Source organism: Macrotis lagotis, chromosome 8, assembly GCF_037893015.1.
Source record: "Macrotis lagotis isolate mMagLag1 chromosome 8, bilby.v1.9.chrom.fasta, whole genome shotgun sequence".
NCBI classification, from domain to species: Eukaryota; Metazoa; Chordata; class Mammalia; order Peramelemorphia; family Peramelidae; genus Macrotis; species Macrotis lagotis.
In genome coordinates, this window is record NC_133665.1 from 53,606,008 (window position 1) to 53,716,789 (window position 110,782).

A 110,782-nucleotide genomic window follows, 5' to 3' on the forward strand; every position below is an offset into this window, starting at 1 on the left:
CATTCCAGTTCTCTCGTTTTATCTACCTGCCCCTTTACTTTGGTTCCGCTAGCAGTGGGCGTCTTGAGCAAGAAGCTACGGCAAAGGTGATGGTAATTTCTCCCCAGGGCAAGAGAGTTCAAGCTGATTCTTGGAAAGAAGCAGGTTCCCACGATCTGGAGCAGCAGGACAGGTGGGGGGGAGGGGTTGAGAAGGTGTGTCCAGCCTCCCATTGCCCCCTGGGGGGTACCACCCTCCCAACTGTTCCTACTGTAGCCCTCCTGCACCTAGGCCAGGTGGTCCCTTACTCGTTGGGGGGGGGGGGAGTTCCCTTCGGTCGAAGTCCCCTTCCCTTCCAAGTCCTCTTCTCCTTGGTCAACCCCCTCCTCTTTCCCGGCTCTTCCGAGAGGTGGTGAGGGGGGGAAGGTAACCCGCGCCAGCAAGCCTAAGCATCCTAAGCTGCTAGGACTGGATGAGTCCTTTCCGGAGCACGGAGGGTGGAGGAGGTGGGGTGCAGGGAGCAGTGACAGGGAGAGGGGAGAAAAAGTGGGCACCAGAGCAATGCCGTGCTTAATGAGGTGCTTTCTGCTGATGATAATAATGCCCAGTTTAGTTCAATTTAACTACTGAGCTTACTGCGGGGGGGGAGCTCCACACAGCCCTGAGAGCGGAGCGGGACCCCCACCACAGTCAGTGCCCCTTTTCCAGGGCCCCCACATCTGGCTGAAAGCTCCGGGGTGCCCAGGGCCGCCGGCCGGCCCTCCCGAGAGCGCTGGGCTCCCGCGGGGGGCTCCCACCGGCCCAGGCGGGGCGGGGGCTGGAGCCCTCCCACTCCGGCCTCCCCCGCCTCCCCGCTCCCCCACGGCCTGATTGGAGGAAAGTTTGGTGACTGGGATGCGATTGGAGCGCTCTGTCGGTGCCCGCCCCCCCGGCCCTCCCCTGCAGCCGCTGGCATCCCCCGGCCCAGGTTGAAAGTGGCCGGCGGCGGCGGCCAGCGCGCTTCGGGCTATGGGGCTGGGGGGCCGCGCCGCGCTTCCCCGGGGCTCTGAAGCGTCTCCTCGGGAGGGGATGGGGGGCCGCGGCTAGCGGAGCCCGGGCTCGCGGGGGGCCGGGGGTCGGGGGATGCGGCTCCAGCTGTGGCGGAGCCGCGGCTCCTGAGCCAGCGCCCCGGGGCCCCAGGGCTCGGCTCCAGCCCCGGCCATGCCGCTCCCAGCGCTGCTCTGGCTCCTGGGCTGCGGCCTCCTGGCCTCCGCGGCCCTGGCCAGCTACTCGGAGGATCAGTGCAGCTGGAGAGGGAGGTATGGACGCCCCCTCCCCATCACGCCCGGCCCCCTGCCTTCACCCCATCCTCCCCCTCTCTCCCCATCCCTCCTCCTTCATCCCCTCTTCTATGAGGAAAACCTTAGAGTCTTTACTAATGGACTCTTTCCCCCTAAGCTGCAGAAGAGGAAAGAAGGGGGAATGTATCGTAATGTGGTTTCTCTAAGGATAGGGTGGGAGGAAGGAGGTGGGGGCACCCCTTTCTCCCAACACGAGCAAAGGGAAGGACTTTTCCATCTTTAGGATAACTCCCCTAGGTCAGGGCGGGATCCTTTTGGATTCTACCCCGATGCCTGGATTCTGCCTCTGAAGCTATGAGAATTGGGGTGGTGGGGAGCGGGGGCTTGCCTTGATTGAACGCTGAGGCATCTCCAAGGAGAGGGCGGGGCTGGCAGGCAGGCGGGAGGAGGGAGAAGTCACAAAGTCAGCTTGGTTTTGTTCTCCCAGGGTTTTTTGGCGGGTCCTCCGAGGTGGGCCCCCCCTTCTGTTTCATCTCCCCACTACATACATATGCACACACATTCTTCTCTCAGTAGGGGAACCTGTCCTCCTTCTCCTGGCATTCCGAAGAACTCGACGCTCCCCTGCACTTGCTTCCCCCCCTCCACCCCCACCAGGGTCTTTCTCTCCCCTGATTTTCAGGAACTCAGTGCTGATTCAGAATGTCTTCTGGTTCCTAGGAGCATGGAATTGAGGCCGGGGATCGAGGAGTTGTGGTGGTAGGATGTGAAGACATTTGAAATGGGTTCTAAATGAGTGAGCAATATAGTGAGGAAAAACTTAGTCAGGGCATCACCGTCTAGGAAGGGCTAAGACAGAACCCAGAGATGGAGAGGACAGAACCCTCTTTGTGAAGCTGCCACTCTCATCCTGTTTGGGGCTATGGTTGACTGTCCTCATTTCTTTCAGAAATAGTGTTGATGAGGAGGGAATTAGCTTTCCGTGTAGGATTGAGACTCAGAGGGAAAGGTATTTCTAGGGAGAAGGATTGGAAGAATGTGTCGAATTTGAAGTGAAGGGAGGGAACCTACCCATCTGAAGAACTGTCACTAGTGAATGGGTTCACTTCTCTTTCCTGAGACTGTAATCACCAGAGGGTGTGTGGGAGGATGAGGTAAAGGGACTAAAAATGAAGGAGCAAGAAGACCTAATCTTGGCCAATGGTTTGTCGCAATACTCCCTCCCCACTGGTGCCAGATACCTCCAGATCCTTGAATTGGGGAATGGGAGAAAATAAAACTGAAATCCCTTGAAAATATCTATCTCTATCTCTATTTCTATCTCTATCTATCTATTCATCTATCTATCCATCTATCTATCCATTCATCCATCTATCTATCTATCTATCTATCTATCTATCTATCTATCATCTATCTTCTTGGGTAGTTAGGAAATCTGGAATCTAGTCCTGGCCTTGCCCCTGAATCAGTGTGATTTTGGGCAGGCCAGTTTCCAGCTCTAAGAAAAGTGCCTTTCAACTCAGATTTTTGAGATCAGCTCCTGGATTTCAGGTTTGGGAAGCTGGGGGTTGAGAATAGTTTTTTAAGTCAACACTCAAGCTTCCCTACTTCTCATATAGCCAATAAGTCATCATAGTGAGGTTGAAAAGATATACACATAGTTTTAGTCCTGGGCTTAGATTGCAAACTAAGATTTTTACTTCTTCCTACTCCTTCCCCCTCAGTCCAGTGTGATGCAGATGTGTGAGGATCTTGGGCCCCTGGGAGGATTAACATTTCAGGATCCACAAATCGCTGATCAAACAACTTGTGGGGCCTGAATCAGCTCAGAGACAAGAAACAGGAGAGACAAGGGGAGGGCCAAGGGGCCTCAATGTAGTCTCTTTGATAAGAGCATCCTAGGTTGGAAGAGACATTCAAAGGTCATCTAGCCCATTCCCCTGTCTCAACCCAGGACATTGTCCTCTTCTTAATTCTTTCTTAAAGGAGACAAAAATTGGCCTCGGGAGCAGGTACCACTTCTTTCCTGTTACATTTCTTCAATGTAATCTTACCAAAATCCCTCCTGCTGTTATTTAAACTGTTCTCTGGGAAAACAGCTGTTCTCTGTCCCTCATAAGACAACCTTCCATTGGCTTGAAGGTTCCCGCCTGCTTTGCCTGCCCTATATCTTCTAGCTTCCTGCCAAGTTTGCCTGCCTGCCAGTCTCTCCCCTTCCCACTCAACCCATATACATTTTTTGGGTTTTCCAGTCACTTTTACACCTGTTTGCATCACCCATCTATTAATGTCTATGGCTAGCCTTTCCCTGGTTTTGGAAAGTTGCATTATATCTTCCTGTCCAACCCTAAATAAGGAAATACTTGCTAACAGAGCTGTCCAGAAGTGGGATGCACTGCCTTGAGAGGCTGTGAAGATTCTATGGGGAATCTTCAAGTAGAGATGGGATAACTATGGGTTAGGGATTTTAGAGAAAGGCTAGTGAATTTTCCATAGGAATTAGACTAGATGATCCCTGATCCATTCCAGGTTGAGATTCTGTGACCACAAAATATGGTGCAGAAGAAAGAGCACTAGGATCTGAGTTTCCACACTTTCCTACCTTCCTGGTTCTACCATTAAGTTGTTAACTTGCTGTGGAGACAGATTGCTGGGCTGTAGACAAGGACATCTGAGTTCAAATGTGATCTCAGGCACTTATGAGCTGTATGAGCTGTGTGACTCTGAATTATTTACTGAAAAGATGTCTGCTTTACTTTTTTTCATCTGTAAAATGGGGATAAAAATGGTACCTCCCAGGGCTGTTGTGAGACTAAATGAATTAATATTTTAAAACACTTTATAAATCTTCATATGCTGCTGTTATTGTTAGCTATTATTTTTTCCTCTTCTTTGAACCTCATTTTCCTCATCCTTAAAATCAGGAAGTTTAGCTTCAGTGCCTTGGTTTCCCTATCTGTAAGGTTTCTTCTCATTCTAATGTTCCATGATCTTATGAATCTATTTTATTTACCTATTGACCTGCAGGGCAACCTACCCTAACAATGAGAACTATCAAAAAATGAAATGGGCTACCTTGGGATCTAGTGGATGGCCCTTGCTAGATTTCTCCTGGCAAAGTCTGGATAATCATGTATTCAGTATGGTGGAAAGGAGATTCTTGTTTAGTTACAGGTAGGACTAGATGGATTGTCTCAGGTTCTTTTCCAAAGGAAATTCAATGATTTTGAGGGTAGAAGAGAAAATAGCAGAAACTTGTTAGATCACTGCCACATGACCTAGCATTGGTCTGAGAAAGCTTTAGGGAGAGGGGAGAGCTAGGGTTTTTCTGATAGTTAAGATTCCTGTGGCTAGCTGTGCCGTGGTCAGGATTTTCACCAAATCCTACACCCTTCCCTCCTACTACATGTACTACATAGAATCAAAAAATTTCAGTTGGGAAATCTCCAAAGGTCAACTACCTAGAACAGTGCATTACCTTAAATAACACATCTTTACACTAAGGGTTCTTGAACCCAGGGTCCATGAACTTGATTTTTTTAATATTTTGGTAACTATTTCACAATAATTGCTTTGCTTTGAAATTCTGAATATTTTATGCATTTAAAAACATTGTTCCAAACCAAAAAATGAGGAACCCCCCCCTACTCTCTAACATCCCTGACAAAGCGTTTGCTTTACATTTCTATTTGGGGGGAGCCCACTACCTACTTAGGTTGAGCAAACATACTTTGGATAATTGTAATTGCTAGAAAGTTGTTTCTTACCCCAAGCTTCTATCTTTTAAAGTAAGCATTGTCTCACTCCTTTGGACAGACTATGCTTACTTGAAGAGTTATTATATCCCCTTCAGACTAAAACATCTCTGGTCCCTTCAGCTGGTGCCCATGTGGCCTGATCTCAGGGGGTGCCAAGGTCTTCTCCTGGTTATCTGCCTCTGGACAAACTCCAATTTAAGCTGTTGTTTCCCCCTAAAAGGTAGTGTCCAAAAGGGAACACAGTGGTCTAACTAGGCAGTGGAACAGTAGAGTTGTACTTTCCTCTTCCTAGACCTAGATGCCAAGCCTCTTTCAATGCAGCCTAAAACCATGTCCAATATTTTGGCTGCTAGACTACAATGACAATTCATTTTGAACTTTCATGGTTCCAAACAAAATTGTGTCAAGTATTAGAGTCCTCTCCATCTTGTATTTGTGATGCATGGGAGGCAGGAGACCTGAGCTCTGGGTTGGACTCAAGGATTAATCTCTCAGTTTCTACATCTATAAAATGAGGCTACTAATCCCTGCTCTACCTACTTGTGAGAAAAGAGATGTGTGAGGGCTTAAAGTAGCCTAGGTGCTGGTGCTGCTCTGTGTGCAGATACTGACCCTGTTTTTTTTGGGGGGGGTATTCTTGGCAGTGGCTTGTCCCAGGAGACGAACAGTGTGGAACAGCTCTCCCTGCATTGTGCTGAGGGTTCCCTGGAGTGGTTGTATCCAGCAGGTGCCCTTCGCCTTACCCTCTCTCCCAGGCTGCCCCCAGGCAGTGCTGGAGCTGGCCAGAGTCCCAGGCATATCACAGCCTGCATCAAGTCCTCTGGCCCCTTCCGGGGGGCCCAAGTCTACGTGGAGAGAGATGGACTCCTGGAGTTGCTGTTGGCTGAGGCCCAGGGGCCGCCCAGGGGCCGGTGTGTCAGCTGGCAACCACAGGAAAGGGTAGCGCTGTTCGTTCAGTCTACCCCACATCGGGATATCAGTCGCCGAGTAGCAGCCTTCCGCTATGAACTTCGAGGGGACTGGCACCTGCACCTTCCCCTGTTCACCCACAATCTTAGTATGGAAGGTGAGAAAGATCAAGACCACTCTGGCCTACTAGGGATTGGGTACCTTTCTGCTGCATATGCCTATTTCTTCTCCCTCTTCTATCTCACCACAGCCCTTTGACCTGAAACCTGTACCCTAGCAAGGTATTTTTGAGTCAGGGAATTAGAATCTTTGGGTTTTCTTGCCAGTCTGTGTTGTAGCTGACTTACTTGGTATCCTCAAGTCAGTAGATATTTATGTTCATAGGCCCTTATTTTCCCCTAACTCTTTGAGATGATCTAACTTGAAGATTGAGATGATCAGACTAGCATCCTGGTTTTAGTTCCAAACCCTCTGCTGCATAATGAACTATATTTCTTTCCCTTAACTTCACATGATTTATTTTCCCTTTAATTCTTCTACCCGAGAATGGGTGACCTATCTTTGATACTTAGTGTGACTCAGGCATCAGACAAGACCCTTGGCTGGAATACGATCAGAAAAAATTGGAGATAGACTGGAAGAGGAAACAATCGCTACCATGATGGCTTGGAGAAACTAGGATTGCTGGCCCTGGGGGGAGAGGTTTTGTGGGGTGGGAAGACTTTCTAGGTCTTAAAAAGACAGAGGGTTATATTGTAAGAGTAATAGTGAACAGCAGCTGCTCTATGAATGTTCTAGAAAGCAGATCTGAACTGTACCAGGGATTCAGGTTAGGCATGAATTTGCTGACTGCAAGGGTTACCAAGGGAGACCAGGGTATCTACGCTGGATTTGTTTGAGGAAAATGTAGGCAATGACCTCCCTAGGGTGTTTGGAATACAGTCCAGTTCTGAGGCTGAATGACCTCTCAGACTTCCTCTCAGCCTTAGGATTCAGTGATTGGGCCTTGGGGAGCGTGTGGAAAGCCCTGCCTTGACCCAAGGCCTCTCAATGGGGGAGGAGGAGTAACTTGAGTCCCCTTCTCCCCTCTGCCTGAAGGGGGGAGGGGAAGAAGAGAACCAGGGTTAGAGTGTGCTCCCTACAGGGGCTGGGGGCCCAGAAGGGGCTGTAGCCCCATGACCTCCCTCCTCTCATCCCTCCGCCAACCCCTGCATACCGCCAACAAAAGTCCAGTGTACTATCTGTGGCCTGGCTGCCTGGTCTCCATGGTGATATGGGCACTCCCCCGCCATCTCCCCTGCTGGGCAAGGCAGCTCATTCCCATCCTTTGAGAGCCCCATTGCTGGATATGATGGGATTAGCCCCACCCATCTGTTGAGAGGGGGTGGGAGGTTTAGGGGAGTAGGGATAGAGGGGAAAGGATCCTGTTCCCTTTTCTCCAGAGACCAGAGTCTTATCCCAAGAGCCCTGGCTCTTCCTTCTAAAATGCCCCTTCTAAGGATCTCAGAGCATTTTGTGGGCCATTATCTCTTCTGTTTGTCATTTAGACAAACAAAGGGTTTGAGAGCCTTGTGGCTTCTTTTTGAGGATGAAGGATAGAGTTGTAATAGTTAGGGATCAGAAGCCAGGAGTCCTGGGCTTAAGAAGGGAAACCTCAAAACATTTACTCTTGAAAGTAATGTAGAAGTTATTGATTCTGCTACGTGAGTTAGAAGCACGAAGTATATGATGTTGTATACATACATATATCTCTGGATATGTATGTGTCCTAGTGTGCTAGGGCTCCATTCATTGAATTCAGGGCAGCCTCTGGAGGTTTATACTTCCATGACTCCAGAGGCAGTTGAGGCAGAGTTGAAAAAGCATTGTGTGGACTTAGAAGACTAGTATTCAAATCTGGTCTCTACTATTTAACTAATGATGTGACTAGAGGCATGTTACCTTACCCCATTTGTTTTCCATATCTGTAGAATGGGAATAATAAAACTTCCACTGCTAAAGCAATAGACAAATAAGAGTTCTTAGTGTGAGAATGACGAGTAAGTGGAGGATTCTCTGGAGGGGTCCAAAATGACTTTGAATTCCAAGATTGGGGTATAGTCAGTACAGCATCCACTACGTTTTTTTTTGTTTTTTTTTTTTAGTTTAGTTGTTGTTTTGTTTTTGCAAGGCAAATGGGGTTAAGTGGCTTGCCCAAGGCCACACAGCTAGGTAATTATTAAGTGTCTGAGGTCGGATTTGAACTCAGGTACTCCTGACTCCAGGGCCAGTGCTTTATCCACTGCGCCACCTAGCTGCCGCTCCACTATGGTTTTTCTTGCCCAAATGGCCTTTCCTATTCTCGTGAGGGGAAGGCTAGTCTGGAAAAGAGAGATGGGGATAAGGATGGTAAGGAGTGGGAAGCCCATCCCAACCTGTCTACCTCCTCCTCTTTCCTTCTGTCTATTCCACAGGGACCTGTCGCCCATGCAGTGATGCTGAGGTTCTCATGGCTGTGTGCACCAGTGATTTTGGTAAGTAGTTTTCTGGCCTCTCAGACTTGGTCAGGCTATGTTTTTTTTTTTTTTATCAGTTCCAGCCCCAATTTATCCCAGCTCCTCCTCCTGCAAACTCCTTTCTCCTTCCCAGGATTGTTCTGGGTTTTGATTGGATTCTCCTAGCATCTCCCTTGGCCACTGTCCCCATCCTGCTGGTGTTTGCCCTCTTTTTGCTGCCCTTTTGTCTTAGGTTTCCTGGGAGGGAGAGAAGCTATTTATCTGGAACCCTCGGTAAGTATAATTCCTGCTGCTAAAAACAGGTCTACCCTTTGATCTATGCCTGTGAGGTGACAGAGGAGGGAGAGTGGGCAGTGAGCTTGGTACTGTTACAGACTTGGGGTTCCTGGAGATAAAGGAAGGACTTAAGGTCCACTGTTCTGGAGGAGGGAAGAAGGGGAGGAACATGGAGTAGACATCAGCTTTTAGTTTCCTCATTAACAGAATAAGTGACATCTCTGAGTCTTAGTTATGTATCACATTGTGTTCAGGGGATCCTGGGAAGAGGAGCAGGGAGAGGCAGAAGGAGGGTGATTGCGGGGTTCCTGGTTTGGATGGATGGGGGAAGGGATCGGCCTAATCAGGGTTTTACAGGTTGCCCAGGAGAGTGGACCCAGTTGCCATGGGAAGCTAGAGAGTTTATTTGTTCCTCTGACAGAAATCCAGAGACTCTTCATCAAAGTTGGCTGAGGAAAGAACACTAGGGTCAGAGGCCCAATGATCTACAGGGAGTTTAGGACAACCAGGGGTGGGGGAAGGAGCAGCAGCAGCTTCATTTGACATGCTGGATGATGAACTCACACTCCTCCGGGCTCTCCCTTTTGGAATTCTCAGCCTTCTAGCAAGAAGACTGGGATCTCAGCTTAGCTTTGCAGCTTTACCTCAAACCCTAAGGCCAGGCTTGTCAAGTCTCTGGTGGAAAGAAGGATAGCTCAGGTTGTCCTGCTTTTGGGCATATGGAGTATGACAGTCCGTTGTTGGGTGGAAGTGAATACAGTTCATGATGGGTCGATCTCTGAGGCTAGAGGATTGATAATCAGCTTCCCTGACTGGAATCCAGAAGCTCCTCAGAAGACATTGCTGCAGATTTATCAGATCAAGCATCCCTCAGAATCCTTTCTCATCCTTACTTTAGAATCCTATTCTTTTTCTTGTAAGGTTTTTTTTTTATTTTCCACAAGGCATTGAGATTAAGTGGCTTGCCCAAGGCTACACAGCTAGGTAATTATTAAGGGTCTGAGGACAGATTTGAACTCAGGTCTTCCTGACTCCAGGGCTGAGACTCTGTTCACTGTGCCACCTAGCCACCCCTAGAATCCTATTCAATTGGAGACATTGAATTTACCTACTGAACAGAGAAAGCAATGGACTGTCACAGGTGGGAAAGGACTGAGGAAGAGTTATTTTAAGTGTCTGGGACAGGCTTGTGAAAGAATTCAAAGCCACAAGCTTTCCTTAAGGAACCTTCAAATTGAAAGAGAAAACTTCTAGCCCCAACTCTTCACTCAATCATAGCTTCTCTACTCTGTCCATTCCATACCTCTCCTTTTGCTCTCTCTTCCCCTGTTCCTTTTACCTGCACAGCCCATGACCCTTTTCTTGACCACTAGCTGTCTCCTTCTGGGGTCATGTAGGTTTTTGTCCCATCTAAAACTGCATAACATTGCCTGAAGAAAGCTAATAGTTTTCCTTCTCCTCTGGCAGTGGTTCAAGGAACGATCTGTGGAGTTACTCATGACCAGGAGCTGCAGGAGTCAGTGATCAGCATCAGCACTCCCCGCATCCATCGTCAGAAGTTCCCATTATTCCAGCCAGCTGAGTCCTCCAGCCAAGTGTCTGGTACCATCCGCACCCCTTTGCGCTGTGGCGTCAGGCCTGGCCCTGGCACCTTCCTCTTCACCGGTTGGAGCCATTTTGGGGAGGCCTGGCTAGGCTGTGCTCCCCGATACCAGGATTTCCGTCGCATGTATGAGGCAGCCCAGGCTACTCACCATAACCCTTGTGAGATGGCCTTGGATTAAGGCTCTCTGAGATTGGGGAGAAGGCAAGAAAGGACCCCACTTATCCTCTGATCACTGCCTAAGAAGCTATCAGTATCCAAAACTGTTGCTACTTTGAGCCATCTGTCCAGAGGTGCTGTAAGAAAAAGGAATTGCTTTGATCATCCTAGCTTTTGTTTTAGGAGTCAGCAAGGTCTAACAGCCAGCACATTCCCATGCATCCTGGTTGAAAAGTGTTTCAAGCACAGAGTGAATGATGCCAGTCTTGGGAGATATCAAGTGGGCACACTCTGGGTGATTAATTTTTGGGGGATGAAATTAGCCTTGGGCAGGAAAAGTAAGTCTTTTCCTTGGGAAAGATAAGGGATAATCCCTTGTGTAGACCTCCTTCCACCACTATCCAGGGAACTACCCCAGTGGGTTGGCCCCATCTTTCCTGCAGAGCTTGCAAATCAGAGAGATCTTAGAGAGGGAAGCTGAACTGGCCCATCACCCTAACTTCCCCTTTCCAGGTAGACACTGCTGCTAGAGCCTGGGATACCCCAACTTTGTGGGCATCTCACCTTGGAAATGACTTGATGGATTGGGTTAGGAAGGGCAGGGATGGGAGACAGAAAGATGGAGAAGAGGCCTTGGGTACACTACAGTTATCCTGATACCAAATGTATGTGCTGACAGTGGTATTTGAGGGGAACTAAACTCTGCCAAGTGTGCCTGGCTTAGTGGTTTCTTCCTACTATCATTAGAGGGAAAGGGCTTGACTCATAAAAGCATTGCAGGGACAAGACCAGGGACCACTGTCCTGGTTATTTCCCTCCTCTCCCAAAGGTCCCTTCTCTGTCTGGGTTCTTTAAACTGCAGAGCCTATTTTCTGGGCTTATTGGGCAAACCCCTTTGGGGAAAGGAACTGAATTCAATGAAAGGAAGGTTTGAGGGATGGAATGGGTAGATTAGGGTGTGAAATAACTTGAAGAGAGTCAGATCCCCTTTCCCTTGGTACCTTATTTATTGCTATGTGTCCCCTTCCACACACCTTTTCCCCTTGCCCCTCACAGCCTTATACATGTTGTTTCTATTAACCTTTAGTCCTGTATTCTGTCTATACAACAGTACAGATACAATACTGGCCATCCCAGGACATATGCACTCTCAAACACAGACTCTCACATCCACCCACATAGCCCTTGTCCTTGTGGGCTCTGGTGCTCTCTCTCTCTCTCACACACACTCTCACACACACACACACACACACACACACACACACACACACAGAGAGAGAGAGAGAGAGAGAGAGAGAGAGAGAGAGAGAGAACTCTTATTTCTCTTGCATTGAAGTTGCTTTAGTTCTCTCAACTCCCCATTTATAGCCGCCCACAATGAGAGCTGATAAATGGGTTAAAAACTCCCACTTCCTGACACACAGGAGGAACATCTTCCCCCAGCCACTCTCCTCCATCTCTGAGAACTGAAACTGGAAGGATGGAGGGATTCCTGGAGACTGAGCTCACACTGGCCACCGTCCAGGAAGGCAACTGAGGGGAGAAGGAGAAGAAGATGCTCTCTCTCTCTCTCTCTCTCTCTCTCTCTCTCTCTCTCTCTCTCCCTCCCCCTCCCTCCCTCCCTCCCTCCTTCCTTCCTTGCAGACCAAGCAGACAAACTCAGTGTTCAGAGTTCTTTTGGGTGGTTTGATTAATCCAGAGGAGTAAGAATGCCTGGAGAGAGCCTCAAGCACAGAGGGAGGCAGAGAAAGAGGCCAGCCTAACAGAAAGGAGTGAATAGTCCCTAGAAAGAACTGGATCCATAAACCTGTTTCCTTGAGCTTTAGTATATCTTGTGAAGGGTGGACTGGCCTGAGATTCAGAACTCTTAGTTTGTTGAATTTGGTCTCAGCTTTGACTTTGGATGACTGTTAAAAAAAAAAGTCACTTCCCCTTTTGGTGCCCTTGTCACCCTGTCTGTAAAATGGGGATAGCAAGTTTTGGCTTCAGCTGGCCTTCCTGGGGATGAATGAGAGGATGTCTGTGATGTGCTGGGAGCTCCTCTGGGGTGGGAGACGTGAGAAGAATTCTCAATACACCCGCAATCTGTCTTGATACTTGCTAGAGAGGAGAAAGTGGGGTTGCAATAGCCAAGAAGAGAATAAGGCCTGAAGGGAAAGGGGAACACTCTAAATTGGGAGGACAGGGTCAGAATGTCTTGTGAACTGAGGCAGGAGGCAGAGGGAGCAAGAGGGAACCCCATCCTGGCCCAGGCTTGGCCCTGGCAGGCAAGGACTCTCGCCCTACTTTCTGTAGTCCAGCACATTCCAGGGAAGAATGTACCACTTGTTGCTGAATTTCCTTGCTGGGGCCGGGAGCTGTTTCACCCAGCTGGGCTCAGGGCTCAGGGCTCTCCTCAACCCCCACCCCTCCACCCCACCCCTGCCAGCCCCTGAGGGGGAGCCACACAATGGGGTCTCTAAGGAGATGTTTCCCGCCACTTCCCCCCATTGTCGCCATTCTCTCCCTCCCCCATTCCTTCCTCCTTGCTCTTTCAGGCAGATAAAGGGCTGAATTGGTGAATTGGTGGGTTACAAAGAAGAGGCGGCACAAAGCCTGAAAGAGGCCGAGGACTGTGGCTGATTCCCCTGTCTCTTCCCTCCCCCCCCCCCAACTATGAAGCCAAAGCCAGGAAGAAGGATGACCCCAGAGTCCCTCTGGTGGCATGGTTGACTTCCTCCCCTGCCCCTGTGACAGACACCCCCACCCCTCTATAGCTTCTCAAGAGTCGAGTAGAGAGTCCCTCTTGGAAGGAAAAAAAACAACCACCAGCAGCTGGAGTTATTTGGAGAAAATGCCAGGATCATATATCATATCAAGGTTTCCCTCACTCCCTTCTGAGGCCCCAAGGTACTCTGTTGGTGTAGAGAGTTGGTACCAGCATGGGGAATTAAGGACAAATGTGGGGGGGAGTGGAGATGAGTTTATGGGAAGCAGCTGGGGGGGGGTAGGGAATGGCAAGAGAGATAAAAGAGACTGCCCAAGAATCCCCCTCCTATCACTATTTCTGGAGAGGCAGCATAAGGTAGAAGAGGGAAGCTAGGCCCTCAGCTAGGATGACCTGGATTCAAGTTTCCCCTCTGAAGCATGTTAGTGAAAGGAGTTCCCTGACCAGGGAATTCCCTCTGCCAGTGTAATCACAAGTTCAGTCCCTAACTAACCTTCCTTGCTGTTTCCAGACATTATGGACTAGAGACTATCTCAGAGATGGTCCCTGAGGGATAGGATGCAGAATAGACCAGCTAAAAACGGCAGCTCTCTTCTAAGGAAGCCCCAGCCAGAAGCCTATCATCTCCAAACCTTCAGGCTTGACCAGGGAAGAGTCTTCCTTCGCAGTCACTGGTCCCAGACAGGCCAGGAATCAGGACCAGACACTGACCTGCGTCTTCTGGTCTACCTTGTCCTAGGGAGTTGCATCCCATGCATTACCATGTGTCCTGGTAACTTGGGCTCAGTCACTCAACCAATGACCCTCACTTATGTCTTTTCAAGAAATGGCAGTCAAGTTTTGGGAACAGACTTTTCATAATTTAAGTTAGAACTTACCCCAAGGGGCTTCCCTGGCTAGGGCTGGGGTTAAAGCCTAGAATCTGTATTCTCATCTAGCTGTGACATGAGCTGGGTCACTTTGGGCAAATCAATTCAACTCTGTTCTTCAGATCTGTAAAATTAGGAACTTAAACTAGTTGATTTATAAAGTCTCTCCCTCACTGTTCCACCTTTTACCCAAGCCTTATGGTGGCAGCATGCCATAGAGGAGACAGTGGAGTCTAGAAAACCTGAGTGAATACTGCCTCAGACTATGTGACGCTGGGGAAGTTAGTTACTTTACCCATCTTGGCCTCAGTTTTCTTATTTGGAAAAATGGAGCTATTAGCACCTACCTCAGGTTTTTTCTGTGGACCAAATGAGAAGAATGACACAAAATGTTATGCAAGCTTTAAGGTGCTATGTAAATGTCAGATTTTTGTTATTCATGTTATCTATGGTGCCCACCCACATATCTGAACTGACCCTGGAAATGATGGGTAGTGAAGAAATTGAAACTGGTTTCTTTTTTTTTCCCCTAGAGAAAGCAAAAAGGGGGTAGGTGAGGTAGGGGCTGCACTGGCCCAAAAGAGCTTCTGGTTCTTACTTTATTCTACCTACTCATCTCCAGGAGATGACTCTAGAGGGACCAAGAATTTTTTTTTTTTTTAAATCTGAGTAGTAGGTCCTTTGCCCACAAGGAAGAGTTGAAAAGTGATGCTCTGGTTTTGCTTTCTGCCCTGGTTTTCACTCCTGGTTCTATTAACTGCAGTGGTAGAAGTGTTGAGAACTAAGCTTGGTCTTCATGGAAGAAGATGCGTGTGAAAGAACGTGTGGGTGTGTGAGTGCCTTCCTGTGCCTCTAGTGGCAAATGAAATCCCACATGCGTGTACGTTGTGGGGGTGGGTGCACGTTGACAAGGGTATGGACTAAGGTTCTACAAGAATGTCTGGGACACATCTCGGGTGAGGCTGTGGGTGTGTGAGAAAGTGGTCTGCTGCATGCCTGGGAGCTTTTCTGTGTAATTGGTTCTTGGACCAGAGTGTAGAGAATTAAGTACAAATTCCACATGTGGCTTCCTGGGACTCATTCTGCTATTGATCCGCACCAGACTAATCCTTCCAAGGTTTAGAAGGGGCAGCCTCTTGTCACCCCAGGGTGGGAGGGCCAGGAATGAATAGCAGTCTCCAAAGGGGAAGGGCTATTGTGAGCAGGTTTGGGCTGAGGTCTCTGGGCCTGCTCTCTCTCCATTACTTAGAACATTGCCAGGTCACTTCTCTTTTCTGGAGCGGTTCCCAAGGTCCAGGGCTTTCCCATCATCTGGGAGTACGTAGTTGTGGCAGCCTCGGCCAGGGCCCCATTTGGGGGTTGGGGTGGGGATGGAGGAGGGAGGCTGTGTGTGCCTGGGAAGTTAAATGAGATGGCTCTCTGCCCTGAGGCCTCGGAGACTAGGTCCTCCCCTCCTGAGGCCATGTCCTCCTGATGCCAGGTCCGGTGGTCCTCAGGTGGGCTTGGGAAATCACCTCCTCCCTTGGAGCTGCTTTTTCTCCCTTCGGCTGCCGGCCCTCTTGGGCTGCGGCAGATTTTGCTGGCAGCTGGGAGGGAGCTATTCCCAGCACATAGTGACAAATTCCTGACATTCATGGCTACTTTACAGTGCGGAGGAGAAAAAAAAAAGACCTAGGAGGGTAAAAGATTAAAGGTCTTGGCTGGGAGAGGTTTCCTACAGGGAACTTAAAGCCTCTCTCCCCAATCCTCACCTGCCTCTATTTAAATCCTTTGGAATCTGAAATGTGCTCCCCTCACCCCCCTCCCCAGGCTGGGAAAGGTCATTTCTGTGGTATCCCTAAATCCCATTTTACATGTTGCCTGGGTGGGAAATCTCTTCAGTTTCCTTGTCTCGCTGGACAACTGGAAAAGTGAGGAGTCCTGAGGATCCAACTCCAACCCAGGGAATGGCCTCCTTCTGCCAGTCCCTCCTCCCTCTGCCAACCCCTCCTTCCCCATTCCCTCCACCTCCACCTCCCCTCCTCTCACATTTCCTGTCCTCCCTCCTGGACTCTGGCGCCTCATTTTCTCCCCTCACTTCATTTTCAGTTTCACTTACACATCATCTTTCTTAACCTCAGCCCCCTTGCTAAGTCCCTTGGCCTTTATTTTTGTTGGCTTCTCTCTCCTTCCCAAGGGCTCTCTCTGTCTCTGCACTCCCTTTGCTTCAATACTTCCCTGTTTTCCTTCTCTCACCATATTATACCGCCCCCCACCCCCCTTTTCTCTTTGCCTGATTTTCCATCAGATTTCAAGCTAATTGCCTCCAGCTGCAGGAGAGAACCGGAAAATCAGAGAAGTCTCCGTGGCGGTTCATTTGGCTGGGGTTAGGGCTCAAGATGGTTTCATTTAGCGAAACCCTATTTGGTTATCCCAGAACAGGAGCTAGGAGGGGCCAAGGCCCCAACCCTAATTAGGGGTGGCTGGTGGAAAGAGTCCTGAGTATAAAGTTTATCACCCTCTTTGCGCTTCTCTAGGCCCACTATGATCAACAACTCCTCCAGCTCCCAGTGCATCTGTCCTTCCTCTCTGGACCCAGTTCAAAATGCTTAAGCCCAGTGATTATGTCTTTCTTCAGCCTTGTTGGACATAAGCAAAATGCTTTCTCAGCAGAAATTTCCAGAGTCCTTCCCTCTGTAACAGCGGCACAGAGAAGAGGGGCATGAAAGTCTAGGGCATGAAACTAAGGATGAAATTCAGGAGTTTGACTTCCAGGCTCATGGTAAACTCTCGCCTGAATTTGAAATCAGGCCAGAGGGCTGTCCACTGGCCCTTTTGGGAAAAGATTTCTGACTTCCTGTAAACTCCCCACCTGGACCACCAGAGAAAAAAGCTTTGGCCGATATAATATAGTGGAAAGGCCTGGGCTCCGGTCCCAGCTCTGCCACCTACCATCTGTCAGTCAATAAGTATTTATATTACATGCTTATGATTTGCTCGGCACCGAGTTGAGTGCTAGGGCTGTGGAAAAACAAAAGGCACGTGGTCCCTGCCCTCAAGCAGTTTCCATTCTAGTGGGGGAGACAAACACATAGCTATTTATATCCAGCATATAGAGTAGATCATGACAAAGGAAGGTTCCAGGAAATGAGTTGAGTCTTGAAGGAAGAGAACCCAGGAGACCAAAGGGAAGAAGGAAAGCTTTCTAGACATGGGGGGAGGGACAGCCAGTGAAAATAGAAAATAGAGTTGGGTCACGGAAGGAATGGTTTGAAGGTTTGCTTCTGCTAAGGAGAGTAAAGTGTAAAAAAGATTAGATAGATAGCAAGGGATCAAGTGGTGAAGGACCTTAAAAGCCAAACAGGATTTTTTTTTTGTATTTGCTTCTAGAGGGAAGAGTGAGTCATTAAATTCTGAGTAGAGAAATGATATAATCAGACCTGCACTTTAAGAAAATTACTTTGGCATCTGAATGGAAGATGAACCTCAAGGGGCAGAGACTTGAGAAAGACCTGAAAGCTCTTAGAAATAGTCCATGCTTGAGGTGGTGGCTATAGGAGTAGAGAGATGTTATGAAGGTAGATAAGACAAGACTTGGCAGATTGGATTTGTGGAGAGAAAAGTGAAGGATGATGATATTTAGGCTATGAACCTGGGTGACTGGGAGGATGGTGATGTCGAACAGTAAGGAAGTTGGGAAGAGATAAGAATTTGGTGAGAAAGAAAATGAGTTCTGTTTTGGATATATGGAATTTGAGAAGGGCTTTTGGAATATCCAATTTGAGATGACCAAAAAGCAGTTGGAGATAACATAGGTTTGTGTTTGGTGTATTGGGGTATGTATGGCTACACCTCTTGCTGTGATAGATACGGCTTCCTGGGATCTGAAACCTGTAGCAATAGGAGTGTCTTTCTTGTCTTTGGGAAGGCCAGTTTGTTATAGCTGTTGCTGCTGCTTCTTCTGTTTCCTTCTTCTTCTTTTGGTGCAGGAGTAGGATGCAGGTTTGTCTAGTAACTTGGTCACCTGGAAGTCTGAAGTCCCTCTGCTACCTTTCTCCTTGAATTCCTTTGGGGTGCTGTCTGGACTGTATTAGTGGTACCGATATTACGGGTTGGAACCTATTTCTTAGCAGGATTGATTAGAGCTGCCTTCCTCCATTCCCTTCTCGTGTCCTCTAGCCTGGTCAGGGAAAAATCAATTATACATTTTTCCTCCTTTCACCTTTGCCTGGCCAATTTATTTTAGTGTGGGACTCTGGGGCTCTGGTTGGTCCAGGCAAATAAGACAAAATATGAAAAATTTTAAGCTTTAAAAGGATGTACCCTGGTCCTTAGGCAAAGTGTGGGAACAGGGAGACAGGGTCCAGGTGGTGCTTTTTTTTTAATTAGAAGAAAAAGTTTAAAAAGTTATTTTATATTTGGGGGAAAGGGTTTGATTAAAAGGAGCACTTTGCAAAGTTTGTACTTTTAAAGTTTAGTTGTTAATTTTTTAAAAATTGAGTTTAGTTAAATTTTAGTTTGAATAAAATATATCCTTTATGAGTGAGTATTCAAAAATATTTGCCTATAAATAAAATTCCCTGGGCACATACTCTGGAGCTATTCTGATAATGTTAAAAGGTAAGCAGATCTGATTCATCAGGAATTTAGTCATCAGCTCTGAAAAACAGCATGTGAAAGCTAGTGAAAAACTTGTGTCAATCATTTTCATTGTAGAGAAATTTTTGCAAAACAGGGAAAGTTCATAAAATGATTTTATAGTGACAAGGAACTTTAGAGATAAGCTAATCCAAAAGCCACATCTTTCATACAAACAACTTGAAAGTCCAGAGAAGTTCAAGGTCACAGGGTCACTTGTGGCAGACCTAGAAGTCAAATGCAGGTTTCAAGCAGTATTTTTTAAGCATCAATTTAAAAGGATAATCTGTGCTAGGATAGATACTGGGGTTACTAGACAAAGATGAACCAGTCCTAGTTTTCAAGGAGCTTATTTAAGGAAATATATATATCTATATATATATATATATACATATATATATAAATAAATACAAGATTTTTTTTTGAGGGAAAAATTACTGGGAGTTGGGGGGGGGCGGGTTTATTAAGATTAGGAAAGAGGAGGCAATATTTGAACTGGCTTGAAAGAAGCTGGGACTCCTAATCCAGTACTCTTACCCCATCATAAGATCAAACAGTGATTTGGGTTTCTTTCAAGCTAAAAATGTGCACCATTCATTCTCTTCCTACCAGACTTTCAGCTCTGAAATAACCTTGGCTGTATTACCTGGAAGTGAATTGAGTGGTGAGGATTGACTCCTTTTGTAGGTCCCTAAACATGTCTAGATTAGAGAATTTTAAGAATTACCATGGCATAGAGGAAAATGGACTGGACTGGAAAGTCAGTAAAAACCAGAGTTCCAATGCCTCCTCTGATACTGCTAAACAATTGTGTGACTGTTTACAAAATATATCACCTCTGAGCTTCAAGTCTCCTATCTACAAAATGGGGATGAAGATGCTGTACCTATCTTACAAAGTTGTGATAATCTGATAATGTATGTAAATATCTGTCTTTCAAGGTGGGGACCCCAAAGGAAAGAGATTTGTTTTACTTTAGTACTGCTTTTTAAAATACTTTTGAGGGATGGAAAATAACAGAATGGGTAGACACTTGAAAGGAGAAATTTCCAGTTGAATTCTAATGTGTTGAAATGGAAGAAATGGGGAAAGTAGCATAGGTAAAGGGACTATGGGTTGGGGGGAATGGGATTAGAAGAAAAGGCCATTGTATCACATGCTATTCAGAAAGGAACCTTCTCTGACCATAACACTTCCCCGGACTCTTGCCCCCTGTCCTTCTGAACATCAAAGCAGCAATGGTGATCTGACCTAGAACAGGCAATGGGTCCCAGGGCTGATAAAATTGGTGTAATAGAGCCTGAATTAAATGTCAAAAGTCTGAAAGCTGAAGGGCCCAGCAGGTGCTGATACCCTGGTGTTCCTTGACTTTCCTTCCCACTGGATCTGTACATCAGCCCCCTTTCCCAACCCTCTTTCTCCATTCCCATGCCTTCAGGAAAAAACCCAAAGCCCCTGATTCTCTATGACTATTAGGCATTTGTGACGTGGGCTTTTCCAGTTCCCTTTGGTCCAGTGACCTTACCAACTGACTTGCTGACCCCTGGTCAGTGCTGTTTGACCTACCAATACAAACCAAGGATCCTAGGGCCCAAGTCATCTGCTCTGAAGTTTTACATTCCTTTATGTGTTTTCTTTGGGTAGAATACGAGTTCCTTGATGGCAGGGACTGTTTCAATTTTCCATTTGTATTCCTAGCCATTAGTATGGTGCTTGGCTATTAATAAATGTGTTTTTCCCCCATTCATTTCTTCATCTTTTAAGTCCCTGGTTCCTTGTCTGTAAAGTGGAAATTTGAGGTTCAAGTGAGCTGCTATATGTGAAATGACTTTATAAATTTTAAAGGCCCATATGTAAGATATGATTATCATTAATAGAGTGCCAAGATAGAGAGTATTGCTATGCCTTTATTTTTTAGTCTTCATAAAAAAAAATATTGACTTCCATATGAAGCAACATAGTCCAGTGGATTGAAATCCAGGAAGATCTTGTTTCTGACATGATGGCTTTGTGACCCTAGGGAAGCCCTTTGATCTCCGAGTGCTCTAGGCCCCTCTTTAAGGCTCTAAGTTGCAGAGAGATGATGACATATAAGTAGAAGAATTTCTTCCTTGGAAGTTCCCCTACACCAATGAAATCACAGGTCCAATATCTATTCTTATCACAAGTAAGCATCCACTAAAATCTTTCTCTGATGCCATACGATGGTACGGAAATGACCGTGGGCTCCAGAAGGCTATGTCATCAGGATGCAAACTGGTGGGTGTTGCTAAGCCAGTCCGGGTCTAGTTTATCACGGAGAAGCCCAGCTCCAAAAGTGGACCACCAGATGATGGGCATTTGTGCCCACAAATCCACAAGACCACCCCCTAGGGCATGGAAGGCTTATGAGTTGCATCAGTAAAAGGAGAGAACGGAGTGGGCACATAGAGGAAAATCATGCAACGCTCTGAAGTATTGTGTCTTTGGAGCGCTGGACTTGGAACTGGTGGAAGTGTGGAATGTTAACACGAACGAATTCTGCTTTCTCCTTGGAGATTAGGCACCCAGGGGATGTGGGAGCTTTCCCCCTCAGCGCCCCCTCCTTCCCATTCCGAGAGGGCGCTTCTGGAGAGCTGCTTGGTCACTAGCAACAATGGCCTCCTTTGTGTGTGCGGGAATCGAACACTTGAATCAGGACTGGGAACCGAAGACTGCAGCGAGCCGCTTTAGGTTGCTGAACCCCAACATTCGTTTTTTAAATCGGAATCATTTTTTTTTTTTAAGTTCCAAATGCAAGTTTTGGGTGACCCTCTTCCCTGCCTGGGTAAGGTGGTCAGAGGGATGTCAAGGAGCGGCGCCGGGGTTTCTAGTGAAGTCTGCTCCTCCGTTTCCTGAAGGGGCGGGGTAGTGCCCCCCCCCAGACTGCAGGGACTTCAGAAAAGTTCAGCCCACGCCGCCACCCGCAGCGTTTCCCGAACTCCTCCGCGGCCAGCACTGCCCCGCCCTCTCGATTTGCATATCTCCGCCCCGCCCCCTAGGACGTAAGCTCCCCGAGGGCAGGGGCCGCCCCGCCTCCTCCCGGCACCAATGCTCGTTTCGGACGGAGGACATTAAATCAGCCGGAAGGGGAGGTCTGGGTGAGGCGGCGCGTCCCCGGGGTGTCCCCACCCCCGCCTCCCGGGTCGGCGGCGCGGACAAAGGCAGGCTGGCCACGTGCTCCTTCCCCGAGCCGGCCGGTGACCGTTAGGTGCCCGCCCCACGCCGTCTCCTAGGTGACGGGGCGCTTCCCCCGGCTTTCCCGTTCGAGTCTCGCGCATGCGCGCCGCTTCCCGAGGAGGTCACGTTCTGGGCTCTCTTCCGGGTGGCCGTTGGCGACCCGCCCGTCCTTCCGCTCGGCTCGGCCCCGCCCCTTCCGCTGCGGCCCGGCCGAGGGGCTCCGGCCCCGCACTCGACCTCCGGGGGGCCCTGGGATTCCGGCCCTCCAGAGTGTACGGCGGATCAGCATCGCCCCCCGCCCTGGCTCTGCGCGGTGGCCGAGGCCTCCCCGGCAGGAGCGGCCCGGTCACAGTCTCCCCGGCCCCCCGGGAGGTGGGAACTCGGAGGCGGGCGGTAACGCCACAGGCCGCCCCTCCCTTCCAGGCCCCTGCGGCCTAGAGAAGGAGCCGGAGGAGGAGGAGGAGGAGGGCGGGGAGAGGCCCGGGCCGCGCGCGGGGACCCGCACCTCGTGTAGCCCTGTGTACAGTCCGCCACCTCCGTAGCCACGAGCCGGTGAGGGCCTGAGCATCCCTCTGTAAAGAAGCAGAGGCCCAGGGAGAGGAAGGTGGACCGGAGGGGGCAGGGGGCCCCCGGAAACCGAGGCCCGGGCCGGGACGTGCCCCGGACCCTCGGGAGCCACGCTTCACCACCGAAGCTGCTATTTGAGTCATTTCACATGTTACCACCCCCACCCCCCTCCGGCACATAGGGCCAAGGCCCGGTGTGAAGGGATGGGGTGGGGGGCCCCAGCAGGTGGCACGAGCTCTCCATTAGCCTCCCCATCCTGAGCAGAGCAGAAGGGCCGAGTGGAGCAGCAGGAAAAGCAAGCAGTAGCAGTAGCTTAGGCCCCCCGAGGGGCGGCACAGCCTCCAGAGGTGGAGGTGCTGGGGGGAGGGGGAAGGTGATGAATAGGCCCACTATTAATCTAATAGGCCTCACTCAGATCCCACTTGGAATGTTGCCCTTGTGGACACCACATTTTTAAAGAGCATCGATGAAGCTCCATTCATGCCCAATAGGGATCAGTGAAAAGAATTTGGGGTTATTTGGAGAAAACATCGAGAGACACGATAGCTCACTTCAACTATTTGAGGGTTTATCAAATGGAAGATCGTGGACCTGGTGGTTTTTTTTTTAATTTTTGCAAGGTAGTGGGATTAAATGGCTTGTCCAAGGCCACGCAGCTAGGTAATTAAGTGTCTGAGAGAGACTGGATTTGAACTCGGGTCCTCCTGACTTGAGGGCCAGTGCTAGATCCACTGCGCCACCTAGCTTCCCCGATGGACTGATCTGGAAGCAATATATCAAAGTGTCAGCCTAAATCTTGAGGAAAGAAAAGCTACAGATCATCAAAGCCTGGATGAACAGAAACTTGATTTGGTTAAAGTCCCTGAGTGACTTAAAACATTTCTTTATTATTTTTTTACCTTGATTCTCTTCGTTTATTTTCTCTTAAAGATTTTGAGTTTTACAGTTCCCCACCCATCCCCTACAGAAGGCAGTTTTTCAATCTTTACATTGTTTCCATGGTTTATATTGACTTTATTATTGAGCTATAGTTTCTCAATTGTTAAATGTTAAATACATAAAAGGACCAACAAGGTGGAGTGAAGGGATGATTATAAAAGGTACCTCACAGTGTTTCTTTAAATAGCAAATCTAAATACAATATGTAAAATAAAGTTGACATTTCATTTTAGAAGTTTTCATCATAATGGAAGGAGTCCAGGTTTCAAACCTGGCTTTGCTACTAATTCACTAGAACATCTTGAACAAATTTCTTTCTCTTTTTGGGTGTCAATGATTATGGCAAAACAGGTTTGAAATTAGAGAATCTTTTAAGGGGAATCCCCTTCCATCTCTAACTTTATATAATTTTGTAAAAAGCTTTTGCCTAAAATAAGGCATATCCACATGGCATTACTCTGTCTCCTCTTGGAGAGGGTGTGGAGTAATCAGGCTTTGTATATGTTTATAGGGGCATGATTTGAGGGGCAACAATCTAGGAATGACCCAATTTGGGCTTTATACTCAACTGTTCTGATCTCATAATGGAATATATTAATTGCAATAATAAGCAGTTATGCTTCTTATCAGGGGTAATGATTTTTTTTTGTATTTTAGTTGGTTTTCTGTTGTGCAAAAATCAGTCTAACCTAGGTACTTTAAAATTTAAGAACTACTGTCCTCTTTAACATGTGCTATTATATCACCTCACTTCTGAGAGCTTAAGTGACTACCAAAGTGGGTTGTCAGATTGACCTAGTACATTGGAGCTGGTGACACATGTAACCTGCAAGCTAACTTGTAGGTTCTCAATCACACTTTTTTCCCTTGAACATGTCAGCCTGGAGAGTGGGGTTAATAAGCTCTTTGTATGTTGGGCTTAACTGTTCTTATCTGGACTGTTAAGTTCCTTCCTCAGCTAAGAGGGGGCTTGTACCTAATAGGGTATCGACTTGGGAGAACCAGGGGCTAATAGAGAATGGGGGCAGAAAAGTGGGTACTTGAACTTAGTTTATGTCTTGCTCCCCTAGAAATGGACCAAGATGATCCTGGAGAGGCTATGGCAGAACTAAAGGAGCGCCACATTGGAGGACTGGGTGTCTTACAAGTGGCAGCTGGCACTGGCTTATTTGCCTATACCTTCTGGGCAGCGTTCCTTATGCCCGGTTTCCGAAAAGTGCCCTTGAAGCTTCAGGTAAGTTGGCCTTGTTGGGGAGAAAAGGGGGGATGGTAATTGAAGAGCAGCTTCCAAATTTGTGCTTTCTTTTTCCAGGTACCCTATGTCCCAGCAAGTAGGAAGCAGGTAGAGAATGTGCTGAATCTTCTCCAGGGCCGCTCTGGCAACATGGTGGATTTGGGCTCTGGTGATGGCAGGATTGTAAGGAAGGAAAAAAAAACTCCCATCTCTGCTCCTTCCCTCTATCCCTTCTGGGGCATAGAGTTCCTTTCAAGTTTTTCTACTCTCAGTTTATTTCAGCAAATTCTGAAAACATTTATTGACCATCTGTTATCAGCAGAGTTCAGCACTGAGGTGCATAGAGAGATGAGCAACAATCACTACTCTCAAGGAGAGTCCAGGATAGTATTTTTCAAGGGAAATTGTCAGAGAATGGGAATAAAACATAGACACAGTTTAACTAATATGATGGTGAATGTCAAAAAAAGTACATACAAAATGTAATGGGAGATTTGTAGAGAGAGCGATCATTTCCAGTTGAGAGAGGGACAGGTTCCTGGAAGAACTGGATCTTGAGGGATGGGTAGGATTTTAGTGGGAAGAGAACATTCCAGGAAAAGGGAAGGATATCAGCAAAGGCACTGAAGGTAGTACAATTTCTGAAGCTATCATGTGGAGGCCTTGTGTACCAGATTAAAGAATTGGGTTTCTTTTCCCACATTCCATCTTGAAGGCCTCAGTCCCTACATCAGGTGAAAGGCTCTTCTGGATACCACTCCTTCTGTGCTTTTCCCTTGTACCTATATTGTGATATCTTTGTGTCAAGTTTTGCCTTGTCTCCAGCCAACACCACCTTTGATCTTTGAAGGACATGGTAGGGAGTGCTCACTGTTTGGTACTACAGGTTTTGGCAGCATACAGACAAGGATTCTCTCCTGTTGTGGGTTATGAATTGAATCCCTGGCTGCTTCGACTTTCCCGGTTCCATGCATGGTGGGCTGGTTGTGCTCAAAATGTTTCCTACCAGAAGAAGGATCTCTGGAAGGTAATTACAGCTCTGTATCCTTTATTCTTTCTCCTTAGTTCAGGATTCCAATTAGCTGGGATTGGTAATGAGATCAACAAAGCCTTAAATACTGATAGGCTCAAAGCTAATTATATGGCCAAGGCCAGGGGCCTAGTGAATCTAGTGGTAGGAGGTGGCTATTTTATCCTCATCTTCCAAATCATCTTGAAGACTTGAAAAGGATTTTAAGACAATCTACTCCAATCCCTCCCCTCATTTTACAGAGGAGAAAACAGACCTCAGAAAGGGGAAATAACTTCTAAGATCACAGTAAATTAGTGGTGACTGGATTTCAACCCAGGTCTCCCTACTCAAAGTTTAAAATTCTTTCCATGATCTTATTTTATCTTAACACCCTTATTCAGATCTATGTTAGAGGAATAACAAATTTCCAGAGTACTTGGAAATGAACTACTTTTCTGTTTCCTAAGTGATTGTGGCTTAGGGGCTCTGTCCCTCTGACCTCTCTGAATTGATTAGACTTGGTTAAACAGTTTGGTTTGGATGAGTTAAGATATTTCCTCACTTGCTAATACGATACTTTTTTTTTTTTTTTTTTTTTTTTTAGTTTTTGCAAGGCAGTGGGGTTAAGTGGCTTGCCCAAGGCCACACAGATAGGTAATTATTAAGTGTCTGAGACCAGATTTGAACCCAGGTACTCCTGACTCCAAGGCAGGTGCTTTATCCACTGCGCCACCTAGCCGCCCCATAATACGATACTTCTTTAGGTTTTAGGGACAGCAGAATAAGATATTGTCAAAGGCTTGAAACAGTCATTAGTCTACCATAACTTGGAATTTGAGGCCATCAGTAGAGGAAGGAGAGCAAGGGAAGCTGCCCAAGGTCAATGACTTGCTATTTCCTGGTTCCCCTGGAGTTAAAAAAACCAATTTAATTACTGGGAATATGAAATACACATGTTTAGAGATTTCTAGGTTCCCCGAGTATAGCACAAAGATTGCCTTTACCAGGTGTTTCCAAAGTAGAAGACATCTGAAAAAGTCTGTTCCTTGAAGCTGTCATCATGTCCTCTCTCCTAAGCAGTCATATCTCTTCTTCAGGTGAACCTGGCTGACTGCAAAAACATCACAGTTTTCCTGGCTCCCAGTGTGGTATGTCTGAGCACTTCCAGAGACTCTAGGGCCATGGGATTTGTTGAACTAAAGTATTCCCAGGGCTAGGGAATGATTCAAACTGAGGTAATTGTTGCATTGTGGGCCAGTGCCCCATCTGTTTGGCTTCACAGCTAGTGTTTGCTTGTTTCTCTAGCAGTCCCCGTGAAAAATCAACAGGCTGTTCCCAAATGGGCTGGCATAAGATGTTGCTAGGAACCCCAAAGACATCTCGATGCCATGAGATGAAATGGGAACGTTTTAGAGAAGTGTAGCAAGCAGAATTAAAGGTCCTTGGAAGACCTTGTTTGACCTAGGGTGCCAGATTAACCATAAAGTTACTGGCTTTGAACTTCAGCCTTTTATGGCCAGATCAACATTTTCCTAGCTCCTGTGACCCTGTGCTTCAAACCAATCCCTTTATCCAGTCCCCCTTACCCCCTCCCCCACCCAGTCCCTTCACAGGTTACTTCTGACTTGGCCTCTTTTCCACAGCTCCCTCTCCTGGAAACCAAACTGCTAGCAGAATTGCCCAACGAGGCCCGAGTGGTATCTGGACGATTCCCTCTTCCCAGTTGGGAGCCAACAGCCACAGTTGGTGAGGGCCTGGACAAGGTTTGGGCTTATGATATTGGACATATCCGGCAAAATATGGAGATGAGGACAACTCCCTTTCAGGGAACACCTGTCTAGATTTTGGGCAGATACAGCTTCCTTCATGAGAGGGGCACATATCGTTACCTTCAATGTAAGGGCACTTTTAGCCAGTCCTTGCCCAAACAAGGATTTCACCTCCCTTAACCACAGAGAACCAGGATGTGCTCTAGAAGAGAGCTGATTCTGGTCATTGAATTTTGAGGTTCAAGTAATTATAAGCCAACACTGAGGGAAGGTCAAGACCATTTCTGAAGATTTTCACTGGCAATTCTAGGTTAAGAATTGAAACTTGTTTCTTGTGGTTTACATTTGAACACAATAAAAGTTTTTTCCATTTTGATGTTTTCTTGACTACCACTGGAATTTAATACCCTTTCCCTACAACTACATATCTTCTCTCTAGTTTTTTTTTTCTGAACACCAGATTGTTATCAAATTAAGCATCCCAACCATACCTTAATGTGAGTGAACTAAAGAAAAGAGAACTTGGGTTGCTCGTGGTATGACAGTGATGGCCTAGTTCAAGGTCCAGCATAGGAAGGAATAAGGCATTAACAGTAATGGTAGACAGAAAATTCTGGGAAAATTAGACTTCTTCCACCTGCAGATAATTGAGTTCATTCCCATCCCTAATGCTCCAGAAATCCATATGGAGTTCTCTGCCCGTAAGCTTTTAGGGCAGTGCCTCCAGCTGTTTCTTGGGAATAGGTTGAGCAGGCATAGCTAGTAGTTGGTGGTGCTTTGGCTTTTCGAATTTAAGGAAACTCTTCAGCTGCCTATTATGAAGACTCATTCCCCAGAAGCTTCCTCAGCCTCAAGATCTCCTGCTTGTACCTGTAGAGAGGATCCAGGGAAGATAGTTTTGCTTTAAGTCAAGTCTCATCTTTTGAATCCCTACCTGAGCTTCACTCAAGGCACCATTTTCATTAAGTGATTTAGGCTTTTGAACATTCCCAGCTCTGACCATTCACATTTTCTCTGTTGGTGCCAGGATTAGCACCTATTCCATTGGTGGTATCTTGGTTTTAGGTAACTTCGAAAATTCTTAATAGGTAACAAAAAAAATCCTAGTTTTGATGAGACTTAACACTAAGTACCTGGTTATTTTTGAAAGGAAGTATATTACTTCCTGTTGTGTGGAAGAGGTAGGGACAGAAGGGCTATTGAGTACAGTAAAAAAATCTGAAAGTCACAAAGTAACTAGCTTAGATTCTTGGACCTCAAGTGGGATGATGAAGTCTGTATTAGGGAGGTGAGGTGTTGAAATCTGAGGACTCTTAAGGGGTCAAATGGGGAGAGTGGCCCTACAATCCCAGTAGAGCCTAGTACAGCTAGAGTCTTGGGTTTCACCTTGACTCACCTCCCTAGATGTTTGTTCACGTATTCTTGCAATTGTGAGAGTTGTTCTTCTGCCACCAAAGCCCGTCTCCACAACTGGCACCGCTCCTTCTCTAGCTCACTCTTGTAATGAGAGAAAACAAGACTTGCAGAATCTCAAAGACAGAAACAGAATTTTCTCTGGTCCAAATTCTGTGTGATGCAAGATGTTCCTGCACAACATGCCTGACAATTGACAATTCAACTTATCAAATGAACCTTTAGTGTGATGGAGAACTTGCTACCTAAAGAGACAGCCCGTTTCAGATTTTTAATAGTCCTAATTGTTGGTTATTATATTCACTAACTTGTGCCTTCTTGGGATGAAGAAAGATAAGCCTTATTTCACATGATAGTTTCCCCTTATTTTCTCATTTATAGGTGATTTTGAGTTTTCAACTTGATGGGCTCGCAAAATACTTCAGGGCACATTACACATGTTGCTTCATTTGATGTAACTACTTTGTGAGGCAGGTGCTATTGTCCCCATTTTACAGAGGAAACTCAGGTTGGGAGAGGTTTAGTATCTTTCCAGAGTCAAATTAATGGACTAAGCCAGTACTCAGGCCACAGGTTTAACTGACTTCAAGTGGATCACTTGTTTCTTTACTCAAATTTGCTTAGTCATATTAAAATATTTTATAACTTAATCTTTCCAGCCTTATTTCATGTTAACTGTTTTAAGTACCCTCTATTTTAGCCAAATTAACTACCTTCTATTCTCCCATTTCCATGCTTTATAAACAATCTTGCTAATGAAAATGATCTCTCATCTTCAAAATTTATCCTGGTACTTAGACCATATCTCTTAAACTCCCTACCCCAACTCCAGCATTTAGCTTTAGACACCGTGAGGGCAGGGAACTCCTGTGATTAGCACATAATAGATCAGGGTGGGAAACCTCTTCTGCCAAGAGTCATTTGGATATAACATTTGCCTGCATATTTGTTCAAACATTTAATTCACCCCCTAAAATGTTAAGCTTTATTGAATTCTGATTCTCCACCCCTGCCACTGCATTATTCAATATATGCTTGTTGAATGGGTTTGGATCTTCCCACCATCTTATTTGTGTTGTGGATATTCAGTTTCTCAGTGACCTTTTTACAGTGTGGGCTATTACTAATAGCTAATGCTGTTGGTGGGCACCTAGATGGCCCTAGGCCTGGAGTCAAGATCACCTGTGTTCAAATCTAGCCTCAGATAACTAGTATGACCTTGGACAAGTCACTGAATCCATTTGCCTCCCCCAGGTGAGTCTGAATCAAGAACCCTGGGCCTGGAGTCAGGAAGAACTGAATTCAAATATGTCAAAGTAGAAACCCTGGACATTATTTGCCTTAATCCACTGGGAAAATGGCAGACCATTCTAGTATCCTTGCCAAGAAAACTCCAAGGTCAGTAGAAGGTACATTGAATCATGAGTTTAATGTGACTGACCAATAGCCACAGTGTTATTGTCGTGGTCTTTATTTACCAGGGAAGAGCACTGTCACCTTCAGATTGGTACCTCCCCAAAAGAGAATTACTCCTCATAGTTTACTGGGCAGCTATACAGGGTAGCAGTTTTTTCCCTTGCTTTGCCCTCTACCCAATCTTGGTTTCCCCCTTAGCAAATGATCTCAGCAGGGTAATGAATGATAAACCACTTAAATTTAAACTTGAGATGATTTGGGATTGGGTCTTTAAAAGTCCCATATATAATCAGGGTCTTCACATATCTGAAGGACCCTGGAGGAAAGGGGATTGGCTTGTTCTTTTCAGCCTTATTGGGCAGAACCAGAATCAAAGAGGAAGCAGTCAAGCGTTTGAGATAAGTTTTGGTTTAATATAAGAACTTACTAAAACTTCCAGAAATGGACTGACACTTTATGTACTCTTTTTTTAATTGGAGATACTCAAGCAGAGGTTGACATGATTGCATGTTAGGAGGGGATTTCCCCTTTAAGTAGGAAAACTAGATGACCTCATGATTCTGCAGAATTCTATAGAATCTAAAGATTCTATAAAACATTTAGCATTAGTCAAAATAGTACTAGAGAAATGTGTTGTTAGGTATAGCCCTAGCATATCTCTTGGGATGGCATTCCAGGCAGCAATGAGATGTGCCCAAGGATCTGAGATGGGAACCCTAACCTTTCTGCCCTTAATTAGAGAGAGGAAGCACCTTTGATCTGAATTCCTAACTCCTTCATCCTTTGCACTGACTTCTAAAATGATGGATGGTGAGGAGGATGGGAAGATTATTAGGCTGAAGAAATTACTACGATTTTCACTCTGAAATATCTACTACCTGAGTGTTTTGGGTGAGCTCTTGAAGTTGCTTCTGGATTTCAGCCCAGAACATGTCATCCCTAGGAGAGAAGAATAGAGCATATGTGAAAGATGTAATAGTGCAAATTGGTCTCTGATCTCAGAAGGCAGGCGGTGTGACTCGCTGGTCTTTTGGAAATTATTCTTTGGCTTCAGCTGACTCCATCCTCTACTCATCATCCCCTTCTTTGGAAGATTTGTTGTATAATAAATTTCTGCTATGGTAGAGCAAGAACTTTGGGCCTCATTTGATCTGACCACTTTCCTCATGGTACTGTGGAAAGTCTTAACTTGGTCACCTAGAGGCTCCAAGTTTTATCACAGGTTCCTCATCTGTGAAATGGCAAATAACATAAAACCTAACTCACAAGGTGGTGAAGATCACATGAGAAAATATGTAGTATTTTATAACATTTATTTTAGGAAATATATAGGTGGCAGATTTTAGTGTAATCATACTATTAGGAAGAATTTCCTAGAAATTTCAGCTGTCCTACAAAGGAATGGACTTCACTGAAAGATTATGAATTCATAGTCATTAGAGATATTTAAATTGGAAGCTGAATGACCACTTGTCAGGGATATTGTAGAAAAGTAATCTATGCTTCAAGAGCAATTGATTAAGTTTACATCTGGGGACTCTTCCTTTAAAAGTCTGTTTTCTATCAAGACCTTGAACAGATGCTCTCTGGTGGTCAGTGAAATGCTTGCAAGTAATTGGAAAACCCCTATAGGCAGGAACTTGCCCACCCTAATTTCCTGGTGTATAATTAGTTGCAGCTCATCCATACAACATCAATGACAAGACCCTGCACACAGAAAGTGTTCAATATATACTTGCTGAATGACTAAATAAGTGATTATACATCTATTAACTTATTTGTGTCCCTAAATGGGCAGGGGCAAGACAAATATTTCCATTTGATGAGGAATTTCAAGTTCAAAATATTGTCATGCCCATTAAATATCAAATAGTCCTGCTATAGGTGACCCATGATTAGAAGCCAGGTTTCATGAATGAGTCCAGAGCTTTCTGGGTCAGCCTAGGGTCCCCCAGTCTGGGGTACCCTTAGGAAAAGGAAGCAGAATCTATAAGGAATGAAATCAGGAAGAGAGTAGTCATATCCCTTTTTCCATTCCCCAACTTGTTTAAGCCCTTCTTATTGCCACTTTTCTCTTTTTCATGGTCAGCACCTAATTCTTGGGCTACTAGCCCCAAATAAGGGTACAATTATCACTCCTACCAATCTAGATCTTGTTTTGGACTGTGGAGCATGCCCAATTCCATACATATCAAGGACACTCACCGTGGCAAAGGTGCTCCCAAAGCAGAAGCTTTATTGGATCCATTCTGTGGGAAGCAAGAACAATTGTAAGTAGCTCTTTTCTTCCTCTCCCTATTATTATTATTATTATTTTTTTGGTTTTTGCAAGGCAAATGGTGTTAAGTGGCTTGCCCAAGGCCACACAGCTAGGTAATTATTAAGTGTCTGAGATCAGATTTGAACCCAGGTACTCCTTATTCCAGGGCCGGTGCTTTATCTACTGTGCCACCTAGCCGCCCCTTCCTCTCACTATTTCAAAACCACTCTGTCTCAGGTCTTTGACCCATTTAGTCCTGTATGATATTTTTGACATTGACAATTTTGGGGATAGCCCTTGAGGATTTCTCTTAGTGATATTTTCAGAAAACCAGAAACATCACCCAAAGGTATTTGATTATCTTTTAATTCATAGAGCTCTGGATTTAATGTCTAGGTTTGATTCCTGGGTCTTGCCTCTTTCTACCGTTGTGACTTTTGGGTGTGATGCCCCCGAGGGCTCAGTTTTATTTTATGTAAAAATAAAAAAAAATAAAAGTTCCTAAGGTCCCTTCCAATTATAAATCTATAATCTGAATATGAGTCCTTTCCTTGGGGGATAATAGCAAGGAGAAAGAAAAGTTTTCCATTTTGCTTTTGTTTTGGATAAAGAGGATGAAATTGTATGCTCACATAAACTATTTGAATTTTCCAGACTCTTACTATGTCCCATGTGTCATAGGATGTCAGAATTAGAAAGAATTTTGTGACTCATTTAGTCTCACTCATACCTCAAGCAGGAATTTCTCCTAGAATATTTCCAAAAAAATTGGTTATCTAACTTTACTTGAATAGTGATGGGAAATTCACTATTTCAATATTATATTCTCTGTCTGGATAGTTTTACTGACTAGTTTTTTTCCTTTTATCAAATGAAAATCTTCCTTTCAGTACCTTCTTTCCTTCATTCCAGCTCTGACATTCTATGATTTTATGACTTGGTTGAATAAAATTATATGGGATACCCAGGATTGGTTTCTATTTGATGCCTTATTGTGTAATTATGGGTCAATAAATTCTCTAGCCTTTTTCAGATGTCATTTAGATTCAGTTGAGAGCAAAAAGACTACCTTGGTCTGCAGTTCCTGAATTTGAGTCTCCAAGTGAGCCTTTTCTTCAGGAAGCTTGTTGAGGTCTTGGGTTAGGCTGGACTGAAGATTAACTTCATTAATGGTGAAGTGAGCTTCTGGAGGACCAGGTTCCATGTCAAGACCAGTCCTGGTCTTAATCTGCTCCCTCTGGACCCTAGAATAGGCTTTCCCTGTCACCCATTGCTTTGATTGTTGCCCACAAAACCCCAGAAGGATCCAGATGTAGCCCTGACTCCATCTTATCCCAGTGAGCTCTTGGTACAGTTTCCTTCTGATGAAGGCTGAGTCTGCAAAGACACCCTTTACACCTAAAATGGACCTGCCCAGATTCTCCTTTCTTGAGAAAAAATAAAGTTGAGGCTTTTGACCTATTCTTTGCCTTGTAGAAATAACATTCCATTTTAAATGGAAAGTTGGGAAGAGTTGCCCAGGTGAGGCTCTAGGTCCTTAGGGGGGAGGTATTAGAAGACAGTACCTGTAGGCATAGAGTAGACTCTCATGACTCTGCATCAGGCTCTCCATCCTCTTCTTGTAGTTCCGGGCAACCTTGGCCAGTTGCTGTTCTCGGCTTCGGTGTGAGACCTGTATGTCACTTAGCATTCCATCCAAGAGTTTCTTCATTGCCCCTGGCTCTGCAGCATCAGTCTGTTGAGGTCCTTGGTGTCCCTGGGTAGTGTTGTCCATGTAAGACTGTCCATGGTCCCAGAAAAATTGAAACCATGACCAGTTAGACAAGCCATCGGAGTCCAAGGAGCAGTGGACAATGTTGCTGAGCTGGACTAATGGCAGAACAAGACTTCATCCAGGGGTTTGCAAAACTACCTAAGACAGGTCTCTTCTTAAAGCAGCTCTCACTAAGAAAAATCATCTTGAGGACATGACCAAAACTCACCTGTAATACTTTTGAAACCACCCCTAATCCACTTGCACCTAACATGAACCCTATTGGAAATTCTCTAAAACCCAGCCTCAAACCACCCCCAACTATTCCTTTATTGCAAGAATTGTTCCTGTACTTTATACTGGGTAACCCAGTATACAATCATCAGGATTCTTATAGAGGGGTCAACCTGGGCCACCACTGCTCCTTACCCAGTACTCATGAAAGAATGGCCTTGTTCCCCCAGACCTCATCTAGTCTCCTGAGCATCTCATTGTTCTTCTAGATTCTTACAGCCATTTTCTTCACATAGTACAGAAGCCTGGTACGATACTCCTCATTCATCATCTTCAGCTGTTGCTGCAGTCTAGAGTTCTCCTTTTCCACTTCTCGAAGCTGTTTCTGGGAAGCAGACAGTGCCTGGAAGAAGTAAAGGAGGACACTTTAGGAGGCAGGGTAACATGGTACTTGCTAAGGACCTTCTTCCCAACCCCTTATTGACATGGCTTCCTGGGTCATAACTCAAACTAGTTTTGCATATTTAAAATGTGTGTGTGTGTGTGTGTGTGTGTGTGTGTGTGTGTGTGTGTGTGTGGTTTTCAGAACCTGGAGAAATTCCTGGGATTAATGACCAGCATAATCATAAGTTTGTTGCTTAAAGCCACAGTCACTTGCCCAGGTCACCAAATAAGGTCCACACTCAGTGATAGATCCTAGCTTCCTGTTGCCTAGTCAGTGCTTACTGAAATTGGAATCACAAGATCTGGTTTTGAATCATGCCTCTACTACTGTGAGAGCATGGGTAAACTCATTTCCCTCCCTAGGTCTCAGGCTCCTCATTTGTAAAATGTTAGGATTAGGGAAAAATCACTAAGGCCTCTTAAAACTCTAAATGTTCTCTGATCCATCCTGTGAAGAATCACTGGTAAAAATGTAATTGCTGACTCACCATATCCTGCTCATCCATCTTGTGCTGTGTGCCAGAAATCTTCTGTTTAGTATCCTGAAGTTCTTTTCCCAGCAATGCCCTGAAGACATGTGGTATTCAAAATTGGTTCAATGGTAGGGTTAGTGACTTCAACGAGCTAATAATCCTACCCTTCAGACAGTGAAAATCAAAATCCATGGGACCAGATATACTTATCTCTAAAGTCTTTCCAATCTGAGATTGGGAGGGGGTGTGTGGCCAACATAGGTATGCCCCAGTATGTCTATCTTTTCTCCGTCCTCCCCACCAATAGCTAGACCTCAGCATTCATGGATGAAACTATGAGAGGGTGAAATAATAGTTGATTAGATGGCTGGGTGACCCAGCCTTGTTTCATCCCTTGAGAAGGGAGCAAGAGCCCAAAGGATATCCTTGCTCTGACCTCTTGTGCTTGGACTGAAGAGGGAGATAGAACTTAGCAGCTAGTATTAGACCTTTTCTTGAACCTTGAACCTTTGACTTGGTTCTGAGGGAAGGCATCAGGCCCCCAAGGAGCCAAGGGTAGCACGCTGTCAAAATGGAAGTAATTCTGGTGTCATAGGTCTATGGGTTCTATCTCCTACTTTGCTCTTCTATAGCTTGTTAGTATTTGGAAATGTATTGTTATAACAAAAAGCAGTATGGTGATGGTATGAGATGAGCCCATAACAAAGATAAGAAAACCTGGGTTCTAGCCCAGTTCTAGGACTAATTCACTGTGAAATTTTACAGAAATTATTTTCCCTCTAGGTCTCATTCTAAGGTCCTTTTTCTAGTTTGGATATGGTATGTTCTAAGATTCTTTCCATTTCTTATAGTACATGTGCTGTGATTCTAAGTTTTTTTTTAATTATATAAATCTTTTATTTGTTTTCCATTTATGTATAACAGTAGTTTCTATCAATCATTTTTGATAGTTTTGAATTTTATAATTTTCCCCCTCCCCCCAATAGAAGGCAATCTGATAATCTTTACATTGTTTGTATGATATGCATTGATCAAAATTGAATGTGTTGAGAGGAAAAAACATATCCTCAAGGAAGAAATAAAATATTAGAGATAGCAAAATTATGTAGTATATAAGACAACTTTTTTAAAAATTGAAGATAATTTTTTGTTTTTGTTTAAACTCCATAGTTCTTTCTCTGGCAAGAGATGGTATTCTCCATCACAGATCTCCTAAAATTGTCCCTGATTATTGCACTGATGGAGTGAGCAAGTCCATCAAGGTTGATTATCACCCCATTTGTTGTTAGGGTGTACAATGTTCTTCTGGTTCTGCTCATCTCATTCAGCATCAGTTCATGCAAGTCTTTCCAGACTTCTCTGAATTCCCATCCCTCCTGATTTCTAATAGAACAATGGTGTTCCATCACATATGTATACCACAATTTGTTTAGCCATTCCCCAATTGATGGTCATCCACCTGATTTCCTGTTCTCAGTCACTACAAACAGAGCTGCTATGAATATTTTTGTATATGTGGGTTTTTTTATCCTTTTTCATGATTTTTTCAGGGTATAGACCCAGTAAAAGTCTTGTTGGATCAAAGAGTACGTACATCTTTATTGCTCTTTGGACATAATTTTGAACTGCTTTCCAGAAAGGTTGGATCAGTTCACAGCTCCATTAAAAATGTATTAGTGTCCAAGATTTCCCACATCCCTTCCAGCATTGATCATTGTCCTTTTTGGTCATATTGGCCAATCTGAGAGGTGTAAGGTGGTACCTCAGAGATACTTTAATTTGCATTTCTTTAATCAGTAATGATTTAGAGCAATTTTTCATTTGATTATAGATAGCTTTGATTTCCTCATCTACAAATTGCCTTTGCATATCCTTTGACCATTTGTCAATTGGGGAATGGCTTGGTTTTTTTTTTAAATAAATTTGACTCAGTTCTCTATATAGTTTAGAAATGAGTCCTTTGTTTTCCAATTGTTTTCCAATTTACTACACATCTTTTGATTTTGATTAGTGTGGTTTTGTTTGTGCATAAACTTTTTAATTTAATATAATCAAAATTATCCATTTTATTTTTTATGATGTTCTATATCTCTTCCTTTGTCATAAACTGCTCCCCTTTCCCTAGATCTGACAGGTAAACTATTCCTTGTTCTCCTAGTTTGGTAATAGTGACTTTTTTTGTCTAAATCCTGCACCTATTTTGATCTTATCTTGATATAGAGTGTGAGATGTTGGTCTAATCCAAGTTTCTGCCATACTATCTTCCAGTTTTCCCAGCAGTTTTTATCTAAGAGTGAGTCCTTATCCCAGAAGCTGGACTTTTTGGGTTTATCAAGCAGCAGATTACTAATCATTTCCTGCTCTCTCTTTTGCACCTAATCTATTCCACTGATCCATCACTCTATTTCTTAGTCAGTACCAGATAGTTTTGATGACTAGGATTCTAAATTCTATAAAAATTTTGCTGCTCTGCAGACTAATGAAGCAGAATAATTTTTTATTTCCTTTCAAAATAATCTCTTTAATATATTTAACATAATTGTACATGTATAATTTATATCAGATTATTTATTGTCTTAGGGAGTGGGAAGGGAAAGGAGTAAGGGAGAAAAGTTTGGACTCAAAATCCAAAAATTAAAAAAAAGAATGTTGGAAACTATCTTTACCCATAATTGGAAAAAAATTTAAGTGCAAAAACCCCTTAATCTCTTTTTATACTGGAACATCCCCCCCACCCCATGCTGCTCTGACCACTTACACTCTCTCCTCCAGTTTCTCTTGATGGGTCTTCTGCAGTATCTTCATCTTTTCCATCTCTTCCTGAATATATTCTTGACTGGCCAGAAACTGTGGCCATCCGCAAGAAAAGAGATACAGAGATACTGTAGTGAGACAATTCTTGTTCCCAATCATTGGCTACTCTTTTGGTTCTAGTTACATATTCATTTATATCTGATATCATGTTCAAAGTTGGCATAAACTGGCTTGTTAGAAGCTGTTCATAAAAATCAGCTTTAGGTTGCATATATAAAATTATCATTTTACAATAGGCATATTTACTTAGTATAGTATAAGTCATTCACCCAGCCCTATGTTCTTCTAGTCCAATTTTCAGAACCATGAAGATTCTGATCCAGAGACTACTGGACTATTATGAGGACAGTGTTTAGGAGCATAGTGCTCCTAGGGACTTGGGGACTCACCAGGGCATTAGGAATGCTCTCCCAAACTTACTTTTCTTAGGAGAGCTGCTCCTGAACTCTATCTATTTGATCTACTGATCTACTCCTTTGTTCTCCACATATAGACTGTTTGGAGTTCATTAAAACATTCTCGATCATCTCCTTGACTACACTGTGATCTTCCCTGGAGATAGGGATACTGTATTTGCTAGTATTTTGAATGTAGAAGGTATTCTTCCAAAGGTCTAGGTCAACTTGTTTAGGTTTTTTTTTTTTTTTTTTTTAGGCTTTTGCAAGGCAAATGGGGTTAAGTGGCTTGCCTAAAGCCACACAGCTAGGTAATTATTAAGTGTCTGAGGCTGAACTTAAACTCAGGTCCTCCTGACTCCAGGGTTGGTGATCTATCCACTAGTTGTCACTGTCTAGGCCAACTTGATTGTAATTTTTTGGGAAAGGACATAGAGGTAGGAAGGATATTGTGGTTTTTTTTAAATAAGAAGTTAAGTTACATTTCTCTCCCTTCTTACTATTCCAATCATGTGAAGGTTTATACATTTGATATTTGACTATATGTGTCTCTGTGATAAGGAAAACTTAGATTTTTTCCTTGTCTTCTTTTCTTGGAGGGGAACTTGGACCTGGTACACTTACCTTCTTCTCCATTTTCTTCTGCTCCTGTTTTGAGGCAGTATCTTCTGGCTGAAGATAGCAGGAAAGGCAAGTGAGAGGTAAATTTTGTGGAATAGTCACTTCCCCATGTTTTTAACTACTAATCTATGTCCTTGTCCCTCCAAACCCCTATTCAGAATCCTCCTCCTGGAAATTGTTCTAAATTAAATTCTAGTACACTTTCTTTCGCTATATGCTCCCTTAGGCTCATTTGCCCAGATCTGTTACTTGTCATAGTAATGTTACAGTAAATTTTCTTCTCCCTGCAGCTCCCCCCACCCCCAACCAAATAACTATTTGAATGAGAGTAGGGGAAGTGGCACAATGAATAAAGTACTGGAAGACAAGTTTAAATTCTACTTTAAGAAACTTACTAGGGGTGGCTAGGTGGTGCAGTGGATAAAGCACTGGCCTTGGAATCAGGAGTACCTGGGTTCAAATCCAGGCTCAGACACTTAATAATTACCTAGCTGTGTGGCCTTGGGTAAACCACTTAACCCCATTTTGCCTTGCAAAAAAAACCAAAACAAAATTAAAAAAACCTTAAAGCAAGATATAAAGACTAGTTATTATCATAACTCCTTATTATTATTCCTGATGTGCCCCAGAAGAGATGGAATAGAGGTGGGTGGAGAAGTTGAAAACAATATGCCTAAGGTGAATTCCTCAGAAGAGAGCTATTTCTAAAGGGACCCTGTCAAATGGGTCATTTCCTAGGAGTAGAGATAGGGAAGAAATAGCTATTATCTGAACCTCTCAGCTCTCCAAGTTCCTCTGGCTCTTTGGGACAAGACAGGATTGATTGCACCTAGAGGGCTGAATTCATGGGGCAGATCCCAAATGAATTAGATTCCTAAGGGTTGGGTAGAAACCTAAGGAGGGAGCCTAGGATTCCTATCTGACTTCTTGTCCCCTCACCTCAGCTTTGTGCTGCTTGGCCAGGGTCTGGTAGTTGTTCTCCAGGCTGTTGTAAGCATCTGACAGCTCCTGACGCTTGCCTTCCAGTGTCTTTAGCTGCTTTTCCAGCCCTAACTGCTCATGGCCAGCTTTCTCCCCAGTCAGTTCCAGTTCCAGGACTCTACTCTTCAGTGCCAGAATCTGTGGAAGAGCATGAGCACAGTGAAAGGGCTGCAGTGGCCCTACTCTTCCTCTATCCTCATCTACAACTCCCCATTCAAGATCTTAAGGTCACCCAAGAGGGTGACTGGTAGGTTCTATGATTGGGAGCAGTACCATGGAAGAAGCTCTAGGCTGGGACATGGAGGAGCTGGGTTTACTCTGGGCCACCTTCAGTGGGTTAGGCCAACTCATCTCTGAAATGGGGACAACTTAACTGCAAAGGACTGTCTCCCTGGGGCTGAGAATTAGAATAATGTGAACTGGGCTTTCCCCTGCCTGCCGTTTTACAAACTCCTAGAGAAGGATGGGAAAGGGAGGATACACAAGTAGATACATACAAATATGCACACACACACACACATAGGCACCTCACACTTCAGCTCAAAGCTCTCCGTCTCATATTGCTCCCTCAAGCGATTGGTTTCAATTTGGAGGTCGATGAGTTCCTTATAAATCTAGTAGGAAGGGGATGAAGAAGGTGGGTGATAAGGCTACTGGGTGTTGTTATTATGGGGAAAAACAAGGAACAGACCTTGACTCTGTCCTTGGGCAGTTCATATCTGGGGACCTAGATGCTGTCTTTGGGGAGATCACAGCTTAGAGGATGGACATATATACTGCAAATATATGGCAATTTCCAAATGAGTGTTATAAATAATAGGTAAATTAGGAATTCAGAGAAGAATAAGATCACACTAAACTTAGGGGTGGTCAAAACTTGAATGGATGGGTCAGGTCTGAGAGAAGAGGGCAGACATTTCAGTCAAGGGAAATGATGTGAGCAAAGGCAGGCAGATGGGGACGTACACATTCAAGTTGTAGGAAAAGGTGTGTGTGAGGGCAGAGGGCAAAATAAGGCAGGCTAAAGAGGGCCTTGTGTGACCAATTAAGGGCCCTAAACTTTTTCCTGTTGGGGTCTTGTGAAGGAGGATCAGTTAATATCACTTCCCTTAGTACTCTTGTATACTGCCTTCTATGACCCCTGCAAAAATCACCTGTAGCTTCTGTTCCTCACTTAGCACCAGCTGGGCAGATAGGTTAGTCTTGGAGTTGGTCGTCTGCATTTTAGTTTCATGGAGCTCCCCTAGCCTTCCTGGCAGCTGATGACTCCTGTGCAGCAGCTGGACCTAGGCCAGCAGGGAGAAGGGGAAATAGGGTGTATTCACCACAGACAGACTCTTCCTCTCCCTCTATCTACCCCCTTCTCTGCCACCTTCTGACCAACCAGACAACAGAGACTGTCAGTCCACTTCAGTCAGAACAGAGATGTCAGGTACAAGGCCTGTGGCTGTCTGCTAATACAACACTCTCCGAACTAGATTAAAATGTAATTAGGGAATATTTAACAATATAAATAAAAATACAAGAAAATATATTACATTGTAAAGCTGTCAATTTGTGGTCCTCAGGGATCCTTTCATATTTTTTAAGGGACCCCCCCCCTTATCATATGTGTTTGACAGCACTTTGCTTAATTCTTAGAGAAGGAAAAAACCTTGCCCTGGGAATTAGATCTGTATCTAGTCCCAGTTGTGCCACTAACTAGCTGTGGCAACCTGGGCAAGTCCCTTCCCTTCACTGGATCATATATGGCATGTATGAAAAAAGTTGAACAAGATGATTTCTAAGGTACCTTCCAATGCTGTCCTCCGATGTCCTACAATTCTTGAGACAAAAGAAAAGAGCTAGGGCATTATTCGTTTGGGTTATTTATGCTGAAATATTGACTCCCAAATACTTTCATTCCTTTCCCTAGCACCCCCTCTCCTTTCTAATTCCCTTCATTCTAAGAATATTAGATGCTAGAACTCAGTAAATGCCAATGAATATCCTTCATCTCACTATAGGTATAGGAGAAAAGTCTGGAGAACAAAAACATGGATTATACCCAAACCTTATTATAGCCATAGTAACATTCTCTTCTCAATCTCTCCCTAGAGCAGGTCATACAGGAGCTGAATAAACACCTCCTTCTCTCCTGGTCTTTCTCAAACCATCCCAAAGAAGGGTCATAGAGCAGGGATTCCTTTTGGAACAAAGGCCCTGAAGGAATGACCATGTGCAGCCTGGAAAATCAGAGATTTTTCCCAGGCCTCTTCCTCACACTTTCTGAATCTGTCTAGACAATCTCAGCCCTGATGACTTTTGTCTCTTTCCTTCAATCAATCATCTAGTCAGATGATGATGGATACATAGTTCTACTTTGCACACCTCCCCCGCCCAGTGATTCAGAATCACAAAATATTAGAACTAGAAGGAATCTTAGAGAGATCATCAAATTTCCACACAAATCTACCAAAAAAGAGGCTGTGACTCCAATAGTCACACAGCAGAGGATTGGAACTAGAACTTGTGATTTCAAGTCCGATGCTCCATTATATCATATTTCCCCACATCTGTGATCAGAGAAGAAACACTCCTTTCCCTCTTCAATTTCTAGGATTAGTGTGGGAGAGAAGGCTTGAAAGGAAGGGAGTGGTGGTGGAGGGTCTGAGTGAACGGATCCCACCCCCAGGGATGGGCAGGGACTCACTTGCTTGTCTGCTAGCTGTTGTGCTGTGGTGGCTGTGCCCACTGGATAGTCCTTGCCCTTTTGGTTTTCTGCAATGTAAAATATAGAGAACTCTAGATGAGTAGAGCTTAGTCTAGAGGAACAGTGTGGAAGGGAAGCCTCCTCCCCTTAGGGTTTCTACCAACATCAGCCAGTTGCTAAGGGGAACAGTTGTCTTCATGTTTGTCACCTGATGAAGCTCCCCATGGATATCAGGTTACCAGCATGCCAGAAGATGTCTAAAGGAGGACCGTGTCATTATATTTTGTATATAATTCATGTACACAGTTTCATCTTTCACAAAAGGGAAGGGGGAACTACAGAATGTCAACAACCCACCCAACTCCCTCATTCCAATAGACAGGGAAATTGAGGCTTAGAGAAAAAGTTATTTACTTAAGGTCACATAGTAGGTTAGAGGGGACTAGGAAACTAGGGGTTCCAAGCCTCTCTCCATTGCACAAAAATAAGATCCTTTCTCATACTGATATTTACTCTATGCCATAAGCAGTTATTAAGTACCTACTGAGTGTAAGACACTATTGCAGGCACGAAGGACCAAAGCCATGAGCTTCACAAAGCAGTTCGTTATCTATGCCAAGGCTCAGCTGAAGTCCTGTTTTCTCAGTCTTAATGCTTTTATCTTCCCTTTGTTGAGTGTCTCTCTTATTAGTACACAGTTGCTTGGACATTGACTTCCCATTAAGACAAGGTTTCTGAGAGCTTTTTTTTGTATCCTCAGTACTTAGTACAATATCTGTCATATAGTAGATGGTTAATTAGTGCTGCAGAGGGTTTCAGTCAACATGCCAAGGGACTTCCTTCAGACCTCTTGATGGTTTGGACATGTTTGTAGGTTATTCCTTTGCTTAGCCTTTGTTCTTGTCACATGACTTGCTTGCTCCCTTTTCTGGGCACAGAGCTCTCTGATGATTTTCTTTATTCTCTTCTTTCTCATTTTTTAATGTTCCAGCCCACTCATGCCCACCACGTTTCTGTATTGCCCTTTGGATAACCCTCACATTTAATCTTTGGAGACTGTGGAATTCCATGACAATCGTATAGTATAATTGGGAAAATATTGATTGGCCTTGGTTTCAGGGAAGACATTAAATACATCTGTTAGTTTTTCATTTTTAAATGTTTCTCTTGGTTTTTTGTTTTTTTTGGCTGAAGTGTTATTAAAAACACTGAATAGTTTCTCAACCAACTCTCTTCTTCCTATTTGATTTTTAACCCAGTTTATTGCTTATGTCTTTCCAAAATAAATGTATTTCTGGACTAGCAAATTCAAAGGCAGTTACGATATTTTATTGATGTTCTTTTTATAGTATACTTACTTCCCAATGACTCCTCATCTACCCTACTCCTCCCAATAATACAGTTCTTAACTGTAACAAAATACAACTGAACAAAATATGCTAACACAATTGCCATGTTTGACAGCATTTATCACATTCCACACCTGCAGGTTGCTATCTTCTACAGTTGAGGTAGAAGCTCTCTTTCACTGTTTGTCTTTTGCAATTGTGATTGGTCACTATATTTATCAGAGTTCTGATGTCTTTCAAAATTACTTTTCTTTATATTAATATGCCCATTGTATAAATTATTCACTTGGTTTTATTATATTTATAAGACTTTCCAAGTTTCCCTGAATTTCTTATTTGTTTCTTATAACAATAATATTCTATCTCATTTATATGATAATTTGTTCTACAATTCTAGTTCCTTGCTGTTAAAAATGTTTCTATAAGTATTTTTTTATTTGTTCCACATTTGCCTTGTAGTGGTCCTGCTGAATCAAAAGGTATGTATAGTTTAGTGACTTTCTCATATATTTCCAAATTGTTTTACAGAACATATGGATCAATTTATAGCTCCACCAAAAATGCATCATTGTTCTTGTCTTTTCACAGCTTCTTAAAATTTATCTGATTGGCAGAAAGTAGACATTAAAATCTTGTTTGTTTTTTTTCCTGTGTGGTTGGTTAGGTTAAATTCTTTGTGTTATAATAGATCTCATTTATGAGACTCTGAAGTATTCCAGTACTTGTTGCAATCCATTCATTCACAAGCAAACATGGATATCTGGAGGTCCATAGACTTTCATTTAGATTCTGCACAGGATAGCCTCTATGAGGATGGCAAGTAGCCTAGACATACATATATCTCCTTGTTTTATGCTTTACTTGATATGAATAAAGAGGGTCATTGAACAAAACTCTATCAATACATTTTAAATTTTTTTTTAAATTTATTTAAGGCAATGGGGTTAAGTGACTTACCCAAGGTCACAACAGCTAGGCAATTATTAAGTGTCTAAGATCAGATTTGAACTCAGGTCCTCCTGACTCCAGGGCCAGTGTTCTACCTACTGCTTTACCTAGCTTCCCTGTCAATACATTTTTAAGAAAGGAATCTTGTAGGATTTTGAATATATACATGGATTACACCTTGTTGGAAGAGATACTATGAGATGAAACACTTCTTTATAGTCAACAAGGAATAAAACTCTGGGATCTCATACTCTATGCATTTTAGTATGATCTGCTGGAGAAAATCTTTTGTGAAAACTTGACTTTTTTCATGCCTCTATTATGTCCTTGATTAACATATTATTCTTATATTTTATAGAGAAAGTAGGCACAGGGTTCGGTAATTTATATTTTTCCACTTGCCTTTAAAATGAAGCCTGTGTTTTTTGAAGTTTGGTAGTCATCTTATTTTGAAAATTGATTTCTCAGTGCCTTTCAAAATTATGTTGGTACCAGCATACATCTTCTCATTTTTATTATATCTGGTCTTGTCCAGCTGTTCTTGCCCCTTTTTTTATTTTCTTTTTATATGCTTTTTGAATTTTAGTTTGTGGCATTTGATAATGACATTAATACAGGGTGTCACAAAAAACTTAGTACAGTTTTAAGCTATTCATGCTCAAAGACTTTTGCCTTAAGACTTTCTGGGGGGGGGCAGCCAGGTGCTAAAGTATCTAGAGTACTGGTCCTGGAGTCAGGAGAACCTGAGTTCGAATGTGGCCTCAGACACTTAATAGTTGCTAGCTGAGTGACCTTTGGCAAGTTATTTTACCCCATTGCCTTAAATGAATAAAATAAAAGTTGAAAAAAAAAAAAGACTTTCTGGATGCCCAGCTTAGCTATTTAAGGTTTGTAAAGATTTTAAGCTCTTGTTTGACCCTCTCAATAACTCTCTGAAGTAAGTAGTACAGTTGTTATTTTTACCATTTTACAGATTCGGAGACTGAGGTTCAGAGAGGTTAGTGACTTGTCCAAGTTCCTACAGCAAGTATCAGAGTTGAATTCTAAACCTTCTTTTTCTGCTCTCTCATATATATGCCTTCTTTCATATATGGGACTGGGATATTTTGATCCAAATCTGGGGTTTCACTATCAATCAATAAGCATTTACTTCGTGTCCAGCACTGTGCATAACACAGATGACACAGATCTTTCAGCCATCAAGGAGCTTTTATTTATCTGGAGCCAGAACAGGCACAGAAACAGGCATGTGCAAAATAGGGGAAGGGACTAAGCAGGTAAAGGCACTAGGTAAGGGCTCTTGCAGAAGACAGAGCTTGACTTGTTTTGTTTTGGGTTTTTTTTTTTTTTTTGCAAGGCAAACTGGGTTAAGTGGCTTGCCCAAGGCCACACAGCTAGGTAATTATTACGTGTCTGAGACCAGATTTGAACCTGGGTACTCCTGACTCCAGAGCCAGTGCTTTATCCACTACGCCATCTAGCCGCCCCCGTTTGACTTAAAGGAACTCGAGACCTAGAGACAGGTGAGGAAAGAGCATTGCTGACTTGTGGTCCAGCCAGTGTAGAAGTTACAGACAAGGGAGAGGGAGGGTTTGTCTGAGTAACAAGGTCAATGTGGATGGACTATAGGAGGATATGGAGGGGAAGAATATGTCAGAAGGCTGGGTGGCATAATGAGGCAAAGTTGTAAAGAGTTTTAAATGTAAACATTAATAGTTTAATAGTTTAATAATTCAAGAAGTATTAAAGAGTTATTTGGAGAAGTAGAGGTTAATTGGTGTTCATTGGGGAGAGACATACTGTGATTTGGTCAGAACTGTGCTTTAGGAAAATCAGCTCAGGGGCATCTAGATGGATGGTTAGAGTACTGGCCATGGAGTCAGAAGGACCTGAGTTCAAATTTGACCTTAGACATTTGACATTTGCTGTGTGACCCCAAGCAAATCACTTAACCTTGATTGCCTCACTTTTCTCCCCTCCCCCAAAAAATACCTTGGTGACTACATAGATTGGAATAGGGGCAAAACTGGAGGCAGGGAGACAAATTAGAAGGCTTTTGCAATAGAATGAAAGGTGATGAATGCTTGAATTAGGGTGGTAGTTATATGAGTAAAGAGAAGGGGATGTATTGAGAAATGTTGTAGAGATAGAAATGACAAGATTTGGGAACTGAATATGTGAGGTGAGGTTGGGGAATTAAGGATGACAAGATTGAAAATCTGGAATTCTGGAAGGAAGGGGGTGCCCATGATAGAAAATGGAAAAATTTTAGAAGAGTTTGTGAAACAAGATAATGAATTCTATTTTGTACATATTGAGTTTGGGCTATCCCGTATGAAATTTCCAATTAGCAGCTAATGAGCAAAACTCAGTATACAAGGAGCTCAGGAAAAATAGATATGGGTATCATCTTTTTAAATAGATATGGCTATCCTCTTTAAATTTTTTTTTTAAATTTAAGGCACTAGGGTTAAGTGACTTGCCCAAGATCACACAGCTAGGTAATTATTAAATGTCTGAGACCAGATTTCAACTTAGATTACTCCTGACTCCAGGGCCAGTGTGTTATCCACTGTGTCACCTAGCTGCCCCACATGAGTATCATCTTAATAGAGATTATCTTCTTCTGTAGTGAATGAAGTCACTAAATGAGAGTGTATAGAGAGAAAAAAGAAAAGGGTCCAGGGCAGAGCCTTAAATTAGACCCACATTTAGAGAGTATAATGTGATGAACTATTAGACTGAGGAGGTATGTAGGAAGAGAACCAGGAGAACACTGACCTAGAAACTGTCAGGGAACTCTCTACAGAGAGCTGAAGAATGAGAATTGAGAAAGCCAATGGGTTTGACAATCAGATTATATGTTTTTCTAATTTCATACTTAAATGCTTTTCAGGCTAATGTCGTTAATTTAAGCCCTTGTAAGCATTTGCTTCCCTCTATAGCCATTCACAGTTTTATGTGCCTTTGCAATTTGTCACCATTTTTCTCTATAGGATTTTATAAATGTTTATTATTCTAAACTAGTGTTATCTTGGGTGCCATATCACTTGGCAAGAAGATACAGTATTTGCTGGTTGAGGTAGTTTCAAGTACTTTTGAGCTCTTCTTTGTGGTAATTTACATTGGTTAAATTTCTTAAGAAATTGTTATGGTCGTTGTCATTTAAAAAAATCCACTATTGGGTATCAACAACTCCTTTAAATAGGTCAAATTGTGATTGTCTCAATTAAATGTAGTAACTTCATTTTTGAGCATTATTCTAATTTTGATCATTGCTTTAATAAATTTGACAAGTGTACACTGACAGCTAATTTGGAAGTGACTCCCATATCATTACCCAGTTATTTCTTATCTGTTAAAATATAATTTGTTTTTGTGATGTTTGCAAAGCTCAGTGCCTCCTCTCTTTTTGGGTTGTTTTTTAGGTTTTTTACAAGGCAGTGGGGATAAGTGACTTGCCCAAGGTCACATAGCTAGGAAATTATTACTTGTCTGAGGTTGGATTTGAACTCAGATCCTCCCGACTCCAGGGCCAAGGTATTATCCACTGCAAAACCTAGCTGCCCTTCTACCTCTTTTTTTGAAGATGATATATTCATTATCTTTGGACATTACATTTCCATATAGCCCCTAAATCTTATGTGCTTCACATTTTAATTTTTTGCCATCCTTCCCTATGCTCACCTTTACAATGAAGCTGCTAGTAAAATATATATATTGATTCAATTTGAAGGGCCCTGAATTTCTTCATCTTCTCTTCCCCCGAACAGATTGTTACCTAAATTGCATTATTTTCATGGCTGTTTTATTTCAAATGCTTATCTTGAGCATTGCCATACAAGATAAGTACACGTCCCATGACATGATGCTGTTGTCTCTGGACAATTAAAAAAAATCGCCAAGTGCTGCCAATCCCTTTATTTTCATCCCAGAGAAGAAATTGTGAGCCACCCTTCTATGTAGTGGCAACTTTCTTTTGTCTTCGGATTTAGTTATCTCACATTTGATGCTCACATTCTGAAAATAGTGTGATTTAATTTAGGACCCTCTTCCTATCCCACTATCACTGCAAAAATGCAATTTATTTTATCTTTCGCCACTGCCAAAAAAAATTAATCACCAAGTGGTCAACTGACTGGTGTTAACGGGGTTCCGTCCTAGGACTGTTCCAAATGTTCTTCCATCAGGGCAGAACCCACCGGACTGTGCTCGGCATATTTCCTCCTTGCCAGCATGCAGGCCTGTGTGGAGCTGGAGCCCTTAAGGCTGGAGCTTGGCTTTCCTGAAGCCCAGGCCCAGGGTCTTCGGAGGGAGAACATTGTATCTAATGGAATGAACTTTAGCCATGGTGGACAAGCGCGGAACAGTCCTTCCGTTCACTGTGCCTAGGTCCCATCATCCTTGGCCTGTATTTATAGAAGGGCCCATAAAGGAGCTTTTATGAGACCCCCTGAGAGAACTGGTGTTCGGAGAGTTCCCCCCGTTAGTCATGGCCCGAAGGACCCCCCGCGTGAGGCCGTGGCGGGGCGGGGGCTGGGAAGCCTGGCAGGCAGCGCCAGGGACCGAGGCACTCAACTTCCACAAGGCTGGAGAAGGGCACCGATCTGAGCCATGGAGGGCGCCTGCGGGGGGAGGCGGGAAAGATGGAAACCAGGCGGCCCCAGGCCGAGGAAGAACCGGCTCCGGAGCAGCGCGTGTGTAGAGGGGCCGGATGTCCGGGGCCAAGGGGCGGAGGCGGGAGGGGGCGGGGCAAGGGGCGCGCGGGGCGGGCCGCCGGCTCGACGGGCGTTGGCTGCCCGAGCTCCCGGGAGGCGGGCTTGCTCCGAGGGCTCGCGACGGCATTGGCCGGCTCCGGACGAGCCCCCGGTGCGGCCCCAGGCTCCGCCCCCGCTCCGCCGTTCCGGCGCGCTTCCGCCGCCCGCGCCGTGCTCGCTGTCAGGACAGGTCGGGACCGGCTCAGCCCCTGGTGAGGAGCCCGGATCCTGGGAGGCGACCTTTCCCGTGGAGGGGGGAGGGGCCGGAAGTGAGGGGTGGGCGGGGCGGAAGTGAAGGGAAAGGAGACACGGCCCTGAGGAGGGGAACGCGAGGGTGCGCCTGTGGGCGGGGCGCGCCGTAGGAGACACCCCCCGGGCAGGCGGGCCAGGTTTTGGGGCGCAAGGAGGCGGGTGACGGGAGCAGTCGGGGTGTGCGTGTGTGTGTGGCCGTGGAAGTGTGAGGACATCGCGTTTTGGCACCCCGATCCCACAGTGCCACCAGCCCCCGCGCCCTCGGTTTTAGGACGGGGGGCCCACGGAGATGGCCTCCGAGGCGATCTCACAGCGCGTTCATCCTGCCGCTGCGGAGATCGAGGCCCAGGGAGGCCCCTGCCAACGGGGCAGCTTTGCCAGATCTTGCTATGGAACTTTCTGCTGGCCTTAGAACAAAAGTCCTAAAGAGATGGAAATGGCTCCTCGTCACCCGCTTTAAGCCTTGGGTGACTTGCTTAGGCCTCCCATTGTGAATGCAAAGTCAAAAGGATACTCACCTTCCTCACAGTTATCGGATAAATTGTACCAGGTCCCGGGCCCCGCATTCTTCCAAACCTTTTCTGTCATTGAAATAGCTCTTGTCATTCCACGACAAATCCCAAGAAACCCTCTTAGACACATCTGAAGATTTTTCAAGGCAATTGGGTGAAGTGGCTTGCCCAAGGCCACACGGCTAGGTAATTATTAAGTGTCTGAGGTTGGATTTGAACCCAGGTCCTCCCGACTCCAAGGCTGGTGCTCTATCCACTGTACCACCTAGCTGCCCCCTATTTTAGGAAGTTTTAATCCTTTTTGTGTCATACAGCTTTGTTATCTTGGTGAAGAGGTGAAGCCTCTGGACCCCTTTTCAGAATCGTGTTGTTGTATTTTTAAAATTCCTAATGAAAAGAAATTCTAAATTTCAGTTAAAGGTTATAGAAAATAAAAATGCACCCCCCCCATTCAAATTCACAGAGTTCCTAAAATCTCTCCATGAACTTTTAAGGAGTCTGTGAACCTTAACTTAATCATTTCTCCTCTAAACTCATCTTTGTAAAGCAGAGATATGACATCACTCTTCTAGTAAAAACCTTCAGGCTCTCCCCAGGGCCTGCAATAATGTCTTGTGTTCTCCACAAGCTAGATTTTCAGCTGTACTATTCTCATGAATGTTCTTTTTCTTTTTCCTTGTGGTATAGTAGAGAAGGCAATGAATTTATAATCAGAGGCTCAATGTATGCTATTTCTTACCTGCTTGATCCTTCATCCTTTGAAGGCTCAGTTTTTTCCTCTGTAAACTGAGGATGATAATACCTGTACTACCCAACTCACAGGGTTTTGAGAGGAGCAAATGAGATGCCTTATTTCAAAATTCTTAAAAATGTAAATTGTTGTTATGTTTCAGCTAAACTGGATTACTTGCTTTTCCTCCAAAATATCTTTAGGACTTCCTCTCATCAATCAGTCAAAAGCTTTTATTAAGTGCCTACTGGGGCACTGTGTGTGCATGTGTGAAAACATGTACATATAATTATGGGGGCAGCTAGGTGGCACAGTGGATAGAGCACCAGCCCTGGAGTCAGAAGTATCTGAGTTCAAATCCGGCCTCAGACACTTAATAATTCCCTAGCTGTGTGGCCTTGGGCAAACCACTTAACCCCATTGCCTTGCAAAAAAAAAAAACAAAACCCCAAAAATCATACACATAATTATGTTTAAAATGTATATAAAGTAAGTGCAAGTTAATTTCATGGGGAAGGTGCTAGCACCTGGATTGCAATCAAGAAAACCTTTTAGGAGGTGGTCATTGAGCTGAACTTTGAAGGAAGTTTATACTGTGTTTCCTCAGCTCTCCTCCTATCTCTTCCTGTTAAGAACTTAGCTATTCTTCAAGGGCCAGCCTCAGTGTCATCTCCTTCTCTATCTAGAAATCAGTTTATTTAATTCAGGAAGCATTTATTAAGTCCTGACTATACAGTCAGTGAATAAACATTGATTAAGCACCTCTTATATGCTAGACACAGTGCTAGACACTGGGGATACAGAGCAAAACACAACTTGCCCTCTGAACTCATAGTCTAATGGGAGAGACACTATGCGAGCAATCATGAACAGGAGAGAGTCAACCAAAGTAAGGCACTGGCATGAAAGGGGATCTAGAAAGACTTTTTCTAGAAAGGATGATTTTAGTTGTGCTTTGAAGGAAGCCAGAGGAGTTAGGAGATGGAAATAAAGGCATGAGAGATTGACATTCAAATGATATAGAGTCCATATATGGAGGTAAAGAGTCCCTGGATCACAGAGTATATGGATGGGGGAATAAAGTATAAAAAAACTGGAAAGGTAAGAGGGAGCCAGGGCTTTGACTTCCAGATGGATTATATATTTGATTCTTGAGGTAATAAGGAGCCTCTGGAGTTTATTCAATGAGGAGGCTTGTTTAAGGAAGATCAATTTGACAGCTGAGCAAAGAGAAGACTAGAGTGGGAGAGACTTGTTGCAAGGAGACCAAGTCACCAGGCTTTTGCATTGTCCAGTTGTGGGGTAATGAAATGGTGGTAGAATCACAGGGGAGAATAATGTATGTACAAGAAATGTTATGAAGGCAAAGTTGATAGGCCTTGGCAAAAGATTGGTTTTAGAGTGTGAAGGAGAATGAGTAGTTGGGGAAATACCTATGTTGAGAACCTGATGACTTGGGGGATGGTGGTACCCTTGAGAGTAATAGGAGAGTTAGGAAGAGAGAAGTTAGGAGGAAAGATAATGAATCAGTTCTGAATGTGTTGAATTTAAAATGTCTATTAGATACATAATTTAAGGTGTTTAAAAGGCAATTGGAATTGTAATACTGGAAGTTAAGGGTGGACAATTAGATCTGGGAGTCATCAGAAAAGAGATGATGATTGAATTAATAGAACTGATGAGATCACTAAGTGAAACTGTAAAGATAGAGAAAAGAAATAGGTCCAGGACAGAGTCTTGGGGGACATCTGTGGTTAGTAAGTTGGATGAAGATCCATGAAAGGAGACTGAGGAGAGATCTAAGAGGAAAGAGAAGCAGGAGAGTGCAGTCACAAGAACTTAGAAGAGGGTATCAAGGAGAAAAGGAGAGGGTGATCAACAATGTCAAAGACTGCAGAGAATTTAAAAAAGATGAGTATTAAGAAAAGGCTGGGACAGCTAGGTAGAGCAAAGGAGAAAGAGAGCTAACCTTAGAGTTAGGGGGAACTGAGTTCACTTCTGGCTTCAGATTCTTAAAACTTTGGTAATCATAAGCCTGTCCACAGTTGCTTCCAAAAATAAAAAAGGGCCAAAATATTTGTTAATAAAGAGATCTTTAGTAACTTTTGGAGAAAGTTTCATTTTAATGATGAGATTTCAAGTCAATCTAGGGAGAGTTAAGACAGCTTTCTTGAGTAGAGATATGTGATGACAACTACAGTTAGCCTGGATGGAAATGTCAAGTGAGGGTCTTTTTAAAACTAGGGAGACATAGACATGTGTCTAAGCAATAAGGAAACAACTAGTGGATAGGGAGAGTTTGAAGATTAATGAGAGGGCAGGGATGATGATAGAAGGGACAGTCTTTTTTTTTTCAATTGATACTTTAGGGCAGCTAGGTGGCCAAGTGGATAAAGCATCGGCCCTGGAGTCAGGAGTACCTGGGTTCAAATCTGATCTCAGACACTTAATAATTACCTAGCTGTGTGGCCTTGGGCAAGCCACTTAACCCCATTTGCCTTGCAAAAACAAAAAAAATAGTCAATTGATATTTTATTTTTCCATTTACATGTTATAAAAGTTTTTCAATACTCATCCATATATAGATGCATATTTTAAAATTACATAATTTCCTTCCCTCCTCTCTTCTCACCCCCCTCTTCTCAGCAGTGAACAGTCAGGTGAATATTGTACATACATATTTGTGTTAAACATGTTTATAGATTAGTCATTTTTGGTATGAGGAATTAGGATTAAGGGAAAAGAAAGAAAACCATGTGATAGGAAAGAAATATTTAAGAGAAATTTAAAAAATGAATCTAGTGTTCATTCATATTCTGAAGGGATTTTGTTTTGTTTTGTTTTTCTTTGCAAGGCAAATGGGGTTAAGTGGCTTGCCCAAGGCCACGCAACTAGGTAATTATTAAGTGTCTGAGGTCAGATTTGAACTCAGGTCCTCCTGACTCTAGGGCTGGTGCTCTATCCACTGCGCCACCTAGCCACTCCTGTTTTATTTTTCTTCTTCTGGATGGAGACAGCATTGTCCATAGCTGGTCTCTTAGGGTTGTCTCAGCTCTCTGAACTACTGAGAGGAACTGTATCCATCAAAGCTGATCAACTCAAAATGTTGCTGCTAATGTGTTCAATATTTTCTTGGCTCTGCTCCCTTCGCTCAACATCAGATCCTGTAAATTCATTTCATACTTCTCTAGAGCTCAACCATCTATAGTTTCTTATAGAACAATAATATTCCATAACATTCTTATACTATAACTTATTCAGTCATTCCCCAATTGTTGGGCATCAAAGGGACAATCTTTTGAATAAGACAGGTTGTAATGACATCACTTACTCATTTGGAGGGGTTCTCAGAGAGAAGGAAGGACTGAAGGAGGAGACAACAGAAGACATCTGATGGGGGCAACTAGGTGGTGCAGTGGATAGAGCATGGCCCTGGAGTCAGGAGGACCTGAGTTCAAATATGACCTCAGACACTTAATTACGTAGCTGTGTGACTTTGTGTGACCTTGAGCACATCACTTAACCCCACTGCCTTGCAACCCCCCCCACCCCCAAAAAAACAGAAGACATATGAGTGATGTGAGATGAGTAGAGGACTAGAGGGACTTTTTGGCAAATGGCATCATTTAAGTACTTTGCTCTTCTCTGGAGATACAAAGACAATATGAAAAATCCCCTGCCTTCAAGGAGCTTCCATTTTAGGTTGATACAACATTCATAAAGGGAAGTTTGGTATGAGATAATTTGAGGAGAAAGGGAACACTAAAGCTAGGGGAATCAGGAAAACCTTCTGGTAGAGTGTGTTGCTTGGTTGAATCCTGAAGGAAAGTAAGGTGAGGAGGGAGATAATGCAGACTTGAAGGAACGCCAAGTAGATTTGTTTGACTGGATGGAATAGTTGAGTATGAAAGGGGGGTTATAAGAAATAATTCTGCAATGGGAGACTCTGAAGGGATTTAAATACCAAACCAAGGAACTATTATTATCATAGAAGCAATGGGAAGCCATTGAATATTCCCCAGTATGGGAAGTGACAGTGTTTTAAGAAGAAAATTTAGCTAGCTGTGTAGAACACCAATTTGAGTTAATGGAAGTAATGAGATCAGTTAGGAGGATATTGCAATAGCCAGGAAAGAGGGTCTGAATTAATGAAGAGAGTGATAGATGCAAGAGAGGAACGTGGATATGGTGGGATTAGGAAGAGAGAAGAGTCAAGGATGACTCCAAGATGGAGAACAGAGTGATGGTGGTTCCCTCCACAGAAATAGGGAAGTTTGGAGGAGGCCTGATAGATTTTGGGGGTAGGGGAAGGCAGTAGTGTCCACTATTTGTGAGGCACTATGTTCTAAGCATTTTTATAAATTTTGCCTCCTTTGATTCTCAAAGCAACTCTGTGATGGTGTCATTATTATCCTCAATTTACAGCTGAAGAAACTGAGGTAAACAGAAATTAAATGACGTGATCAGGGTTGTCACACACCTAGAAAGTATCTGAGACTGGACTTGAACTCAGGTCTTCTAGACTCTAGGCCCAGGATTCACCGTGCCACCTAGATGGAGTTTTATTTTGTACATATTGAATTTGAGATGCTAACAAGATGTCCAGGTATAGATTTTGAAGAGATAGTTATCCACAAGTGAAATTCAGGAGAGAAATTAGGACAGGGAATATATAGATTTGGTAGGTATTGGGGATTACAATATTACCAGATTGGAAGTAAGAGGGAATTTAGAAATTATACTCTCTGCCCTTCTCCCCTCCATTTTACAGATGAAGAAATTGAGACTTAGAGTGGATAAGTGACTTGAAGTGATTCTTTCTCCTCTGCATTCCTCTGGGATTTAGGTAGTAGCACTCATAAAACTCTTATCATGTCCTGCCTTGTACTGTACTTAACTGTAGATATTCTCATTACACAAATATAAGTTTCCCAAGGGCAGGGAGGTTTGTCATCCATTTTTTTCTCCCTTGCTTAGAATTGTTCACATTGATCCTTCTTTCAGTAGATACCCAAGAAATGATTGTTAACTGACAGATTGAAAAGTTTCATTTTTCCATAACTCTCATGTAGAGCCTGAAACTGAATGGACTATGAAGGTCAAGGTCATTTCAGTCTTGGAGGACAACTACATGTATTTGGTCATTGAAGAGAATACCAGAGAAGCTATTGTAATAGATGCAACAGTTCCCAAAAGGGTAAGTATGAGTTTGGGAACTTTCCCTTTGTGGGCCTTAGTCACCTCTTAAGGGCCATCTATTCCCAAGAGGTTAAATTACTGGGCTTTGACTAGTGAGTTATCAGCACTCGAATCAGTGTTTTTCAGTTTTTCTATGATAACTTTTATTTTTTATTTTTTGATAACTTTTAAATGATTAAAGAATTAAAATGAATGAAGTTGAACAAGAGTTAATTTTTTTTCAGGTTTTTGCAAGGCAAACGGGGTTAAGTGGCTTGCCCAAGGCCACACAGCTAGGTAATTATTAAGTGTCTGAAACCGGATTTGAACCCAGGTACTCCTGACTCCAAGGCTGGTGCTTTATCTACTATGTCACCTAGCTGCCCCCTAGAGTTAAATTTAAAAGTAAAAATTCTGAGAGATCTTTTTGGAAACCTATTTCTTATTCAGGTGATTGGGATAAAAGAGACTGAGTAGTTGGCAATAGCCTACAAGACTATTGTAGGTTTGGTCATAGCAATAATGGAAAATGACATATGAATTAAAGGAATAGATTTATTGGGTTCCAGGCTCTGTCACTAATGATGTGGGATCATTAGTAAATCTCTTCATTTTTCTAAGTTTATTTCCCTATTTTTAAAGCAAATGGGTTTACCAGATGATCTTTAAGGTCATTCTCTATGACCAAAGTTTCTGTGGTAAGGAAAAAAGGAGAAGTTACAAGGCTGAGAATGGGTCAGTTTGTTGCTTCTGATTCTTCTCTTGATAATTACACTTCCCTGGTCCTCCATGTTGATCACTCTCAAAGCCCTAAATAGACACAACTAATGGCCTCCAGAAGCCATGTCCTTTAAGGATTTTAAACATGAGCTACATCTTTAAGTCTGAGATTGAGATTATGGAATTTCTTACACACCTGAGGGAGCAGTCAGAGATCCTCACACCACTGTGGCTATTTTGGAGATGCTCTCAAATTTTACCCATGTATCCTCTACAACAAAAAGATGGTTGGATCAGTTAACAAACTGTCCCCATTGGAGTGAGATTTCTTGATGTGTTTTTTTTTTAGAGATTTGAAATCGTCTTGGGATGGGCTGTGCATTCTCCAAGAAGGCATTTGGCATTGTCTGCTTGCAACTGCTTTTCTCTTCTGATTAGACTTAGTTGGCATAATGCCTATGAATGGCTCTTCCTCTTTTTCTGTATTGTGTCCTGTAGTTCCTGAATGCTACTGACCTGATGTTTATGAGTCAGTGAGAGGGTAATTGAGAAACAATGACAAAAGGCAGAGATTCAAGAAGACATGTCAGTACAAAACAATCTTAAAGAGGAACAAGTGCAAAAAAGATGTCAGCTGACTGTAGGAGCAGAAGCAGAACACTTGGAAATGGGTCCAAGCTAGAACTTAGGTCATTCTGGACCTGAGTCTGAGTCTGGAAAAAGAGGCTGAGAGTGCTAACCCAGTGCCTACTGTCCAAGTTCACTACTTCTGACCCCTTTCAAAAAACTAGAACAATCTCCAGTGCAAGCCTAGAAGCTTTTGTTGGCATGCTGCCCACTTATGGGAACCTAATATTATTTAAACTTTCTATCAAAACCATTTATTATATTGACCCTTTCTTACTTTCCTCTTAGGTTCATAATGTTATGTACCTCTGTCCCAAGTCTGCTTCAGGGAGCAACTCATTATTCTACATTATTTTATCTTGCCTTTTGATCCTCCCAAAATCCAACTTCAGTTATACTTGTGCTGAGGGGAAGGATGTGTTTGTGTTTGTGTGTGTGTGTGTGTGTGTGTGTGTGTGTGTGTGTGTCTGTCTGTCTGTGTCTCTGTGTGTCTGTCTATGTCTCTGTGTCTGTCTATGTGTGTATTGCCCCCATTACTACTATGCAAGGGTTTGATAGATTTAGGTAACTTCTGGGATAAACTATTTGATTGTAGAAGATAAAGCCCTGACATGTTCAAAGGCATTATTTTTCCTTCAGTCACCTCCCTTAAATGAAACAGAAGCTTCAAGGTTGTTTGGGGGATGGACTGTGCTTTCTCTAAGGAGTGCTTGTTATTTGCCTAGCAACCCTCCTCTTCTGACTAGACTTACTTGGGATAGTGCCTGCTGTTATTCTCTATCTAGTTTTAGGTTTGATTGGTCTTTGCTGCTACACTAAGAAGCTTGAGACTGTTATATTTTATCTGAACCTAAACGAAAATCATGTGCAGAGGCTCAGAGGGTGGAATCAATGAGCTCAAGAAGTCTCTGGGCAGTGGAAAGAGCAAGAAATCTATCTCTGATTCACAGCTCTGCCCCTTACTAGCCAGGTGACATTCCAGAAGTCATTTAACCCTTTCAGGCCTCAGTTTCCTCCTCTGTAAAATAGGGATATTGAATTAATTAATCCCCAAGGTTCTTTTCAGTTTGAATATTCTGTGATTAAGATTGTGATTCTCTTTTTTTTAGTTTTTTTTCAAGGCAATGGGATTAAGTGGCTTGCCCAAGGCCACACAGCTAAAATTGTGATTCTTGAGGAGGATTATGCTTCATGATGACAAAGTCCATTTGGGCTGATGGGTTGTTAATTTCTGCAGACAAGAATGTATCAGTGCTGGTCCTAGATCTCATTTCCCCCAGGTGCCAAAAGATTCTTTGTCAGGGTTCTTTGGGAGAAGGCATCTGGGAAATTCCTTAACCTCACCTCACCAGCTGTTGTCTACTAACCTGACCATAGAAGGATAAGATCTATAGGCTGCCCTGATTTAGGGTCAACCCTTTGCTCTTTATGACTTGGAGCACGCTGATTTAATTATATATAAATATGGTTCCTTCCTGCTCAGCCCTCTAGCCATAAGCCTTGCCTCTGTTACTCCCTCAATTCTGTCACGTCTTGCTGATGAGTATGGCGCTGGGCAGTGTTCCAGAGGAAGCCCATTCTTTCTTAGAAACCCCTCGCTTCCCTTTCAGCTGCTGGAAATTGTCAAGAAGGAGGGAGTGAAGCTGACTACTGTCCTGACCACTCACCATCACTGGTAAGTCATTCTCCTTTGTTGAAAGATCCTTCCTTCCCTGAATCTCCTAGTCCAAGACTCTTCAACAAGACCTAGGCCCATTAAGGGGCAACTCGGAGTCAGGAAGACCTGAGTTTAAATGTGAATGTGTGACCTGGGAAGGTACTTTAATCTTTATTTGCCTTGGTTTCCTCAGTTGTAGAATGGAAATAATAATGGCTCCTTCCTCCCAGGGTTATTTGTATAAGTGCCAGGGCCTGGCACAGAGGACCTCCTTAATAAATGCTTGTTTCCTTCCTTTCTATGGATGACATTGTCCATAACAGATCTCCCAGGGTTGTCCTAGTTCTCTGAATTGCTGAGAGGAGCTGCATCCATCATAATTGGTTAATTCACAATATTGTTAACGTGTACAATGTTCTCTTGGTTGTGGGAGCCCCATCATTAAAATGGGAATAACATTTACATGGCTAACTTCATAGGATTGTTATAAGAATAGCATTCTATGAATCTAAGAGGGCTATGTAGTGCCATTTAGCACTATTATTGGTTACAAAATCACCATGTCTGGAAGCAAATATTGCAGTTAACTGCACTGCCCTGCTAATCCAGTTTAATCCAAGATCACAGTTTGGACTCAAGGATGAGATGAAGTGAGTTCTTGAAAAAATGGTGATTCCAGTGGACCCATAACTGGTTACATAATTGTGTCCTAGTCACAAAATCAGAGTGTACTTGCAATGAATCATGTACTTGCATGAATCATGTTTAAGTATTGCCCATACCTAATTTTAGGAGTTTGAATAACTGGAGCTTTGACTTGGTTTGTTGTCCAGACACAAAAAGCCTAACAATGGAGAATGGAACTATACCAGTAATTCAGAACCCTCATTTGAGTTCAAATCACAAAATCTCACAGAAGTCCAGGCATAAGGAATAGACTACTTTTTTGGGAAGCTTGATGATGGAGAGAAAAATGGAAAGAAAGAGAGAACCAGAAAATGTCCAGATAATTGAAGTGTTACTCATTATTGTTTTATTATCGATACCAAAGTTTATGTGTCAAGTTCTTCCTCCCTATGTCCAAGTAGTCTAGGATATATATACATCATTGACACTGTTGCTTCTGTTTTGCCCCAGTTAATCTCACCTAAATGACATGTATCATATTCTTTCCTCTTACTATTGAATTTTCTCTCCTAAGCACCTTTAAATATAAATTTCCTTTTGTCCTCTTTTTTCATTGTTTATGCCTTTTAAATAAAGTTTACCCACTGAGAGATGTATTCTAAAAAGATACCAATCTCAGTGATTTCTTTGATGTTATTTCTCCTCCCCTTTTCCTTTAGATCATCTATTCATTATTTGATATTTATACTTTTCACATCCATAGTTTGTCTCATCTTCCCCCACCCACACCCTCAGTTCTCCTACACCTCCTTTTACCTGTTTCCTTTTGATTCTAGATCCTTTCTCTCATGAATATTATTGTAACTATATTTTCTCATTCTTGCTCAGGGGAAGAATTATTAAATTGCCATAGATTCATAGAACCTCAAAACTGGAAGAGGCCTCAGAGAGGTCCCTGTCTAAGTTGGAATGCTATGGTACATGGTACAAATGGTCGAATGACTCCAATTTTCTTGTTCTCATGGAAGTTCTCATGGTGAAGAGAATGAAGAGTGGATTCCGAAGTGCTAAAAAAGGACCTCTTAAAGAGGAAGTAGATTTATTCTAGGTAACTTTAGAGGGCAGGACTAGGAACTAAGAGTGGAAGTTATGGGGAGATGAAAGAAAATGGAAAGGATCTCCTTTGGAGATAGTGAAATCTCACAGGAAGGAATTTTCAAAAAAGGCCAAGGGACCCTCTGGTAGGAATGCTGCCAGATTCTAGGACTCTTTCACCCTTGGCAAAAAAACCCCAAAGAATAGCATCCAGCTCTCTTTAATGCTGTTGACCCTGTGTGGCCCCTTGCTTTCCTGAATAAAGTGAAGACAGGTTCAAGGAAATTAAAGTCCTGGGTTAGGACATCTTTATTCCCCCCCCCCCCAGGTAATTGTTTTTCTTTTAAAAAAATTAATTATTTTTCAAATTATATGTAAAGATAATTTTTAACATTCATTTTTTAATTTAAATTTTTTCCAATTTTATATAAAGATTATTCAACATTCTTTTTTTGTAAGACTTTGTGAGTTCCACATTTTTTTCCCTTCCTCTTCCCCATGACATTGAGTAATCTGATACGGGTTATACATATACAATCAAGTCACCTGTATTCCCCTTGATTTATTTTGAGGTTATGGGAAACTCCTTTGTAGTATTTTCTTTTTTTCCCCCTTGATTGTTAATTAGAAAAAGGAAACTCTAGTTTGAGAGTACCAAAATTTGCCTGTCATGGCAGTGAGGGGGCTTCTGTACTGGTCATAGAAATGTAAAAGAGCTCCCAAATAACCAAATCCTGTAACATCTGTCTGAGTATCTTTTGAAAAATGGATACAATTCTCTTCTGGATCCATAGGCATCTAGCTATCATTAGTGTGATAGTGAATTCACCTAGCTTAGAGAGAATCAGGATGTGCCAGTCTGAATCTGAGAAACTTTACTTAAGAATTTGGTTAGAAAACCAAGGTGATACTGTATCAGTAATGAAACCCAACAAAAATCATATGATGCAGAAAAAACTTTTATTTAATTATTTCTGGCTAGCAGTGGGGTTAAGTGACTTGCCCAAGGTCATACAGGTAAGTAATTATGAGGCCATATTTGAACTCAGGTCCTCCTGACTCTGGGGCTGGTGCTCTATCCACTGTACCACCCAGCTGCTTCCAGAAAAAAACTTTTAACAAAATATAACACTCATTCTTTTGGGGATTTTTTGCACTTTATTTTATTTTATTTTTTCAATTACATGCAAAGGTATTTTTCAACATTTATTCATTTGAAAATTTATGAGATCTACATTTTTCTACCCCCCTCCCCTCCTACCCCCCTCCCTATGGCAGCAGACAATCTGGAAAAAGTTGTACATATGCAACTGTATAACACTCATTCTTTTAGAAAACTCTAGGAAAGCATAAGAATAAATGGAACCTTTCTTAAAATTTTAAGTATTATCTATCTAAATCCAAGAGCAAGCATTATCTGTAATGAAGATTAACTAGAAACATTCCCAGTAAGTTCAGGGGTGAAAGAAAAATTTCCATTATACCCACTGTTATTCAATATCACATGAGAAATCCTGGCTATAGTAATAAAAAAAGAAAAAGGAATTGAGGAAATACAAGTACGCAATGAGGAAATAAAGATTTCACTTTTTGAAGATGATATATGGCATATTTGGAGAACCCTAAAGAATCAACTGAAAAAGTAGGTAAAACAAATAGCAACTTTTTTTAAAGAAAGATTTTATTTATTTTGAGCTGAGTTCAATTTTTCCCCATTCTTGCTTCTCTCCCCCCACCCCCCCCACGGAAGGCAGTCTGTTAGTCTTTACATTGTTTCCATGGTATACATTGATTTCAGTTGAATGTGATGAGAGAGAAATCATATCCTTAAGGAAGAAAAATAAAGTGTAAGAGATAGCAAAATTACATAATAAGATGATTTTTTTTTCTAAATTGAAGGTAATAGTCTTTTGATCTTTGTTCAAACTCCACGATTCTTTCTCTGGATATAGATCCTATTCTCCATTGCAGACAGCCTAAAATTGTCCCTGGTTGTTGCACTGATGGAATGAGCAAGTCCTTCAAGGTTGATCATCGCCCTCATGTTGCTGTTAGGGTGTACAGTGGTTTTTCTGGTTCTGCTCATCTCATTCAGCATCAGTTCATGCAAATACCTCCAGGTTTCCCTGATTTCCCATCCCTCCTGGTTTCTAATAGAAAATAGTGTTCCATGACATACATATTCCACAGTTTGCTAAGCCATTCCCCAATTGAAGGACCTTCACTTAATTTCCAATTCTTTACCATCACAAACAGGGCTGCTATGAATATTTTTGTACAAGTGATGTTTTTACCCTTTTTCATCATCTCTTCAGGGTATAGACCCAGTAGTGGTATTGCTAGATCAAAGGGTATGCACATTTTTGTTGCCCTTTGAGCATAATTCCAAATTACTCTCTAGAAAGGTTGGAGGAGTTCACAGCTCTACCAACAATGTATTAGTATCCCAGGTTTCCTGCATCCTTTCCAACATTGATCATTGTCCTTTCTGGTCATATTGGCCAGTCTGAGAGGTGTGAGGTGGTACCTCAGAGATGCTTTAATTTGCATTTCTCTAATAAGTAATGATTTAGAGCGATTTTTCATATGACTATGGATCACTTTGATTTCCTCAGCTGTAAATTGCCTTTGCATATCTTTTGACCATTTGTCAATTAGGGAATGGTTTGTTTTTTTGAAAATTTGACTCAGTTCTCTATATTTTAGAAATGAATCCTTTGTCAGAAATACTAGTAAAAATTGTTTCCCAATTTACTACAACAAATAGCAACTTTTAACAATTGCAGGATATAAAATAAATGCTCATAAGTTATCAGTATTTTAATATATTGCCAACAAAACCTAACAGGAAGAGATAGAAGGAGAAATTCCATTTAAAATAACTAAAGACATTTTAAATATATAGGAGTCAACCTGCCCAGAAAGATAAACCCTGGCATTAAATGAACACAATCATAGAATATTTTTTCACACAGACGCAGATCTAAGCAATTGGAGAATACTTATTGTTCATAGGCAGGCTAAGTCAATATAATAAAAATGACAATTCTTCCTAAATTAATTTACTTATTCAACACTATATCAAACTTATTATTTTATAGAGTTAGAAAAAACATAACAACTCATCTAGAAGAACAAAAGGTCGAAATTATCAAGGGAATCAATTAAAAAATGTGAAGAAAAGCAGCTTAACACTACTTGGTTTTAAATTTTATTACAAAGTGGTAGTCATCAAGGCAATCTGGTATTGGTTAAGGAATAGTGTGGCGGATCAGTGGAATAGATTAGGTACATAATACATAGTGGCAAATTACCATACTAATCTAATTTTTGACAATCTCAAAGGTCCAAGCCTTTGGGGCAAGAATTCACCATTTGACCGAAATTCCTGGAGGAACTGGAGAGCAGTTTGTCAAAGTAGGCATAGAATAACATCTCACACAGAATATTAAGATAAGGTCAAAAAGGATACATAATTTATACCTAAAGGGTGAGGAAGTTGTGATATATATATTATTATGATATAAAAATGATGAGTAGAATGGTTTTGAAAAAATATGGGATGATTTATATGAATACAAAATGTGCCGAATAGGAAAACATCAAACACAGTCATATCAATATTGTAACATATTCAAGTGGGAAAGTTTTAGCTCCTCTGATCAGTACAGTAATCCAAGACAATTCCAAAGGACCTATGATGGAAAATGGTAATTTACTTCCAAGGAGAGAGTTGATGATCTCTTGAGTATGGATTGAAACATAATTTTTTTACTTTATATTTCTTGCTTTTTATTTTTTAAATTGTTTTTTGTTCTTTGAAACATGGTTAATGTGAAAATATTTTGTTTGACTTCATAAGCATAATTGATATATTGATTATCTTCTCAATGGATGGAGGAAGTTTGGGAGATAGAGAATATGAAAATCAAAAATTTTAAAACATGTAAATATATATGCATGTATAATACATACATATTTAAAGAAAGCTAAGGTTTTCTGTAATTTGGGATGTGGTAGATTTCTATGTGTAGATAAATAATTAGTAGATGTAGTTTGAGATTACTCTCCAACATATTAGTTATGTGACCTACTGTCCAGGACAGTAAAGTAGAAAGAACTCAAGATTTGCAGTGAGAGTTTGGTTTGACTCCAGTTCTGCCATTTACTATTAATGTCCTTGCTCATGTCACTTTACTTCATTGAGGCTTTGTTTTCTCATCTATAAAATGATGAAGCTGGATTAGATGACCTGTAAGGAACCTTCATCTCTAAGTATGGAATCCTAAGTAATTTTTCTCTTGTAATCTCAGTTTCCCCAAATGTCAAATGAGGCCGACAGCATTCGTATTACTTGTCTACAGGAGTATTCTGAAGAAAGAATTTTGTTGAACCAAAGAACACTTATTGAACAATTATCTCTTTTCCTTTGTTAAAAATCAAACCAACCCCTCCCCCAACCTTAGAAACTTATTCTTATGGTATGAAGGGTCTATTGATGTGTGTACATAAGAAAGAAGAAATCAGGAGGGTTAGCAATGATAGATCGGGATTGGGTATATATCTGAATGCATGGAATTCAGAGGAAGTTCAGTGTCCCTCCTGGCTAAAGTTGTGAATTCGAGGATCAGTGTAGAAAATGGTGGAAGGTGAAGGCCTTGAAATCAAAGCCACAGGATCTCCAGCTTGGTGGCAAATGGAGGAACTAATATACCAGGCATCTCGTGAAGGATAAGTGAATCCAAGTTGTAGAATGGGATCCTTTCTTTACATGTATGTGGTGGCTCCCTGGGAGCATCTTTCTAGGGGTCCTGAAACAGACTTAAGGAAAAAAATGGCAGAATGTAGGTTGGGGAAATCCCATGTGTCAAAGCATCATAGTTTCTCATAATTGCATTATTTTATAATACAATTTTTCTTTCTGCATCATACAGTCCCACAATCTGGAAAATATGCATAAGTTTTTTGACCTTTCATATCAGAGAAGAAATTTGAATTATTATTGTATTAAAATGTTGATATTATACTAAACTAAACATATTTTATGTATTTCTGAGTTTCTAACCTTTTTCTGTGTTGTCTATTGACTTCCACTATTGTTGCAGCTCCTGCAAAATTCCTCCAAAATTCTCATTAGATTTCTTATATTGAACCTTGATATATTGAACTGCCTTGAGGAAGTCTCGATGTGAAAGGGATATATAACTAGTTTGAAGGAACTCTTAGAATCTGTGCAAGGAAATTTTTCACTTCTGATAAGTAGCATTCAACATCTCTTTGAAAAACTCTCCAGTGATATGAAAGCCACTCTTCTGAGGCAGTTCGTTCCACTGTTGGACATCTCTAATGAGAGGAAGTCACTTCTACCCATTGCTTCTTACTCTATTTTCTAGGATCAAGGCTCCCACTTGGGTTTTTGGAGTTGGGGGAAAGAAGATGGGATGCAGAGAACTGGCTTTTCAAGGGTTTTTGAAATCTTCCTGTCTATACAGGGATCATTCCAGGGGCAATGAGGAGCTGGTGCAGCTGTGTCCAGGGCTTCGGGTGTATGGTGCTGATGAGCGCATTAGTGCCTTGACACACAAGTTGAGTCACAATGAGGAGCTCAAGGTACTGTGGCTGCCTGGGGGACAGGGCAGAGTTAGCTATTCCCTTCCCTCCTTGACTTTCCTTTCCTCCTTTCGGATGTCCTGTGCCTCCAGTGTGCCACCTTGCCTTTCCCCCATTGAACAGGTTTAATTAGGCTGTTGGACTGGAAGCAGGGACCAAGAGTTATCAGGCACATGGCAGGCCCCTCAGCAGTGCTATTTCTGGGGAGGAGGTGGAGGGAGGTCCAGATCCTCTGTCTAGAAGGCTCATTTTGTGGGGAGATAGGATTTACACATGGAAACAGAAAGGCATGATGCATATTAAGTGTAACCAAGTTGCCCAAGGGCATGGGGAGGTACAGAGTAAGGGCACTAAGATTGGATGCCAGAAACTCTGTGGTCTTGCTCCTGTTTTCTTATGTGACCTTGAGTAAACTCAGTGGATTCTCTGTTCTTTAGTGATTCTATCTGACCTTTGTGGAGAACCACATGGCAACAAAAGTGAGTCTACCAATGGTTCAAGATGCTGGGTGGTTTCCAAGGAGCTGAGATAAGCTTTGACCAGGAGGGGGCATCACTGAGTCTTGTAATGAGATGGTGAAATCTCATTATTAAAGAGGACTCAAATCTCAGGATAGAAGCAGGTTTTAAAGGATGAGGCTAGCTCTCTTTGGTCTTGTAAATAAATATTTCATTTGGAGGCAGTGTGGTGCAGTGGGAATAGAACTGATCTCAGTTCTCCTACCAATTTGAAGGGTGATCTTGAGCAAGTTGCACCTAGGAAGGCCTCATTATCTTTATCAAAACAAAGAAGTTGGACAAATTATCTCTATAATACCTTTCTACTTTGATATTCTATGTTCTAAGACCAGTCATGCCAAAGACTTCATCATTTACCCTTTTATGCAGAATGGGTTCTGGAAATTAGTGGGGAATGATACCACCAAGTCTGTTTGTTTTCAGAAACCTGCCACACAGATCCTGGATGAGAGACACACACTTTTGTCTCAGTCTTATTTCCTTTCTGCTGGGGTGTCCTCTCTCCTCTGTGTTGGAATTTGGCCCTTGCCCATCTATCTTACTTTCTACCATGAGAATGAGAAAGATACTATACCTAGAAGAAGGATATGGAATAGGGGTTATAGATACTATCTCAGGCAACTTGGGAACACACCTTGGGTCAGGGGTTAGGGATGGTGGAGTGTGATAGGGTAAAGGGAGGGAAAACTAGTAAGGCTCCAGGCAATTTCCTGGCCCTTCCCTTCCCTCTGCAGTTTGGAGCCATCTGTGTGCGATGCTTGCTCACACCTGGCCACACCTTGGGCCACATGTGTTACTTCATGTGGGAAGACAACTGTCCAGATGCTCCAGCTGTGTTCTCAGGTACCTGGAGGTGTTTCTTTGTGTTACATAGGCTTAGGAGGCAGGGTGAGCAAGATTGGGAGGGAGCACTTTGGTTTTCCTTTGGGATTGTAGTTGGAATCATTCCCTATGCATTCTCCTTTGATTAACATTATTGATTGTGTGTGTGTGTGTGTGTGTGTGTGTATGTCTAGCATGACAGTTTTGTCCACCTTCTGCCATCTGGGCTTGTGTATGACTATGTGTTCTTTTCCACTGTGTTGTGCTACTCTACATGATGTCCCTTTTTTCTGGCAACTAGAAAGAACTTTCTAACTCCTTCCCTGAACAGGAGATGCCTTGTTCATTGGTGGTTGTGGTCGACTCCTGGAGGGAACAGCAGAACAAATGTACCGGAGCCTTAATGAAACCCTGGGGACTCTACCCAAGGAAACTGTGAGCACCCATTCTTAGCCTACTTCCCTTCCTTTTTTCCCTCCAGAGACCGACTCTTCTTTCCCCTTTAGGAGGCTCTTTAGGTTGAACTGAGGATGAGTTATCTGTTATCTGTCTCCTTGGTTTTCCTGACCCTACTGACTGACAGCTTGACTGGGGTCTCATACTGTCAAGATACTCTGGGATAAGATATGAACAGAAATGTAGTACCAGTCCCAAAGAGAAAGTGAGGGGGGAGGAGAGTCAAGAATCCAAATCTGTAGACGAGCCAGTCATCTAGTTTGTAACTGTAAGGGACAGATGACTTAAGTTTTTGTTAGGCATGGCCAACAAACATGGCCCAGTAGTCTCTTGAATAGTCAGTTCTATGCCTGCTTGCAATGGGAACTTTGCCCATGGGTATCAAGGGATGCATTAAATGGCAAAAATGATGAGAATAAAATAGCTTGCATATGGGACCTTCCTGTCCAGGTATATAACCTTTCTGGAACTGATTAAAAATACACTTATTCACCATAATTGAAACAAATGGTTAATATCTATTCTTCCTTCTATCTTGAGTTGTGTCTCGGGATGCTGTTTCTTGGATAGTCAATTAGTAGTTATATACTGAGTCCTTTTTCAAAATTGGAGCAGATAACCAGCTATATTTATATATCCTATACAACTTTTGCCTTATGTTACAAATATTATGGGCCAGTCTTTTATCCTTAGTAAGATATATTTTCTGAAGCAAATCTACAGCAGTGGAAATGGACTGTCTTGTACTAACCACATTTTTTCACCTGTTTGCCCTTTTATATAGCATTTTTTTTGGTGATAGTGGGGAAGTAACAGGGAAAGTTAAGGATTAGAATCAGAATTCAGTCTGTGACTAGGAATGTCTCAGTCTGGGACCAGGATTGGAAGCCATCCTGTGATGGGGTTTAGGGGCTTGGTGTAGGTTACAGGAATAAGCTAATTGATCTAAGCTAATTGATGCTTTGCACACACACAAGTCTCCAAGACAAGAAATGTTACCTAGATCTACAAGGTTAAATCCTGGAATACTTGAGTTTTAATCTATTCTGCCACTTTGATCCTGTGTGTGTGTGTGTGTGTGTGTGTGTGTGTGTGTGTGTGTGATTTAGATCCTTGAGTTTCTTTCTTTTCTCTCTGTCTATAGTCCTACTACTTGCATCAGTTCTAGAGAGCCAGTCTAGGTGTAGAAAGAAGGAGAAATATCCAAGTTCAATGGCATAAATTGAGAGAGAGATTTTGGGGGGGTGAAGACTCATAGTTGTTGGTTCACAAAAAATTTGGGGAATCCCAACCTGTCTGCATGGATAACAGACAGATATTGGGCTGACATACCACCTTGTCCCCAGCTGAGCTTGGGGTAGTTTGGAAAATCCTACTGTTGGCTGGATGTGCCAGGACAAAACTCTAAGTATCTCTTCCTTTCCTTTTGCAGAAAGTGTTCTGTGGGCATGAGTATACTGTCAGGAATCTCAAGTTTGCTTTGAAGGTGGAGCCTGATAATGAAACTGTGAAAACAAAGTTGGCTTGGGCCAAAGTAAGTATTATGGTATTTGGTGAGACAAACTGGGGCATCCAGATTGTGTTGGGAAGAATTAAGTGAAGGCATTATATAAGCTGCTTTGAAACTAAGAATACAATGGGGAAAAATTTATTTTTTTGTAACATACCCCCTTTTAAAAATTATCCAAATTTACCAAAGTTCCTTAAAAAGGAAGCATGCTGGATGATATATTTAGGATAAGATTAAGATTAAGATATATTAAATTTCAGGCTAAAATATGTAAGGTATTTGCTTTCCAAAGATGGTAGTGACAAATTCCCTTAGGTCTTTATTTCATGAAATACTGGAAAATAAACAACAGTGTATTTCAACTCTCTCATTTCCCCTTTGTAGAATAAAGCAAAAACAACTCATATCTTAGGAACACCCCAATAAAGGATTGTTTTATCATTGCTTCCATTTTTCCTGTGTTTGATGGGATGGTTGGCTCCATTGTAATGGAGGAATAGGGTTTTATTTGATCTGGACTATAAGGAAGTCAGATATAAACCTGAGAGAAATTATGCAAAGAAATTGTCAGGACCTGCTCAGTCCATTCAATTGAGTTCTTGCTTTAATCATGCTCATTCTTCTTGGCTTGGCTGGCACTCTGACTTCTCTGTGCAATGTGTGAAGAATAGGGCATATAGTCCTGAATGTTCCTACCTTTGTATGAGCTGACACAGTAGATGTTCTCCAGTATCTCCACTACCAATCTGAATCCCTTTCAAAGTCGCAGCTTTGGTCACTGAAGTTTCCCTCCTCATGGGAGCCAACAGAATCTAATTTACCTCCCAAGCAGAAAGTCTTTTCTGGTGCCACATAGAAATACTTTCTTCACACATTGCTTATTATCTCCCAGAGGAGAAGGGAATGAGCATCAACAAGAGCTTGTTATAATAATCCCTGTTCATTGTAACTTGTTCCATTAGGGACTTTAGTAGACAATTTAATGAGCTGTTGTGGTAGAAGAAAGTAATCACTTGATGTTGAGCCTCTTTTCACTTGGCTCCATAGGTTGATCCTTGGATAGCACACACAGTTAACCCAGCAAGTCCTACTTAAAGCCAGTTTTGAACTTCATTTCTCCTGTTGACTTTTGCTTCTCCTATCCCTTGACCCTTGCTAATTCTTGTTGCTTTGTTTCCCAAAACTAGTGTGTTGAGCTAAGTTAGCCACTGAGAAGGCAGCTATATTAACCCTTATACCATACTTGACCCCTAGTATATTTCTATTATATTGCATTGGGTTTATGGCAAAATGACATTTCATAACCCTCATCTGATGTTACTTAGATGTTTACAGACACTTCTTGAACCCCTTAGACATTTTCATTGTCTTCCCCTTCTGGCATTAATATGACTATAATAGTATATGGTCATGAATTTCTTCTTTCCTCTTCTTTTAGACCTATATAGGGCTATTGTGTTGTGAAAAGAGTGGGGGTCAGGCTTATGTCCTTATGATTTCTAGCTTTTCTTTAAAGTGGGTAGCCACAAGGGGGGAAGGCAAGGGGGAATGAGGGAAACTTTGCTCTCATCAGAGGTGGCTAGGAGAGGAAACAGCATATATACTCAGTGGGGTATAGGCATTCGGAGTAAGGAGAGGGGGCGACAGGGGGAAGGGGGGGATGTGAGTGATGGAGGAGAGGATGGACCATGGGGGGAGAGTGTTCAGATATAACACATTTTCTTTTTTACTTATTGCAAGGGGCTGGGATTGGATGGCCTGTCCAGGACCACAGGGCCAGGTGGATTCTCGGCCTAAGGGGTGGTATGGGGACTTGGGGCTTCTTGGCCCCAGGGCCAGGGATCTGTCTGCTGTGCCACTCAGCTACCCTACAGCAGAATCAGAGTGAAAGGAGAGAGAAAATATAGTACATGGCAGTGGAGAAATACCAAAGGAGGGAGTTGCGATCAGCAATGGCAATGTTGGAAAAATATGGAAGTAACTTTTGCCATAGACTCATCATAAAGAATGTGATCCACGCACAACAGAGTTATTGGTGTTAGAACAAAAACTGAAGCACATTTTTTAATATTATTATTATTTTTTTGGGGGGGTGCAGGGCAAATGGGACTGGGTGGCCTGCCTGGGGCCGCATAGCAGGGTGATCCTTGGGTGTCTGAGACTGGATTGGGACCCGGGTGCTCCTGGCTCAAGGGCCAATTCTCTGTCCACCACCCAGCCACCCCTACTATTATTACTATTTTATTTTATTTTGGATCTTTTTTTTCTTTTTCTTTTTTGTTTCTGCAGGGCAGTGGGGATCGGGTGGCTTGCATGTCACACAGCTGGGTGATTGTTGGGTGTACGGGGCCGGATGTGGGCTTGGGTGCTCGTGGTTCCAGGGCTGGTGCTCCGTTCATTGCGCCACCTGGGCATACCTACAATTATTACTATTATTTTTTTAATTTTAATTTTTTTTCTCTCCCCACTACTTTATCGCTGAAGCAAGTCTATATTTATGGGGGGAGGGGGTATCTCGTTTACTCTTTTTTTTTTGCAAGGCAAATGGGGTTAAGTGGCTTGTCCAAAGCCACACAGCTAGGTAATTATTAAGTGTCTGAGACCGGATTTGAACCCAGGTACTCCTGACTCCAGGGCTGGTGCTTTATCCACTGCGCCACCTAGCCCCCCCTCGTTTATTCTTAAACAAGAATATTTTACTAATGTAAAAATAACATTAATTGTACAAAATGAGAATAAATATTAAATTTAAGAAAAATTAAAATTAAAAAAAAAAGTGGGTAGCCACTAACAGGAAAGCCAGGAAAACTAGAAAGATGAGTTGAGCATTTTTTACAAAGTACTTGCAATTTACTTTGGCTTTTTTTTGATAACAGCTGTGATATATGGCATGTGAGAAAAGTCTGTTTTTGTTCCAGGCTAGAGATGATGATGATATACCTACAGTGCCTTCGACCCTAGGAGAGGAGTTTCACTATAACCCCTTCCTGAGAGTGGTGTAAGTATCTTTCCATTAGTTGGATTTGTCTCAGGTCTGAAACATGGAACATATTTCATATGTGTACAGGCTCTCTTGTCTTCTACCCTAACCTCTTCCTCTGTCCCTGCTCCCTTCTCCTCAGCTGAGCCTTATTAATGTCGGGAGGTGCTCTACCTTTACCCCTTAGGTGACCAGGGGCTGCTGGAACTTGAGAATCCAGCACCAGGTATACTCATTTGAAATTCTGTTTTGAAAAACACTTGTGTTTTTAGTTTAAGAAATGTGTAGCTTCTGGGGCAGCTAGGTGGCGCAGTGGATAGAGCACCGGCCCTGGAGTCAGGAGTACCTGAGTGCAAATCCAGGCTCAGACACTTAATAATTACCTAACTGTGTGGCCCTGGACAAGCCACTTAACCTCATTGCCTTGCAAAAAAAAAAAAAAAACCCTTAAAAAAAAAAAGAAACAAAAAGAAGAAATGTGTAGCTTCCATGGAACAATGATGACATTTTTATTCCAGGGGTTCTTATCATAGATGTTGTAAACCCACGAATGTCAACTTAGTAGTTGAGTGAGAAAAATTTACACTGGAACAGACAACATACTTAGAGTGAGAGAACTTCTAGGTAGGAGAGTCATGTGGCAAGTGACAGGGCATTTTTTCCCCCCCATGAGGCATAAGTCTTCCCTTGGCAATAATTTAGCCAGTTAGTGATATCTTCATGGGACCATTTGCTGTAGTGGAGTGTGCTTGGTTCTGGAGACAGTTGGACTCATCAGATTTCCAGGCATGGCGAGCTGCTTGAAGTTCTGCTCTATTACCTGTGGACTTTTGCCTGGATAAGTGAACTTGTCATGAGAGGGTTCAGAAACTCTGAAAATTAGTAATCGTGAAAGATATAGGAAAGGACTGAGAGGGTTTTTGTTTTGTTAACCATGGGGTCAGTAGAAACCCATCACACTCTTCTTCCATTCTTAGCCTTCTAAAAATAATAATCATCATTCAGTATCAAAGAAGACCATTCTACCAAATTTTCAGAGGATTGACTTGCACAATTATATTTATTACAGTGAAGGGTGTGCTGTGCCGGCCATCCTTCTCACTTGCTTTTGCCAGAACTACTCTATGGCCTGATTTGATGGAAAACAGGACTATTGGTGATGGTCTGGATGTTGTAGGAATCTCTTGACCTTTAAATTAGTTTATCTTCTTTCCATATCAGTTAGGTACCTCAGAGTAAAAAAAGAGCCTTCTGAATCAAAGTTCAAATCCAGTCTACAGCATCCTTAAGTGCTCATTCAGTCTCTACTTGAATGCTTCTGGAAAACTCAGTGTCTCATGATAATGCCCATCCACTTGTCTCATTTCTGGAGTATTAATTGTAAGGGAGTTTTTTCTCTTGGATTAACCTGAGATCTATGTCCTTGCTACTTCTTGTTTTTTTTCTTCCTCTCTTCCCTTTCTCCTTCCCTCCCCTCCAGCTCTTCCCCAAGATAAAAACATCCCCAGTTTTTTCATTCAGTCCTCATTTGGCACAAGCTTGAGACCCTTCACCATTGTGTTTACATACCTCTGTACAATCTCCAGCTCATCTGTATCCCTATGTGTTACAGTGAGGGCAAGATATAGTAAGACCATTTTGTTCCCTTTTCTGGGCACTGTATCTTTTAAAGAAACCCAAGTTTATACAGAGGCAGTACTGTAGAGTTGAGACTAGTCTGGAAGATGAAATAGGAGTTCAAGCACCAACTCTGATGCACACTGACTGTGTGACCTTGGGCAAGTCATTCACCCGGGACAACTCTTTAAGATTGAGTTGAAGAATAGTTTTCAGTTTGCATTGGTGGGAAACTTTTCCTCTGAAGTTCCCTATTTCAATGAAATCCTAGGTCTTGGTTGCCATATGTTAACTAAAATTTCTTTTCTGACTATTTCCTAGCCAATCCTTCCCTGTCTCATACTTGTGAAATTGATTTTTAAAATTCAGGTGCTATATGGCTCATATTATTAGATTCAGTTCAATTACTGGGTCTACATTTCTCTTCATCCACAAGAACATGTCAAATGTTCTGTTCTCCCCTGATCTAGAAGTCCTGTCACAAAAGGAAATCTGGTTAGTGTGACCTGACCTGTTCAGAAGCTCTGCTTCCTTTCCCAGCTTTCCACTAACTGTTTAATATTAAGTTCTAGGATTTTTTCAGGAATAGAAGTCAAAATTCACTAGTTTATGGTTGGCATACCTAAATTTCTCATCCTCCTCCTTTTTTTCTTTTTTTTTTAGGTTTTTGCAAGGTAAATGGGGTTAAGTGGCTTGCTCAAGGACACACAGCTAGGTAATTATGAAGTGTCTGAGGCCGGATTTGAACTCAGGTCCTCCTGACTCCAGGGCCAGTGCTCTATCCACTGTGCAACCTAGCTGCCCCTCACCCTCCTCCTTTTAAAAACAATCAGGGAATTTTTTTTTTCTGGTCCTGGGGCACATTTCTTGTTCACTGACAGTGGCCCAGCAGTCACATTATCAGGTTAGTAGCTTGGAATATGGTTCAACCAGGTGACTCGAACGCATTAAGGGCATTACCTTACTCGGAAGTCCATTCTTTATTAGCCATTTTTATTCATAATTTTGTATCCCAAATATTATTCTCATTGGAAGAGGAAACCATTCATTCATTCCTTCAGACAGGAGAAAAATAAAGAGTTGAATATCTCTGTCATCAGTTATCACTGTCCAATCTACCATGAATAGCAATAGTCCTATCCCTTCTTTGATTCTCCTCTTTTCCCAATGTAGGAAAATCACCACTTAATTTTGTTGTCCTTAGAATTCTTTAACTTCCACATGTTCTGAGTTTAGCACTTCTAATGCTATTCTCTTCCGTACTTGACCTTTTTCAGAGTTTCTACATGTTTTTTTTTTAAAAACTATAAGCTGTTAGGCTAGTTCTCAGAGCATTCACATCTGTCCTTTTAGACAACTACCCTTTTTCCTTCTCATTGAAGAGATTTCACTTTTTCTGCAGAATTTAATTTTCAAGATCTTCCCTTTCCTCTAGGACTGCATTCCTTTGCAGTATTTTAGTCTGTGTCATCCTGTTATTTCCTGAATCCTTTGATATCTGCACTCCAAAAATCTAGTATGCACATTAGATGCTGAGCTTTCCACAGGCAGCAAGGTGCAGTGGATAGAGAAAACCTGAATTCAAATCCAAACTCAGACACTTCCTGGCTGTGTGAAGACTCAGATTTCCAGGCAAATCACTTCAATCTCTGGCTGCCTCTTCTTCCTTATCTATGAAATGGGAATAACAATAACACCTTCAATACATGATTGTTGTGAAGATTCCATGAGAAAATATTTTACAGATCTTTGTAAGCCTCTCTATGGCACTCTATAAATGCTAATTCTAAGCTAGTATAGTCATTTCATCCCATGGCTCCCCTCATTTCCACTCCAGCAACCAGTTCCTCTGTTTCTTCAAGATGTACTTCAGTTTTGCTATTTCCTTGTTAGGATATGATGTTCAAAAATAGTTCTTATGGGGCATGACCAGGTTGTCTTTTCTTTGTGAAGTGAAAGATCACATTTGTTCTTTTGGCTGCCATGTCAAGCTTTCATCATCCCTCCCCTTCCCACTCCAACAAGTTGTTTTTTTTTTTTTTTTTTTTTTGTGAACCACAGTATTCCCTTCTATTCAGGCCCCTGTAACTACTAGCCCAACCCTTTCCCTTGTGCTTTTATCAGCATCTGACTTTAGAGGAGGAATGCTCTACTACTTTATTGCAAGGGAGGAGGAGAAAAGGCACAGAGAAGTGTGGACTGAGTTGAGTTTTTATAGGCCTAGCAATTTCCAAGGCAGGAATGATGGATTTTGTAGTTTGGTCTTCTTGTTCTGCTGTTATGTATGAGATTTTTCCCAAACAGGAGAAAGCTAGACCCTCTGAGGAGGAAGCAGCTGCTTGTCCTTCAAAGGAATCATGATTTTTCCATAGGTACCATCAGGTGAAAGACAATCCAGTAAGGGTCAGAAGAAGGCCTACACAGTTGTCTTCCTGACAATAATAATAACATAGAAATATTCTGTCTTCCTGAGGGCATGAGTTCTAGGATATGACCAAGAATCTTCCAAAACTTGTTAAACCTGATTACTACCTACTTGTGAAAGACAGCAAAAATGAGACTGCCAGAAGGAATCTAGAAAAGTATTGCTAAGGATTATGAAATCTTGATTAAGAGACTGAAAACTTGATGGCTTAGAGGTATTTTCTTTCAGGGGCTTCAGCAGAGAAAGGCAGATTTGGGAAGTATAAAGTTGGTTAAGAGATGTCTGAGAAGAGGATTTGGATTTCAGGATGGTAGCTTAAAATGCAGAAATGACACCGTTTTGGCCAGGGATGGAGTTTACCTAAAAAGAGCTGGTAAAAAAAAAAATTGTAGTATTACAAATCTAATCAAAAGTGAACTGCAGGGGTGGCTAGGTGGTATAGTGGATAGAGCACCAACCCTGGAGTCAGGAGTACCTGGGTTCAAATCTGGCCTCAGATACTTAATAATTACCTAGCTGTGTGGCCTTGGGCAAGCCACTTAACCCCATTTGCCTTGCAAAAATCTAAAAAAAAAAAAAAAGAACTGCATATACATATATATATATATATATGTATGTATATGTCTAGCAAGCTAGATAGCATAAAGAGTAACTCTTCTGAAGGAAAAGTAAACTTTGGAAACTACTTAGATTTTCAGGATAAGATAAAATACAATTATATATATATGTTTTATATATATACAATATATATTATCTATATTACATATAGATAAAACACAATCATTTACACGTACACATACACAAATACACAGAGGACATTAGTTAACAAACAAGGTAAAGAAGCAAATTTGACTTTGTATGTATCACTGCAAGTTGGTGGGATGGAATTCATCATCAGAATATGGCTCTGGAAAGCTATTTCTTATCTAAAAGAAATAGAAGAGTTAAAAGGAAAAGCAGAATAGTAATAAGCCTGAAGAAGGTCTATCGAAGGGAATCCAGGCATTAGAATCAGGGGAAGAATTGATAAGAAATGCATTTGGTTATGAAAAATAGAAAACTAAACAATATTGTTATGGGGTAGTATGCCATAGACCATCTGGACAGAAAGAGGAAATAGATGAGGAGTTCAGGAAACTGATTACATGCCTGGGACACAGGTGTGACATAGAAGTGATAAGGGCCTTCAGTTGGATGGAGATCTGCTGAAGTTCTCTGCCAAAAGGAGAGCAACTAATAATTTTTTTGTTGTTTTTGCAAGGCAATGGGGTTAAATGACTTGCCCAAGATCACACAGCTAGGTAATTAAGTTTTCTGATCTGGATTTGTACTCAGGTCCTCCTGACTCCAGGGCCAGTGCCACCTAATTACCAACTAATAATTTCTTGATGTTTCCTCATGTTAGCTCCATTCTTCACAACTTGGAAGAAACAAGGAGAACTTTTTTCCTGGACCTGATTCTCACTACTGAAAAAATTGGTCACTGTATAGAAATAATGAGAAACTGATTTGGAGGGGGAGGTGGGGAAGTGATAACTTCACCTTAGGAGGGCAAGCTGGGTGGAGTGAGATGTGGTCCCTAGAGTCTGGGAGTTTATATTTCAGAGGGTTGAAAGGAAGGATAGATGAGAGATTTTGTGCTCTAAAATTCTCCAGGGTTAGTCAGCCTAAGAGGGATGATTCTGGAATGAAATTTTAAAAGTATTTCTACTGAGGAATAGAAGGATGCAGTTGTCCAGAGACCACTATGGATTCCTAATTAACTCATTGAAACTATAAGGATTTAAGACAGCTATAAAAGGTGATTATGGAAATGTGGCACAGTCCTATAAGAATAATATTTATTACTAATTCTTTTTAATTTTTTTTTTGCAAGGCAGTGGGGTTAAATGATTTGCCTGAGGTCACACAGCTAGGAAATTATTAAGTGTCTGAGGTTGAATTTGAATTCAGGTCCTCCTGACTCCAGGGCTGGTTCTCTAGCCACTGCACCACCTAGTTGCCCTAGTATTGATAATTCTAAAGCTCAGAATGGGTGAAGAATGGTAATGAGAACAAAACAGGGTGACTTTTAAGAAAACTTTATTGAAGAAAACAGGAAGATCAAAGAAGGAATAAGATTCTGTTGGCAGGGTGGATGGAATGGATGATTGATAAATAGCTATGATGACTGAAGACAACATGGAGCTATACAACTTTTAATTTTCTTCTTCCTTCCAAGATGAATATCTTTGGCCTGGAAAATAGCACATAGGGAGTTGAAACTCTGGCTAAGGAGATAAATGAAAGTACATAGCTGCTTTTTAATGAGTTCAAATCCCAAGGACCAGATGAATACTAGGGTACAGTAAAAAAAAAACTTTCGTATATAATTGCTTTCCCACCGCCAGTGATCTTTTTAAGACTGTGGTGAATGGGAGGGGTGCCACCAGATGAATTTTGAAAAAAAGAACATAGAAAAGCAAATTATGAAAATAAACCAGCATGATGACTTCAAGAACATGTCAAATGAGTACCATTATCTTTGATTAGACTTGTAGATGAGGGCAAGCAATGACATTACATTTTTATTTACCAGACTAGTAAATCTGTCTGAATTTCAACAAGATATTTGATAAAATTGCACACTATTTTATGAATAAGAGAGAATGATGTTAGTTGGAAGATAGTGCATTTAGATGATTTCAGAACCAGTTGAATGATTGAGTCCAAAAAAGTAGCCACGATTTTCATCAACCTAGAGAGAGGTGCTTCGTGGAGTAAGTACCCCAGGAATTGATCTTTGGCCCTGAACTGTTTAACATTTTATCATTTACTTAGATCATGACAGAGGCAGCAATACTTTTGAGTTTTGCAGAAGATATAAAGTTAGAGTCGATAGTCAACATATTATTTGACAGAACCAGGCTCCAAAAACATTTAATTAGTACAGAGTTCAGCAAACTCTATGCCCTGCGTGGCCCACTACCTATTTTTGTGTGAGAATGGTTTTTCTGTCTATAGTTTTACTATACTCAAAATTTTAAAACCATTTTTTTTCTTAGCTCAGCACTGGATTTGGTGAGTGGTTGTAGTTTGCTGATCCATGAACTAGAACATTGAGTTGAGTTTGATAAGATGAAATTTAAATAGTTATGATGATGTTTGTCCTTAAGCTTCAAGACCATGACATCAGGGAGGTGATGCCATGACAGACACACGAACTGAATCCGAGTGAGGGGGTGATTGTGCTGAGTCACCAGCCTCCCTTTCTCTTCCAGAGCCATCTGGGTCCAATGGCCAGATATGAATCATGACAACTGGAGATGATCCTGAATGTGAGGCAATCAGGGTTAAGTGACTTGCTCAAGGTCACACAGTTAGTAACTGTCAAGTGTCTGAGGCTGGATTCAAATTCCTATCTATTTCTGACTCCAAAGCCAGTGCTCTATCTTCTGCAACACCTAGCTGTCCTTAACTAGTGATTTATGTTTTAGATTAGGGTAAAAAAAAAATCCAGGTATAAGATCAGTGAGGCTTGGATAGACAGTGGGTATTTTGGGTTTGGCTACTGATTGGTGGTTGGATAAACTCTGATTCCAACAATGGCCATGACCTTTAAGCAATGGAAGAAGCTAGTGAATTCCTAGTTTTATAACTTAAACCCTGCCTCTCTACACACTACCACTTGCCCTAATCTTTGTGGGTAATCCTGGTTTCCTTATTTGTATTTTTCTCAAAGATAGATGTTAGTAATATGGTGTGTGTTTCAGAGTGCACAATTTTGTTTACTGTTATGACACTTTCAAAATCATGATTGGATTATTTTATATCTCTAATATTCTTAACTGAACAAAAGCTACTTTTTAATTATAGAGAAGAATCTGTCCAGAAACACACTGGGAAAAAGGATCCAATAGAGGTCATGAAAGTTCTACATATGGAAAACAACAACTTCAAACGACCTGCAGAACCACTGGATCCTCGTGCAGTCCTTGCACTAGAGTGGGGCCTCTTGGGTTCTTTAGTGCAAAAGAAAGCAAGCCAGTAAAACCAGCACCTTGTGAGTTGGGCCCACCTCACCTGACAAATGGCAACACTAGGAAGGAATTCTAGAGTAGTGCATTGCTTGTTTTAAATAATCCTTTGGAGAGAAGCTTTGTCTGGGATTAGTTTGGTCTACTGTTAAAATCTTGGGGATGAATCTTCAATTTTCTTGGAAGAGGTTTTCTTCCAATAGTTGTCTGATCTGCAATTTTAATCTAATTTGGCATTATTCCAAAGGGGGAAGAAGCCTTGTGTAGCTGGAATCAGAAGACCTGGGTTTGAGGTCTGCCTACATCCCCCCATTGGCTATTTGACTCTGGGCAAGTCATTTCCACCTCAGTTTCTTTCATCTGTAAAATCAGGAGATTGGATTAAATTATTTCTGCAATCTCTTCTAGCCCTAAATTTATTGTGCTGAAGCAAATTTATCACTTTTCTTTCTTCCTCCCTCTCTCTCTTCCCCCCCTTTTTTCCTTTGAAGGGCAGCAGCCACTCATGAGTCCAATGACAATACTGGGGAGGGTATGGAAGTTTTAATTTTTTTTTTCCCCCAGTCCAGTGGCCCTTTTCTCCTGGGAGCTCACCTTTCTGTGGCTAGGCTTAGTGCACTTGATTGACTTTAGCTGTACTGCTCAGTCTCTCCACTCCAATACTGTCCCAGTCTCAGGGGACTACAGGTATGCACCATCACACTCAGCTGCTGCCATATTGTTTTCTAAAAGGCATTAAAATCTAGTCTTAATCATGAGCTATAACCTTTACACACACACACACACACACACACACACACACACACACACACACCTCACTACTATACCTGCATTGCCTAGATAATATGTAAAGAAAATCTGTGAAATAAAATTCATTTTGGAAAATGGAACATGGAAGGTAAGTTAATTTTAAAATCCGCTTAACAGCACTGTGAGAGCTCATAACCATTTTCATGTTACTGCAGAACTGATTTATTTTTAGAAATGGTGTTTTTTTCCCCAAATAAAGCTTAGAAAAAGCTTTTTTTAATTTGAAGAAAATGTCAGAGGGAGGAACTTATCTTTTAGAAGTGTGGAGTGGCTTTCTCATAGCTGAAAAAAAAAGTACAAAACTATATAGTAATTCAGTCCTGGTTCAGCCTGACCTGCTGTATAGAAGCTACAGTTTAGAGATTCTTTACCTAACACACATTAGAGTGAGTCAGAACCTTCACAATGAAACAAGAAGCTCACAACAAAGAAATGAAAAAATGCCAGGGGGCTGATTTTTAATATTGTTCATTAAGTCAACATTGAAGATTTTAGAACATAATTATATATTTATTATGAGGAAAAAAAAAAGATTTTAATGACTATAGGAGTCACTGAAGCATTGCAAAAAATAAATACTGTATTACCTGAGACAGCAGCACATGGATGAATTTTTAAGGCGTCTTAGTGAGTTAGATGCGTGACATGCTGAACAAACTAAGTTAAGTACCTGAATATGCCATTTGTTCTCATACCAGGTGGTCTGCAGTTTTATCATTTGGCCAAGAAAATGACTCATTCAGTGTTCTAAAACATGACTGATAACACCAAGAATTAGGGCTAGATTCTTGTCAAGATAACTTAAAATTGCGTCTGGTACTTCTTCAGGGAATGTCTTAAGACTTAAATTTTGTTTTTACATTAAGATCAGGGTTGATCAGCTAGAAATCTATTTTTTAAAATCTTTTTTACTTTATTGGTTATAATATCTTAATTTCCTAAGATATGCTTCCTTACTCTTTTGCCCAGCCAACCATCTCAATGAAAGGATCAGATAGAACATTGTACCCAAAAAGTGTATGCAGTATTTCTTTATCCATAGTCAGAATCATAAATCATAAATCATTCCATCATAAGGTGAAATGGACCTTAGAAAGACTGGGTACTTTCATAAGGACATTCTAATGTATTTAGTAATCTATTTTTAAAAATGATGCTAGCACCATTGAATTATTGGAAAATCTCATAACACTTGTATTAAAAATAAGAGAGAAATACCCCAAAAGATCAAGGAAACCATCCTTGGGTGCTTAGAGCTCGTGACAGAAACTTAAGTCACATTATACAAAGAAATATTTATGAAATCACTTATATGATAAAGACTAGATAGAATGGGTGTTAGGGCTAGGGTTGGTGAGGGGTGGAAACAGGGGATGTAAAAATATCTGCTGTACCATCCAACTAAAAATCCACCTTTTAATCTGGTTTCTATTTTTATCTGATAGCCCCTTTCTCTCAATATAGCTGTAATACTTCATCCAGTAATTGTCTTGCAGGTTGTTTTTCTTAGTGAGCAGTTTGAATAATGGCTTTAATGGGATTTCTTCAGTAGTCTTTGAGTTTCACAGTGCTATAACTCAATCAGCAGAAATGGCATGCTGGACAAACAGCTTCTTTACCATTTAATGTTAAATCCAGTGCTCATCTTCTCTACAGCATGATACTGTGTATGCAATGTTTTCCCAGTTTCTTCAGAATCCTCTCCTTTAAGCCATTGTTCATATAATGCTTTAATTTCTGAACTTGTCTCAGGCATTCTAGTTCTAACCATCTCATATAACTTTTCAACTTGCTGGAGAAGGTCCTTACTGGATATAGCTTCTGCTTTGATCTGACCACCACCATTTAAACAGCCTAAATGAAAAAGAAAAGCTCATGAATTTGGAGTGAGATGTTCAACTTAAAGACACTAAAGGAAGAATTTATAGCAACTGAAAAGTTATTCAAAACTATAAAGACTTGTTGCTACAGGGTAAAATTGAGATGATAAGTACCAAAAATATCAAGAACTGATTTAGAATACTCATTATTATTCTATTCTTTCCCCAAAAGACCAAACGGATCTACCAAGTACCAATGGCTTGTTCCAACACTCTGGGAAGTAGGATTGACAGTAATTTGCTACTGCTCCCTACTGGTCATGGTGGAAGGCACAGTTCTACCAATTAAAGTCAAGATTTCATTATTCTCTCCCTAATCCCTACCCAAAGCTAATTTATGCAAATTTATATATTTGTATAAGAAATCATTAGGTCCTAGAGGGGCCAGTACAGTTGTTATGCTAGCCAGTAAGAGATAAAACTTTACCTGATGGACAGGCCATGACTTCCACATAATGATATGGAGATTTTCCTCTCTTGAGTTTCTGTACTAAGTTCTGAATGTTTCTAAATCCATATGCCAATGCAAAGTGAAGTAGAATTGTACCATCTTTTTCTAACGTCACTTCTTGGAAATCTTTGTTTCTGAGATGAAAAAGGAGAAAATTTAAGAATATTAAGTTTTATGATCAATTATGTTTACACACAGAACATTCCATCTTCTGTACATATTGGGGAATAGGGAACCTGGCATATTTATAAGGAAATTAGGCAACCTGTGGTTTTTCAAATAAGAGTACAAACTTCCCAAGTCTGTATACTATGACATATATGCTCTATGCCCTTAGCAGATGTGGAATGATTAGAATTAGACTGAGCAGAAAATTGGACCCAGAAAGGAAATGCAACAGAGTTGGTTGATGTATAAGGATTAGTCCTGCATTGTTTTGTAGAAGGTAACAAAGAAATTATTGAGTACTTATCCCTTCTCTTGTAAAACCCTTTATTTACAACTGGGTCCTGACCTATTTTTCCTACCTTATTACATATGATTTTATATATTCTTTAGTCAAATTGATCTCAGAATTTCTCCCACTTAGCACCCACTCTCCCATCTTTATAAGGCTGTCTGGAGTGAATTTTCTCAATTCTAGATCTTGGAACTTCAGTTTCTGTTAAAAGACTAGCTCCTCCATGAGGCTTTTCCTGATTCTCCCTGCTTCCTATATCTTCCCAATAAATTATATTTAGTTTTCATTCACTTGTGAATTAGCTGTATGTTTCCTCTGAATACTATTTGCATTTGTATTTTCAAGTCCCTAGCACAGTGCTTGAAGGTACATAGGAGATGCTTGATAAATATTTGTTTATTGATTAATTATTGGCAGCTACTTCACAATTCTGTCATATAGAGTGATCACATTCCATCTTTTCTAAACAGTAGGTGAAGTCTTACTTCAAGGGTTTGTAGGTGATTCTATCCACTTGGATTCCAAAGAGTTCTTGGGCAGCATGTTGGAATATGTGTTCTAAATAGCCACCGGAACCACCTCCATGGTGGCCGAGGAGCTCCTCTCCAGAAACATAGCTAAACCTGGGGAGGAAGGATACAAGAGATCACCACCAGCTTGACCAGACACATGCATTCACAAGTCCATGTGCCTGTGGATGGATAGGAGTTGTATTTGGGCAATGAAGCCATCTCCAGCTAACAAGGAAAAGATTTTTCAATTGACCTGCTGCTCCATGCCTTCCAGGATTGCTTCAGTGGAAATATATTGTTCCTAGGAGTCTGGCAGCAGAATTACAGCCCTGGGCTTTTGATCCTGCAGAATCTGTGTGTCAGATAAATGCAGTGTTTATGGAAGTCCTAGCCATGGGCGCATTTGCTGAAAATGGAATTTTTGTCCTTGCAACAGTGAACATGCTGCAAAAGGACATTCATAAATGGCCAGAGTAAAGTTTCTGGGGAAACTCATTACAGCATACACTGGAAGCACATGTGCCTTTTTTTGTATCTAATGTACTAGATGAACAAATATACTACACTTTAAATACTAAGATCTGGGAATGGCTCAGTCAGATCATTACCCTTTTATCACATTATGCAGAGAGACAGGCATATGTGCACTAGTGCAAAAAATGAAGTGAGGCTTTCCCTTGGTTCCTCATGTTACATTCAGGCCATTCAGCTTCAGCAGTCCACTGAGGCCTATAGGGCAGTGCTGTGCTGGGTACAAAATCAACTCAGCCCCATTTCCATATCAAAAATCATACATGAACAGGCTGTGGAACGAGGTAACAAAGGACAATTGAACCCAATGAGTCTGTGCTGAAGGTGTCAAACAGAATGGTTTATTTTCTGACTCCCTGGTAATGACCAAGGTGCTTCTCATAATATGACTCCAAATGCTTACAGAAATGAAGTCATTATGATTGGTTCCAGAAGAGAGTTGAGAAAATGAACCTCAATACCATCTCTGCCCAGGTGGGGGATTATAAATACTGCATACACTGAAAAGCTGGTTAGATTTGCTGAAGTGTTTTTTCCCCCCCTTTTTCTATGTTACAAGGAATAGTTCTGGATAGAGGCATATTCAGAAATGAAGATGATATAAAAACAAAAGACTAATGAAACATTTAAAAATATATAGATAAAAATTTTTAAAAGTGGTCCATTATATTAAATAAGGAGAAATGAATTCAAATTCCTTTCACCAACTTTATTAATCCCTTGAACATTTTGTAGGAGAATGCAAACGGGTGAAAAATGGTTGTGTTCTGATAGTTTGGATGCTTATTTACAAAACTTAAAAAGTAGTCACCTTAGTGTGAATTCATCCCTTGACAAGCTGCTGCTGTTTTAAGGTTTTCAAAGCCTATCCTCACACTGTCCTAAAGTAGGTAGTGCAAGATTATCTCCTTTTAACAGGTGAAATAAATGAGGCTCAGAGAGACGAGGGTCACAATTGCTAGTGACAGTGCTAAGACTGGAATCTTCTGTTTTATGTTTCTCCACTATCTACTAATTCCATGCTGCCTCATATCAAAGCCCTGAAGTTACTTATAACTTGTTCCTTGTCTTTAAATCAAGTTTCACAGAAACTTTGGCGCATATTAATAACAAATTCTTGCTAAAGAGATGCCAAGCCAATTCCATGCTCCACAGTCACAAGGAAATAACTTCATTTAATTCGTTTACAGGTATACTAGCCTCTATTTAGGTTTCAGGCCTACACAGCTGAAACAAAAAAATTCAATGTGGAATACAACAATGGGTTTGTACAGGAAGTTAATTAGAAAGCTGTCACTGTGGGAACAGCTGTGCAGAAACCAAGCGTGCCTTTCTCCTTGGTCAGCGCTGAGGCTTCTGTGCCAGAAGCAAAAGCTGTGGTCTTCTGCAGATTAACATATTCATTTAGGAAGAGCTACATAGAGCCACATTTTGCCTGGGAATCTGCTTAAAAGTTTCTATTTTTAACTCCCTTGCTCTTGTTTACAGGAACTGAGATTCATTAGTAAATGTTTTAGTGTGTTCAGCATCACATCCTGCTGGTTTCTATCAGAAGAATAGTAACCTCATCAGGGAACCAAATCAGACACAACTGTAGTCACACCGAGAGCAGTGGTTCTGACACTAGCAGCCAACTAATACCCTAATCAAACTGAAGAGTCTTGTTCTCTTTTTCCATGTGTGAAAATAATCCTAAGTAAAAGCAGTCATTGGACGGTTTGTATCTGTGCCACCTACAGCTGTTTTAGATGTATTTCAAGGCTTAAGTTAAAAGGTCAAAGTAAAAGGAGAATGGTAACCTGCATTAAGGTGAAATCAAACTGGTACTTCTAAGTAACTTTTTATCTGAGAGGCCCTTATTTGTTCACTACCAAAGATTTGGAGCCAGGAAGTGGACACTGGAATTTTTACAACATAAATCCCATCACCTCTTTATAGTAAAATAATGCTGAAGTCATGATTGTGTCCCAAGTTGTGACACCCTCAATCTACTATAGTCGGCATTCCAAGGAATTTGTGCCTCCAACCTGAGATCTTTGACTAAGCTAGGTGAGAGCTGGCATTGGAATAGGTTGGATACTGGATGTCAACAACCTGAATGTTTGATGGCTCCAAAGTCAAATACAACTGACATGTCTGGCACTTACTGTGGTCAGTGTAAGAAATGCTTGTTGGTTGACTGATTTGGGGGTTATTGGTAGTTTGCTATTATTTCAGTGGATCTGTATTCTCATATGGGTGCTCAATGCAGTGGTGCAGATTACAGCTCATTCTGTGGACACTATCCATGAATAATTTATCCTCTGGATCCACCCACCCTGATGGAGGCTTTCCTCTAGATTTCCTAATATTGTATGGATGCCAATGGAGTACAAAGGCTGTTCATCCCTTGCTCTTTGTGACTGGTCAACCTTTTTCCATTCTGGAAACATCTTATGTTGCTTCTCTCAATTCTTTTTTTTTTAAATGTACTGTTGGGGTGGCTAGGTGGCCTTGCAAAAACTAAAAAAAAAATGTGCTGTATCTTTCATCTACACACTATATGCCTCCCCATTGAGGGTGACCTTCAAATTTTTTGGAGGTGCTATATTTCACAAACTTGCAGTCATACAGCATCATCTGAACAATATTAACTCTAAAAGGATGAGCCTGTTTCAGGTGAGTCATTAGGAGAAAATTTCCTTTTCTTTTTTTTTTTAGGTTTTTTGCAAGGCAAATGGAGTTAAGTAGCTTGCCCAAGGCCACACAGAGAACTTATTTCTTAAAAGACAATTCAATCCTTCTTCCTTCTGTTCTACTCTAGACCAAGCTGCTACCTTGTAGCATCTATTCAAAGTATATGTATTTTTTAAAATTTAAGGCAATGGGGTTAGGTGACTTGTCCAAAGTCACCCAGCTAGGCAATTATTGTCTGAGGCCAGATTTGAACTCAGGTCCTCCTGACTCCAGGGCCGGTACTCTATCCACTGCGCCTCCTAGCTGCCCCCAAAGCATATGTACTGAAGAATCAGCTTTATCTGTAAATCAAAGTTTGTACAACAGACACTCTACCTACTTGTGCGATTAGGTGGAATGCTTTTGAATGATCATGGATCTCATTTAAAAGGCTATGTAATAGATTGAGGCTTAATGAAAATGCATATTATCTGTATACATATGTAGCTGGAGAACCTCATTATCTACAGGGAATTCTCATTTGGACTCTAAACTTAAATCCTTAAATGACAGCATCAAATATAGTTGGAAGGCTTATCACTCTTATGCTTTGCTTATTATTCATAAGGGTCGAACAAAATTATCTTTGTTGTTACATATTTCAGGGAAATCTTGTATGATTTTGTCAAAAATGGAATATACCTTATTGGAGGAGAATCTTCAAAGTAGTATTTTTTTAATAGTCAACAATGAGGTCTTGCATTGTTTCAATTTTCATTCAACTCTATGACTATAAATGTGACTTACTGTAAAGTATCAAGAAAGCTTGCAGATTCCCCTCTCAAACCTTCATCAAGTATGCCCTTAATACCTATGCAGATTATTCTCACAGAAATTTTGATAAGGCAAAGTAAAGTGAGATGTGGATTTTTGGATATTCAATTTTTTTGATTGCCCTTTAAAAAACAACAACAAAATCTAAGATTTTTTTTCAAGAGTTTGGTATCTTCCCCTTCTTTTCATAATTTGAGAATTAACCAAAACGTCCAAAATTGCCTCACCTCCACCAAGGTCCTCCTCTATACAAACCTGGTCCAGTCCAAGAGTTCTTAGGATTTTAAAATTTTATTCTAACATGTTAGTAATCTGACTATATCAGATTGATTGATATAATTAATCTGACTCATCACTGACAGTTTATTTAGGAATGACTTCCACATCAGTATTGAGTTGATTCTTATATATCAAGGCAAATTGATTTGATTTTTTTTGTGATATAATTTGTTGTTCACCACATCTAGTATCTTCTTAGTGCACTTATTAAGAAAACATCCATGATATAGGTGTGAGGCTTCTGTGTAGTCTTCAAGACTGACTTTTTTTAAATTCTATATTTTATATAATTTAAATCTATATTTTCCAATGTTTTTTCCTACCCTCACCTATGCTCATCACCTTTGCATTGAACTCACCAAAAATTAAGCTGATCAGATTTTGCCACTAGCTGTGTGATAATTAATAATCAAATTAATATACTTGTAGAATTTCTTTCCTCCTCACATGACAGATAGTGGACCACAGGTTGCAGTGATTTTTTTATGGCACTTTTCAAAAAATACTTATTTGCAAAATAAGGCCTGAAATATTTTTCTTTATTTGAAACTTGAAATAGAACTTGTGAGCCATCTTTTCATCTAGCTCCAACTTCCATTTGTCATCTTGTTTCATTTCTCCTGGGAATCATATTCAGATGAATCAGATTCAATCCTTCCAAGGAGGAGTAGGTTTACTTGCTGATCATTGGTCATAAACCTCACATTTAGTTAACTGTTAGGATCAAACTCAGGTATGACAGCATTCTGTTCTCTTTTCTGACATTGTGCTACTGTCTTTGCAAAAGTGGAAGTAGTGAGGGAGCTAGCTACCTGGCTCTTTCATTTTTTCCTTTGTTTCATGGATTATCATATACAGAGAATTCCTCACTAAGTGGTAATGAACCTGGTCCTCAGGAAGTGGACATTGTCTGCTGCTGGAAATTTACTTGAAGCCTCCACATCATTCTGCTGATACAGCCTTTGAAATCCCATAGTGGGTCTCCCCTTCAACACCAGAAGGCATCAGTACTCTCTGTTATAACAGAAGCTCACAATTCCATAGTGTAGCATTATAATTACTGAGTGCATTCCTCACAACCACCCGAGGAAATAGCTAGTTCTTATTACTTACCATTTATACAGCACTTAATGGGTTAAGCAGAACTTTCCATATCATTTTATATATCATGTGATCCTCACAATAATCCTTTGGGAAATGTAGTAAAACCAGTAATTTTAACAACTTTTACAGACAAGGAAACCAAGATTAAGTGGTGAAATGACTTGCTTAAAGGCCCAAGGCACAGGTCCTCTGGCATCTTGATTCCGTAAGTTTTTGCTCTAATATAGTGAAAAATAAGAGACTATGAGACCCAACCCCCCCAATAAAATGTAATTAGGCTCTCACATTGGTAGTTTGTAGATTTATTTTTGACTATGAAAATATTTAGATTGGTTATTTCACTTAAATACCAAATCAAAGGCCTGTTTTCCCACTTCAGGTTGACAAAACTTTTAAAAGACAAGAACAGGTGTTAAGTCTTAGGGATTCAGGTTAAAATAGCATCTCCTGGGTAGAATTCTGCAAACTCAAGAATAACTTGATAAAAATGTTTTTAAACAGGTTTTCTTGTACTACTTTCTTTCTTTTTAAAAAGCATTTGATATTGATAAAAGGTTAAAATCCACCCCCCCCCAACAAATCCACAAGTAACTCCCTGAGTGGTGCAGCAAAATTGAAGTCCATTTATATCAGTCCTGAACTTAGCAGGTCACAGAGAGAACAGAAGGAACCTTTGAGGTCATCAAAGCCTGCCTCCTCATACAGATGGGGAAAATAAGACCCTGGGAGAGGAGGAGACTGAAGGCTTCTGAAGGTCAGAGACTTTGGTGGGGGGAGGCAGGTCTCTGGGCCCTGTTTCTAGGTCATTTTCCCACTAGGCAGCTCTGCTGTGCTGCATCTGAAGGAACATGGACACAAAAGAGTCCAAATTCAACTTTGTGGTTCCAAGCTATCTAGTATCACTGATTAAAAAGAAGGCAAGGCTACAAAGCTATTTTCTGTGCACTTAAAAAGAAATGGGTACATTTACAGCTGATACTAATTTAGAGCAGCAAAACATGTAATTTAGAAGTTATTCGAAGTCTTTTGAGCCCCATCTCTGTTTGTCTGGACGGCATCCGGGCAGTGGTCCTGCTTTTCACTTTTAAGCATTCGAATCACTGCTCATCTGTTTTTCACATTTGAGAACTCTTGCTTTTATTAAATTGAAAACAAATGATACACACAAAGTGGGAGGCTGAAATGACCCCAGATGACTTTATCAGTGTATTTAGGTTTCCAATACACTCAGGAAATGACTGACTAAACAGAATGGTCAGGGAGGGGAAAAGGACTGTGTTATGTATCACTGCATAGTCTGTTCCAGGGAATTTAGCATCTGGATAAAAAAAGGGACGTTCAGAAGTAGACTCAGTTTCCTGTAACTTTTCCCTCATCAGTTAATGGGTCTGCGGTCAAAATTAAATTTACCAAATATGCAAAAAGATACCAAGGAAAACGTAATACTGAATAGAAATAAAAGACAGGAAGAACACAGAAGCCCAGGTAATATCTGGGGGACTCTTATTTTGGATGCCCAGAACAGGGGCTCAAGTCATCAAAAGCATTTACTGACAGCAAGCTCTATGGCAAATCAAACCATCCCTGGTTGAAAGGGACTTTGATTTTATGGCAGCACATAAATATTGTTCTGTCAAGAAGGAACCCAATAGTGGAAAGAAAACTGACTTGGGAATCAGGAGAAGTGGGTTCTAGTTCTGGATTTGCCACTACCTAGGCTGGATGGCCTTGAATAAGTCATTTGCCTCCGATAAATAAAGGGGCTGGACTTCATGTGACCCTAAGGTTCTTCCTAATCCTAATAATTCCAGAAAGCCATGTATCAGCCAAAGAACGGTTGCTGCCAAAACCAACTTCAACTTTTGATTTGTGCAGCTTCAGACAATCAACAACCCTAAACAACAACAACCCTATAGTTCCTTATTTCTAATATGTGCCATACAACTAGTTCCTAGACCCAACACTGACAGTGACTAAGAACACTCTGTGATATCCCCCTCCAACAGAAATAATGAAGATGCTTTAGCAAATGGGCAACAAAAATACTTAGGCTTACTCAGCATCCAAAGGGGCTGGATCCACATCTGACAAACAAACTCCCTCTTGTTCCAGCAGCCTTAGTATTTCCCCTAGAAACAGAACCATAACATAGATGCTTTTCTCATTTGGCATATCAATAAAAATTCTGAGTCATCTAGTTGAAATAAATTTCACAAAAGACATTAAAAAATGAACTGGCTAGGATTTGAGAGAATGGCAGACACAGGCACATTGAACATAATGAAAAGAGCTGAAAAACCTAGACTGAGTCATCCTATCTGAGGTCAATAAAGATGCCTGCATGTTCTTGTGGCCTGGCTCCTACAAGAATCCAAGAGTTAGGACCCTATGGAATCTTTAGTTAGATAGGACTATTCAACTTTCAAATCTTCTGGGAGAGATCCACAGCTTCACTTCATATCTCAATTCTTTAGTTAAAAAACCAAAGACATTTTTCTTTAATATCATCCCTGACACCCTGCAGGATTAGGCCTCTGCCTAGAAACCCTATCTGGTGCTCTGTGGAAACTAAGAACAGCTCATCCAGGAGGACTGCTCTATTAGGACTGAGCAGGATTGCTCCTTGAGGGCAGAGGCCTGGCACACAGGACACCCTTAGTAAATGCTTGTAGGGCCAATGGTGGATTATTCCTGCTTTCTAGGATAATAACCCAGGTTGTTTAACCTTTCCTCAAAAGTCTCATTTTGTACTTTTAAGGATTCCTGAAATCCTCTCCAACTTCTTCCTATTTTCCTGTAGTCCAGACATGGACATGCCATCTTACTGTGTATCTGCAAGGGGGATGTTCCAATGTGTTCTGAGTATTGTGCATGTGGCTTGACATAGAGAGCTCAACACAGCTGATTCCTGTTCAGTTCGTGACATAAGCCTTTTCTGCAGGGCAGCTAGGTGGCACAGTGGATAGAACACAGGCCCTGGAGTCAGGAGGACCTGAGTTCAAATCCAGCCTCAGACACTTAATAATTTAGCTAGCTGTGTGGCCTTGGGCAAGCCACTTAACCCCATTGCCAGGAAAAAAAAACCCCAAAAAACCCAAAAGCCCTAAAACACCCAAACCCAAACCCAAAAAGCCTTTTCTGAAGGGTTTTCAATACCAATTCGGTTCTGTGGCGAGGCAGGAGCTAGCAGGGCTTTTTAAGACCCAAGGAAGGGAGCAAGGGTGCCCAGGGACACTCAAACTTTCAGATGCTAAGTTCTTGAGAAACCTGGAAATTCCCCCAACTTCAGACTTCAATTCTTAAGGGAAAAGGACCACTAGTGGTATTTCACATTCCACAGAAATGTGACAAGAATAAGAAATTAATAGGAAAACCAATTATAGCTAGCTTCTACTCCAAAGTAATAAAACAGCATTGTTTTCCTATCTGTCAAGGGAAAAGGTGCTGAGAAAGGCCAGGCACCAAAGTGATGCTGTCAGTCCAATAAGTAATATGGAACAATTGTAAAATCTCATGAAAAGATTTAGTCTCAGAGAAGTGCTGAGTGTATTATGACAATGTTACCCATACCTGTGGTAATTACACAGTCTACGTCTCTAGTTTGGTATTCTTGGTTGAAAAAGTCTGGTCTTGATGCTTCTAACTTTTTGTCATAGCAGGGCATCACTGTTACATGGTAGATCTTGTCAGGGCTTAAATGCTACATTAAAAAATATGGAAAACATGGAATTGCTGCACTGATTACTATTCAAAAACACAATCTTAATATTAAACAAGAACAACTCATAGTCCTGTGGTGCTTTATGACTTCTAGGGCACTTTCCAGTGGCAAAGTTAGGATCTAAGCCCCAGCCTAGCATTCTTATGAAGACCTGACATTACTTCTCAAATATACTGACCGAGGGGGATTAGGTACAGGACACTAGAGACACAAAAATACAATATATCCACTAATGTCTTGAAAGGCCAGGAAATAATTTTGATAGTTAAGACCATTTGAAAGAGAGCTTTGCCAAATACTTTTTGTCTCTGTCAGTGTTTTTTTTTAAATGCATGCAGATGTCTTGAGTTAAATTTAGTAGTAGAAAATGAAACCATTCACAGATATTAAATCATTCACAGATATTAAATCATGGAATTTGTAGTGCTTTCACATGTTTCCTAACAAAACCAATTTTAAATAAGAGAATCCCCCTCCTCCTTCCCCAAAAGAACATCTATATGACTAAGAAGGAATTGCAGAGGTCAAATAGAAAAAAAAATCATACTGGAAAAAATTAATCAACTTGAAGAGGAAAATCCATTCATGTTTTATGGAAAAACCAAATAGCCTTTAGGTAAAATAATTACATAGAATTACACAAAATTTTATCTGTCCCCAAGTATTTGACATGTTCCAGGTAGAATACCCCTTTTCTACAGAATCATAGACTGCACTAGTTGTAAGGGATGGACCTCAGTGATCAACCCTCTCATTTTATGGACAAGGGTCAATTGACTTCTACAATCACATGGTTAGTAAGTGGATTGGCAGAATTGGAAATCAAGCCAGATCTGCTGCCTCACAATCCAGTGTTTTGTCCCCCCCCCCCCATTATGCCATCCTGGCTTTTCCCCTTTAGTTTTACTCTCTTTAGCAAGTGAGGACACATGGGTGCTTCTATCTAGGTGCAATCCATAGTTTGTAAATGGGGTCAATTCTTAGATTAGCTTTGATTGCTCAGTGGACAGCAGGACTCAGAAGTTATAAATTATAAAGAAGTTTGGTAGAGTAAAGCACAAAATATTAGTGGCCACATAATGTTAAGAGACCTAGAAAAAATTTGTGAGCTGAAGGTTAATATTGGGAAGATACAGACAAGAGTTAAACAGGATGAGCAATATGAATGGATTTTTTTTTCTTTATGCAGGGCAATGGGGTTAAGTGGCTTGCCCAAGGTCACATAACTAGGTAATTATTAAGAGTGTGAGGCCGAATTTGAACTCAGGTACTTCTGACTCCAGGGCCGGTGCTCTATCTACTGCGCCACCTAGCTGCCCCACTATGAATGGATTTTGATCTGTACCATGGGGGGAGAGCACTCACATTAACAGTATCACAGATCCACTGAAGTACACTTCAGAAAAACTGGAATTTTGCCAATGTGTACCCCTTCTACCAATGCACTACCACTGTACCTTAGGAGATGGTTTTCATGAAAAACTACAACCAGAAAATATCGGTTAAGCCTCTGGCACAAAGTCTTTAAATTTGGTTGGGCTGGTCAGCAGACATACAATCAAACCATACTCTAGCCTGTCTTGTCATTACTAAAAAGTGACTAAGTAGTGACTGAATCTAAGACAGCTCTCTAGTAACACATCCAGATTCATATAGACAAGAGAACTATTACCTGCTGCTGGGCAAAGTGATCCTTGATTAGGCTGCCCATGACCTGTTGGGGAGATTTGACTGTACTGATGTAAGGAATAATAAAACTTCCATGGGTTTTCTCAGCATAACAGATCCAACCTGAAAACCATTATGAACTAGAATTAGTGCATGGTGCATTTGATAACTTCAAAAAGCCTAGCCACCCACTCCCTAAACAAGGTTAAGATTCCAGGTACTTTTGCTGCCAAATGTCAATGAAGCAGGTTTGCAAATGACATGACATTTGGGGGAGGATTAGGTGCTAAAGAAAGTCTTGACAAGAAAAAAACATGTATATGATGACTTTAGAGAACTTTCCTATTTTTATCACTATTATCTTTATTAATAGTAGTTCAAAGGATCACATCAATCCTGGTTTCATGAGAACTGATAAGACTAGAAAATCAATTTCAAGAACCAAGAAAACTTTCTGGCTTCTAGAATCAGTTCCTGTGGGTTTAGGAACAGAAATTTTATGTTGATGCTATGAACCAGTTCTTTTATATCACTGTATTTTCTATCCCTTCTCCTTCCAAGAATGATTCTCCCTCTGCTTATTTTGAATGACTGATGATCTGTCAGGCTTTATTTTAAGAGTCAAGGGCCAACAAAACCTTATATTATTTAGGCACACCTGGACAGGCAGAGGCCAACATGGGCAAGGCTTGTTTGGATTCTGTGCGTCTTCGAAATCGTCGTATGAACTCTCGCTGGCTTTCCAAGAGGCTAAAATTTCTTGAGAAAGTTGTGTCAAACACATAGTGTACTCCTATAAAAATGAATATTTTATTTAGAAATGAGGAAGAATGCTTTTAAAAAAATACCTCTCAATCAGGAGTCTACCTAATTACTTTGTATTTGGACTGTATATTGGCTTGGTTTGTATCAGTTTCAAGTAGATGCAACAAGCGAGAATTGAGGCTCAATCTGAACTCTCAGCTGATTTTGCCTAAGAAGGAAATGATACTGCTGATTATGCCATAAAGTCCTGGTAATGTTATTGCTCAGCTGTTTCTATATTAGCCAAAGATTATTATTTGCAAAAGTGCCCCAAAGATTATCCATAGTGTTTGTGTATGAAGCATTTTTGTAAGAAGCTCTATTCCCTTTGTCAGAACGCTAACAGCTTCGAATGGTCACAAGTGGAGTCGGTAAAGGAAGTGTGGTTAGCTCAGGGCAAGTCCATTAGAAGGGTTGTCTCATTTGACAAATGGGATGGAAAAGAATTGCAGAGGTATAGCGTGAATCAGATTTAGAATACTGAAGACTGGGCAACATATAAGTATTATTAGACTTATCTTTAATAAAAAAACAAAAATATCAGGTTTGGTGGGTTTTAGGTGTCAGGTGAAAGCTGGATCAACATTAAGAGAAGAGAAGGATTCCTAGTTTAGAAAGAAGTTGGAAGATGACTCTGGAGGTTGGTCATCTTCTAAACCTAACTCCATGATTCTGGTATCTAGAGCCCATGCTTATATAATCTGTTAACAAAGACTGTCACTGTATAGGAAAGGTGGGGCTTCCACTCCCCAGTGAGAAACAGCATAACACAGTGGAGAGAGCCCAGATTTAAAAGACCTGGGTTCAAACCCTGCCACAGAGATGTACTGTCTGACTAAGTGTGGGCAAGTTACTTAAACTTCTCAAACTTAGTTTCTTTTGGAAAACAGTGAGAGTAATGGCTCTCCTACCCACCTCATGGGGTTATATTTTAAGGAGGACAATTTCTTTCTTTTTTTTTTTTTTTAAAGTTTTTGCAAGGTAATGAAGTTAAGTGGCTTGCCCAAGGCTACACAGCTAGGTAATTATTAAGTGTCTGAGGCCGGATTTGAACTCGGGTACTCCTGACTCCAGGGCCGGTGCTCTATCCACTGTGCCACCTAGCCACCCCCAAGAAGGACAATTTAGATGCTATCTGTGAGTGACAGTTAGCAAAGTTTGTGGGACAGCCAAATGGTTGTGAACTTAACCTCCCCTCTCTAGTCCACATGTCACAAATTTCTGATTTCCCTGCATGACAGTTCAGGATGATTCTGATCTATGCAAGGATAATAAAAACAATGTCCTTAGGGCATCTGCTGACACCCTCCTAAAGCCACATGAGTGTTCATGACCTGAAGAGCAATGACTGGCCAGTACTAGGGAGAACACCATCAGACTGGAAAGATATTGAGAGTGGATCCAGTGACAAAACAGAACTGTGGTCTGAGGTCTGGCTTCACCTTCTACCAGAAGGTAGACCACTAGAGTATGATAAAGATGATTATTTGCATTGTACCTCCTGAAGGTGATTTGAATTGAAATCGAAGCTCTCTTAGTATTAAATGATATATTTTAATATATCATTGGCTGAATGATATATTAAAAGAGCATTATAGGGGGTAGCTAGGTGGCACAGTGGATAGAGCATGGGCCCTGGAGTCAGGAGGACCTGAGTTCAAATCTGACCTCCAACACTTAATAATTACTTAGATGTGTGACCTTGAACAAGTCACTTAACCCCATTGCCTTGCAAAAACAAAAACAACAAAAAAGAGCATTACAGACAGAAGATGTAGCTTCTAGTCCTGAGCTGGACACTGAGGCTGATACAGGGTGATGGGGGGAGTCAAGTCTTCCTTTCTCTAAACTTTAATTTTCTCACTAGAAAAATATGAATAATACTTTATTATCTACATTTCCGAGAGCAGAATAAACTACTTTATAAATCAGAAAGCACTAGTCACATGTAAAATATTAATGACAAGAATTCTAAACTCTGGAGGGACAAAAGTCAGAATTTCAAACTGTTTAACCTCAAAATGCATTGTTCTTGATCTTCAAAACTAAAACTCCAACTTAAAATCAAACATGATATAAATGGTTGAAGTTTCAAAAAAATGACTTAAGATTTCAGTCACAAGCAAAATGTCAGTGACTAATAAGCATGAGAGTATTTCACTTCCCACCTTGATAGTTTGAGGACACCCCCTCATTATCCAAGGACAAGTGGAACAAGAGGGCCCCTTTCCCACCTCTATTTTTAAAGAACGCAGTTAATTTCTTGGCAGTATCTAGAGGAGTCAGTTGAAATCTTGCTGCTAAAGATGCTCTCGACTGTGGTGAAACTGAAACGACAACTACTTTTTGCTGGCTTGGCTCTGCAGTCTGGAAAACAAAAAGTGAACAATTAGTAATAATTTCAGAAGGTAAGATAATGACTATGCTGAAGGAAGACACACACACACACACACACACACACACACACACACACACACACACGTCCCCTTGGTTCTGAGTCAGATTTTTATTCTACGTATAAATGGGACATCAAATTTAGTCACTTTAATTGATCATATCAAAAGAACTTACAATGGCATTTGTGATTTCTGATATAAACACCATATTAAGGCCACAGAATAAGTTACTTCATATTAGAAAATTCACAACAATTTCACTTAGGAAATGTTAAAAAGGAAGACTGTTTTGATTCTAGGTTTCTTAGGGGAAACAAGTGGAATGTTTGAAACACAGTATGAGCAGGTAAAATATACTTTTTCAATCCTACACCATGGCATTAAATGAAAATATACATTTCAAAAGTTTGCTACTACATACTTTGTTAAAATTTAAAACTTTGTACAGTTCTTCATGGCTCTGCTGGGTGATTAAGACACTTTCAGCTGAAGTAATGCAGCCACTGCAGGCTAAGCAGTCATTCAGAGAGATTTTAGCTTTTTCAAGCTTCTGAGAGTCTCCATCCTAGAGAAAATCAAATGAAAACATTTCATAAACTGACAAGTGACAAAATCATTTCATTGTAAAGATGACATAAAAATAAGTACCTTGAAAAAAGCTAACAAAGGCTTTATGTTCTAATCTTATAGAGTTAGAAATAGATAATTCTCCATAAAAACAATAATGAGACAGCATTTACTTTTTTTATAATTTGCAAAGTACTTTACATATTGAGCCTAAGAACACCTATGATGTAGGTGAGGTGAAATAGGATAAGAGAGGTTAAGTGATTTTTCTCAGGGTCACATAGCTAATAATCCTCTAAAATAGGATTTGAACTTGAGTCTTCCTGATTCCAAGTCAGACACTTTATCCCCTATGATGCCTATCTGAAGGTGCTGTGCTAACCACTAGGAATAGGAGCATGAGCTTGCTGTTAAGAAGCTTGCATCCTCCCAGGGTACACCACACATAGGTATCTATACCAATTGAGGTTTTTGGACTGATGCCATTTTAGAATTGCATGAGAGAAAGAAGTCCTAGATGTGTGATCCTGAAGCCCTGGGCTCTGATTCCTCCCAGCTGGGTGACCAGATGTATTTTACTCCAGCCCTCAGAGGTTCCTAATGTGTGCACTGCCTACTTTACCAAGGTATTAGGAAGAAAGGACTTTGAAAACCTTAAAAAACTAAAGAAAAATGTTATTACTGGTACAAAATCACAGCATAAACAAACCCCCACTATGATGTTAAATCATATTCATGTTTGTTTGCTCACCCAGCATGGTGCTAGATACTGGAATGCAAAGACAAAGATAAGACAGTCCTAGCCCTCATATATCCAGTTATGTACAAAACACACAGAAAGCAGATACCTTAGGGTAGACAACGAGAATACACAGCAGAGGGCAAGCAGTTTCAAATCAGTTCTTCCTCATAATGGTGTAACTTCCCTGAATTTCTACCAGATTATGCTGCCATTTTTAACACTTCCTGTGGAATCAACTACCCACACACTATGAGGCTGTTTTTCCCAGGAACCAATGAATGGAGTCTACTTATACCCAGAAGTTGAATGTTTATGGAAAGCAGTGCATTCAATATTCCTAAATTTCAAGTTCTAACACTTCATAAAAACTCATTTGGAAATAGAGGAAAAAGAGAAACATTCAGATTTCCTGCAGCTGCTCTTGGATTAAATGAAATAGAGTGAACTCAAAGGGTGAAATAAAAAAAGTAGCAGTGAAATCAGTGAAGGAAACAAACAACTATATCCTTAAATTTATTTACTCCACACTAGGCAATTCAGAACAGTGGCCAGAGGGCTAGCCTATGAGGCAGGGTTCAAATTCATCATTGGTCCTGGGCTATATAACCCTGGGACTCTTTAGAGTTGACCTCTAAAGGAAGGAATGGAGGACAACCTATGCAAAGGCAAGGAAATGCATAAAGCTGATCATCTCAACCAATTCAATTGATTTCAAGTTATTTATTAAGCACCTATCATGTGCCAAGCACTGAGATACAAAGACAAGAATGAAACACTCCTGATCTTAAGTTTGCAATTCAGCCCTAACTTCTTCGTGTCCCAGGTGACTTTCAAAGACTAGAAATGGCAAAGCAGAGTAGATCCTGGTGGAGAAAGTTTCCTCCTCAAGAGTTTCTTATACTAATTAACCACAGGTCCAAAGGGGAAAAAATATTAAGTAGGGATCAATTTTTCTAAAGGCCTTGAGGAAAGTGAGGGCAAGTCAGATGCTTGGTTTCTTTGATGATGAGAAGGGAAAAAGAAAGGTCCAAAAAAAAACTCAGAATTAAGAAAATGGAAAAGGGTCAAAGACATTTCTTTAGTCTGGCATAGCCCTTAAGCTTACCAAGTGTTAACTATTATCATTTCATCTGATCCCCAAACTCTGAGGCAGGTAAAAAAAGGAGACATCATCTCCATTTTACTGAGATGGAAACAGAGGCAGGCCCTCCCTGTAGGCTCCAACTCAATTCTGACACCCAGTCCAGTGTTCCTGGGTATTATAATTACTTTGTCTTTGATCCAGAATTCTGAAGAGGGATGGGGACAAAAGCTGAAGGGAGAAAGAGGCTGAGAACATCGGACAGAAAAGCAAGTAATAACTCTTTAAGGAGTTCTCTGTGATACACACACACACACACACACACACACACACACACACACACACACACACACTCTTTGCTCACTATCATGCTTATTTTTACAGATAAGGAACTCGAGGCTTGGATCACTGACTTACCCTAAGTGGCTGGTATTCCAACCCAATTATTTTGATTACTAGTCTCTCCACTGAACCATCTGGCTTCTCTGAATAATAGAAGAACCTTTGGTTTGCCTGGATATGTAAACAGTCCAGCAACTTTGAGAAAGGCTTTTTTGGCTCAGGGATCCAGATCTAACTGACAAGGATACCTAGGTTATTTAGGGGTCAACACTTTGGCAGAGCTGAGAGTTTTCATAACAGCTGCCCTTCTGGCTAACTGGAAAACAGGTATTTTTTTCTTTCAACTTTACCAAAGAGAAACTTAGTACCTCTTTATAAATAAACACATTAGCCCAGTACTAAATTCTGGACTTCTAAGCCCAACTTTGGGTAAAGACTATCTTACTTTTTTGCTAGATGAAAAATGACAAATCTTATCCCCATCTTCAGAAATGCAAGAATTTGTTGGGAGGAGTGGGGGTGATCTGTAAAGAGTCCTTTGCCAGAATTTAACATGAGTTACAGTGTATATACTCTATAAGACAGAGAGAGAAATCTAAATGGTTTCCTCATCCACTTTACCATACACTTAATTTTACTTAAAAAGTCCTTATATACCTGTCTGATAAACTCTTTTGTTGAGAGAGCCAAGGCCCAGCTGCCTTCAATGGGGAGTCATGGATTGTTTTGAAGGAGGCTGGCTAGACCTAATCTACAAATCTCCTGGTTCAATTCTGCCATGTGAGCAGCTTGTCAAACAAAAACTTGTAAATCCTAGTTGTCTTGGCTGTCTATTCTCCTCACCAAGTATAATCTAATATCCTCCTGAATCCTCTATTTCAGGCTCTTTAAGGGTGGTCTGACTTTGGGAGTTCCTGAGATTTTTTTTTTTTGGGGGAAGTCCTCAAAGATCAAAACTATTTTCATAATAAAGATGTTCTAAAATCGAATATGGTAAACATCAAGAATTTTAACACACTCAAAGCTCTTTGGTGTCCTCAATAATTTTTTAATTGTAAAGGGGAACTCCATCAAAATATTTTGAGAACTACTACTAAACTATCACTCTTCTATAGTCACATTCCAACCCAGTTTTTCTACTACCTACCCTGTTATCTCCCAGTTTTTTGGAAACCCTATTCAATTGTCAAAACATTCCCTTGCAAACTGGGGGTTTTAAAACCAACATTCCTCTTAAATTCCTTTATTAACAGAAACAACATGTATTATATACAAACTATATGCAAAGGAATTTGGGGAAGGACACTTGACAACTGGGAGATAAAGAAAGGACTCTTATTGTAAGTTGAGTTGAACACTGAAGGAAGGCATAGAGGACAGCTTATCCTATGACAAGGAACTGCATAAAACTGATCATCTCAAACAATTCAATTGATTCCAAGTTATTTATTAAGCATCTATCATGGGTCAAGTACTGAGAGTATAGAGACAAGAATGAAACAATCCCTGATCTCAAGTTTACATTCTACTGTAACTCAAGGGAGCTGAAGAGATCACTGATAAGAATATAGAGAGGGAAAAGTGGGGTATGACAGAGCCTTGGTGAACACTGACATGAAGCTGGCAAAAGGATGATGATACAGCAAATGAAACAGGGAAGGAATTACAGAAGCAGAAGCAAGAGAGAGTAGTATCATGTAAGTCAAGAATAATGCTCCTTAAATAGAGATCTATCCAGGTCATTCCTCTACACAAAAAATCTTGTGGTATTTTATAGTTTCTCAATTACATAGGCCCTCTATCAACCACTCAACATTTCCAGTCTTATTGCCTTCTATCATGCACTCTAAGCACCAGCCAAAACAAATAATATTGAACTCTCTTACCTCTGTCATCAATCTTTATGTCCACTATACCTTTCTCTTCCCCCTTTATAGGATTTTTAGTCATTCATTATCTCCTTTGCTTGCCCTATGTCTTCCTGACTCCTTCAGGTGAATCATCTGTGTCCTAGGGGCTTTTTTTTTCTACACTTGGCAATCTTATTTACTCTTATAGTTTCAAAATGTTCATTGGTGTGACTCCCAAATCTTAAATTTCAGCCTGACCTATCTTAAAGAGTTCCAAACCAACACCTTCAATTCTAGAGCATTCATTACCTTTATTCAAATAGACAGCCCACTGGTATCTCACCTCAAAATTGTCAAAACTGAGTTTATAAAATATTATCCTAAATTTGCTCATTCTTTTGACTTTATTATATAAATCACTGGTACCTCTAACCTCTTGTTTTTTGAAAACCTGGTACTTTTGACCCTTACTTTTGCTTTCTCTCTCATAGTCTTATCAACCCAAAAATGACTCACACCTGCTCCATTCTCTATTCTAAATGCCACTACTATAATACAGGTTCTTCATTACTACATTCCTTTTAAATCGACTCATCACATCGATGCTAAATTTATCTTCGTTATGCAGAAGGTAACTGAACAAAATTCTTCACTGGCATTTTTGCACCTACTAAAGTTTAATTTACATGGCAAGTAAGGTTCTCCATAAAGTGGCACCACCTTTCCCCTCCTCCCTTTTTAGAGTTTGTTTAAAACTTTGTTTTATTTTATTTTTAGCTCCAAATCTTTTCTTCCCTCTCCCTCCAATTAAGAAGGCAAGAAAAACAAAATTCATTATAAATATGTACAGTCATGCAAAACAAGTTCCCGCATTAGCCATGTCCAAAAAAGGAAAAAAAGAAAAAGAAGAAAACATGCTGTATTCTGTATTCTTGAGTCTTTCAGTTCTCTACTGGAGGTGGAGCATTTTTCATCATAAGTTCCTTAGAACTGTGTTGGTGGGTCATTCATTATGTTCATCAGAAGTCTTTCAGAATTAATTATCTTTACAATATAGCTATCACTGTATAAAAGGAGCTCCTAGGTTTGGCCACTTGACTTTGAATCTTAAATTTTTTCAGGTGTTTCTGAAATGATCCGCTTCATCGTTTCTTACAGTACAATAATATTCCATCACTTTCATATACAACTTTTTTCAGTCATTCCCTAATTGATAGGCATCCCCTCAATTTCTAATTCTCAAAAAAGAATTGCTAAAAATATTTTTGGATATATGAGTTCTTTGATCTCTTTGTGGTATAGCTGAGTCAAGGGGCATGGACAGTTTAAAAGCTTTTTGAGTATATTTCCAATTTGCTTTCTAGATTGACAACCCTACTTTTCTAGCCTTGTCTCATTTCTATTTCTTTCTATGAACTTTACCCTCCAGCTGAGCTGGACTATTTGTCATCCTTCATGGATACCCTACCTTCATGAATTTGCTCATTTTTCTGTTATGTCTCAGGCCACTTCCTTACCCTCATCCCCACTCACAAATCTATTGAATTCTCAATCATCCTTAATGCCCTCAAACAGAAAGGTCTTTTAGCTTGGGAGTCAGGAGACCTGCATTTTAGTTCACTTCTGCCATAGACTAGGCCGTCCTCTTCAGTTTAAGAGCATTTTTGTTAAGTATAGTCTTGTGTTGGGTGCTGGGGGAAAATGACACAGCTTAATTATGGTATCATCCTAGTAAGAAGGTGCAAAAACGCCATGTGAGATCTCCCATGACTCCCTACATTCGGGAATGAGCACTATACTTATTCCTCTCTTCTACACAAGTAACGATAATACAGAATCAGCAATGATCAGGGTTCACAACTCAGACAGCAGAATAACCTGAAAATCAGAGTTTTAGAGGGGACTTCAACATATACACCAAATTTTTCAAGTATGAGAACAGAGGCTGTGATGAAAAGGAAAGTACTGAACTCCTTATGAAAAGAGAGAGTAAGGTAAGTAAATGACTACAATAAACCACTAGACTAGATGATAAAGAGGTTTCAGGAGTGTGCTGAGCTAGCTTTGAACCAAGTGATTATTAAATTTCTGATTTAAGAAGCTGATTTTAAAATTTCAGTAGGAGCAGTTACACTTCAGATGCTACAAATCAGAGCTTTGTTGACTGTTACTTAACAAAAGGATGGAGAAAATGTAAATAATGCAGATTAAATTTAAAAATGTGTTATGTCTTACATGAACTTATGCATAGTGAATTCTTCTAACAAAGAACTGGGAGTGACTTAGCTAATCAGCACTACAATGATTTACCACAATCCCAAAGGACTAAGGATGAGGCATACTGTTCGATGATATTGATTCAATCATGCTATTTTCCATTTTCTTTCATTTTTTTCTTTTGAGTATTCTTGTACAAAAGGACCAAATGGAAATGTTTTACTTAATTGCATATGTATAACCTTTAACTGATTGTTTACTGTCTTAGGGAAGAAAAGGATAGAATATGGAACTCACAACTTTAAATAAAAATGTTAAAAACTGGAAAAACTGTATCATGCATTTGTTTCCCCCCTAGATTATTAAACATTTACCAGCACATCCTTGGATGGAGTGTGTACCTCAAAGAAAATGAAGTTAAGTAATGATGGCAAAAGGAGAGTCCAGAAATGGAAGAAATATGCTTACTTCTGCTCAGTGCATCAGAGGAGAAACACCTGGTATTGGAAACGGTAGCCAAGGGTTGGTGGAAAGAATGTGAAATAGAGATAGATCTAGGACAAAGGGAAGTCTGCCAGCAGCAGAGCAGTGATTCCAGACATTACAACTGAATGGGAGGGTAAAGGATAGTCTGGATGGTGAAAGGATAGGGCTGAGATAGTTAACAATGAGTATGAAGAAATAGGTAGTTGAGAAGATTATGTCTCAGCAGATGGAAGAATTCTAAATTCAGGGTCAGAAAGAAGAGAAGCAAGTTGGAATAAGCTCACCATAGCAAGAGGGTGTGAGTAGTCTGATAAGGGCTCCATCAATACAGGCTCATAAACATTGAGAGGTCAAGGCACTGAGATGGTCATATAGCCATAGCCAGTGGCAAAAATGAGACTCAAACAGGTCTCCTCATTCCCAAACTACTGCCCTTCCCCTCTAAATTATACTCAAGTTTCATCCTCAGACACACTTTCGGTTCCCACCAAAAAGGAGATTAATGTAGGTCTTCTTGGGTTACAAAAATCCAATCCAAATTATAACAAAGTAGAGTTCAGTGAAATAGCTTGATTTTAATGCAAAGAGTTTGATTTTGAGTATATCAGCAGCTAATTATGAAACAGATATTAACTCAGAATAAGTAGTTTTAATTTTAAAATCTCACTAAAGAGTAGAACACACCAAAGAGAAAAGAGCCCAGTCACTGGTCATGGATGGACTCCATCCTCCCCCTGATTAGAAGAGAAGAGCTCTGTAAAATCCAGGGATTGATATAAAATATAAATTACTTGTTTGTAACCAGCAAAGTCAGAAAGCAAAGTGAAGAAAAGTGAGTCTCAAGATGTTAGTTACAGTTTTATGACAAGGAATGGTGAGAAAATGCACCCAATTCTTACTTGATTAACTTGGAAATAAGTCCCATCATCTTCAATCTGAATCTTGGCTGTGCCTTTTCCAAGTTTCTTTTCAACTTTCATAGGCTTTATGCAATCCTAGGCCAGAAAAACAAACAAACAAACAAAAAAGCATAGTATCAGAGATATGTATGTATATATATAGAACTGGAAAGGATTGTAGGGTCTGATCCAACATTATTAGTTTCCAGAGAAAACTGAGGCCCAGATTAAGGGACTCACCCAAGGTCACATAGCAAGTAAATGGCAAAACTTATACTGGTTATCTACATCCTCCTAATCCCCAGTCCAATACTTTATTATTCACTATGAATACACATGACCATAACAATAGTTTCCAATTACACAGTATTTTTTCAAACATTAACTCTATAAGGAAGGCAATGTAAAGCTAACACTTCTATTTTTATCGATAGAGTCATTTGTCAAAGATCACATAGCCAGGACTCAAACCCAGGTTTTCTGACTCCAAATCCAGAGTGCTTTTCACTATGCTAGTGACTACTGTCTGATAATGGCTTTTCTGCAGAATTGAAGAGGTCTTACTTACAAAATTCACCCACAAACACAGATATTATCAGTATCTTTGCAATAACTTTTTCACTTCTTCCTCAACCCAACCAGTCCTGAAATAGCAAAAATCAGATAATTGCTCAGGCTGATTTTCTGCCACAGAAATCCTCAACACAAGATAAGAGTTGCTTACCTTGTTTTCACACATAGCACAGTTTTCTAACATTGTGTGGGAACCCAAGGTTAGTTAGCTGATCATGAAAGTCCATGAAATGTCCACTCTGAACTAGCCAAAGTCTTCCCAGCAAATCTTTACCAATTATCCCAACTCTCCTTTTTAACAGCAGCAAGCAGGAGGTGTGGTCACTAAATTCAGGATGACAAAATGCTGCATCTGCTAGTGATGGGGAGGCCTGGGAGAAATGTTTGCATTTGGAGATCCGGGGCTACCCCCTCTCCACACACCATAGAAACTTCCCGTTTTCTGCTGCTCTCTAGACTCCTCAAGCCTTCCAGGGTCAGAAATCCTCCTTAGCTAACTATGATGAATAGAATTCCTTCTGGGTATGCTGTTACTTCTCTCTGATAACACTCGTCTGGGACAGAGACAGAGCCCAGTACCAAGGATTTTAACCAAGGAGGTTAAAGACAGAGATTCCAAGTACCCGGAAATGTATACAGAATAGCACTTTTTTTTGTGGTGACAAAAATTGGGAACAAAGTACATGTTCATTAATTGGGGTCTGGCTAAACGAAGTGTGGTATGTGTTTGTGACAAACTTACTGAATGATTATAAAAAAAGATAAATATGAGACATTCACAGAAGCATAGGAAGCTATATGCACTTACATGAAAGTGAAAAATGGAAAACACACACATATATATTTATTTATAGTGTCTAAAACAATGGAAAAGGAAAGTACAAAAAAATTATAATGTAATTATAATGACCAAGTTTAGATTTGGAAAAACGTACTTTTCTCCCTTCTTTGCAAAGGTGAGGAACACATCTACTGTTAGACAATGTGAATATTTTGATCGACTTTGTTTAATTGCATTTATTGTCCTCTTTTTTGAAATACAAAGAACGGCTTCATGGATAGGGGTTATGAAAAGATTCATTTAGAAATAACAGTGATATGAAATCAATGTATAACATGTAAACACTAACAGAAGGCCTGTAGAGGTTGGAGCAAAAATGGGGGGGGAACTCAAAATAAATCTTTCTTAAAAAAAAGAAATAACAGTGATAGCATAAAGATATGAGATATATATATATGTATATATATATATATACACATATATATATATATATATATTTTTTTTTTTTTAAAGGAAAAAGCCCTACATTTTGCATCAGCTGGGCCGGTGGTTACACACCAGTTGTGCGACCTTGGGCAGTCTTACTATCAGTATCGATCCCAATATAAAACTGCGTATACATTTTACAAAGGGCTCTTTTCCTCTGTTTGCCCCATCCTCGGGGATGGACAAAATTGCCGCCCTACACAGCGGCGGCCTCGCCAGGCCAGCTCCTCCCGGGCCGCGGCCTCGCCAGCTCCTCCCGGGCCGCTTCCGGATCGGGCCGCGTGGCCGCCGGGCGGGAAAGCGGGTCCCGGGCCTGCCCGCAGGCGGGCGGGCAGCAGCAGACGGCACTGGGCAGCTCTTTGCCCAGGGGCTCGGACGGCTGGCCGCACCCCGGGTGGAAGCTCTCCTCCACTGCGGGGCCTCGGGGCCGCCACCCGGGCGCCGGAGGCGTATCTGGCGGACAAGCCCCTCCCCCGCCTCGGCGCGGACCCCATGACGTCACTAGCGGCCCTTCGGTCTTCCCTTTCCCGCCGACCCTCCCCACTCTCCTCCAGCAGGCTTCCCCCACGCGGGGGGCTCGTCCTCCCCCGGAACTCCCGGCCCACCTGAGACGGCCCAATGAAGTCGTCCAGATCCGTTAACTGCAGCGCCCCGCTGAAGGGCGACGCCATGACGGCCACACTGCCGGCTGGCGCCCAGCTCAGCCGGGACTGTCGTCAAAGGGCCTGCCGGGAGATGCATTTCCGCCACACTGCCGTCAAGCGCCAGCCACGCACGCCTTTGGCGGCAGAGCGCGCGCGTGCGCAGTGCCCGCGCCCCGCCCCCTTTCCGAAGCCCCTCCTCTGCCGGGAGCCCGGCGCGCGCATGTTCAGCGCTTTCCTGTGTGACCTTGGGCGAGGCCCGGCACCCTGCGTGCCTCAGTTTCCTCCTCTGTAAAATGAGCCGGAGAAGGGGAAGCTAACCCAAGCGGCCCCACAGAAAGGGTCGGGCCCCCACAATGCTGGGGCGAAGGGGAGTGGGACGCCTGGGTTCTCTCCCTGGAGTCCTTGAATTTGTATTTCAATAGGCCTGGTTTTCTTTCTAATCCCAAGGATGCCATCATGTATTTAAGAGCATTACTCTGAGGAGGGGTCCACAGGCTTCACCGCTCTGCCAGAGGGGCCCAGGATGCAAATCGGGTGCGTGAAGAAACCCTGGTGTCCAAGGTGATGCTTGAGGTGAACCTTGAAGCTAGATGGAGTTTCTTTTTTTAAGGCAATGGGGTCAAGTGGCTTGCCCAAGGTCACACAGCTGGGTCATTACTAAGTGTCTGAGGCCACAGGGCTGGTGCTCTATCCGCTGCACCCCTTAAAACACTTAAGTTTGTCCAAGTTTCCCTAA

General features: G+C 41.5%; 5 protein-coding genes across 10 annotated transcripts; 3 read left to right on the top strand and 2 right to left on the bottom strand.

Annotated features, from left to right (window-relative positions):
• The first annotated feature begins 1,179 nt into the window (after window positions 1-1,179).
• Window positions 1,180-19,073, top strand: METRN (meteorin, glial cell differentiation regulator). The gene is made up of 4 exons (XM_074197085.1): window positions 1,180-1,277; window positions 5,662-6,083; window positions 8,380-8,439; window positions 10,165-19,073. The coding sequence occupies exons 1-4, from the start codon at window positions 1,180-1,182 to the stop codon at window positions 10,479-10,481; spliced, it is 897 nt and encodes a 298-aa protein (XP_074053186.1). The 3' UTR covers window positions 10,482-19,073.
• Window positions 19,074-22,013: 2,940 nt separating this feature from the next.
• Window positions 22,014-27,751, top strand: ANTKMT (adenine nucleotide translocase lysine methyltransferase). Of its 2 annotated transcripts, none has more exons than XM_074197087.1 (6): window positions 22,014-22,402; window positions 24,427-24,590; window positions 24,669-24,773; window positions 25,477-25,617; window positions 26,700-26,750; window positions 27,246-27,751. In XM_074197087.1, the coding sequence occupies exons 2-6, from the start codon at window positions 24,429-24,431 to the stop codon at window positions 27,441-27,443; spliced, it is 657 nt and encodes a 218-aa protein (XP_074053188.1). In that variant the 5' UTR covers window positions 22,014-22,402; window positions 24,427-24,428; the 3' UTR covers window positions 27,444-27,751. The 2 variants fall into 2 exon arrangements, with proteins under 2 accessions (XP_074053188.1, XP_074053189.1); XM_074197088.1 differs by having other exon boundaries at window positions 22,014-22,222.
• Window positions 27,210-43,047, bottom strand: CCDC78 (coiled-coil domain containing 78). Its single transcript, XM_074197086.1, has 13 exons — window positions 41,330-43,047; window positions 40,703-40,789; window positions 40,134-40,313; window positions 39,198-39,245; window positions 38,123-38,211; window positions 35,380-35,458; window positions 34,725-34,850; window positions 34,026-34,240; window positions 33,530-33,704; window positions 32,406-32,449; window positions 31,079-31,139; window positions 28,768-28,868; window positions 27,210-28,241 (listed from the first exon to the last, which is right to left on the bottom strand). The coding sequence occupies exons 1-13, from the start codon at window positions 41,396-41,398 to the stop codon at window positions 28,187-28,189; spliced, it is 1,329 nt and encodes a 442-aa protein (XP_074053187.1). The 5' UTR covers window positions 41,399-43,047; the 3' UTR covers window positions 27,210-28,186.
• Window positions 43,048-49,919: 6,872 nt separating this feature from the next.
• Window positions 49,920-82,087, top strand: HAGHL (hydroxyacylglutathione hydrolase like). 3 transcript variants are annotated; one of them, XM_074197093.1, is made up of 10 exons: window positions 50,255-50,310; window positions 56,187-56,261; window positions 56,488-56,612; window positions 59,551-59,615; window positions 66,812-66,929; window positions 68,182-68,290; window positions 68,601-68,704; window positions 70,158-70,259; window positions 73,154-73,233; window positions 81,113-82,087. In XM_074197093.1, exons 3-10 carry the CDS (start codon window positions 56,508-56,510, stop codon window positions 81,285-81,287), a joined length of 858 nt encoding a protein of 285 aa, XP_074053194.1. In that variant the 5' UTR covers window positions 50,255-50,310; window positions 56,187-56,261; window positions 56,488-56,507; the 3' UTR covers window positions 81,288-82,087. The 3 variants fall into 3 exon arrangements, with proteins under 3 accessions (XP_074053196.1, XP_074053195.1, XP_074053194.1); XM_074197095.1 differs by lacking the exons at window positions 50,255-50,310; window positions 56,187-56,261 and adding an exon at window positions 49,920-50,133; XM_074197094.1 differs by lacking the exon at window positions 56,187-56,261 and having other exon boundaries at window positions 50,231-50,255.
• Window positions 82,088-82,535: 448 nt separating this feature from the next.
• On the bottom strand, window positions 82,536-110,152 carry CIAO3 (cytosolic iron-sulfur assembly component 3). Of its 3 annotated transcripts, none has more exons than XM_074197089.1 (11): window positions 110,008-110,151; window positions 107,563-107,658; window positions 99,800-99,943; window positions 99,217-99,349; window positions 96,837-96,971; window positions 96,183-96,301; window positions 94,360-94,489; window positions 92,846-92,918; window positions 85,360-85,497; window positions 84,391-84,548; window positions 82,536-83,937 (listed from the first exon to the last, which is right to left on the bottom strand). In XM_074197089.1, the coding sequence occupies exons 1-11, from the start codon at window positions 110,071-110,073 to the stop codon at window positions 83,699-83,701; spliced, it is 1,431 nt and encodes a 476-aa protein (XP_074053190.1). In that variant the 5' UTR covers window positions 110,074-110,151; the 3' UTR covers window positions 82,536-83,698. The 3 variants fall into 3 exon arrangements, with proteins under 3 accessions (XP_074053190.1, XP_074053191.1, XP_074053192.1); XM_074197090.1 differs by lacking the exon at window positions 110,008-110,151 and adding an exon at window positions 108,287-109,351; XM_074197091.1 differs by lacking the exon at window positions 85,360-85,497 and having other exon boundaries at window positions 110,008-110,152.
• Between the last annotated feature and the right edge of the window lie 630 nt (window positions 110,153-110,782).

What these genes read in the sequence shown, in the direction of transcription:
- ANTKMT (XM_074197087.1), top strand. Translation starts at nt 24,429, where the DNA reads ATGGACCAAGATGATCCTGGAGAGGCTATGGCAGAACTAAAGGAGCGC. An exon ending in GCTCTGGTGATGGCAGGATT is followed by an intron (nt 24,774 to 25,476) that starts GTAAGGAAGGAA and finishes TTGGTACTACAG; the next exon opens with GTTTTGGCAGCATACAGACA. An exon ending in AGAAGAAGGATCTCTGGAAG is followed by an intron (nt 25,618 to 26,699) that starts GTAATTACAGCT and finishes TCTCTTCTTCAG; the next exon opens with GTGAACCTGGCTGACTGCAA.
- CIAO3 (XM_074197089.1), bottom strand. Translation starts at nt 110,073, where the DNA reads ATGGCGTCGCCCTTCAGCGGGGCGCTGCAGTTAACGGATCTGGACGAC. An exon ending in GTTGGCCTCTGCCTGTCCAG is followed by an intron (nt 96,302 to 96,836) that starts GTGTGCCTAAAT and finishes AATGGTTTTCAG; the next exon opens with GTTGGATCTGTTATGCTGAG. An exon ending in ATCACCTACAAACCCTTGAA is followed by an intron (nt 84,549 to 85,359) that starts GTAAGACTTCAC and finishes TTTTCATCTCAG; the next exon opens with AAACAAAGATTTCCAAGAAG.
- HAGHL (XM_074197095.1), top strand. Translation starts at nt 56,508, where the DNA reads ATGAAGGTCAAGGTCATTTCAGTCTTGGAGGACAACTACATGTATTTG. An exon ending in ATGCAACAGTTCCCAAAAGG is followed by an intron (nt 56,613 to 59,550) that starts GTAAGTATGAGT and finishes CTTCCCTTTCAG; the next exon opens with CTGCTGGAAATTGTCAAGAA. An exon ending in GGACTCTACCCAAGGAAACT is followed by an intron (nt 68,705 to 70,157) that starts GTGAGCACCCAT and finishes TTCCTTTTGCAG; the next exon opens with AAAGTGTTCTGTGGGCATGA.
- METRN (XM_074197085.1), top strand. Translation starts at nt 1,180, where the DNA reads ATGCCGCTCCCAGCGCTGCTCTGGCTCCTGGGCTGCGGCCTCCTGGCC. An exon ending in CAGTGCAGCTGGAGAGGGAG is followed by an intron (nt 1,278 to 5,661) that starts GTATGGACGCCC and finishes TATTCTTGGCAG; the next exon opens with TGGCTTGTCCCAGGAGACGA. An exon ending in CCACAATCTTAGTATGGAAG is followed by an intron (nt 6,084 to 8,379) that starts GTGAGAAAGATC and finishes TCTATTCCACAG; the next exon opens with GGACCTGTCGCCCATGCAGT.
- CCDC78 (XM_074197086.1), bottom strand. Translation starts at nt 41,398, where the DNA reads ATGCAGACGACCAACTCCAAGACTAACCTATCTGCCCAGCTGGTGCTA. An exon ending in GCTTTGAGCTGAAGTGTGAG is followed by an intron (nt 40,314 to 40,702) that starts GTGCCTATGTGT and finishes GCTCTTCCACAG; the next exon opens with ATTCTGGCACTGAAGAGTAG. An exon ending in AGCTCACCCAAAACACTCAG is followed by an intron (nt 28,869 to 31,078) that starts GTAGTAGATATT and finishes TCTCATTACAAG; the next exon opens with AGTGAGCTAGAGAAGGAGCG.